Below are 140,145 nucleotides of genomic sequence, written 5' to 3'. Positions count from 1 at the left end.
CGGTATGGCGTGGTAAGCTCAATTTAATATATCCCGTATAGATAGCTGAAAACAAAAACACGACCCCAGTCCAGGGACTTCCTTCTAAGGCTGCTCCAGCACGACCTTCACATACTCCTTCGCTCTCCTCAAAAGGCGGTTACTAATTCTCAATTAGGTATGGAATTCCATTCGGATTCGCCACAGCCATGGGACTGGGATGCGCAGCGCTTACCAGTGATCCCTCCTTCCCTACTTATCCCAATCCATTGTCTGCAGCACAAAATGGAGCTGGTCTCTCAGCTCCCGCGGTTGCGATTGCTCTACTAGGAAAGGGTGGTGCTGGTCTGATGTTGCTATTGCTTTTCATGGCCGTGACCAGCGCTACTAGTGCTGAGCTTATTGCTGTCTCATCACTAATCACATTCGATGTTTACAAGACCTATATCAAACCAACTGCAACGTCTAATCAGCTTGTCAGAATGTCACATTACGGAATCATCATCTACGCGGTCGTGTTGGCGGCTTTCTGCTGTATACTCAACGCTGTGTCTATAAACCTTACTTGGGTTTTGACGGTGCTTGGGACGATTGTCGGTGGTGCGTCAATACCTGTTGGGCTCATTCTTCTATGGGAACCAATGTCCACGGTCGCTGCACTTGTCGCTCCCTGGATTGGAACAGCTTTGGGGCTGGTTGTTTGGTTCGTTGTTACTAAGGCACGAAGCGGCAGTATTAATGTCGAGACAACCGGTGATGTCACCAATGCCGTAGCTGGGAATCTCACGGCTTGTGGCACCGGCGTTGTCATGGCGTTCGTCCTGTCGCTCCTCTTCCCTGGCCAATGGGCAGCTATAGAAGCAGAGCGAGATCCAGAGGCTAAGAAGAGGCTAGACAAGATCATCAACGGTATACGTGCTGATCATTTGGGGCCTCGCGATGGTGTCTTGGAGGAAGCATCCCATGAGGGCACGCCTCGCAGCAAGATAGACAGTGACCGTGTGGTTGATCCGGAGAAAGGTGAAGCCTCTTCATCTTCACCTGTAGAGCCGAAACAACAGCCAGCCTCTGATCCAACCCCTGACACTGCGGTACCGACGGGCAATGCAGTGGTTGACTTTCTTGAGGCGTCGCATACTGCACCAATGGATCGGGAGGAAGCTCGCAAAGCTAATCGCTTGGCATCTGGTTTCAACATTATTTATTGGACTGTTGCTCTAATTTTGGTCCCATTCACACTCTTTGGCACCGAGTGGAGATTCTCACGAGCAGGCTTTACTGGCTGGTGTGTAGTGAGTTTCATGTGGGTGTGGTTTAGTTCTCTGGTTTGCATTATATGGCCGCTATGGGAGAGCAAAGATACAATGTGGAAGGTTCTAAGGGGTCTTATTATGGATGCTACCAGGAGCCGGAACGCAATAGCTGCATGAAGTCGAAAACGGTCGGTAGTCATTTGCTTATTCACAAATCCTAGCTGGTGCTGCGCTCGGGCTGGATGAAATGATTCAGGGTTGGCTTAGACTCTACGATAACCGAAATCCCGAGAGTCCGGCTAGGAAGCATCAAGCACTCATATTTTTGCGCGAGATACCGAATGAGAGAGTTAGCATTAGCAAAGATTAACATCACAACAGTGAAATATGACTTCCTTAAAAAAAATAAAAAAAAATAAATAAAAAAAAATAAAAAAAGGAACTGTAATATAGATTCTGTGGCTGGCTGGTGTCATGACATACTTCATAAAACATGAATCACCAGCACCTGAATGGCTAGATACGCAGCAATTCCAAGCATCCTTACGAGTACATTCCTGGTTTTTTCTGCTCAGAGCATGATCACTCGTAGATCTGATGGTACTGTTTAAGCTTGAAGGATGTTGCATATCGACTGCATTGGACCCATTCAATTTTATCATGACTTAACTGGACAATGTTACAGAAAGCTAACATGCACCACAAAACCCACGATCATTAAAAGTCTTGAAGATCACGAACATGACCATAGCTTTTATTCCACATCGTCGACCGGCCATGCATTACCTCCGTCCACTCTGGAAGGATGATGATGCGTTTTGCATAGTCGAGAAGCTCGTCTGGAACCAGCTCCTCTTGCTTAGCATCAATCATCCTTACGACAAAAGATGCAAAATGTGCGTCAAGAACTGTTGGCCCGACAGCATCACCAAATATCCACAGGCTGCCCTGGGAATTTGCTTTGTATTGTGACAATACCGCTTGAAACAGATCATTGGCTTGCCTCTTGGCCAGTGCAACACTTTCGGGCCTTAGTGCTATACCGAGACCAGACTTGTAGCTGAGCTTGTCTTAGTGAGATGTCTTTGTGAGGACATGATTCCGACTCACAATTCTTTCTTGTACTCCAACGCTCGTCGATATTCATTTGATATATCGGTACGTGCCAAGAGCTCATCCAAGCCTGGATTGGGTACCTCTATAGTGAGCTCCTTTCTAGGCTCTTTGATAGTCAGAGAAGACCCTTCGATATCGTGTATCTTTGATAATAAATCTTGAATAAGCTGCCGGTGGGCTTCAGGCAAAAGTCCCGGGTAGTAATGCTCGACGAAATGGTAGGACATGTCTAAGCTATCGGGCATTGGTGAGGGTAGGACATTGGCGGTCATAGCCGGCACCTGCCCCTTTGGATTGATTTTGAGGTACCATTCTGTCATCTCCTCGTCTTCATGCAGATTCACAAGTCTGTTTTCCACCACTATGCCCCTGCTTGGTTTGTAATAGGTGTTCCCCAGGGCAAGAGTAAACTTGACCATTATTGAGTAAAGAGAGAATGGAAATACGTAAAGCACATAATGCGGATCGTTCTGGGAAGCCATTTTGATCTTCGTGATCTCGATGTTTGACTTCTCTTTTACCTAGGTTCTGCTCGAGAATAATTATCGTTGATGAAGACTAATGGTGCCTAGACGAGGTTACGTGGATGTTTGTGCAACTGCTAACTTCGGACTAGGCTTGTGTCTGTCGCAAACCCAATTAAAATTACCCGTTTGGTGCTACTGCTGCGGGGGGCGGCGCATGGTCGGATATGTCATCACGCTCTTCTCGAGATCTTCCTGTTCAGTCCCTAAGCTGAAGAATCTTTGGATTGAACGGCAAGTTCTTTACGTCTCATTCTTGCCCTTAATTAGAGCTTAAAAGGCGCTGAAACTTGATGGTTTCAAAGAGGAATCGAAGTACCACAGAAGTGATATGAGATATGATGTGCCAGGAACTCACAGTCAGCTTCCCATTTCAAAAGACTTTGAACTCTCTTAGACAGAGAACCAAGGGAGATGTGGAAGTCAAATGGAGTGAAAAATCCAGCGTTTAGATCTCGCACCTGACAATTGTCTACTGGATGGCCTAAGAGCCTGTGATAACCAATGCTGGCGAGCAGATGGTGATTCTCTTTGATTCTATGGCACAGACGGTATGGTAGGCATTTCTCTTGGGTGGCAGCTCGATTGCCTTTTCATCTCAGAACGTTGTAAACAGGCAGCCACTGGGCTCCATTCCGATCGTTTGAAGTTAGAGCTCCCAATTGAAACGAACGGGTATAGAAACTACTAAGAATACATTCGAAGCGTCAAATAGGCCTGACCTGGCACTTGGCAGAGCTAAGTAGAAGTGCGGAGTAATACCAGCTTCCTTGCTGTCGAACCTTCCTGGCAATCAGTAGTAATCAAAGTTAGTAGAAGCACAGCAAATGCTCCGCCTGGTCCACTGATCTCCAGATTATCGGGTGTACCCGAGGTTGAGTACACCCCAGGTTCTCCCAGCCACCTCCAGTCTTGAAGAAAGTCTTCCCCAGATCATACAAACCACCATTCTGTCGATCTCAATACGGGGTCCAATCGTAAAGTCTGTACATGGCACCTGGATACAAGTCAGAGTCATGCCATTCCAGACCCGTCCCCCGCTTCCGCTTGAGTTCGGCCGTGCATTTTAGGAACCGGCCTTCACTCTAAGTGCCGAATATCCGTCCGGCTCGGGGTCGAAAGAGCCCAACGTGCCGCCAGCGGCAGCGTGACATCGGCCAAGAATGGACAGTGTCTTAGCCAGCATGAGAGAATATTTAGAAGCATGTCGGAGCCCGAAGTCTGTGGATAAGGCTTTCACTCGTCTCTTGCGAATAAAATACGGGTGGAGAACGGTTTCCGGTTCATACAATTGTTGAGAAATGCCACTGGCCTTGATCAATTTTGTCCATGACAGCAAAAACCAACAGAGATGGGTAATCGTCACTTGAGCTCTCTAGAGATTATACATAATACAATTTTAGGGATCGCGTCGAGCCGCAGTCTACAATAAACAAAATACATGTTGCTTGTGATTCTTGGAGAGATATCCGAAACTAGGGGTAATAGCCTATGTAGTTTATAGAGTCTCCTGCATATTTGAGAGCTAGTCTTTTGCAGAATCTACGTCCTTGTTTTGTCGCGAACCCGAGGAAATTCGTATCGCAAAGTCTAGTGTGCTAGGATTTGATTGTATGCATGTGTAAGTATGTTGCCGCCGGTTAAGTTGAATTGAAACGGTAATCGGGCAGAATCGGGTCGGTTAACAACCGCCCAGCCAGTAAAATGGTCGATTTCTAGCAGCATTATGCCGCTAAAAGACTTCGTTCAAGGTCAACATAAGCCGCTAAAGTTACAACGGAGATACCTAACGGCAGGGACAAACGAAGGAGCGTGAGCTCTAGGAGACGGCCTTTCTCGGTCCGTTTCGAAACCGTGACGGTGGGGAATATAAGTCAAGGGTAACATCTGAAGGATGGGGCTCGATTGTAAATAAGCCACAGGCGGTCGCCCGCTGCAGATCTCTGAATAAGGGCGAAGCAACGGGAAGAGCCTACCAGAGACGGGCCGTCTACCCAGCAAGAGGCCTCACTAAGTCCCAGCAGAACCCTAACCTTCATTATCGAACTAGCAGTATCACACAGTCGGCACTCCGTTGCAAGCTTCAGCTAGGGTTGTTGCATTTCCCTAAAGCCTCGAGGTGCAGAGCCAACAGAAACGTGTTCCTTCATGAGCCAATGAACGAGACAGCCGCCTTTTCACAGAGATGCGTGAGACAGCTGCAATATGACGCCAAGATGGGGGTCATAGTATCACAACGTAACCTCAACCGGCGGCATTGGGGTGGTACAGCAGGCCCAGTGATTGAGCCGCTGCACGATTGATGAGATTGTGTTCTGAGATCTCTGAACCTCCTCAGGCCAAAGATAAACACGAGCAAGAGCGACAGGGGAGCACGAGGGGCTTTCTGACTTCTTTGGAAATTCTCCTCAGTCTGACGATAGCAGCTTGTCGGCAGACATGTGAGCAGAATACAAAGCATGTGAGCGGGGGATGTCACATTTGGCTGAGATAAGCTGCAGGCAGAAAGACGCAGGTAAGTGGAGGTTTACTCCCACCCGCTTTGATGGAGGAGGATGCTGTACAAGTCCAGGACTTTCTCTCAAGGAACTGCAAAGAGGGACCGGCGAGCGGTATTTCGCGAAAGTATGCGGTGACCACATGCCCTTGCCTGAGAATATTCTGAGCATGTGAAATTCATCGTGAGAGGGGATGATGGATGGCTGCAGCTGCTATATCCCGCAGTAGCACGTTTGAGAACCACAGTGTCTCTCAGGGGTTGTCCCATCAAACTTGACTTGGCGTGTATATGCTGTACCGTACCGCTGTTGGGGCCACTTGACGCCGTAGCCGATAGGAAGGGGAGCACAAGCAAGATCAAGCTCATTGTAACCCGAAGGTGCATTGAAGAGTCGCAAGCGACCTGATTCGTAGCACAGGGTTTGACGAGGCTCTAGTTATGTGCGATCAAACCCAAGGAGCAGGAGCGGGAAGCAAGACGGCGGAAGCGGCGTAATGACCGGTGAAATGGTCGGCGGCACGAAGTGTCGCTGCAGTTGTCTCCCACAGCGCGATAATTCCACGTAACAACGCTTTTGCGTCGCCCCAACACATTACCTGTCGTTGCATTGTACATGTACACCTAGGGCTGTTCCCATAGGTGGATGCAGTCGTATCAAGAGACAACCGGCTCTTCTGTTATCTTATTGAAAGAGGCATATGTAATATCATGACCGTAGTTCAGTAGAGGTGATGCGGTGCTCCATGCCGGATGAGGTTTGGCTGGTGGCCTGTGGAAGGGGTCGCTGGACCCCGCGAAGACCCTTTGGACCCTTTCTTTCTCTGGTTCACCGCTGAGACGAGAAGACAAATGATAGCCGATTGAATTCATGCTCTTCCCTCGCTCAGGAATGGCAGCCACGCGCTGTTGGCGCACGCCAATCAAACTTCAAAGTGCGGGCCGTGTGGACGTACACGGCCAAGACGGCGTTGCTGCGTCTCTAGAGTTCTTCCGGCCGGCTAACAAGGTACTATCCGCATCTCTATCTCTGTGCCCTCAACGAGGAGGGAGGGCGATCTTGTGGAGCCCTGTCGTCATCGGCGTGGCGATCTCCAAGAGCGGACCCTTGGGTGCGCGAACAGGGCGGAAGACCCTTGGCCAAGATGCCAGGGATGGTGCGCCGGGGTGGGCTGCTTGAGCCGCCGGACCCTGCCCAGGCGTGCACTAACATGCACGACACGGCGCGGACCACAGCAGACGGGCCAGTGAGCGGTCGGAAACCCAATGAGTAGGAGGGCTGGCGGCGCATGAGATACGCTCAATGTGCTCAACAAGGGGCGTTTGATATCGGAATTATGGGCCATGACGACAGCCAAGTTGCGCGACGCTGTTTGAGGACGACGACTGCGGTCTCTCAGGCATGCAGAATCCCACTTGAATCCAACCCCAAGGCAATAAGTCAACGCTGAGGGGCATTGAAAAGAGCCATATCCAGCGGGACAGCGCATCCCTAACAGCGGACGCCGCGGGGCAGTGCTATAGCGAGCCAAATTGTCTAACGCACTGTAAGCATGTCGGAAGGGAGCGAGAGGAGAAACCTGGAGTCGTGTATTATCTTGGTTGATGGGAGCATAAAAAAAGAGACGCAGAAAGGCAACCCTGAAGAATGAACGCACATTGCGTTATCTTGCTTGAGATGAAGAGTGTGAGATCATCAAGACGCTATTGTTGAGAGACGTGAGGAGTGCCCCCCCGTCTCTTCTAGGTGAAGTTAGGGAAGGAGGCAACATCACTTTACTGCCTGGATATGCTTGGTGCACGACCCAGACCCAGACGATAGTGCGTTTCACCAACAAGAAGGGGAGGAGCGACCGGTTTACTGTATAATAACGCCTGCACCCTTCATTAACAAACGTCAGTACTCTTTGTACAGTACTGCTGGTCTTTGCACTGTATTACCTAGGTCGTGCCTGCCGTTGAGAGAGTGTGCACCATCTGCACCTAAGAGCTACCTACCTATGTGTAAGGACTCTGGTGCAAGCCCCTTTGACTTCAGGTGTAAGGTAGCGACCCGATCGCTATCATCTCAAAGATTACCACCACAACTCGAGATCTATGAACTGCCGAACAGTGGTAACAACCGCTCCAAGGGAACCTGGTGAAGTGGAATGTTTTTGTTCAGACTGAGCTCGTCCTCGAGAAGAGCGAACAAATTCTGGACCACTAGGATGATGCTGAGCAGCCTGGGCCGGTGTTTTGCAAGTAGGCACATCTCTCCACCAGCCCGGAACTTCTATGCATCAGTGAGATACCGGTACATGGTGGGGTGGTCCCCAAATGCATCCCCTCAACCCCTCAAGCAGCCCCCTAAAAGACCCGACCCTCAATGTCTCTCAGCGATGATCTGGGGTGACTCGTACAGGCGACGTGACAGCCCACACCCGGCAGATTTTGCAGGTGAAGGCAACTTCTGATATCTCACCGCGGGATGAAATCGGCAGGCAATCAATATAAGCACGCAGAGTGCAGGATGCAGGTGATATGCTACCGACGGCGCGCGAGAATGGCATTACAGAGCATCAGGTGTAAGCGAGGCGGTATCAAATTTGACAGAAGGCTCTCGAGGTATGTACAGTACCTGCCTTCCCGAGTAAGCAACCTGGGCCATTTCCAGCGTCCATTGCGCGGGAAGGAGCGAGGGAGGCATAACGTTAGGTATGCCTGGGCTGAGCTGGGCACTGGTGCGAGTGAGTGAGTCAGTAAACTGCAGTAACCGAGCCTGTTACACAGTATGATACAGTGAACGACAATGGACACGGGCGTTCCGTCCCCCCAAGCGGCCTATGACAGCGGCCCAGCAAGAAATTTCGTTCATGCGGCTTGCCACATGTTGCGGATTCCGCACTGTATTTTCGGGGTGGACTCGCCAAGGCACCACACCTACGCTACTGCCTTTTGCAACATGTCTACTAGACGAGTTGAAAGGAAGAATATGGGGCACTACTCTACTGACAAAGGAAGGCACGATAACAACATTACACATTACCAACACCTCAATGTCTCAATGTCCCCCGGGTCCTTCCTGCCGTCCGGCCGCCAAGCCGACGCAAGAAAGTAGGTACCTTCCCAAATGTATTCCTGCGACTTTCATGCATGCACTTGACGTTTCGTTGGGGGAAAGATGGATGCAGCAAAGCGAGAACTGATGTGTGCTCGGAAAATCCTTTCCCATTTGCAATACGCCTGCCTTGGAAATACCTGTATTCTGCTGTATCGCAATGCACACTGCACATTGGCACATTACCGTGCTGCAGTACCTCAGCGTGCCAACTATAGCCCTACAATAGTAGCGGCACGGGAGTACGGAAACACAATCCAGCACACTGATGTCAGTCTCTGGCGACCCTCGCAGCACCAGCGTGCTTGGTGTGGCGTGCTTCCAGCGTGCGGTGGCATGGTGGGGCGCTATATTGCAGCGTGTGTGCGCTACGGCGTAACAACCAGAAACGCCCAATGACTTCACATTAGCAGGCGTCGTGCCTGTCCAGACCTCCCCTCCCATTATTGCGTAGGAGGAGGGGGGCTCCGGGGGGGCACTGCCAGGCGAGTCCGCCCTGTTTCTAGCCAACCACAGGCCGCGCAGGAATCTTGACATCAGCGAAACCGAACGACTATGACGGAAGGCCTCATTGAACGTCGGAGCGACGCCCTAAGCCTGCCCGCCTGTCCCAGCCTACTGCAAGTACTGCACCGTCGCTGCGCTAATTCACTCAAACAGCAGCAGCGATTGGTATCTTTCTGCTGGCTGCCCCAGTTTTCAATACAGCCGGTCCGTTTCACTAGGGAGCCCTTTCGTGTGATGCTTCGGCCAGACGGGGGAACGGGCAAAGTGAGAAGAGAGAGTACTGCCTTATCGCCACTTAACGTTATTGTGCCAACTGCCACCCAAGCAACCCCGCAGGCTGTTAGCGGGGGTACTTTTGTGTTTAGAAGGAAGTTGGAGGCGGAACAAAACGCAGAGATACGTACTACCTATAGGTAGGATGCCCAGATGAGGTTCCCAAGAATCGGCCTCTGGATTGTGATGTAAGCGGTATGCGCAGGTGGTGTTAGGTTATGAGAAAAAGTAGGAAGGTCTATCTGCCCAAAGACTACATCCGCAACTCGAGAAGAGGTAAGGTATTTCTGTACTGTACGAATGCTGTACGGTACCGTCCCCGTTAGTGGACGGTATGAGCCACCCACTGCGCGCAGAAAGAGGGTAACCTAAGAGGGTACGAAGGTACCTACTTAGGTACCTTCCAGGGGATACGCACATACCAGGCTAACCGTAGGAGGACAAGGGTAGAAGGGGGTACATACCTCATCGATTTCCATTTCCAACCCTCGCCGGTTGGTCAACACTGACGCCAGTCCCAGACTACAAACGGCACTACGCTGCAACGACGACTCACGACTCCCCTTCTCTCCCGCGATACATATAAAGACACTTCTTCCCCCATTGCCTTCCGTTCCTGAACTCTCTTGTCAACTTACCCCATATTTCAGTCGAGATCGTCCGCTAGATTGACAGCTTGACTTCACCATCCCACTGTTTTCACCCCACCATCCATCTTTATTACATACATCTTCGAATCATCCAAACAACCACCACCCAACATCATCATCGCCGTTGACGCAAGTTTGGCCATCCCAGCTGCTCGCCCCGAGTCCGCTGTATATCAAACGCTATCCACCGCAAGCCGTTGCTTCTTTCTTCATACTTACACATCCACACTATTCTTCAAAATGGCATCGCAAAACCAGCCCACTAAGAAGGCCGTTCACTTCGGTGCCGGCAACATCGGTAGGTTCCTCGCTCTTCACTAGTTCTTGGCATCGCATGTCTCGAGTGAACAGAGTACTGATCTTTGGTCTCCAGGTCGAGGTTTCGTAGCATGCTTCTTGCATAACAGCGGCTATGAGGTCGTTTTCGCTGATGTCGTCGATGCCGTCGTTGACAAGCTGAACGCTCAGCCCTCATATAAGGTCATTGAGGTCGGCGCTGAAGGTACAACGGAGAACGTCATCACAAACTACCGCGCCATCAACTCCAAGACCCACGAGCTCGATCTGATTGACGAGATCGCAACCGCTGACGTGGTCACCTGCTCCGTCGGCCCCAACATCCTTAAGTTTATCGCCCCAGTCATTGCCAAGGGCATTGACAGGAGATCGAATGATTCCACCCCGCTTGCTGTCATTGCCTGCGAGAACATGATCAACGCCACCGACTCCCTAGCTGAGCACATCAAGTCTCCCAAGAACACCCCGGAGCACCGCATCGAGGATCACCACGAGCGTGCGCGATATGCCAACTCGGCAATCGACAGAATTGTTCCCGCTCAGGACCCCGATGCTGGCCTGGACGTCAAGTTGGAGAAGTTCTACGAGTGGGTTGTCGAGAAGACTCCCTTCGAGGACCACTCCGTCCCGTCCATTGAGGGTATCAACTGGGTTGACAACCTAGAGCCATACATCGAGCGCAAGCTGTACACTGTCAACACTGGCCACGCCACCGCTGCTTACCACGGATACAACCGCAAGAAGCGCACCGTCTACGACGCCCTGCAAGACAAGCAGATTCACGCCGAAGTCCGCAAGGCTCTGATCAACACCTCCAACCTCATCACCGCCAAGCACGGTATTCCGGAGGACCAGCAGGCCGCTTATGTCAAGAAGATCATCATGCGTATCAGCAACCCTCATCTCGAGGATGCTGTTGAGCGTGTTGGCCGCGCCCCTCTCCGAAAGCTCAGCCGCAAGGAGCGGTTCATCGGACCTGCCGCCGAGCTCGCCGAGAAGGACGAGGACTGCAGCGCTCTGCTCGAGGCCGCCGAGATGGCTTTCCGCTTCCAGAACGTCGAGGAGGATGAGGAGAGCAAGGAGCTCGCCAAGATCATGGCTGAGCACGACCCTCACACCGTCGTGACCCAGGTCTGCGGCCTCACCCCTAACGAGAAGCTGTTCCCCAAGGTGGTCCAGATCGTCGAGCGGGTACAACAGGATGCGGAGGAGTAAATGGGTTGTCAAGAATGACATTTCATTCTTCCGCCTTTCCATCCCCCCTTTTTTTTTCTTATCAATGTATGTGATCATGACATGGGTTAGCAAACGGACGCATCATCGTCCTCCGTTGGGATAAACGGCGTTGTTCTGTGGGTTTTATTATCGGCATATCGGTCACCCTGTATTATGGGCTAGGCCGTTGGACGCAGCATTTGCCTCCATTTGTGCGGATACACTTTTTAAGACATTTCTGGATACCATCATCGAGACTCGCACGAGAAACTTGCCAGTCATCGAAATTTGAATACTTTTCATGTATTGTACAGACGCAGCTAGCATAGCGAAAGTGATTCTTGCTGCAAACTGATTGCATTTGATGATGACAAAAGTGAAATGAGGGGAAATAAGTGAACTCAAGTGAGATGATCGTATGTCTTTGGATGTGAGAAGCCCATTTGCAGGATCGTGTCTCGTATCCCGCATTAGTAAATTCACCCTAGTATTTTGGTGGCAGTACCGGGGGTGTGTGGTTAGTGAGTCTGAAGTTATTGGTTTAGCGGGTAAGAGTAGGGTGTTCTGTTAGTGTTCTGTACTTTACACCCCCTACTCACTTGATGCCTGAGGTGAAGCTACATTTTCAGGCCACAAGGCTGAGCTTCGAAGAGACCACATTTGGTGGAACACCTCGAAATTCGAAATAAGGGTACAAACGTACGTGGCGGTAGCTCCCTTGTCAACGACAGCCCACACCGCAACCCGCCATCGCCGCCATCTCACGACCCCTCGAATCGACAGCCCTCGGGTCAATTGCGCTGCGTTTTATTTTAGAAGTGCGTCCGAGCAGCGCGTCCTGTGCAAGAAGTCCTCCCGTCGATGAAGGCCGCCCTTCCCCTGAGTTACAGCACCCCGCGTTGATCTTGGAGCTCCCCCAAGCATTACTACGACAACAACGACACCGCCACAACAGCTTCCCACGGCGGGAAGTAAGATTTGGCACAATGCGGCTGGACGTGAAGGTATGGACACTGTGCACTGGCGCCGTAGGTTGTGCTGGCTGACCAGATTCCTGTTACAGAGGCAACTCTTCGCCAGGAGCGAAAGAGTCAAGGGCATTGATGTGCATCCTCACGAACCCTGGATCTTGACCACCCTGTACTCAGGTACGAATAGCCCGAGCATATCGACCGATGATGTTATTTCTTGGGAGCATATGTCTCTCAGCTTCTAACAGAACATCATTGGAATCGAAGAAGTAGCTGGCATCACGATGCTAATGAATTGCAGGACATGTCTACATATGGTCATACGAGACGCAACGTTAGTCTCCCCGAGCCCAATACAATGATACAGCCTTCCTGGGGGAGGACCGAGAAATTGGAATGAACATCGCCGGCTAACTAGCTTCCAGAGATTGTTAAGACCTTCGAGCTCACCGATGTCCCCGTGCGAGCTGGACGATTCATTGCGAGGAAGAACTGGATAGTCTGTGGCAGCGATGACTTTCAGCTTCGCGTTTACAATTAGTAGGTGATATCGCCCACTTCGCAGTTTGCGCACCACGCTGACAAGGTGTCTCTAGCAACACTTCCGAGCGCATCACCTCTTTCGAAGCCCACCCTGACTACATCCGAGCCATCGTGGTCCATCCTACCCAGCCTTTTGTATTGGTGAGTTGAATGGAATGATTATGACTTGGTTCAAGCTGACATTGAAGTTTAGACTGCCAGTGATGACATGAGTGCGTCCTAAATCACATCAAAGTCCCTTCCGCGACGTAAACTGACCCGACATAATAGCCATCAAGTTATGGGACTGGGAAAAGGGATGGAAGTGTGTTCAAGTATTTGGTCAGTGAATCTTCGATGCAGATGTCCTTTGGGCCTTATTGAAAATTGCTCCCCAAAACTTGTCACATGCTAATATTACGGCTGTTTAGAGGGACACTCCCATTACGTTATGAGTCTGGCCATAAATCCGAAAGATACAAACACATTCGCATCAGCCTGTAGGTTAATTTCAAGCTAACACCGATCTACGAAAGCCCTGGCTAATCTATTTCTAGGCTTGGACAGAACGTGAGTTGCTACTTCAATGGCGTGAGCTGTGACATGCTCTTGCCGCAGTACTTTAGTTGGTCATGTTTGGAATGGTGTTAATAATAGTATATAGGGTCAAGATCTGGAGCCTCGGTAGCTCATCACCAAATCAGACCTTGGAGGCTCACGAGACGAAGGGTGTCAACTACGTCGACTACTATCCCCATTCCGATAAGCCGTATCTCCTAACAACCTCCGACGACGTAAGCATTCCTTTTTCCGTCAACAGCCCTATAATGGATACTAATGCCATCTTGCAGCGGACCGTCAAGGTGTGGGATTACACTACTAAGTCACTCATTGCCACACTTGAGGGGCATACGAACAATGTTTCTTTCGCCTGTTATCATCCCTCACTTCCCGTAATTGTTTCGGGATCGGAAGATGGAACCAGTACGTCTCTTTTGATTCCCCTCTTGGCGGCTACCCCTTAAGTCAGAGCGCTAAAACTGTCTATTACAGTTAGAATATGGCACGCAAACACATATCGTTTCGAACAGAGTCTAAACTACGGTGAGTACCTTCTTGATTTTGAATTGAATGTAACTAATCATATACCAGGTCTCGAGCGAGCATGGGCGGTTAGCTACAATAAGTCAAAGCAGGTTATGAGTTTTGGCTTTGATGAGGGAAGTGTTGTTATCAAGGTTCGTGAGCTCCAACGTCTCTTCACGTTCTGCCATGCTAATTTAACTAGCTCGGACGCGAAGAACCCGCTGTGTCGATCGATGGCTCAGGCAAGCTTATCTGGGCGAGACAAAATGAGGTTGTCTCATCGATCATCAAGGGCGGTAAGACTTGAGCCGCACATCGGTCGTCGTAAGGACTAAACTGACAACATTAGACTCTGCCGTCAAGGACAACGAACCCATCAATCTTCCCACAAAAGATCTCGGTACTTGCGAAGTCTACCCTCAGACTCTTATTCACTCCCCGAATGGACGATTCGTGGCTGTTTGTGGCGATGGCGAGTAAGTTTCCCAGTGACATTCTATATTCTTATAGAGGCTTATCATGGATCAGGTACATCATCTACACAGCACTCGCCTGGCGCAACAAGGCTTTCGGCTCTGCGCTCGACTTTGTATGGGGCTCCAAAGACAACAGCAATGACTTTGCGTAGGTACCAGGCGCAGCTATTGGGCTCAATATTCACTAATGCACGATAGGATTCGCGAGTCAACAACAAGCGTCAAGATCTTCAAGAACTTCGTCGAGAAGACCGGGTCATTAGACTTTGGCTCTGCTGATGGACTGACTGGAGGAGTACTGCTTGGTATCAAGGGGCAAGGCGTAAGAACACCGTAGCTCATTTTGCGTTGGCTAGGACCATACTGATTCTGTCCTAGGGCATCTCTTTCTTCGATTGGCAGACTGGCGGGCTGGTACGCCGGATTGAAGTCGAGCCTCGCCAAGTCTACTGGTCAGATAGCGGGGAGCTCGTTGCCTTGGCGTGTGACGATACCTTCTACGTCCTACGCTTCTCTCGCGACAACTATGTTTCAGCTGTCCAATCCGGTCAGGTTGAGGAAGATGGTGTTGAGGCAGCCTTCGAAGTGATCACCGATATCAGTGAAAGGTAAGTGAACCGCAAAAAGCCTGTATCATTTGAATTAACTAACGTTCCGCAGCGTGAGGACAGGCGAGTGGGTGGGCGACTGCTTCATCTATACGAACGCTACCAATCGCTTGAATTACCTGGTCGGTGATCAGACATACACAGTCGCTCATTTCGATCAGCAAATGTATATCCTCGGATACATCCAGCGCGACAGTCGTATCTACCTTTGCGACAAGGATGTAAACGTCACATCATTTGCCCTTTCCCTGCCAGTGCTCGAGTATCAGACACTCGTTCTCAGAGAGGATATGGAGACGGCCCAGGAACTCCTCCCCTCAATTCCACAAGATCAGCTCAACAAGATTGCCCGTTTTCTCGAGGGGCAAGGTCACAAGGAACTTGCTTTGGAGGTTGCAACGGAGCCTGACCACAAATTCGAGCTCGCCTTATCACTGAATCATCTTGACATTGCTCTCGAGCTAGCTAGAGAGGCCGATGTCGTTGAGAGGTGGAAGACTGTAGGTGATGCAGCCCTAGCTGCTTGGGATGTAGGTCTGGCCACTGAATGCTTCACACATGCGAAGGATCTTGGCTCCCTACTACTGGTCTACTCATCAACTTCCGACCGTGAGGGCTTGGAGAAGCTCGCCGGTCAGGCAGAGGAAGCCGGAGCTCACAACGTTGCTTTCACTTGCAAGTGGCTGCTCGGCGATGTACCGGGTTGTGTTGGCATCCTTACCAAGACTGGCCGCCTGGCTGAGGCCGTTCTCTTCTCACAGACATACAAGCCTAGCCTGACGGCAGATATTGTTACGGAGTGGAAGGACTCGCTCGAGAAGGGCAAGAAGGGCCGCGTAGCCAAGATGATCGGTGTTCCTGGAGCCGAGGGCGACGAGGAGCTGTTCCCTGAATGGGATGAGTGGCTACGGCTGGAAAAGGAGGGCGGCGTAGTTGTCGAAGCGACGAATGGCGAAGCCGAGCCGGATACCAATGGCGGCCTAGAAGAAGGAGGAGAAGTCGAGGAAGAGGAAGTTGAGGACGACGAGTAAAGTGAAATGCCATTGTTGCTGATTGTTCCCGACATGGTCACGGAGCAATCAAAGCGGCTAGGCCACGGTGTTGGGTTCAGTACTCCCACTACTGCCTGCATGTTCGTCAATGGTAGAGTAGGGTAGCTAATAAACGGTTCATGAACACTCTTTTTTGATGTCTTGGATACAAGTGCTACAGTCAATGAGACCTGGAATAGCCAGCCTCAATGGGCGCTTCAAGCCAGACCACAAATATGTTCATTCATTCATACGGCATGGCTCTTCTTGGTTGGGCTTACCCGCATAAGCCTCCCAGGCCCATCAACACCTTGCTGCCTCTTATCCCTGGTATGGTGTGTCTAGACCTGCAAACACACGCCCCAATTCGGCTAAGCACGTCAACCGATGCAGTCGACTACATATAACCCATGCTCGTCATTCGCACACTCTTGCATTCGGTCGCATCAAGAACATGGCACCTGAGAGCGGCCCTCGATCAAAACATTGAAACTCTACACTAGCATGGTAGCAAGGTCAAGCTTCTACAATGGGCCAAACCCGTAGTATTGAAGAACGTCTTCGTGTGCTTGACCCTACGATACAGCAGTTAATGGGCATTGCGGGCACTGCAGGGCTCGCATTGGGCGTATACCGCAAGGACGAACAGCCATATTATGCCAATTTCGGGTTCCGCGATGTCAATCACCAGCTGCCCCCAACCGAACAGACCATATTTCCAATATGCTCTCAAACAAAGATGCTCACAGCCCTGGCCATGGCATTGCTGGTAGATGATCCAGAGATAAAGGTTACATGGGATACGCCAATGAAAGACATACTCCCCGAGCTGGCTATCAAGGATGCTTAAATGAGAAAATGCATGACGGTCATTGATATTCTTGCTCACCGGACGGGAATGTCAATCCCAAATGTTCGGCTTGGGAGTCAGAACAACATGCTAATAGCTCACGAGGATAGCTTGAAGTTCATCAACGACCAAGTTCCAGTTTTCTCATTTCGCGAGCGATGGTATTATAATAACACCGGATATGAGATTACCGGTCTGATACTGGACAAGTTTCGTGGCTCCTGGGCCGGCATTTTTCGAGAACAATTCTTCGGCCCCCTGGACATGCGCCGGACGTTCTGTAAACGACCTCCAGAAGAGACAGAGAATGTTTCAAAGGCGTACAATACACTGGATAACGGCACATCCTGCGAGATATCAACTGTCAAATCCGGAGAAGGCTTATTCGGCGGCTCCAGTGGGAGCATGTTCAGTTGTGTGCAAGACCTCCTCAAGATCTACGCCGAGATCATCAGCAGCATCAGGAATCAGCCCAGTACCAGAACCAAAAGAAAGGACATAATTCCTGCCAAGCAAATCAACCATTTATTCTCCTACAAGCTCGCCATGCGGGATCCATCTGCGGGAAGAACGGCTGCTACGTATACATGCGGCCTTGCGCGTGTCACACTTCCTGGAGCCATGGGTTATATTGGAAACAATCCCAGTCTTTTACCAGATGGCAAATGCCCGTGGTAGGCAGGGGAGTCGCCCTAACAACAGTGCTGTGGCACCAGGGCGCACTTCCGGGAGCCCTGTCGGCAATTGCAATGCTGCCGGATATTGATACGTCGATAGTTGTTCTGAGCAACTCTCTAGCACTCAACGACTGTGCTGATTGGGTGCTCCAACTGCTGATAGAGGAGATTCTTTGTTGTCCAGATCCTAATGACTATATAGCTCATGCGAAAATCTCCGCGTCTCGGACACTTGATTGGTTCCCAGACACAGCTAAGGCTCTAGAGCGCGAAAGGCAGAATGATAAACCCCCTAAGCCCCTGCCAGCTTATGTCGGAATTTACTGGAATGCCCAGCGGTGCTTGAAGATCGTCGTGGCTCTGTGTAATGATAAGCTGTCGTGGGCATTGCAAGGTCTTGAGGCCGAGGAATACGAGCTGGAGCATACGAGGGCGATACCTTCGTTTGGGTTAGAGATCGTAATTACTTGACCGCAAGAGGACGATGGGTCGATCAGCCTCCTATATACTGGAAAATAAGGTTTTACGCTGATACAGAAGGGCACGTTCGATTACTCAACTGGGTACACGAGCCAAATGTGCCCGTCGGAGAAGATTTCTACCGTGACTGAGTCGTTGCGGCCCTACTCTTATGACCTTCTGGAAAGCTAGAAATGGATATTCCGCAGATGGTAGATAGTTTCTACTATGACAAGCTCGCAATGTTGATACAACCACCTCTCGCCCTAACTTAGATATAATTACACGGTAGCTTCGCAAGCACAAATCGAAAAGCATTAATCTGACATTGGGCTGTTTAAACAACCTCATGATCGTTGCGTATCTCTGAAGACGGGGTGAACTTCTTGTTCGCAACTTTATTAACAGAAGCACTGATCCTTCGTAGGTAACCTCGAACGTAGCTCCAACTAAAAAGAAGTTCATTAGAAGTTGTGACCAGAGTAGATATCAGATATGGCCCCCAGGATTTGTTATCTACTTCGAACAGGCCTGCACTAAAAACGCTCTATTCTCGAACACTTGGTAGATATTCTTGAGCCAGAAAAATGCCTTCTGATGGACAATTCTACAAAGTTCAAGAATGCATACCGTTGCGAGGCTTGCTGGTGCGAAAAGCAGGGCTACAGCTCCGATTATTTTTGATTGTGAGGTCTCTTCTTGAGCAATCAAATTCGTTATCTAAGAGCTGTAAGTGAAAGCCGCAAAAGCATGCTCAACATACTTACAAAGTTAATCTGAACTCTATTGCGCTCTTGAAGAGACTTCAACTGCGATCTTCTGCTTCCGGTCCATTGCTTGTAGTACGCGATCTCTTCTATTAGCGTTCTCTTGTCTGTGTTGCTGATATCTGCTGCTATGGTGCTTTTCTCTTGCAATAGCGATACAACAAACTCCCAGATATCAATCTCAAAGTTGACAGTATTATCGATGAACAGCAAATTGTTGTAGCAAAGATGAGCAAAGATGACAGTTCTGAGGTAATCTGATGGCGACCTCACCATTGTTAAGTTGGGGTTAGTCCACGGTGTTGACCTCGTTCGTATTTCCGCGTTCAGAACCAGCTTATTACCCTTTAGACATTTGATGTCTGAGACTCGTCCACACTGTATGATCAGTAGACTCAGAATGCCAAGTGGGTTTCGGAAGGAGGGTTTCGTATCTTAGACGGCCAGGGATCTTAAGACTTGTTGATAAAAAAAGTCCTCTTGGCTATTATCAGATAGCCTTCACCTTCAAGGGGACCATCACCAGGTCACGTGATCAAAGGCACGTCTACTATCACGTGAAGCCCCCCTCAAATCCTTGTAAAATAGGCACACAAAGGAGGAATGCTGGCCTACGAACTCGCAGGCATTGCGCAGCTCCCTCAGCCGTCTCACTGCTCATCGTTGATCTGGACATCTTCGAGTTCAGCTCTAGGCGAAATGTAGTCGATGTTGCTTGTGGCGGTCCAATGCTAGTAATACCTGACATGTTTCAACTTGGTGTTTTGACAGCATTTGTTGTTTTCTGCCGCGCCCAATTGCCGCGTGGGTGCTCACGGGGCCCCGATCCAAGTAAGTGGGTCAATCGGGAATGGGTGGGTCAGTTCCCAACAAGTGCAGGGCCTGGGTCGGCGCTACCTGTAGGTACATCCTACCTGTGGTGAGACTTCAAGATCCAAGGCTGTACCTCGGAGGCTAATGTAGGTGCTTAAGTGCCGGGCTCAGGATATCGTATATCATAGCGAGAGAGCGCGGCTTTGCAAGCTGGAGCGCGCTTATATTCGGCACTGGTAAAACACTTGGTTGCTTGCTACCAACGAATGCTCCTTACCTTCGCGTAAGTCGCCGTGGTTCCATACGCATACCGTCCGTGGGACACTCGCATACCCTCTCGAACAGATATCCGGTCTTGAGCCAGATACGCCGCGCATCATCTTCATCGCATTGTCGCCCCACGCCCCGCATCATCCGGGGACGGTCTGTTAGCCGCCAGTGCGCTTCGGCAAATGGTCTGTCTCAATGTCTGCGCCTACTGAGATGGCTCTGACAGGAGGGGATCCGGCGCCACATACAACCCGCCGGATGCCAACGAGGGTTTCGAATGCGTGCCGCAGGTGCCGACGCAATAAGAGCCGAGTACGTTGGGCTTGGCCGTATGCATCACGAATCGTCACTGACCGGGCTGTACAGTGTGACTCCTTTCGGCCCTGCTCACTGTGTTTACGTGCCGACGCGCCATGTGATCCGGCACCCATTGATGAGTCTCCAGGTAGCAGTACCAATGGCCATGACCATGGAAATGGGAGGAATCCGCGAAAGTCAGTCGCTACAGTTCCCCTGGTGAATGTGTTTGGTAATTGTTTCAATGTTACAGGCGTAGACGAAGTCCATCGAGACGCAGTTACGGCAATGACGACTCGACTTCCACGCTCCCCACGCGACAGCCTCCCGTTCCTTCGAGGCATGCTGCACCAGAGAGAGCAGCGCAGCCATCTACCGGAAGCCGAGCGCCGGGACTTGCTGGTGGCCAGCGTTCATGGATGCCCACAGATTATCATGTAGCGGACTCAGTTATGAGCATTGCGAGAATGGTTAGTACAACTCCCACCATTCCATTGTTCCTCTCGGCCAAAATTACGGGCAGATAAGCCGTCTCGGAAGCCAGAGCATCGATGAACACCAGACTTCAGCAATCCCAGACGGAAGAGGTGAAGCACGAACTGCTCATCGGAGAGCCAGTGACACACGTTTGCCGATATCCACGATCCTGAGTAGCCGGTTTCCAAGCCAGGAGATGATATATTCGCTGTTGGAGGATTACTTTGATTTCGTGCATTGGTTCTCATTGGTGATATACGAACCAAAGTTTCGGCAACAGCTGCGCTCAATTGAGGACGGCTATGCAGATCCTGCAGAGGTGCCGTTTTTGGCATTATTGTCCATGGTTCTGTGCATGGCAGCTTGGTATCGGTCCAAGCGGACCGTGCAAGGCGACAGTGCAGAGTTGAGCCTCTGGAGTGCAGATCTCCTGAAAATCGTCGAGTCACGGCTTGTCCAGTTGATGGACGATCATTCGATTCCAGCCATTCAGACCTGCATCTTGCTAGGCTCTCATTATGTTTACCATGGCCGACCAAACCTGGCATTTGGCCTTCTAGGTGCTACTATCAAGATGGCGCAAGCCATGAGCCTCCATAGAAACTCGGTTCGAGGAAGCTCTGATGATATCGAGGAGCGCAAACGGGTGTGGTGGACAATCTATACCTGGGACAGGTAAAAGCTTGACACCCTCCCAGTCGAACATTCAACTGACCAGTTAGATTCGCATCCATATCCTATGGGCGACCCTTGAGCATAGACGACGCTGATTGCAACATCGCCATGCCTGCTGTATTGCCCGAGTCGCCGTATTTTGTCGAACAACCTGCTCACGGGGAGTCTCTAACCATAGAATACTCGCCCTACCAGACTGAGCTAAGTAAGCTGTATCTCGCCGCATCACCAGTGCTGAAGACCATATTTGGCTCCCTTTCCACGCAGTTCAAGAGACAGCATTTGGACTCGCAGTACGCCTTGTTGGTAAGGGAGGTCACAGAAAGTCTCGTCACTTGGCGCCATCAATTACCCCCCCACTTGATTTTGGACATGAGCACAGACTATAATCCTAAAAACGCGAGACGGGACAGTCGGGCACATACTCTACAGTCCCTCTCATTGCAACTGACCTATGATAACCTACTAATAGTACTGCACCGACCTATTCTAGCCCAGCAAGTCGAGCACCTGTCTGTGAACGCTGTCAACTCTGCCGAGCCAGGAACGTCATCGGGCCAAACGCAGCACTCTACTCTGACCCCGCTCACGGATGAACCATCGGTTCATGGAGGCGATCTGCTTGAAGGAGAAGTAGCTGGAAGCTCGGAATATTGGTCGTGTGCCGCAGTCAGGACCGCTCGTCTGACCGAGTTGCCTCAACTGGCCCAGCTTGCGACAGAGAGTCACCTCGTGGCATTCATGGCCATGAATCTCTTCCATGCAGCGATCGTGCTCATCTCAGTGGCCTTGTCGAATCCACTATCCGATCGAGCCCAGATGATCAAGCGAACAATAACGCGGGTGCTCAGATTACAGGAGCTACTAGGGCAGCAGTCAACGCTATCTAGCCAGTGCAGTACTGTTCTCAAAAACCTCGTCTATCTGCTTCTTCAGCGAGAGGGACAGGCTATGCTTGGCCCAGTCATGTCAATGCCTGCTGGAGTGGTCCCTCCCATGGACAGACGCGTGCTTCATGTCGGTGGAAGATACACTCCGCCTTCCCCTGGAGGCCGCCCTGAACACGTCCGATCAACAGGCCACTAGACTATCGTGGTCGGAACTGAGCCGAACGCAGCGCCTCCACGAGAGTCTCGCATCTGTGCAACGGTGTATGATCCCCTACGTAGAGGCAGGCGTTAATTTGAGTCGGAGTCTTGCTAACCAATCTGATCGCAGTCTTCCCAACACCCCATGGGGAACCGCCTCAATCTGAATGTACTCTGAGTTCGACTCATGAGGTGGACACGCTGGACGGCTCAGAGACACAGCAGCAGCCACCGTGGCAAATGCCGTTTGAGCAGATGCATGGGGACCAAACTTTCCAGGCTGTGGTGCCTCGAGGGTATGCAGAGGAACAAGGGGGAAACAGTCTTTTCTGGCTCTGGGATGCTAACTGGGGTCGCCTCTATTGAAACACTTGATAAATGCGATCCCTTTGTCCGTCTCATAATGTCATATCTTGGCTACATATTCAAAGCAATACCGACCCTGGAAAACGTCGCCTCATTTGCGGTTTTCTAATACGGCTCGTCTATGAGTGGTCCATTGTAGACTACCTAGGTAGCTTTTCGGTTCCGGCGGAACATCTGATGACGCTTTTGCCTCTACACGTAGCTTAGAATGGTTCCACTTACTCTCGGTTCCGACGGCTTCGACCCCAGCCAAGAGACCAAGGCCGGTCATGGGAGCCTTCGAGTTTCAGCATGAGGTAATATGGAAACGTGCGAGGCGGCGAACATAAGACGATTCGGGTCAAAGGTCGCAAAGACTTCCAAGGTTAATCTGCTAGGGCGAGCTGCCAGCTGCCGGCCACCTCGCTGGAGGATCTTGCAGCTGTAAGAGGTGGAGCAGCTGCTTCGGACATTGACTTCACTGGCGGAAGAAACAAAGAGCCTTACCATATGGGGTATAGCGCTCTTTCATCCTGACCTTGGAGGTACCTAGAGGTACCTGACAAGGGGCTTTTATACTCCGATCCGGTAGTTGATTCTTTTCGCGACAATGGCTCGGCTTCACCGGTGATGTCGACCTGAGCCGGGATTGCACATTGAAGCTAAGCTTCTCCACGATGGCCATATGCGAGCACATCGCCGGTAACAACGCATGGAGGGATCATTCCCCACGGGGTTTGACAAGATCAGGGGTATATAAAGACTGCTAGCCCGTCCCTTCCGAGAAGTGATCCCTCAAGCATCTCCACGAAAGGCTTCCCCCTCAAGGCATTCTGATTGTCATCATGGCCACCTCTCTACACATTTCTGCTGCAGACCAAAATGCCGACCTCAGGCAACGCACCAATCTCATTGCCAGCCAACTTGAGGCACAGGATGGTTGGCTGGAGAGGAACCTGAGGCCCAAGAAGATTAGTGCTAGGTACCCTTTCAAGGGATCATTATTGCTTTACGCGACTTGTGGGCTGGGAAGTCTAGGAGATGCTCTGTTCGGGTATAATTCTGGTTAGTTTGAATTGGCTCTGGTCCATACTCCATACTTGTACTGATGCTTGTAGGTATCATGTCCGGCCTACTCGTCAATCCGGTCTTCGTGAAGCGCTTCTTCAGCGACTACGGCGGTGCCGACGGCACCACGGCTGGGATCGATCCCAGCATTACAGGCATATCTGTCGCCTGCCTGCAAGCCTCGGCTGCTGTAGGCGCTCTTCTCGCAGGACGGCTAGGCGATCTGTCAGGTCGAAAGAGATGTGTCCGTCTTGGAGGTTTAATATACTTTCTGAGCGCCTTCATCCAGATCTTTGCTCCTGGGTTCGCCACCTTTATTGTTGGTCGCACCATCCAGGGTTTTGGTGTCGGCATTCTCTCGATGACCGTTCCCATCATTCAAACGGAGATCGCAGCTCCGCATGCTAGAGGTCTGATGGTGGGCATTGAGTATACCTTCCTTATTGCAGGGTATATGTTATCTTGCTGGGTCGACTACGGGTTTTATTTCCTGCTCCCAGACGACATGTCCTGGCAAGGTCCATTTATCATTCAAGTTGGACTTTCGTTCATTTTGATCGCCATGTCTTTCTTCCTCCCCGAAACCCCTCGATGGCTAGCCAAGAATGGCTTCATGCAGGAAAGTCTTCAGACAGTCGCAGATTTGCATGCAAATGGCGACACGGACGCGGAGCACGTCCAGCAGGTGTTTCTACAGATTCAAGAGGCAGTTATTTACGAGATAAAGCTCGGAAAATCGACTTGGACAGTGAGTGTTGCAGTAAACGTGTAGTCTCGGACTCGAGTATTAACAGTGCTTTACTAGGAAATGTTCACGCGATACCGGAAGCGCACTATTGTCGGCATCACTGCTCAGATGTTTGCCCAGCTCAACGGAATCAACATCATATCCTTCTATCTTCCCAGCACCTTAGCATCCGCCGGGTTTGATGATGAAAAGTCGCTCCTTTATACCGCTGCCAACGCAATTCCTTACGTCGCGGCCACTATCGTTACTTGGTATCTAGCCGATCGATGGGGTCGCAGGCCGCTCCTCATTCTCGGAGGTCAGTTACTTGGTTATCTCTCCACGCTCCTCTTCCAATGTACTAATCCCGAGACTACAGGTCTAGCAATGGCCGTCTTACTCAGTATCGTCTGTGTGTTTACCGAAGCCCGTATCCCCATCAATGCCAAAGCCAACGGCCAGTACGCCTTCGTCATGCTTTATAACATCGTCTATGGCTTCACTTGGGGCCCAATGCCATGGCTTCTTCCAGCTGAGATCTTCCCCCTTCGTGGCCGCAGTAAGGGCATGGCCCTCGCCACAACCTCAAATTGGATATTCAATTTTTTGATTGGGATGGTGTCTCCGAAGGCTTTTGCCGGTATTGGTGGATACTTCTATCTGATTATCGCCGGCTTCTGTCTTACCTCGGCCGCGCTAGCGCAGTTCTACTATGTGGAGACGGCGAATCATAATCTGGAAGAGATCGCAGTTGCCTTCGGTGACAAGGCATTCGACGACAACGACAATGAGGTCATGGAGGTTGGCAGAAATGCGGACGGGAAAACGCTCGCCAGTCATGTCTAAGCAGAAGGTAAGCCAAAGTCCGGCTTGAAATTGGTAAAGATGCCGTGAACCGTGACCTTGGTGCAATACGTGCTACAGTGCACTCTGGCCTCACAACGCTGAGTAGAAACAATAGCTATACTCGACATTGAGAAATACAAGCTTCGGAAACTGTCTCTATATAGTATTTAGAAAATGAGAATACTTTATCGACGGTTAAGCGATGCTTAAAACGAGTTTTACTGCGTGAATCTACCTCTGTGCCGTCTCATTGCTTACAATATAGTTGGAGCTCTTGGACTACAAGAGAATTTCCAGTCCACGTATGGGATGTAGGCTACTGAAGCAACTTTCAGTCCTCCCGACTTTGTCAAAAGAAGGCTGTTTTGAGAACTGAAACCTTGGAATATATTTCGAATCTGTCGAGTGTTCTTTCAGGTAGCTATCTCGACACAATGACATGCTGAGATATTTTCAATATGTTCTATAGATCTTGGAAAGCCTTTTCTACCGTAGAACTTGATGGAATCTGATGATTGCTTGTATATATATATCTGTCGACAGTGCGCAGAGATGGGTTGAACTTCGGTAGCTGCCCCTTTTGAGGTGTATCTTTTGATTATTGGCTGGCACCTGATTCAAGAGATTGAGTGATTTAGGGTTAGGGGTTCTTTCATATGTTGATATCTACACAGTGGTCCTCTAGACTGTCTAATTGAAGCCCTCGTCTGGTATTTGTTCATCCATGTACATCTACATTTACACGATGGGAAGTCAAACAAATCCTTCGTGCAACTGCTTTATCTATCATATGGGTACTTTCAACCATGGGACTGAACCTCCGTCCCACCCACCGCAGGGGCACTACTCAAGGAGAAATCGTGTGGTCTTTGTTTCTTTTCTCCTTCTCCATCATTCCTTACAGGAATTGGCAATATTCTTCTCATTGGGCCCGGCGATGAGGATTTTGATGACCTGTCCCTCTTTAACCTTGTTGAAGGCTTTTTCAGCGTCCTTGAACTCAACAATCTCGCTGATCAGCCTTCTAACATCCACCTTCTTACTGGCAACGAGATCAACCGCGATCTTCCAATCACCAGCTCCATACCGGAAGGAACCGTGCGCAGTGACTTCTTTAGCACACAAAGCCATTATGGGAAAATTGACGTCAGCCTTCCCCATACCTCCCTGGAGGTAGGTGCCTCCATTGCGTACAACGTAGACGGAGGCTTGAATGGAGGACTCAACGCCTGATGCTTCGATAACGATATCGGCACCACCAGGAAGGCCGATTAAATCTAGTATATTCTGAGCATTCTCTCTGGCACTGACCCTTTGGGACAGGTATGTATGCGTCGCACAGAAGTCTTTAGCAAATTTCAGCTTAGACTCTACAATATCAACTGATGTGACAATACTGGCACCAAAGGCCTTAGCCACACCGGCACATAGAAGACCAATAGGGCCGGCACCCATGACAACGACTGAGTCGCCGGGCTTGATCCCGACCTGCCTGGCGATATGAACAGCTACAGCGAGGGGCTCGCAGAGCGCGCCTTCTTGGATGGTCATAGTCTCTGGAAGCTTGTAGCAGAAGTCATCAGGGGCTTTCCAAAAGCCAGTGAGAGTGCCATCGTATGGAGGAGTAGCTGGAAAGACCATCTCAGGGCACAAGTTATACTTTCCGCTCATGCATTGAGCGCATCGTCGACAGGGATATCCAGGCTCTAGTGCAACCCGATCACCAACCTTTAGGGACGTCACTGCAGGACCAATCTCAACTATAGTACCAGCAGATTCGTGGCCCAGGACCATAGGGCTCTTGACAACAAAGTCGCCAATAGCACCATGTAACCAGTAATGCACGTCTGACCCACAGATTCCTGTATAATTGATAGCAACGAGGACCTCGTGAGGGTCGGTCAATTTAGGGACTGGCTTCTCTGCGAATATCAAGTCGAGGGGTTTATTGAGGATGAAGGATAGATTCTGCAACTGATGTTAGAGATGCGTCTATTTCACGATGCTTAGAGAGTGTCATATCTTACGCTATCGGTCTTAGGATTGTAGGACATCCTGACTAGATTGTTGGATGTGCGGTGTATCAAAGGAGGACGAAGATCTGATCCAGGGTCTCACAGTGGATCTCGCTTTATGAAAGACTCGAGTTCAAGCTTTCAAGTGGGTACCACAAACAGTAGTGGAAGTAGCTCAATGTAGGCTGTAAAGTGCTCTGATTATACAAGGAAGGATACCGCCGGCAGCCAATGCAGTGTTTGATAGGTAATTAATTGAGAAAATTACGATTGCTCCCGAGCGGGGAGGGAGTAGAAGATCTATCGGAAGTAAAGCTATTTGCTTTTTCTCCTATTCAAGAACGCACCAGAAATGAAATGTGGAATTTTTGTTGAGCATATTACTCCTCAGGTCAAATCACTCCACGCCGGCTGCTAATATCACCTGCTTCCGGCGGCATCATCTGACTAGTGTTCGGGATATTATGTTAGACCTCTATATGTTGAATATGGGGAGTCAGACTGAGCTGGCTATTCCAGGTTCTAGTAGTCCCAAGTTGGTAATGGTTTTGATCTTTTTGACAAAGTACCTAGACTTATGTAGCTCAATTTGTAGAGACTGGGACTAATTAAAAGCACAAATTGTACTACAAACACAGTGTGTCAAGGCGCAGGTACTCCAGCGACAGTGAAATATCTGGAGGTGCGTTCTCTGGAATCCATCATGATCTCTTTCCTGGCTGGGCGATGTACGTGCTTCGCGGTGTTTCTTGAACATGGATTGGCCTAGCCAACAAAAGGATTAGTAGTCGGGCCGTAAAAAAAAACCTCTCATGTGACTAGGTGCTAAGGTGTGGGCTAGAGCCGCCGGAACCGATGCAAGACCGGAACCTGTCTACAGGCACAATCCGATCTTTATACCCCACAAGATCGACGCCACACGGCTTATGATAGTGGATACGCCGTAGTGCTTACAGGAAGGTCTTGTGTGTGATTGGAGTAATCTAGAGCAAGGAGGTGCCAAAGCTCCCTCCCATTAGCAAAGACATACCAAGGAAGGTGAAGACTTACATAATCGTGGTAACCCTTAATAGCGAGACCGAGACCGAAATTGCCGGCCAGGTCCCCGCTCACAGCCGCAAATCCATGCATTATGTCGATTCAAAGGTATTGTCTGCAGTGTAGCCTGGTTTGATATATAGGTAAGCTACATGTTCTACGAAGTGTAAGGATACACAATGCTGGGTAACAACACAAGTTGCCATATCAACCGAATGTGTCTAGCACGCGTGCCCAGCAAGAGCAACGACAAAAATGCCCTGACTCTGCCTTGAAATTATACAGTACAGGTCTGTCGCAAATAGCTCCTGGTGGTTTCTAATCGCTCTTTACCACAACCGACATTTCTGCGATTTGCTGGTCTTGAGCTAACTGACGGAGCACACCGTCTCGTCCCGCTTGCTTTTCCAGCTCAATATGGCCTGCGGAACCGTCGAAACCACTACTATGATCTATGGCATCTAGACATGCATTACTGACTCATCGCCATCTAAAACTACCATCATTTTCATCATAGATATGTCTGACTTTTACTCTGTGGACAGCAACAGCAAGCTGTTGCATGATGCCTACAGTATGTGACAGACTTCTTTATTCTTGCAATAGACGATATACTACGAGGTAGTGTGTTATAAGACTTATTGGGTCTTATGAACTCTGTATAAGCCTATATTCTCTGGTACAATATATCCCGTAGCGACCGCCTCACTGGATATTATTTTGTTGATAAAGATACGTCTTGACTACAAAAAGCTTTATATACAAATGCTCAAGGCATCATCTCATGTGCCATTCTCATTAGTCTCAGCAGTCTCGAATGTTCAATGATGAGGTTATGACATGATAGTGGCGGGCAGCTGCATCTAATTCACGTAACTTAGACTTCAAAATTCAGACATCTCTTCACAACTTGGCGTGCAGAGTGATCATGCAGGTCAATTGTATAATTTACTAGAACATACGAATATACAAAAGACTCGTTAAGACCGTGACACAAACTAAACATATTCACATTGTCTGTTCGTTAAGGTTACGCCGAGGCAGAATGAGATATGAGCCATGGAATCTTAGGCCCATTTATCAAACCACCTGACAGCCTGAAAGAATGCCTCTTCCTTGCCAAATCTTTCCTCCGGGTTTGAGATATTGCCACGAGTGCCAAATCCGTGCCGTGTACCGGAGTAGAGACTAACCTGGAATGGCTTCAAACTCTCACCGAGAAGATTCTCGATCTCGAGTCTCCTCTCTGGTAGCATCAACTGGTCAATCTCTAAAATGACAATATATTAGAGCATGTAACGCCGAGTGAAGGTTAGGGTCCAGAGAAATACTCACCAGCAGCGGCAATGCTGGCAGGGGCGTTCACACCAGAAACCTCATCATCCTCGAGTAAACTAGGATGTGCTGCAAAGACGACATCCGTCCCACGATTCTCGCCCCCGAAGCGGAACGCATAGCGTCCGCCGAAACAGTACCCAGTTACCGCGAGTACCTTGACCCCTAAGTTTTGGCGCATATAGCCAATGGTAGTGGCAACAATTGGGTCAGTCGCATTCGTCGTATGGCGTGCTAGGAACTCGCTCGAGTTGAATGTAATGTCGTGGGGAGCAGGATCCCCTGAGAAGATATCAGGCATAACCGTTAGGTAGCCTGCGCGGGCAAAGCTGTCGGCAAGCCTAGAGGTAGTCGTGTCAGCTTGTTGACAGGATACAGATGGGTGTGCCACTCACAATTTGTTCTCGATCAGAGGAAGTCCGAAGGCGTCGGTTAGGTACAAGACCGCCCTGTAGGTTGTGCGATTCTTCGTGGGGGTCACATACATGGTGACTAGAACCGTCAGTACTGGTTAGATGATGCCGCAGCTAACCTACTCCCATTATGGACCTCTACTTGCCCAACTGGAGTACCTGTATGAGCAATGATGTCTGAATTGCTGACAGCCAGTGCTCCAGGCGCTAGGCAGCTGAGGCTGAGGAGAGCAATAAAATTCAATGGAAAAATCATGGCGATTGCTAGGAGAAATCTTTCAATGAAGATGAAGCCTGGTGCGGGCCGCTGCTCCAACATTTCCATCGCTTTATATGTGTACAATTGTTTGTCTTTGATCTGGAGTAGATCTGATCTTTGACTGTTTTCAACAATTTTGATTGCGCAATCGCAGGCCTTGGCTCATAACAAATGTGATGCACTGCCAAAGGTCTCAATGATAAAGAAAAGAAGAACAAATAAGAGGATATTCCTCTTGGCAAATCTCGGCAGGAACACTTATTCCATTCATGTGCTCTCGGCATTTGATAGCGAACGTATTACCCCAAATTTTAAGAACGATTCTCGGTCTCGCTTTACCATGTTGCACGCCAAGCGCTGATACCACTTGCCAGGCTTATTTTACACCTGGTACATACAACATTAATCTTCTTAGTGGACAATCACAATAATTGAGCTGGGTGGATAGAATACGGGTATAAGTGGTCCATTCTTTTCCTCCATTCTTTGTAGACAAGTCAAAATTCTCTGTATTATTGAAGGAATCGATTTTAAAACTAATCAAGGCAGAATCAGTAATATGCCAGATACTTTACATCTAAATGCCCAAAGCGTAGCTGGCAACTCTCAGCAGTACAGTGACTGGGTATCCTCCTCTTCTAGAATGTTAACGGTGACCTCACTGCTGTCACGTTAAGGTCAGTCTATAGTGTTGATCTGGTTCGTATCGCAACATCTAGAAACGCCTTGTCCCCTTTTTGGCATTTGATTTCTAAGATCTGTCTACACTATGATCAGCAGGCTCAATATACTAAGTAGGTACGACTCTGCTTAGGATAAATTAAGTGAGTGACTTAGCGACCGCCAAGCCCTCTACGCCGGAGAAAGATCAGTATTTGAAAAGTCGCCAGTATTATATGTCGGTATGTTTTCGCTTCAGCTTATTCCCAGGCGATGTTGAGTTCAAGTTATGGATTCTGAGTGTAGAGTGTTTGATAAATTAAGCTGAGAATAGAAACGAGATACAAGGCCAGTGGCTCAGTTAAACACAGAGCCCATAAGCCATGGCGATCGATACACATCTCATCTTTTCACTTAGAGGCTACAATCTGTACAAGTATACTCCAAATACGCGTAAGGTCGAAATTCGTATCTGACACAACCCACGTCAAAATAGCCTCCGCTGCCTCCGTTGTTGCCTGTCAGAATATGATGTCAGCCATTGTAGCATTGTGAGATTTTGTTTCTTAGGTAATTCGGGATTTGGACTTACAGTCCTTCCAAGCTCGATAGAGCAAGTCCTTGCAGACGTCCATTGCTACCCGCTTACCAGTAGTGGCAGGATCCATGCAGTTGGAATCTGTTGTTCTCCAAAATATGGCATAGTTGTAAGTAGTGTACCAATTACCACTTTTGATCCACTTCATATCGTACTTAAACCCCGAAGAAATGCTAAGAACATCTGTGTCCTTCCACAACCTACATGCTTCATCTACATAGAGATTCACAGTGTCTCCGTTGACTGGACCGTGATTCTTCCACTTCTTATTGTCGTAGCAGAAGGTAGGCTTAGTAGGTACGGGTGTCGGTGGCGCAGTAGACTCTGGAGGCACGGAAGTTGGGGTAATGTAGGTTGCGTTGGGAATCGAAACTCCCCATTTAGCGGTACCGCAAACATTTTCCTCTGTTCCGCCGCCAACAATTGTGTTGGGCCAGTCTATCATGCCTGCAAGCTCCTCTGTCAGTTTTGAGCAGCCACAAGCTGAGGAAATACTCACAGCCAAGCTTCGAGTCGGACAAGAAATAGTCGAACATGTCAATGCAGGCGTAGTCACAGCCTTCGTTCGCTGTCTTACTGTTTGGAGACCAGCTGAACGCGAACTTGTAGATGTAATCGTAAGCGTGAGACACCTCTTGCCTCAAACCCCTTGCTGGACCAGTACAAAATGTAGAAGCGATTCTATGTAAATATTAGCACCTGATTTGATGTCAAGTCCTATCCGTAAGTATCCGGCATCTTACTGTTTCCATATATCGATGTTGAAGTTATATCTCTGGTATGTGCGACACTCCAGTGGTTTGGTGACCTGTGTCTTACTAAACTCTGGGAAATCATTTTGCATGATCTTTCTAACATCAAGTTCCCATTGCAGTGGTCGGTATTGTGCTACCATAGCTACCTCCCTTGAGCAAGGGCAACCTTTATACTTCCCCTTTCATAGAGTTTATTAGGTCATTCCATATTAGCTGAAGTGTGCCACTCACCGCTGTACAGATCTGAGTCTTAGTATCACCTTGGCAATCATCACCACCACATCTTGGCTAATACCACTGTTTTAGCTACCATGATCGAGGCGGTCACAGCTTTAGGGGGCCTTACAGATTTTTCTCGTGTCTTTGAGCAAGTGTTCTCTTCATCATTTGCTGTTTGAACTGCTGTTTTGGATGCACTGACTGCATCCGTTGCGAACGCAACGCCTCCTGCTGTCGCCGCTCCCGTTTTGATGATGTTGAATACTACGGGTAGGAATTGAGAGACCGTAAACGCACCGGCCGCTAGAATACCCGCAGCTCTTAAAGCCGTGTACAACTCTGCCATGGTGGCTGGGGTTAAGAGCTGGATAAAACTCACAGTGCCATCCACTACCCAGCCCATAGCCTCAATGATAGAACCCTGCAATTGAGCTTCAAGCAGTTCGATGTCAATTCCCGCTTCAACGTCTTGAGCAGCCTGCTGAAATGCCCTCCAGTCGCACAGCCCGCTCCGCTTTTTCGCAGCACATGCTGGGATAGTATCCGCGATTTTAGTCAGCTTATCCATCAAACCCGGCGCCAGGAAGATATTTAGAGAACCGTCAACTACTGTAGCAGTGACGAGAGGTGGGCCAGTGGTGGTAGCAGAAGGTGCGCCACCGGAGCCTTTGAGAGTAGCGGTGAAGACCTCAGTTAAGTAGCCCGTATTCACTGTTATCTTCGGGGTGCTATATTCGAATGTTAGCTATGTATCTGTGATGGTGGCGAGAACGCACTAGTCCACGGGATTGATTCCAATCTGTCCAGACTCAGTCGGTACCACAGCTCCGATGACGATGTCAGGAGGATTCCCCAGAGTGGAACTGAGCACTGAGGGAGTGACAGCTCTTTTGATGCCTGGCGCAAGTGGCAGCATTGTGGAGGACAACTTCCTAGATCTCGATCCTTGGACGGAAAATGTTGGCAGCGCGGCCGCGTTGGCAGTGTGAGTGACTTTAAGCGTGACAGCTGTAGAGGCCGTAGGATGATGCGTCACAGGAACTCTTGTGGTGGTTTGATCATCTTGAGCTAGATCAATGACAGCTCCTAGTGACACAGTCATAGACGAGAGTAAAAGGTGCAAGATCATAAAACACCGCATATTGTTGAGTGAGTAGTAGCGTATAGAGAAACTTGGGAAAACGCTTGAGACAACGAATGTAACATGTATTATTGTCTTTACTCGGGAGTGACGGTTATTGCGTGGGTTTTAGACGTTTAAATACATTGACCTAGCGATAAACCCGCTATTTTCTTGTGATGCTTTATGCATTCATAGGTGGCGAACAGTCATTGAATGACCATTATTATGATGTTGGTGCGTGTGTTTATCTTAAGATCGAAGCGGCCAACAGCCATCTCGACAATTTTCTTACACATCAGCCAACTTTGGGGCGGTTGGGACGATCAAGCTGATGGATCATCACGACTGAAAATAGATAACGGGCCGTGAGTTGAGTTTTGGCAACCGGCATAGATTCTATCAAATCGAAGGACACGCTACATGCTTTACCACCTGTTGGAGCCAACGGCTCAAGATGCAAGCGCCCGCCAAGGCTGGGGGCCGTGTATGTTAGGGTATTAGACCACATAGATAGTCGAAAGCAACGCTCTGCCTTGTGAGTCCAAAGTGTACCTTTGACTGAAACTCTACACCTCATATTCAATTATTACGATGTAAATTGTACTTTGAAGCTTGAAATTAGAGGACGTGATGATGATTGCCAACCTCTGGCTTTCCATATGCTGTTAGTTCAAATAGGCATGCCGTGAGTGAGGCTGAGGTTGATTGATGTAACGCTTAACCAGGCAGAGTAGATGGTTAGTGGTTCTATATTCACTCATAGATGTGTGAAACCAGATGGCGGCTTCACTTGCCACGGAGTAGGATCTTGTGTTATGCCAGTCTTGCCGAAGAAAATAACCAATACAAGAAAGAGGAGGTTCGTGAAATCTAATTATATTTTATCATTTCGCCAACAAACAAGAGCACTGAGGCGAGCTCCATAGTTGATGAGTATAAAGAAGTGCGAAGGCAAGGTCGAAATATCTTCTTTGGCGGTACCTCACATCACCATTCAAGTCAAACCACCAAGTGCTCTTGATTTCAGCTTAACCGCCATGAACTCACATCTTCCTCTGATAATATTGCTCTTGTCTTTACTCCACGAATCTGTTATTGGAGCTACAATATACTTAGGCCGAGAATGCTCACGTAGGTGTTGTTAGTATTGTAGTATCAAGTTTATGTCAATTAAAATGTCTTTGGCATAGATCCGCAAGTTATTCAAGACGCTATCTCGGCTGTGTGGGATAGAGCATCTCTAGCTGTCGGATACTTGAATAAAGATCCACCCCCAGACACTAGTCTTGACGAAGTGATGGTTTATCTTTTGGGAACCCCCATCCAGGAACCGGCCACAAAAGTACGAGGTGAGACATTAGATGCCATTTCAAGATTTATTGACGATCAAGTTGCTGATACGACGCCCAAGATCGTCTCCAGAAAGTTGCAGCAATGAAACAAACATACCGAGTCAAAGTAGGATGGGATGCAATTATCGAACCGAAACTCGACGACGTCGTAATTCACTGCGATTTCAGCCGTTTCCAAGAGACAGACGATGACCGATACTTATTTGACCCCACGGCCAAGGCCCAGATTCCAAAATCAGGCCTGGTTCTCTCTGATTCTTGTCGGTTGGGAACAGCCGCCCTAGAAGCCAAAGACAAAGACCTGATGGCCACGCGAGCTGTCACGCTTCAGGCTAATCTGAAGGAAGGTGTCGAAGATGAGAACTCAGAGAATCCGGATGATTACGACAGAGGGGACTATCCTGAGGTTATACAGCTCTGCGAGAGCCAAATGGAGTTGGTCAGGAATGATGCAGAAGGCAATGGTCTTCTCACCGAGGACATGATCTGGGAGACCTTCCATAGCAAGGCGAACATAGGCAACCTTAGCCCGCTGTCTGGAGAGGAGAGCGATGGCGACGCCGAAGAGCTTTTGACGGCCATGGATGCTTACGCGACGCTTGAGCATGTTCTTCTCCACGAGGCAAGTGAAAACTACCACCTTGACTCTGTCAGACAAACAAAATATTCCTGTGACTAACAATAGACGTCTTAGTTCACCCATCTGCTGAACAATGGACACACTACTGATGGCAAGGACGGAGACTGTTATGGCTGGGAATTGGCAGGCGAGTGCAAGGACCAGAGTCACGCTGACACATGTGCTTTTCTCGCTCTGGCTATCTTCATTCGCTACAAAACTGGTTATATTCCTCAAGAAGACGGAGGTGTGATGTACATGATGCCAGAATTAGAGGATGCACCGTTACTGGCTGGCGATTTACCATAGATAGGCGCAGTCGATGAACAAAACATAGTCAAGAAGGTGGGCATTTGAACCCTATTCTCCCCGCTGGATAAAAGTAACTGTGTAACTCATCTGTTGGATTAAAGAGAAAGTGACGTCTCTTCGTTTGTTGTTTCCAGCTACAAGCCAGTTGTTGTTGTTGGTACCGTGGTTTCTCTTGCCGTGAACCAACAGGTATCTGAGTTGGGGGCTAGGGCCTGCCAGCGGCCCCCGAAATGTAGTCGCCGGAGGTTGGCTGCATTTCCGTGGGGGCTCGTTTCACCTCAACCAACATGAAGCGGCGAATTGTACGCCGTATAATTCGCCGCTCTCGCCCGGTGCTGCATTCCTCATGATCTGGCCGTCGCTGCGTTGATACTTTGCGTGCCACCTCACAATAGCCATGGCCGTCGTGGCCAAGTCATCGAGCGAATCGTTAGAGCTACTGCCTGCGCTGTCCTTCTTGTCGTTGCCGACTGAGATCCGCCACGCCATATTCAGTTGCATTGTCCCGTCGTCAATGCTGCATATTTCCCGTCCAGGATGCCTTCTCAATGAGAAAGCGGAGGATAAACTTTACAGCGTCGCATGCCGCCACATGACAGACGTTGAATGGATAGCAGCCGCTCTACCGGAACTACATGCTCAGGAGTACTCCTCAATAGGCAGATGGGTCAACTTTCCGAACCATCTTGCCTGTATCATGTCCGGAATAGGCTGTCAACCTCGTGCACACAGTGGATGGCTATCACTGTTGCTGACCTCCCGCTTCATATATCGCGAGTTTCTTCCGATCCTTTACTCGCGCCTCAAGTTTAGCTTCCATGACTGGGCTGTGTTCTCCAGGTTCTTCTCAGTTGTGCCAGCAGATAATCAAGCTCACATTCGCGCCCTGTGTGTTGCATGGGGCTCGGAAGCTCCCTTTAGGGCGAGCCGCACACAGCAAATTACAGATGCAATGTCGGCTGAATGGCGAGGTATCTGGTCAACAATACAAGGATTGCCGGAGCTGCTCTCTGATCTAGATGTGTTTGTTACCGTTCGATACGGGATGGACCGCACGTTCTACAAGGACTTGCCCGATTCGGAAGAAAAAGCTCTCCTGCATGAGCCGTTGAGAAAGATCCAATTAGCACCGAAGGGCCGATTCATAGTCACAGAGATCATCGAGGCTCGACTTTCGACGGAGCAGATTCAATGGACGAAGTTGACACGTCAGGTAGCCCCTGCTTATAGCATCGGCGAGCCTCCCGAGGAGCGGCTCGAGTTCTATTCCAAATTCCCTTTCGAGCTGCGATGGATTTACTCATGGGGCAAAATACCAAGTCGACTCGAGGTAGGTGTTGCGGAAATCTTCGATCCTTCTGGGGTTTGCTAATATTGGCTGTGTAGTGGGAGTCAAGACAGCTGGGACTCTTGGATGATTCTCGGATCCCACCTTGGCATGGAGGATTCAATAAGAGACTTGAGCAGCTTTCCATCAGAAAACATACCCTTCTCGAATGTATGGCATTGGAGTCGCTATTGATACTACAAAGTGGAAGATGTCATTGGGAACCTCGGACGACTCTTCGGCGCGGATTAATTCTCCCCATGCGGCGCGCTCTTGCAGAAAGAGAGAGGCTCGCAGCTGCTCAACCAGAGACCAGCCATTCGTAGAAGCGATAGAAACATTTGCATGTGTCAAAGAATCTGAAACAGGCATCCTCATCGACTGCAGGTTTGATATTGAATGATCTGGCACCCTGCTGAGCCTGAAGGCTTCTGTCATTTTAGGCCAATTCATTCATCGGCGTCGCCGGCTGTCAAGTGCTCTAAAACGACTTCTCAAGACCCATCTTGCGGCTTGCTCCTGGCCTCCCTTCATTAGCGCCTCGAATTAGCGCTGGCTTAGGTGCTGGCAGGATCCTTGGCCTGTGGACTAGGTAACATTCCAGCGGTAGGCTCCCCCGATCCGGGGCAGCTTTAACATGCGCCGAGGTTCGATGATCCAACTTCACATCTGCCTTCTCACTCATAAGCCGTGAAAAAAGCTTCAATCTCCTCTCATAGCACAAGCCATCTCCTCGAGGTATCAGACAGCTATACCGACACTCATTTCTCTCCATTTTAAACAATTCTTGTTTAATTTAAACAACAAAACATACAGGCCGGCGTCACAATGGCAATCCTCGCAGGCATAGCAACAGGCCTAGTGGCTGGCATCCACGTCTACATCACCGTCCTCGAGATGTTCCTCTGGACCACTCCGCGCGGTCGCAAGGCCTTCAAGTTGACGGCTGACTTCGCCGAGAAGACAAAGGTTCTCGCAGCAAACCAAGGTCTCTACAATGGCTTTTTGGCCGCTGGACTCGCCTGGGGACTCCTGCACCCCGTCACCGAAGTGGCGAGCCAGATCCAGCTGTTCTTTGCCGGCTGCGTCCTCGTTGCCGGCTTGTACGGCGCCTCAACAGTCAGCCCGCGGATCCTTTACGTCCAGGCCCTCCCAGCGGCTATTTCTATCGCCCTTGTGCTCCTGGACATCTAAGCTGCAGATGCCTACCTGTCTGTCTGCTGTGGGGGGCGGCTGGTGTTCATTGCATTCAAGCCCCGCAGGAAAAGCGTGCGACTCAGCACTTCACTTGAGATCCTCGGCCCACACTCTGAGGATGAAGCTTCCGGGCATGGATACGATACCTCCATGCAGGCATGCGGCAACATGACACGCTTGGTTTTCCCACGGAGGACAGGGGAATGTGGGCAGTTTGACGTGCTTTCTGGAGTCACTCCAAGGATAAATTTAGATGACTGCTGGAGCTGCCGAGCATAATAACTCTAGACTACACCAAATTCATATCTGACCCAAGACACACTTGCTGTTCGATCGCTAACAAGAGATGCACACAGATTTTCCGCTAATGCCGCGCCTTTCTACATGTCACCCATTCCATTAGTCCCTCTAACCTTCAGTGAACATCAGCCAACACAAGTGCCCTCAATTCCGATACGCCTTCTCGTCCAGGTCAGTGCTTGCGTAGAGCGAATAAATGGACTGCTCTTGTCTCCTAGTCCCACCACTGCTTCGACTTTCGACGGGAGAGACGTCTTGAACACTTGCTGCTTCTGACGACACATCCGTGACAGACGGTATCAGTGTAGGCTTCGATCCATTTTGCAAGTGCCTATAGTAAGCCGCCGCATCGTCTTTACTAACCGTCGGCGCGGGCTGTGCCAACCCGGGCGCTTGACTGTTTACAGGAGGTATGGTAGGAACGGGCGGCACGTCGTCTTCGCCAGGACTCGGCGTCCGGAAAGCATGATCATCACGACTTGCTATGCTCGATGCCATGCTCGTTCTGTTGGACCTTCCACCCAGGGGGTTGAGGCGCAGCGGGTGATGCCGACTCGTTCGCCGCAGCCAGCTGGCAATACTCTTCCGTATTGATGGCTGCTCGACTCGCGAGGGACTGAGGACCGGAAGGGGGTAGGACGGATCGTGCATTTTCTCGTCGAATCCATGCGGTATCCTCGGGCCGAATGGGGTTGCAGGGAGTTCAGCGATGGCCATCTGCTGCCTTGGTTCTACGCCACCGTTGTTATTGGATGAACCGAAAGCGGCTTGCCTGACTTCGTTAAGGATGGACTCGTTGGAACGCTTGACGGTCGGAGCTGCCATCGCTCCCGCGGCAGGCCAACCAGATGCGGCGCCCCGTTCTCCTCGGCTCCCATCTTGAAAGCTGGTCTCGTCCGCTAAGCGTTCGCCCCTGTTGCGCCGCCGCCGTCTCCTCTTGATGAGCCACGCGCACCATAGAATGCCGACAACGAGTGATACGGCAGCTTTGATTGTGTTAGCAAGCGATGCAATTCTGCCGGGGAGATGGCCCGAGAAACTAGATCGAGTGCCGTCATTTACTCACCCACGGTTCCGAAGGCTATGCCAACCTTCATGCTCCCAGGGGGTCCATCGGACTGCTTCTCCTTGTAGACTCTCTGCCCATCAACGGTTGTCTGAGACTCCTTTGGCGCGTTCGCAGTCTCTGAGGCAAGGGATGTGGAGGTGAGTGTGGAAGTGGCATCGTCTTTGGGTGTCTGTGGAAGGATGGTGGTCAATGTAGTTCGGGACTCGCTGCTGAAGACAAGAGGGGGATCTGAAGGGGGGAGGGCAGTGGAGACGATGGTTGTGGTTCGGGCGGGAGGAGTGACTGTCACCACTGGGCGTGATGAACTACTGGACAACACCACAGAAGTCGATGAGGAAGAGGGAGTTGACAACGACGTCGTCGACAATGTTGAAGACGTAGACGTCGTAGTCTCGCTGACTGCCGGTGCCAAGACCGGCGGAGGCTCGGCGGCAGCAACTGTAGTAGTCGCAGGAGGGGGAGGAGAGGATGGTGGAGGAGGAGGGGATATCGATGTGGATGTAGATGTTGATGTGATTGTTGCCAGAACGGAGGTGCTAGACGATAGAACCGCCGGCGGGAATACTGTTGTGGTTGGGGATGGCGAGTCTTCTGCATCAGATTCGGAGGCGGCGATCACCTTTGGCGATGGTATATCATCCTCATCATCCGAATCCCCGTCTTCATCGTCACTTCTGACTTCGAGACGCAGATCATCTTCAATTCCAAGCCGAATGAGTTCACGCCCGCGTCTTCTCGATCTGTCATCGAGTTTAGCCATGATCATAAGATTTTGGATCTTTAATTGGTACTGACCGCAGAGCGCTTCGCGGGAGAGTTGTCATCTCCCTGAAAACTCGAGCGCGTATAAGTGCGGATTGGAGTGATTTGTCCAGTTGGAGTTCAACACATGCGAGACTGCGCCCACTGTACGATCTGTCCAAGAAAACAAAACGATGATGGTAATGATAATACAGCGATAAAAAATAAAATAAAATAAAATAAAAAAATAAAAACGCAGGCCCTGCCCGTAGAAGAAGAGAAGGAACAGAAAGCTGGAGTGCAGCACTAGTGCTAGATGCTCACGAGAATTCAAAGACGAAGAGTAGTAGCTGAGCTGAGCTCCAGAGCCTGCGAAAGGCGAAGGCCTGCATTTCTTTTCACCGGCATTCAACCCCTCTTTAGTCCCCTGAGAGGCTGGGGAGGCCATCACGGTCCGCGGCAGCATATGCTAGACATGGCGGGTACGTCTGGTGTTTCAAGTGTGAAGGCATTCCCGCCAAGTTTCAAAGAACAGCGGGCGCAGAACCCGTTGATCGCATTGCCAAGCCCACCACCAGATGGTGCGACGGCGACCCCCATGTTGACGCAACGTTTCTGGCCCGCAAAACAGCATCTGAAGATGTGTCGCATTGGTGATTGTGTCAACTGAGGTCTAACTGTAACGAGCGCTCTGATATTACAAAGCTTCTCTACTCTTGGCAGCTGAAGTTGAAGCAAAACGTTGGCCAGTGGGATGCGCCGTCTGTACGCTGATGGTAAGGCGGCCCTCGTATGCCCTCACCAACAGGAAATTTAGTTAACTCGAGGTCCACAGACCGTTTGAAATCGCAATCCCCGTGCCGCGAGGTGAATCGATTGGCCGAGCAAATCTACGAGCAACCTTGTCGATGTAAAGTTGTTTCGAGGAGTCCACCAGTAAATTCGTTGCGGATAACACGGCGCGGGACGAAACAGACGGGGGTGCCTGACAGTTCCGCTGTCAGTAGCCCTCCCAGAATCCAAAGGTAACCGGATTCGCCAGTCTCTTATGACAAGTGAGGTTTGAGCATACAACCAATTGGAAGGACCATTGATGGTCTTGGGCAATATTTCGCTCCTGCTTCTCACCCGGACTTATGTCAATCATGTGTCTGCCTCGATCAGGATGTTGCATGCATTCAGGATCTGCGAGATCTTCCCGAAAACCAATGGCCAAATTGAATGGCATAGATATATTGCTACTGACTAAATAATATACAGCATATCGTCGTCGCCCATTTTCCTAGGTCAAGAATGTAGGAGGTAGATCGGGACCTGTAAAGCATGAGTCTCTTGATTCTATGTATCAAGTTGGAGGGCTGGCACTCACCCCAGACATGCAAGTTGTCTGGTGCTGCCTTTGTTTGCTGAGTCGGGTGGGTCATGTCGAGGAGGTCGCCGTCAACGTAATGCTCGAGAATGAAGCCGGAGGGATCAAACCTATCGCATATTAGTCGTGGGCGGCCCTAGAGGAGTATGAAGAGAAATTTGAGCCTTACCAGTAATCGAATATCTGACTGCCCATGATATGCCGTCCGACACCCCAACAGTTCTTATAGCCCTTGTGCCTCAGCCAGTCGTGACCCAAAACCTGAGCATCAAAGTCGTGTGTCTCAAAGGACGAGTGATGAACATGCATCTTTGGGCCTTCGAAGAAAAAGAAGCAGTGGTGGTCGACCTTGATGTCGCCACGGTTCAGTCGGAAGAAGACGGTGACATCCTCGCCGGCATCGTTATGGATGAGCTGCCCCGGGGCATCAGCCAAGCATTCTGGGTACGGGTAATCAGGCCACAAACCTCGCTGGGGTAAAAGTTGAAATACGTCGAATAGAACTCGTAGCACTTTTTGAAGTTGGTCACACACATGCCAAAATGGCCGAGTTTGTGCACCGGTGTTGGTCTCTTCTCGAATCGCTGTGTCTGGTTCACCCCGCGGTTGTGCTTCTCGGGCTAAAAAAGTGCGTGTTAGTCGTCAATGGATCAACAAATCCATTCCTGCCCAAAACTCATCCGGTCCTTCTACGGTCTCAAAGCCACGAATTCTGGACATGGAAAGACTACTTACAAAATTGGGCTTCAATTCGGGAAAACGAGGGTCCAATGGCTCTACTTTGGATTGGCCCCAGACAAGGTGGAAAGGGAAGCCATCAACGGGGTCGTAGAAGGTGACGCATTTCCCGCCTCCCGGTGCCGTCAACTCGTAGACTTCGCTGGGGTTTGTCTCCTTGGGAAGGATCTTGGAGGCGCGTTCCAGCTCTTCTTCGCTCTCGACAGCAAATGCGGTGCCACCAAACTCGGTGGATGAGGCTTCCTCGACGGCAAGGACAAAGGGCTCGTCGCCGTAGCCGCGATAGTATGTACGGGCACCATCACGGGCTGTCTCAAAGAAACCAAAGTCCTTCATAAACTGTCGGGCCTTCTCGGCATTCTGGTGCTTGTAGTAGACGTGTGATATACGCAACAGGTTGATCTTCTCCACGGGGGAAGCCATGCTGGGCACTATGATGTTGAGCCACTGGTAGTGGTCGTCCTATGAAGCAGAGCAAAGGCTGTAATGACTCGACTTGGGAGACGCTTAGGGGCTCAATGAAGGCATCAAGAAGGAAACAACCAGGAGAGTGCCAGTCCGGCGGGAGCTAGACGATGTATATAACCCCAATCCCCCCATCCAGACGGGAGGCTACACTCCATGATGGAGGCACAGTAAAGGCATGGTGCACCGCGGGGTTCACAGTGGGGTAGCTCCTCCTCCGCCTCAGCCATCGTCACTTAGATACAAGTGGGCAGACCTTTACGGGCGGCAGTTCTGGGGGCGTGAGAAGAGGCTGTTACAGCATCATTAGAAATCAGGGGGGCGTGTCGTGTATTACGACAGAGCCAATGGACCGAGCAGGCCGAGGCGGGTGAGAGGAGTAGCTCTTGTCGGCTCACAAAGAACAGCCTATAATAAGATTGTGCAGCCATGATCCAGCATCTGTACATACAAACCATGATAGACACGAGGAGCAGAATTGGAGATTTCGGCAGATTGCTGCAGCAGGTGGGAATCCTATGCAGTAGAGCATGCAGGCTAGGGATAACTGTACGTCCGCTTAGGGAACCGGGGACTGGACACTTACTGGCTTCTCGGAGGCTTCTTCTGTCATCTGCCAAGTTTGAGCTCTTTCTGACTAACGACGAAGCTCCATCCTTTGTTATGCCCCAGTCTCACTGACTTCTTAGTCCAGTACGGACAAGGCGGGGGGATTGGATACCTCAGGTAGGTACAGGAGAGAAGGGGCAGAGTGAATTTCTGGGGCAAGGTAGTAAATGGCAGCCTCCACTAACAGAGCACTCTTCAACGATACCTACATAGATGCAATCTCCAAGCTCCGTGGCCCCATTTACACCTCCGGCAGACAACATCCACCGCGGATCGGCCATTGATCTGACTACCGCTCGCCCTGCGTCACCACATTCGAAGCCAGCCACGCCTCGCCTCGCCCTGCGGATTGCTACCACGAGAGAGACGCCGTACTGCTAGCACAGGAACCCCAAGAGCCAAGCTGCCCGGAAAGCCGGTGTCACACGTGTGCATCTTCGTGCTGTACTGTACCCCTCTGGGTGGTTACCCCTACCCCACCTTGGTCGGCGTCGAGCTTTAGATATTGGGCATCTCGAGCTTCGTACGATGCCCCGGAAGCTCTCCAAGAGCGGGCCGCCGCCGTCAATGGGCAACGCCAACGGCAGCGGCAGCGGCAGCGTGTCGACCATCATCACCACCACAAAGACCGCCTCGGCGTCGACGACCGACTCGCTGCTGCCGCGCATCCTGACCGACGACCAGCCGCTGCCCCGGCTCGTCATCTTCGACCTCGACTACACCCTGTGGCCCTTCTGGGTCGACACCCACGTCACCCCGCCCCTCAAGGCCGTCCCCGGCTCCGCCAACGCCGCCGCCCAGGACCGCACCGGCGAGCACTACGCCTTCTACTCCGACGTCCCCAAGATCCTCTACACCCTGCCCCTCGCCGGCATCCGCCTCGGCGTCGCCAGCCGCACCCACGCCCCCGACCTCGCCCGCGACATGCTCAAGCTGCTCTACGTCCCGCCGCCCTCGCTGCAGTCCTCGGCGTCCCAGCAGCAGGCAGGCGGCGAAGACCTCGTCGAGGCGTCCCCGTCCAAATCCAACAACAGCAGCGGCGGCAAGAAGGAGAAGGCGCGGCGGGCGCTGGACTTCTTCGATGGCGGCCTGGAGATCTATCCCTCCAGCAAGATACGGCACATGGAGGCGCTGGCGAAGCGCACGGGGATTCCCTTCACCGAGATGCTCTTCTTCGACGACGAGGCGCGCAACCGCGACGTCGAGACGCTGGGCGTGACCATGTGGCTGGTGCGGGACGGCGTGTCGTGGAACGAGGTCGAGAATGGCGTCAGGGAGTGGCGGCGGAGGAGAGGATACGGAAGCGGAGGAGGCGGCGACGAGAGGAGGAGGACGGGTGGGCAGGACATGGCGCACAATTTTGCCCAGTCGAGAGGTTGAGGCTCGCGCGTCTTGGTGCGTATCTTGGTGCGCATGCTGCTGGCAAAACTGGCCAGCACTGATTTAAGAGCATCAAGGTGCCTACGTGGACAGATGTTCCACTGTGAAGGATGAGTACGGACACATTATGAACATTGGTTTGGCGTTAAAGAGCCACATAGACTTGGGCACAGGCAGGGATGAGGGCCTTCTAGACCGTAGAGAGATAGACCATGGTGCGAGACCACGCGGTTGCACGGAATAATCACATGTTGTCTATGATCCACCCCCTATTCTGACAGGATCTCCATCGATCCTGTGGTATATGTATAAATAACTATGTTTACATTGCGAGAAACCATGGGCCCAGATATGTCCAACGCAAAAAAGACAAATGATGCACCAGGGCGTCGATAGTCTAAATAAAGTGAAGTTGGCGCCCCCGTCTTCAAAAAACACCACATTGCTCCTCTCTATGCCGCAACAGGCTGCGCTTCTGATGTCTTTCCAGCAATAACCTTCTCCGACACTTCGGCCTCTTTGGGGTCCGCAATCGACAGGTTCTGCACGCCTTGAGTCTCGGTGATGATGGGATCTGTCACGGTGGGCACCGCGGCCTCTTGAACTCCGTCGGTGACAACGGCCGTCTCGCCCGTGGCCGCGGCCTCGGTGGCCGGGATGTCTGCGGTGGCCTCCTCCAGCTTCGTCTCGTCCGCCTTGGAAGCCTCCTCGACGCTAGGCTCAGCAGGCTTGCCATTCGCGCCCTTCGCCTTGTCCTCGGGGAACGCCACGGGGATGGTGCAGATGCGCTCGGAGCGTTGCTTCTGGTCGACGCTGCCGACGGCGATGCACTCCATGCGCGCGCCATCGTCAATGTAGCGCCAGTAGACGGGGCCCTTGGGGAACTCGGTGTAGCCGTTCTCCCAGGTGGCCAGGTCGCGGATGGCCGGGTCGAGGTTGGGCATCTCGCCCCACTTGAAGTCAAGCTCGCCGCCGTAGTGCTTCGGGATGTTCTTGGGGTCGATGAAGGACTCGAGCACGGCTTTCGTCTCGTGGTGGCCGAGGATGAAGATCTTGGACACGGTGATGGGGTCGAACCACCGCTTGATCCAGCCCCAGACGGTGGAGAAGAACATGGGCGCGCCGAGGATCTGACGTGGCAGGACTGTGGTCAGCTTCTGTCAGTCTGGAGAATGGTTTGGTCTACTCACAAATATCCTGTCTAGAGTCTCGGGGTAGTGTGCCGTCGCCAGTTGACTAGCCGCCTGCATATGGCCCTTCAGATTCCAGAATTGGCGAAGACTGACGCCAGACACATCGACAATGTTCGTGCTGAGTGTGATTGGGGTCCGGGCATTATCACGGTCTGTGAGCTCGGTGCACAGGGGCTGGACGAAGCGGGTGAGGTTCTCGTAGAGGGCAAACAGTCGTAGCAGCTTGGGAGGTGTCTGGCCGTCGGTGGTGGCCTTGCTATATGTGTCGTTGGAGGACTTCTCATACTCGTGGATGGTCTTGGAGTCAAGGTGTCGGATCTCGAAAAGATAGACCGGGATGCCGCTGTTTGCGCCGAATTGTCAGCCACTTTGTAAGGTATCACAGCATTGGGTGCAGACACTTACCGCCTGTCCCTCCGACCTGTCCATTGTGGATATAACCTCCGGCTCTGCTCGTAGGACTCGACGTCGATGGTGTCGTACAGCAAGGGCAACTGGTTTGCTATGCGCCAGTCCTCGGTCTCCTTGAACTGCTTGTAGGCGTCTTGTACGATCCACCGGCGGGCTCGGAGAAAGCGCCTGCGGGTTGTACATTGTGTCAGTAACCCTGCTCTTACTTTGTGTAGTGTTTCTTGGGTGTTTTTTGGCCCGGGAATAGCTCAGAGGGAAGTGGAGGCAGGGGAGCGAGCCAAGGGGCAGACGCAGGCGTAGACGTACAGCAGGGTTTGATCGTCGTGCGAGGGCGGGGGGCCGGGTTTGTATGCGCCCTGCTCCTCGAGATAGGCCTTGAAGTTCTTGAAGGCCTCCTCCTCGTCCGGATTCAGATGCCCGAGGTGGCCATGCGGGTAGCCAAACTCGACGCCGGCCGCCGACTGCACCTTTGTGGCGGGGCCGGAAGTCGCGGAGTGGTGGTGATGGTCCTGGTGCGGCGACATGGGCGGCAACACGGTCAACGCAGCGCAACACGCAACTGCAGGTCTGTCGGTGTACTGAAGAGGGCCGAGAAAAGGAAGAAGAAGAGGTTCTCACCGACGGAATGTCAGATAGTGAGAGGTAAGTGCGGTAGGGCAGAGAAAAACCAGAGAGCCGCGCCGCAGTCAGCACTCTCGCGGATTAGTCTGATCTGGTATGGCTAGTGCTGCACCTGCACCTGCACCTGCACCTGCACCTGTAGATTAATTATGAGATGGATTATAGGGGGTCCCAGGATCGGGCCCCCATACATTTCTCGCTAAGCTGACCTCATTGCGGTTCGGTCATGCCTACCAACCCGTCCCGAGCAGCCCTAACAACCTAAATGTCTAGGTACAGTACCTAGGTAGCTGAGAGCGGTTTAGTCTCCGGTGATGCGATGGGTGCTATGGGATACGGATAAGGTAGTAGGTAGGTACAGGAAGAAATGACAGGCGGGAGACGGGAGCCTCTCGATGACGTCTTTTATCCCATGACATGACTTGGTTAGATGGCTTAGATGGCTGGAGGTCAGCATCGTCATTGAGTACATTCACATGTCAATTGCAGTTGGCTGGTACTTCAGATGACGAGGGCCTTTTACTCTGGTATTTCTTTATGTCTGTAGAAGTGATATCGTATCTAAGATCTTGAATCTTGCATTCAATTTGGTTTTCTGTCTGACGAATCCAGATCCCTGGCAATTGGTAAGCGCTATGGATGCGCACTGTTGCGCGTAAACTGACGCTATCCTAGCGGCGATCAGGGTTCTCGCCGCCGGGGAATCTCGTGGCTGGCCTCACTCACTGGCTGCAGTTCAGTCCATTCTCATTAATCCCGGATCATATGCACGTTGAGGATGCAGCTCGAGATACGTGGCCCCTAGCCAGTCATTTAAAATATATCTCTAGTCGGTGTCTGCGCCGCATTCTATGCCTCTCGTGACTCTCGATTGCTTCTACACCCCCTTTCTCTATCCAGGTCATTGCATCAACACAGTTGACGGAGTGCTTTAATTGTTGACATGCTTGACACGAAACGCCAACTTCCTCACCGATCGCATGTTCATGGACATTCTTCAATTTTACATAGCTCATTATCGACAGTGATTCTTCTAAGTTCGCCCCCTATCATGAAAGAGGTCAGCGGCAGATCATGACAAGTTCGGGCAATGCCCTCCAATACCCCGGAAAAGATGTAATTCAACCAAGACAATGTTCTAGAGCAATTTCTTTGTTCATCTTTTCATTTCAGCCTCAAGGCAGCTGTTTAGGGTCAACATTGTTTTCCTTGTCAAGGGTCATTCCCTTTCTTTCACATCACTGAGCTTTTCTCAACAATGCCGCTCTATTGTCCTAATTATCAACAACAGCTATTGTTTCTATCTTCCCTGCCAGATTCAGTTGTATATAAACGCAACACTGTTCCCGCCCGAGATACACATACTTTCTTTCTGGTCACCATCAACTTGCGCCCTGTTAGTGTTCAATTCGATTTCCTATCCAACAGGACTCAGCAACTCTCGATCAAGACAGACCTCACGGAATCACACATCAGAAATCTCACATAACTTAACCAACAATGATGAGCGTCAAAGTATCTGCCATCGCCGCCATGGCTCTTCTCCAATTGGCCCACTCTCACATGGTGATGTCGTCACCTGAACCATTTGGACTCCATGGTGCAGATCCAGATATTCTGCGGAGTTTCCCGATTGGTAACAACGCGAAGGACAACATTGTCATTCCGTTCCCGTGCCAGGGTCTGAAGAAGGCCTCCGGAGTCACTTCGGTCAAGGCCGGCGGCACCACTCGTGTCGACTGGACAGGGTCGGCGGTTCACGGCGGAGGCTCCTGTCAGTTCCTTGTCAACTACGGCGAGACCTACACCTCCGACCCAGCGGACTGGAAAGTTGTCTACACCATCATCGGAGGTTGTCCAGCTTCTGCAGTTGGCAATGTCGAAACACAGGGTGCGGACGCTGAAGGTCGTCCGGACGGTCCTCACTGCGGCAACGACTCTGGCAAGGAGTGCGTCCGGCAGTTCGACATCCCCATTCCCAAGGACATGAAGAACGGAAAGGCGACCTTTGCTTGGACCTGGTTCAACAAGATCGGCAACCGTGAATTCTACATGAATTGTGCTCCCATTGAGATCACCGATGGGAGTGACGGCGACAGCTTCGCAGACTCACTCCCTTCCATGTTCGTCGCCAACCTCCCCGGAATGAACGTCCCTGGAGCAGACTGCACCACAGTCGAGGGTGTCTTCAACATCCCCAACCCTGGTAACTTTGGTAAGGTCCTTGAGCAGCCCGACCCGGCAGCCAGCGGCACTTGCCCTTCCGCTGGTGTCCCCAACTTCTCAGGTGAGTCCGCCGCCTCTGCTGGAAGCGATTCTGCCCCAGCATCCTCTGCAGCGGCCGCCGGCCCGCAATCTTCTGCCCCGGCAAGCCCGGTGTCTGCCTCCGTTGCCTTGTCGTCCATCGCAGTGAAGCCCACCACGTTTGCAACAGCCACCATCGCCACTGCGGCCCAGCCTCCGGCGTCGACTTCAGCCCTCTACGCCCCTGTCTCCGGCTCGGCTGCTTGCACAAACGACGACGGAGTGGTCTGCATAGAGGCGGGCTACTTCGGCATCTGCAACCACGGATCTGCTGTCAAGCAACCCCTTGCGGCGGGCACGAAGTGCGTCGACGGTAAGATCATGCGCCGGAATGCATCCCCTCGTCGGGGTTAAAGACATGACATGGTCATCACCGTATCTTTTCATAGTGTAAGTCTTAATAATGTGGCGCTGGCCGCCTGAATGAATGTACTTCAAACAACCTTTCCGTCATCATTTCGTCTTTTATCGTGAATGTGGACCCTTCTATTACGACTGGAGCGATCCATGTGTAAGTGACTTCAAGCCTAGCTTGCCAAACAAGGTGCCGAAGCGGGGCCGCCTGCATGAGCTACAACTAACACGGCAGCTGGGAAAGCCGTTTGTGATCTGCACGCAACAGTCGCAGGTACGAAAGTAAAATGGACACTAGGGAGTCGCTGCCATCTACCGTGATACCGCAGCACCTACGATGCCCTCACAACGACCCGTCATAGCCATCGCCGGCCTGGCGATAGAGACTTCGGCCTTTTCGCCAGCGCGCACCAGCGCACCGGCTTTCCACCCACAGCGCGGGGACGAGTGCATCGCGAAATATGCTTTCCTGCACAAGGGGACCCCGCTCGGCGCCGCCGCCGACTGGCGCGGGGCACTCATCGGGCATGCTCTGCCGGGCGGGATCGTGAAGCGCGATGCATTTGAGGAGTTGACAGCCGAGATCATCTCGCGGCTGGAAACCATTGTGTCGTCCGCCACTCGTATGGATGGTGCGCAGGGTATCGACGGCCTGTGGTTCGATATTCACGGCGCCATGGTCGTCGAGGGCATGCTGGATGCAGAGGCGGAGCTGCTCCGGCGCGTGCGCCGTGTCATCGGCCAAGACACAATCGTCTCTGCGTCGATGGATCTACACGGCAATGTGAGTCGGGAGCTGGCCCATCAGACAGATCTGATCACATGCTATCGTATGGCGCCGCATGAAGACACCATGGAAACCAAGGAGCGAGCTTGCAGGAATCTCGTTGATGTCCTAACCAACAGGCCGGCCGGGTCGCAGCGGCCCATCAAGGCTTGGGTCCCCATCCCCATCTTGTTGCCAGGCGAGCAGACGAGCACGCGAGACGAGCCAGCCAAGCATATATATGCCGCCGTTCCTGACGTCGAAGAACGTCCCGGGGTTCTCGATGCGGCGATATGGGTTGGCTATGCGTGGGCTGATGAGCCGCGGAATCGAGCAGTGGTAGTCACGACCGGATGGGATGAGGATGCAGTCGCTGCTGGGGCGGAGAAGCTTGCCAGGCTATTCTGGAATGCGCACGCAGATTTCCGCTTCGTTGCACCGACGGGCTCGTATGCCGAGTGTCTCGATACAGCTCTGAGGTCAGACAAAAGAGCCTACTTTATCTCAGATTCGGGCGATAATCCCACCGCTGGAGGTGCTGGTGACGTGACTTGGGGGCTCACACAACTTCTCGCCCGGCCGGAGTTCAAAGACCCCTCCGGGCCCAAGGTCATCTATGCTAGCGTCCCGGGTCCGGAAGCTGTCCACGCAGCAGTTGAAGCCGGAGTCGGAGGTACTGTGACAGTCACAGCAGGAGCAGAAGTTGACAATCTTCATGCCGGACCCATCACACTTACTGGTAGGGTGCACTCCATCAAGCATGGCGACAGACACGCCAGGATCGAGGTGGTGGTCCAAGTTGGCAGCGTCTTCGCCATCCTTACTAAGCTCCGCAAGCCGTACCATCTCGAGCGAGACTTCACAGAACTGAACCTGGAGCCCCGCAAAGCTGATATAGTCATTGTGAAGATAGGCTATTTGGAGCCGCAGCTGTACGATATGGCTTCGGATTGGATGCTTGGCCTTACACCGGGCGGGGTTGACCAGGATCTGAAGAGATTGGGTCATGAGCAGATCAGGCGGCCCATGTGGCCATTTGACACGACATTTGAGTCGGAGCCGGACCTAACAGCAAGAATCATTCCCATGTCACATGAATTACTTACCGGGCCGGATGAGTGAAGAGGGCATGTCACGGAGATCTGCACGTTGCAAGGAGACAAATGTGGTGTTGGGGTATCTTCGATTTTCATTATATGCTGTTGAATGTATGTTTGCAACGTACTGCTCAGGGTAGTCGTTGCGATGGTTGCGCCCATACAAGGACACATGGAATTCATTGTGTACCCGTTTCATGAAATCCAAACTGCAATGTCTGATCCGTTTGCTGTTGCAAGAAAGGCGGAAATAATTTGCCTGTTTGATTGCGTTCAAGATCATTCTAGAGATGCCGTGCCGTGAAAAGACTGTCTCCTACTCTAACAAGTCGTTATGGTGATCAAAGTTCGTATCTGATCAAGCGGTCGACGCGTGCCCCTTTATAGGGCGGCAACCACAAAGCCAGCAAAGGCGGCGGCGGCAGCAATTGGCATGCCAGTCTCCCTCGGCGCAGCGTTGGTGGGCTGGCTGGTCCAAGCAGCAATCTTGGACGAGCAGACGGCCGTGCCGGCCTCGCTCTCGATAGCAGCGAAAGCAGAAGAGATCTCAGGGACGTCACTGCAGGCACCCCACAGGCTGCGGAGATCCTCAAGATGCTCGGAGCTCCAAGACGAAGCGCTGCTGGCGTAGGAGCTATAGACACTGCCAATGGAGCCGGTGATGATGGGGTCGACGCAGGGGTCGGTCTGGGTGATCATGTCCGAGGAGTAGAGGACATAGGACTCAAGATCCGCGGGGATCGTGGGGATGGGCGTCAGCTTGGGGAGGATAGAGCTGGCAACCTTAGTGCACTCGGGTGTGCCACGAGCCTTGATGGCTGCAGCAACATGTGCGGGCTCAGGAGGAGCCTGGAAAGCCGTGGCGACAGTAGCCGCGAGGGCAGAGAGGAACAGAGTGGTGGAGTGCATGTTGATGGACTGGTATTAGGGAGGTACTCGTAGTCTTTCCAAGATGATAGGTCCTTTGAGAGGAGATGGTCTGTAGTTCTGATGTCGTGAAGAAACACACTTCTCGAACATCTCGGACAGGGCCAGCTGCTCCTTAAATAAACTCACGACCCAGCAGATCAGAGTCACTCGGCCAGTGACATATCCCTCTCATCTGAGTCTCTCGGCCCGTCGTCAAGCTAGCATTCAAGGTTAAATTACGCCCGGCGTTGTGGCTGGCATGCCTGGCAGGGCTTGCATTGGCTTGTTGCCGCATTGGTCTGCCCTGCCAAGGGGTTGGTCTTCCTTCGGGGCTTCCCCTGTTCTCCCCAGAATAGAGCTGCCCCAATCAAGAGCCGCCCATTCGCGATTGGCAGTGGATACGCCCACCGTCCAAGACACGCCGGCAAGGGCTGGCACTGCCACCGCGATGGTGCCGTGATGGCTTTTCCCCCACGACTGACAACATCACAGAATTCTTTCGTTGAGCCCTACCGGTACTGTACGCCGATCTAGGCGACCATAAACTTCCCGTACTACTACTAGACTGTGGAGCGGTAGCCAAACTGTGCATCTAGCCATGCGAGCGGATCGAGGCTGAAAGCTCAGCCCGCTGCAAGCGAGACCCAAAAGACGAATCCCCATGAAGAGTCACCGCCACGTTATGTGACATCACATACGAGACCGTGCCTGATCTAAATAACCATAAAATTTAGCGCAATACCTAATACCTCTCGGCGTCGCCAGAGGACACTCTCTACGGCTCAATCGGCTCGACTAGGAAGGTCGTTGTGGACGCTGTATGAGTCGCCAGACAAACCGCTACAAGCCGCCTAATTCATTAGAGAAAAGGAAGTGCGGCTGAGAAAAACAGCATTGAAAGATGACAACCTCTCTCAGATCCTTCGTGAAGCTGATTGCCGAGGGTTGGGACCTAGGCGTGTCTGTGGCCCAGGCATGAACATAGAAAAAAATCAAATGATCTCCCTAACCTGCAGCGCTGCTGCCTTCTAATCCATGCTAGCGAAGGAAGCAATTTTGCCTAGGATCGCCAAACCAGCTCCGCCAAGAGCCCGTGGATTCTAATTTAATTCGTATTAGTCTCTTTGGTGTGCGGCGCAGTGCAAGTGCCCTCGGATTGAGCAGCCGATCCACCCAATCGCATGGGGCATAAAAGTGAAGTGACCTCATTCCCATTCTCGCTCGCTCGCAGTCAAACCGCAGTTTGTCTCTACTTCTCTGTGGTGAAGAGAATCTATTGCACCCGTTGTGATGAGAATCGCATGACTAAAAACATGATGTTCAGCTTCTAGCTAAACTACCACCAACTTCCTTACCCAGATCCAGGTGCATCGCTTGGCTTCCGAGTCCTTGAAGATGACCGGTAGACCAAAGATGACCCACTTTGTGCTGTTATTGGTATAAAGGACTTGCCGACGAGAGAACGACAGTAACTTGACAAACAGCTGGCTGCGGGTAGTGACTAGGGTATAAGCTAACTTGAAGGTTGGAGCCTTACCTATGACACATGTAAAATGCTCCAAGAACTTAGCAAACGCTTGCACCACCAGCTGGTGTCACTCTCGTCGTTACCCCAACTGCTCCTCCACCATGGCAAAACTACGCTATTGTGCCTACCTCTGATTAAATAACTTCGGCATATGTGAGCCTACGTCGAGGAATTCTTCGCATTTGCCCATACATAGCATCACCCCATTCAGGCCGTGTTCGTCATGTTTCCGAGGCCGCTTCCCTCTTCCAGCTAAAATGATCAATTGCCCAATATCTGTACTTCCCGATGCTCAATACGGACAGCCGTCCGACTAATTACATGCACACGACCCTCCACCCGGGTTATGCATCAGTATTGTCAGTCTTAAGGCTTTCATCTATGCCAGTGGAACGCAAAGCCATGCTCCCGGGTTTCTGGCCACCCGTGATGAAATAAATGAGTTTGGGGAGGCAAGGAGAGAACATCTACCCTAGACGAAGATACGATGCTATAAATATACATAACCACTCGGCGAGTGCTAGCAACTTTGTCTAAGCAACTTTCACACTGTGTGTATAAAGTGAAAACTGCTTGACTTAATATATGTCTTCGGATAGATACTGGCCAGTCTACATTATGGGGAAGACACTGTCGACTCAGACTCAGACAAGCTCACCATGACTTAGGTTGAGGCGACTTCACCTCAAGTCCATGGCCTATCATAGAGATGCCCCGATCCACACTCGTTCCACTTAGTTGGCTCATACCTTCGGAAATAGTTGCTTTGATTTCCTAAGCTAATTGAAAGCGTCGGAATTACCTGCCACCCATTACAACTACTTGCCTTATCCAAGGCCGGGCCATGATTACTGAAAAGCAGACTGCATCCGTTCGCATTACATTCATTCCATACCTACAGCCAACAAAAAGTTGAAACTATTCAATGACCTACCGGCGCGATTACTAAAAATGCCTTTTATTAAAATTATCGTTGCTGGCTCCACCGGGTGCCTGGCTGACCATGCGCTTCCCGCAATACTGAACTCGACAGAGCCCAAGTTCGAAGTCACAGTCCTTACCCGTGCAGATAGTGGCAAAATCAAGTCTGTTCAAGGCGCCAGCGTGGTTCCAGTTGACTATGACGACCACCCTACGCTTGTCCGTGCCGTCACGGGTGCCGACGCTATCGTATCTCTCGTCTCAGGCGTATCAAACAAAGTTGTCGACCAGCAGCTGCTTGCTGCCGCTCAAGAGGCAGGCGTTCGGCGTATTTTCCCATCCGAATACACCGTGGACGTCTTGCACCCAGTCGGCGTATCACTCCTTTCCGCCAGCGGCATATGGCCCGATACAATGTCACCAATACCCGTTGCGCGCAAATTCATGGCTCTCGCCAATAAGAACGGTCCGACGAGCTTCACGACAATTATTCCATCTGCGTTTATTGACGGGTGGCTCGAAGGCGGATTTAGCTTATTTGAGCCCAAACGTCACAGGGTGACGTTGATTGATGGTGGTGATCATTACTTCACTGGCTGCTCGTTGCCCTTTCTTGCCGCCTGCATCGTCGCTGTACTCAAAATGGACGAAGAAAGGACCAAGAATAAGCGAATTCATATAAGTGAAGTCCGCACAACAATGAACGAAATCGTCAGCGCTTATGAGGAAGTAACTGGCACTGAGTTTGAGAAAATCTCGCTCAGCGTACAGGCAATGATGGACCAGCGCGATGACATGCTCAAGTCAGGGGATCTGTTTCCTGCTCTTTTTGTTTCCATTCAGATCGCTGCCTTCGGCGGCTGTGGTGCTGGAGATCTTGTCGATGGGTTACATTTTGATGGTGATAGTCACTTGAGTGTGCCGAGGAAAAATATCAAACAAATAACTGCTGAAGCCGCGAAAAAAGTCAGCGCCGCCTAAGCAAGCCAATATCAGCTCGATTTCTGAGATTCGAATATTGTTGGATTGATCATTGGTTCTGATTCCAACACACTAGTCGATCTCGTCCTATGTGATGCTTCGAGATTGTCGAATCGAGACTAACACCTCTTAAGAGTGTATGGAATCATCGGAAACAAATCCATGATACGAGCCTAAGACTGCTTCTCAAAGATTGTGTGGAACTCCTGAATAGAAATTTCAACCAAAGACGAGCCAGCGTTTCCATCAAATGCATTGTTGTCAAGGCTGCCCATTAAGCAAACAATGGCAATGATGGTGCAGTTGAAACTACAGCATGAAGAGTCCTGATGTAACTGACATCACTGTCGATGTTGAGATCATTCTGATTCCACACAGCTTGAACCATATTTCGAACTGAAGAAATGTGATTCGATCTGCTCACTGGATCCTGTTCCATTTTCGAAAATATCTCCAATGCCTGCTGGCGTCGTTCATCGTCATCAGCCTCGCAAGCAATGATGAGTAACGGCCACGCGCTCTCACAGGAATCAAGATGATGCAGGAGGGAGTATGCCTCTCTGACTAATCTTTTGTGTTGAAATGAGGAAGTAGGCACTTCCGCTACTACACGATTATAGTATATTAATGCAGCGCATCGATAGAGATAGGCCAGCATCTCTTGCTTGGTTAATGATGTCTCTGAGCTGTCATGAAAAGACCCAAATTCACCCACAGTCTTTTGGATATATCGTGTAAGCTGCTGCATTTCCTCAGCCTCAATCTTGTTGCGCATTGTGTCTTCGCATATCAGGGGCGGCTTGCATATCCTTCGAATCAAATCGAGAACATCGACAGGACACGTGAGTATATTTGAGATCTGCCTCTCGTTTTAGCTAAGCCTGCAATATGGCTGATGATACTCAGTCGACTCACCACAGAATCTTCAATTACAAATTCATAAGGATACACCGCCCGAGGCTTGGTACAGAAACTGTCCCATGTGCTTGCCGTGGCCCAGTGCCGCAAGCTGAATTCCGATATCACTTCGTGATAATAAACCCAGCTCTTAAGTATCATGCTTTCGTCCTGGCGGAATTCAAAAATCGAAGATGAAGCCTGTACAATTCGTTTTGCGCCGCAGAGATAGAAAGCCCAGCGTTCTCCAGGACTATGCGCCGTCAGAATCTAGGAATACATTAGCAATCAACTTTAGGGACTAGTTGTATTAAAGGTTGGTTAGTGCGATCTACTTCATATTGGTAGAGAAGCATAGTGGCAATCAAGTTTCGTAGCACGCTTTCCCTATCCGTCCTGGGTAAATTTTTGCGTAGCATCGAGACTAGGCGTGACTGATGAATCAGACTTTGAGAATGTTCTTGGAGCTGGAGAGCTGCTAATGCAAACACTCCCTCTAGAATCAAATTCATATGAGAGGATAGATCAGAGAGGGCAACTCTCATAATAACATGAGCTACTGCTGCATCGATGATCGGCGTAAGGATATGCGATTGAGACTTGTTGACTATATCCTGGTTTTAGACTGTGCTACCCCAGTAAGCTCTTGGAAGACTTACAATAGTCAAATAGGATCGCATTATTTCCACTGAGGAGAGAAGGTTGTAGAAATGGTAAATGTTGTACTGTGCGAGTATGCTTATATTGAACTGTGTTGACTTAACGTTAGCCAGGTACGGGGAGTATCATGTACTAGCAGATATATTCACCAGGATCTCCTTTCTTCTGGAGGGCTTCTGACAGAGATATTTCCCAGAAAAAGGTATTTAAAAACCAAATCTGGGTTTTCCGATTCCGTCGGGATGCTACTTCCATTTGTTTTGTATTAGAGTGAATCAAAGCCCGTCGTTTGTCTCCTTGTCGGGGCCAAGATAACTGAATGCCATAGCCTCGACAAATGTGTCGCCCCTTGTTGCAGGCATTGCATACAGGTCGATTCAAATCACATCGCACCTTGCGCGCTATATCGAGAGCAAGCTAATCAGCTTTAAACAGGAATCAAGAGAATATCCACTTACATCTGCACGTCCAACATCCTTTAATCCCCATTGTACATGATCATGTGGGCTATTACCATAGAGCAAGACAAAAAGCCTCCGGAGGTGTGCTGTTCGGTTGCAAATGTAAGGTTAACTCGGGGGTTAGAAGAATACACAGTCGCTGACTAAAAGCTTCATGCTGACAAAGCAGTGCTGTGTAGGCGTGGTGACAAAAGCAATGGCAAGTATTTCCGAAGAGTGGGGCAACCATGTGCCAAATGGTAAGACCTCCAGTCCTTTAGCACACTTCAGGGCGGCTGGAAGGAATCATGAATTCCTGTACTTACCAGCAAAGCGAATGGAGTGATGGGGAGAACTGTATTCGTCACGACACATCTCCAGCCATTACGCCGAAGAGTAAATGTCTACAGACTCATTGCAGTTGTAGGAACTATCGTGGGAAACAATTGCCTCATCAACTGTCTACTAAAAAAGATTGAGATATTGTTGCTTGCGTCTATGACTTCTATACAATGTTTAAGTGTTGGAAAAGTCCACAGCATCCTGAATCACCACCTCAGAAAATTTGATGTAGCCGTGCCCCTTAACAAAGGTGGCATTCCATGGCCCTTGCGTTTTGGTCTCGACCAATCGTAGATAAAATTCAGCATGGGCAGGACCACCGATATTAGAATAAACGGGATCTCCATCCGGTGTACGCTCATCGGCAAAGTAGAACCTGTGTATTGTCATCAGTTGAAGTCCCTTTCAGTGACCAAATTTCATTTCACTAGAGAATCTTACTTGTAGCCCTGGTGTTTATATTCTTCCGCAAGATAGTGGATCAAATGTGCAGCGCCAGCTTTACCAACTCCTTGAGTTAGCAATGGCCGTACAACGATGAAAGGGAGTTTATTTCCGGTGTAAATGAAAGTCTTTGACAATTCTGGAGGTAATAGGGCAAATGACTCTACAGCCAGCCGCGCGGCTACGTATGCAGAGACAAGATTAACATTGTTATCCGATTGAAAAGTAGAAATCTGCTGGCTAATAGTGGTTGACGCCTTTGTACTACCGGCAGAAGCTGTGAAGGTATTTCATTAGTTACTCTCACCACAAGCTGAGAAACTAAAAGTGAAAGGCCCACCGTTGTAGATCACAACACTCGGATGACCAAGCTCCTTGCGGACTCGAGAGAATATCATCTCGACTGAAGACGGGTCAGAGAGATCTGCTTGGATATGGAGATAGTCCTTTGCAGAATTTGCATGAACGGTCGAACGTGATACCACGGCTAGTCTGTAGCTCTGCTCGGAAAATACTTTTGCGGTTTCAATCCCAACATTTGGCCCATAGCCAAAGATGAGGGCAATTTTGTCACCCATATTTTAAGCTTGTTAAGTAGATCGCCGTGATATGATCTGCCAATCCTTTTCATGTCATTCCATAAGATATGTAATTAGAATAGTTGCATCAAGGACACCTGTAGGTTTTGTACTATATGGCTTGTCTTTTTTCTGGAGATGGGCGAGCATGTAAGCTACTTGCACGTGGCTAGAATCCCATTATGTGTTAGTGTCGGAAATACTTGCAGTAACTTGGTAAGCCTGCTATCTACTCAAGTAGGTAATATGAAGAAGACCATCAACATCTATATTGACTGCCTCCGACTTGAGCTCTGCTACCACAGATCTGATTTTACCCCCATTCACGCATACAAAACTCGTATCATCTCAGTGTTGTGAAACATGTAGAAATTCGGGCATTCTGGAATATGTCATAATTTTACCATGACAATGGCTTATAAAACTAAAGCACGCAGCGTAACGATACTCTAATGAAAATTCTCATTCAAGATAGCAGTAAAGCTTTGAAGCCTGTATACATGTGTTCCTGTCAATATTTCAGAGCGCCCTCTTCTTCCACGCTGATATAATTCTGACTCCATTACTAATCCAAGGGCTAATGCCGGATTACTCGTTCATTGCACGACTTCCTGAAAGGTTCTCGGCAGCGCTCTTGCTGCTTGGATTTTCCTTGGAGCCGTAGTGCGCGACATCGCCACCGAGGGCGTCTATAATCTGACGGCTCTCCTCTTTGGACTGCTCGCTTGTGTCTATGCCGGTCAGAGTAATTCAGTATCTGGAAGTGGCAGATATACTTGGGTTTGAAATATTTGCCTTGTGACCTCGAACAGTATTAGAGATGGTCTCCTGGCCTTCTCTAAGCTCCTGCATATCATTGGAGATGACTGATTTTGCGCCTGCCGAGTTCATAGCTGCTAAATATATTTTATAGCTTTTCTGAATATTTCGAGTTTTGAGTTGGATTACTTATTCATTTTGCGAGACGAAGGCAGTTAATGTTTATATACCCATCTGACGCGTCTTGCGATGACATCTTTAGACACGTCAAGCAGGTTTGGCTGAACATAAAACAGATCAATAAGGCGTCGCGCACCCTTGATGTTTATGCGAATTGGCGCCACAGAAGCTGTCAGAAGTGTGGCGGTTACATCATGGCTGTGACGTTGTGTGACGGTGCGCTGGCGATCGGCGATGGATCAACATCACATATGACAGGGTCATCTTACAGGCTGCAGGGCATCCATTTCGGGTAGACCTGCCCTGCCCACTTGCGCCCTCTTAGTGCCTTCAATATCACAGTACCTAGGACTGTTATGTTTGTACGTAAGAACCACCTCGGTCAAAGCGCAGTATTGCATTACAGCCTCGTGAATGCTCCTTGCTTGTTAGCGAAGTTTTATTGAATTATGGCCACCAGGGAGCCCATGTATGTTCAGAGAACTTCTAACACTAATTTTCGCCGCCTTTAATCTCAACGAGGTCTCTTGGCTTTCGATCCCTGATACTCAACATGATATCTAATCCAGAGAATACGGATCCAAAGACACATACGCCTGCAAGCGAAAATCCGATCGTGACTGCAGTCTGTAATGAGATGAGATACGTGAAACACAGAGAAATGGCGCTCAGATCTGCAAAGCCTGTAATAGCAGTAGTAACAGATATGACAAGAAGCACTTGATTGATCATCGTGCGGATAGTACGTAAGTCAGTGATGTTGAATGGCATCGGCATGCTCACACCGTCCTCCGCGGCAAGGACCTTGACGAAGTAGTGCAAGATGATGGCGCCCATGCCAAGGATCGTGGTCAAAAGCCCTAGAATCTTCAAATGTGTCAGATAATAAACTCGAGAGGCAACGGTTGAACTGTAGTCTTACTCCATGTGCCGTACGAAAGTGACCGGCGTTGCCCATGGCTAAGGCACCGAATATCAGAGTAAGAAGTATGGTTGGCGTAACAATATAGAGCCATATTACGGCTGTCCAACGAGGGGCCTTAGGTAGGATATGTGGCATCTTGAACCGGATCAAGATATTCCTAGTACTCTCGAGGCCGATTGCTAGAGGAATTAGATTGAGAAATGTGATGGCTGCCATGAGAACTAGTGAGCGTTAGTGTAGATACGAAGCTGAAGCGTCTTGTACACTCACTATGAATGATCAGGAACACAGCAAAACGCAAGGCCGTGTTCCCATTGATGATCAAACCATCTGCAGCCGCACCAAAGGAGCTGCCCGCACTGGTGATCACCTTCTGGCCGTTCAGCTGAAATGTATTTCCGGCATTTGTAACCCGAATGAGCCCCGGTGGAACCGCCTGCTTCAAGAAAGAGCTTGTACTTGTATCACTTGTTTTGCTCTGAGATATCACCCCACTCTTCATTAAGCCAGTCGCAATAAGCACCAAACCACCAACACCTTCGCAAGTGAGTGCGTCGACGCCGCCTTGTAAAGCCGAGGATATCGTGTTTGCATTGATGATCACGGATAAGTTAAATCCTGAACTGCCATTGAATACAGCAACCTGACGCCGGTCAATTGCGTGAGCTTGGCTTGCCTCTGGAAGGAAGGATCGTTTGACTTGACTCGATGAACCCCCAATTAGCGCACCCAAGTCTAGCTTTGACAGAAGTTTGACTCCTACCAGCGTGCCTTGCCCGCCGAGACCTTGACCAAAACCCGTTGCGGCGCCATCGACGGAGTCATTAAATGTTAGCGTATTGTTGGGCAGCCCATTCAAAGGATCTATTGCAGTTCCATTAATGAGGGCTTGCAATCCGCCCATCGCGTCTATAGCATCCCCAGCGCCTTGTACAAGTCCCATGGCCACCCCTTGGGCGACTTTTCCAACATTGATCGACCCGGTGCCCATAAGGTTAAGGCTGCTGTCATCTGTCGACGAATTGCCTATACTACTTATAAGCTTAGATGCTGATCCGTTTGCTAGTAGACGGCTTGTGAAGCCCTTTGCAAAGTTTTCGGCGACGCCGCCGGCATCGATGCTTCCGTCCGAGACTACCCTCACAGGCGCATCAAAGTCCGGCTGTAGACCTAATCCTATTGATATGCCCTCACCTAATCCTTTACCAAGGCCTGAAGCTGCGTCGGGCAAGTACTTCGACACGAGATCAGACGCGTTTGTTGTGGAGAAGGAACTTGCAGTGGTTAAAGCACTTATGTTGACGTTTTCCACAACTGATTTGGATAGCCCAAAAGCAAAACTACCAACTGCAGATGGAACGTCGTTGCCATTGGTGTCGGGAGTGATATTCCGGGAAGTCAAGTTGAGGCCCATAGCTGTCCCATTGCCCAATCCCTGCCCAAAACTCAGCGCGGCTGCGCCAAGTGATGGGATAATCTTGCTAATATCAAAATTTGACCCAGATGATAGGGACGAGACATCAATATTTCGTGTGATGGAGTTTGTTAGTCCGAAACCAAACGCGCCAAGTGCATCCTCAGCAGTGGAGCCAGTTGGCGGCGACAGCGAATCTTTAGTGAGTTTGAGACCTGTTGATGTACCATTCCCTATTCCCTCCGCTAAAGATAAAGCAATGAGAGACAGCGGTGCGCCGCCTGTCAGGGAGGATATGTTGAGCCCAGAGGATGCTTTTGATAGGTCGAGGTTGGAGACCACCGTTTTTGTAAGGCCAAAACCAAAAGTGCCGACCACATTTGGAATATCTGTGCCTTTCGAAGGCTCGAGTCCTATGGCGGCTTGGCTAAGCTTCAGACCGGACGCTGTTCCGTTGCCAATGCCTTCGGCAAGAGAGAGAGCAAGGTCTTGAAGGTTGATATTGCCACCTCCGAATAAAGACGAGAAGTTCACAGCACCCAACAGCGATGCGGACGCGCCCATTCCAAGGTTCTGAATGACGGGATTGAAGCCTGTTGATTCCATTCCGTTGTCCTGAATCACTTTTGCTGCCACTTGCTTTGATGTGTCTGCAGACGCGAGCTTGAGTCCTTGTGCTGCTCCCTCGCCAACTCCAACCCCGAGAAACATGGCAGGAGCTGTGAGATCGCCCGCAACAGCATTACCAATTCCAGACAGCGCATTGGTCAGTGGTTGTAACAATGAGTCCAAGAACCCTTTGGCAGCACCTTCAGTATTATTTTTCTCGTCCTCGCCTATACCGAAAAGGCGTTTAGACAGTGCGATCCTGCCCCTTTCTTGACCCGCTGTTTCGAAACTCCGGCGATACTCGTGAAGTGATTCGCTAGCTGACTCTATCTCCGGTATTTGAAATCTTTCGGCAACAGTTTTCGAAAAGTCGGCGGTCATGTCGACTAGGGCTAAATAGCTGCGTCGCAGCTGTTGGTCTCGCATCAGCATATCGACTGTACTTTGTTCAATGACATTGCTCAGCGCAGCGTCCATGTACGCCTGGTGTTGGTGTGCGTCCTTGAAATGAATAGTTCCTGTCAACGACATTGTTCCGACCGTCACAATTACGAAAAAGATGATGAGTATGACAGTGATCAGCGCGTGGCGCCAAGTGGATGGCTGGCTTGTGATCGCCATGTTTGCATCCCCAAATCGCACGATTGCGAAGATATCGCAAACCAGATAGAGAAACAACGAAGACCGGCCGCCAGCGACACAGTCAGACGGAAGAAAGCAACCGCATCAAGCGATGATAGTAGAACAGTGAAGGACGAAAAGCTTCCACGACATCTTCACGACAAGAGCGATCACCAGTGTCCATATGGATTGTCGAGATATGGCTGTAGAGTGTTGCGACACGAAACGATAAAGCTAGAAACGGAATGACCATTCGTGTGGACCTTCAATGCCAAGAACCTCAGTGATCCCTGGAACATCATTCATGTCCAATGATGTGGTGCATCAGGACATCCAAGGATGATTGCCGGGGTAGCCTCCATGTTCAGGATGTGCTTCAAGGATCATCTGAAGATGTGCGACCCAATGCCGGTCGGCAAATTAGAGCCTGCTATCACGGAATATTTACCCGACAAGAGCCATCATTCGCATGTTCAGGCGCTGCGTTCTGCAAAATCTTCCAACTAACATTGACATGCCTCGGTTACAGCCTCTCAATTCCATGGTGATGAGCGCTGTGTCAGGATGGCCGCTGCAACGGATGCTATGATGTTTCTTTCGTCGTCTTCTCTGGCGTCAGGGCGCTGGCAATCTAATGGATTGGCCAATCGCGCAATGCAATGCTTAGGGCATTTCAGCGCCTGAAACACCAGTGAAAACGTGCAACTTGAAACGGCCCCACCGCAGCGGTTTCTCTTCTTCAGTCCCAGTGAATCAGTGTCACGAGATAATACGATGCCAGAAAGCCGAGGATCATTTCAAGTGCATTCTGAGGCTGAAGATTGTTGAATTTTCTAGAAGGCATAGAAGCTGCTTCTGGCGTCTTTCCATGTGATGGTACCGAATTCCGCGCAAAACGATTCGACCCCTAGGCCAGTCGCATTCCTTGTTGAGTGTTTATTACCAATTCCACAGCTTAAAGCGTCAGGCCATCTGTCAACTCAATCGTCTATCGCCCACCACGAGATTAAGGGAAAAACCAGGCGCAAGGAAAAGAAAAACTTAGGGGAAGGCGTGATGATAGAAAGAAAACAGAGGTTGGAACGCAAAGGCCCAGGCACTATCTTGTTGTTTTCTTGATACCTTCAAATCTGTTCGGCAATTTGACTATAATAGCATGCTTTACACGCATATGCCTAATAAAGTTGTCCCGCCGTGATATCCCCACTGTAGCGAACTTGCACTTTTCCACAGAGCAGTAGTGCCAACGAAGAGTGTGCTTGCCGATCTCATGCTGGTGCTTTTGAACGCCAAGATGTCTCGTGACATCCTTCAGTGACGAGGCCGCGAAGCCGCACTTTGGATCAGGGCATTTATATGGTCTCTTTTGGTTCTCGATGTGGCGGCTATGATATGGAAGTTGGTAAGCTGGGCGTACCTGAAGTACAAAGTACTGGGCAAAGCTTACTTGTAAGCACCAGCGGTTGAAAATTGGAGCGAACAATGACTGCATCGAAACTGGCTGGAGTTCGCCTCCAATTTGAGTGTTTTTGCAGTCGTGACATTTTGATGAGTACTGCCCGGGGCCGGAGCAGCATCATCATTTAGGAAAGAATCCGGAGAATGGGTTGGTGTAGTTTGAGATTGAGAGAGTTGGTTCGCAGCAGGCTGCTGATTCTTGATTACTGCCGTATCCTCTCTCGCCCGCATCTTTGGCCAATGACATCCGCTGTCCACAGAGTCAGCAGATTCTGGGATTTTGCCCAGCATCGCATACTCAATATCTCCGACGTGTTTTGCATTGTACCCAAAGTTTCGTTGATAAGGGAAACTCGGATCTCGAATCAGATGAAACATCACTTCATCACATGGCTAAGATCAATCAGTTTGTGTATCTGGTGCAGTGAAAAGAATATTTTTTCATAAGCATACATGGCCAGGAACGTCAGGAACGCCATGTAATTTTACTGAGGTGGTTGACTGGTGGGAATCGAAGGTAGTGTCGACTGCAAAACTCGTGTTGTTGAAATCATGCGGATAATAAATCTGATTGTTATCCGTTGATAATCCAATGCCGGGTCCCAGACCAGACATACTCGACAAGGTCTAAGGTTAAAATAATGGTCAGCAGCAGGAGCTACGAGCAAGGAGGAACAATGTTCACCAGTTCTGAAGAGAAGAAATTGGAGTCGTGGATCTTTGACGGGATCTGGTGGTCGCCGATATTCTCCGTAATCGACGTCCAAGTCCATTGTTGTCCGGGCAGTAGCAGTTCGTCGGGCCAAGATGGAACACTTTGCACACAGTCGGACGGCGTATCAAAAAGTATATCCACTCCTAAGGTTGTATTTATCATGTTGAACCCAGAACCGTGGAAGAGACAGCCAGACTGATTCAAGAGGGTGGCCTGAGGTGAAAATGGCGCGATGCTGGCAGAAATTGAGGCTTGTTCATCCCGATCTATTATTGAATCAGATCCAGGATTCATATGCGGATTCATATTCAGCCTTGGAACTGAACAGTCACAACTGTGCTGATGAGGTCTGGGGTCGAAGCGAACAATCCCGAGAAAGAAACAGCTACAATATTCCTAGAAGAAAAATCTATTAAGATAGGCACGGATGTAGAATTTTAACCAAGTGTTGCATGATGTTGCTGCAGACAACATTCTTATTGAACAACATAGTAGGAGTATCTCTACAGTAGAAACTCCTACTTTAGATATCTGTTAAGAGTAGGACTCATGTACAGACATCAAATCCACGGCAAAAGAGTCCTTGAATAGTGGGATCCCGTAAAGGGATACCCAAAAGCTGTCTAGATAGCTTTTTCTTTCTTTTGATTTTCACAGCTCGGCTTGAGCTCTTTGCTCAAGATCAAATATTCCAAGGAGACTGAGTCCTGAAGCGTCCTGGATGCAGTCTTCTCTCGATAATCGAGCTCACAGTCTTGAAGCTATTAGAACAGAAATCTAATTCCACGAGTAACTAGTCCTAAAGGCTCCTAAGGTTGGATTTTCTCAATAGTCAAGCTTCTCAGCTCAAGTCTTCTAAAGACGAACCAAGTGCCACGGATTGGTAGTTATCCAAGCTCCTGGGGCAGATGTCTCTTAAGAGTAGGGCTCTTAAACAGAGCGTCTCAAAGGAGAATCAAATTCCACGGCAAGTAGTCCTGAAGAAGGTTCCGGAGAAGGTGTCCTCTAACACCAGATCGTGTTTGAAGAGTCGGGATTCCAGATGGAGATAATCCTGGGAGGAGGGTCAAAGCCCTTATTAGGTATAGCGGAGGTAGGATCTCGGTGATTCTGTTTACTCACGGTTAATCCAGAATAATTCGAAAGGATCCGAGAAATAAAATTGAGAGAGACGGCGACGGTCTTTATAGCTTTGAGTGCGACAAATCGTGTCGCCATTGTTGAAAGTGAGGCAGACATGCAGCATGAGGCGTCCCAGCCTAGGACAAAATGCCAGAAGCTGGGCCGCGTTCAGTTTGGCCACCAGTGTCGCTGATTGGTGGCCTCCGAACTCTAGGTGGCTGTCGGGCTGATTGAGGCCTTGCATGACGTGGCAGTTACCGTATTCGACCTGGATGGAGCTGTCATTTTTTGAAATGAAATGAGATAGAGAGGAATTCGTGGTTCGGAATCCCAACGCCAGGAGTGCGGGTGACAGGTCTGGTAGCAGTGTGACATTGGGGATCACTCGAGGGAATTGAGGGGCTATCTCCGGGTGTTGCCGGTAATCTTCGAGTAGGCACTCCAGAGCCTTGCAAGATCATCCGTCACCACTGCGGACAGACTACGGCCGCAACACGCATTGCCAGCAAGGATTCCTGGTATGCAGGCTCCTCCCAAAGTGCTTGAGACTCGTCGGACCGCTATGTGATTAACAGTCACGATGCCACGCTTGAGTAGAGGATGTCTGAGATGTCGCCAGAGGCGTGTTAAGGTGAGGGCTGCTACCCTTCGCTTAAGGTGAGCGACCCTACTAATAGTCAGCCACAGTGCGATGAGGGCCGGCCGTCGTGCATACGTTGTATCACGCGCAATGAATTATGCATTGGGTACCGCGACGAGATGGATTTGATTCTCCGCGACGAGACAGCCAGGGTAGTCAGCTCATTGCAGCGCCACACTCCGCCCGATTCGTCTCCCGACACTGCGTCTCCAGCGGCGCGAGGTCATGGACGCAGCAAATCAGTCGATGCGGATGACTACAAGGGTATGTACTGGCACCGCTCTGATACCAAAGGTAACAAAACCCGGGAGCCGCTTGCTCGGTCATCCACAAGGCTCATGGGATCTCGTCCGTGGCTCAAAAACCAGCCAGTTACTGCGACTTCGACCACAGAGCAGATAGCCGTTGAGAGCTTTTTCGACAAATATGTCGTCTATCCATGCAGCCATAACTCCTCTGCTGGATTTTTGGAGCATCTTCCAGTGTCATTCAAGGAGGTGAATGTCGATGGGCGATGTGCTCTGAGGTGGGCAGTCCTTGGCGCCGGCCTCGCTGACACGTCGAGGGATGGTGATCCGGCACTCGCGCAGAAAGCATTTGAGTGTTACGGTCAAGCATTGAAAGCATTAGGCAGGTCTTTGAGTGAGAAGAGCAAGATTCCTGATGACTACGACTTGATGACTGTTGTCGTGCTGGACATATTCGAGGTAATGTCACAGCTACAATTCACACCCGAGGCACGCTGACCGGTCTAGACGCTGTTCATCCCTGAGCAGGTACACCGAAGTTCTCATTCCGAAGGTATGGCACACATTTTGCGGCTGCGCGGAGTCGAGCAGTTTCACGACCCACGGGGTTGGGGCCTCTTCCGGCTTGCTCTGCACCGTCTTCAACAAGAGCAGCTTGCGTTCAAGAAAGACTCTCTTCCAGAGTCTGAACTAATGCTCAACCATCTCAGCGACGATGTTCCATATGTACGACTCGCAAAAGACGCTCAAGAGGTCTCCAAGATCTGCGCACGCGGCCGAGAGCTAACGGGGAGACTTACTGGTGGTAATCTCCAAGCTGAGGAGATAATGGATCTGGTAAGAGAGATGCATAAGCTAGATCAATCTCTTGTCAAATGCCGACAAGGCTCGGAGTGGTCGTTCGATATCCGCAAGACAGCAGATCTCCATGGCGAGGTCCAGGTTCTTTCTACCTTCCCGGAGCACATTGAGCTGCATGCAGATGTTTGGAATGCGTACGAGTGGAACTATCATCGTACCGCGAGAATTCTCATGCATCAGCAGCTCATTGCCTGCTTACACCAAGCCGCTTCGGTAACGATGGATTTCGAGCGATACTCACACGACGCTGCGATAGTTGGCCCACTGGAAGAGGAAAGCACTAGGACTATACGCAACCTTGCGAATAGGGTGTTGTCAACAGTGCCACAGATGTTAGGGGACATCGATCATAGCGGCCGCGTAAGAAGACTAGATACAAGCCCACCGCGTTCTAGGGCAATAGGTGCATACTTCCTCTTGTGGCCTGTCAAAATCATAAAAGGAATTCAGTCCAATTGCTCGCAGGACCAGAAGGTAGCCGCACAGGCGGTATTTGAGCGGATCAGGGAGTATACTGGGATGAAATCACATCTTGGAGATCTTAGTATCGTTTAAACAGACAACCCGCAGCCTTACTGGGATCCCACCTGCTAGTTGCATGGGTTCCCCGTCTCTGCTCCAGTGTCCGTTATCTTGATGCCTCCTATCCCGAGAGTTTAATCATTGAGAATCTACACGTGATAGTTGTCATATTGTGTGTATGTCGATAAGCAAAACAATATTCAACCTGAGGGTTTGTGAGTTTAGTTGAGTTTACGTCATGTGAGAGCCTCTACAAATAAGCACACAGATTGGTACGTTTATGGACTGGCCTAGGGTTATGTGCCAGGCGGGGAGAGGGGAATGAGTGGTGCCCTCGGAGGTAGTCCCGATAGCCAATCCGCTCGCACTGCACTGTCGCCCCTAGGTACGGAGGCCGCCTTGCAAATGAGTTAGCCCAAGCATGAAAGCTCGGCTTGACCAACTTTGCACAACTGTCACGGAAGAGCTGTCCGGAGTCACTGGCATTGCGACCACGCACCTGCAGCCGAGCTGCCGCCTTGTCAGATTCTTGTATGTTTTGGCCGCCAGATGATCTACCTACTGTGCCAAACAACCGTACGATCCTACTAACACTGGCGCAGCATCATCGCATCCGGCACTGAGTCGTCTCAACTAAACACATATATCCTACGAAACTTATAGCGATATGTCGTGGAGTATATAGGTGGTGGCAAGAAGGCGCACCATAGCATAGGCATATTCCTAAACACATTTATGACAGCCTGCGAGGGCCCGGAAGATGCAGCAGCGACCGGGTTCGTATCGGCCGCTGCTGCCGGCCTCAAGTGGAGGAGGTGCCTCCTCCGGTGGTCACGGATCCAACAATCCGGATGACGGGGCCGCCCGGTCCAAACGCGCAAGGCATTATGGCACTAACCGGGTCGCTTGTGATGCTTGTCGAGCTCGGAAGATCGCGGTGAGTGCAGGTGGAGGAAGTCTCGTTTCGTCCCTGTCGTTCATCACTCGCGCTTCAAATGATCTTATCATTCTTACCTCCCTGTGTCGTCATCCTGACCGAGGAGCCCCGCTAGCCTGCACATACCAATATGGTGAAGTCGGATTTGGGGAGAAGCGCCTCAGTTAAGTGCTGAGAGCACGCCCTTACCACCTACCTCTATCAACCAGTCCTGTTCCCACTTTACCTGCCCCAGTATTGGTGGACCATGTATTTGAGCCACATGTTAGGCTTTGTCTCTTTGCATTCCCTGCTTGAGCCAGGTTCAGCTTCTGTCTTTTCTTTTAATTTGCATTCACGATGAACCCTGGCAAGGGGACTCGACGGCCATCGAGCGTCGTGCTCTGTGTTGTGTACTAAATTACTAGATACAGCCAATCATATTCATCAATGACCATATATAAAAAGAGCGGCTGGCTAATGTTTACGTCTTTGTTTGCTCATTCTAGTGCGACGCTCTTCGGCCAATATGCTCAGCCTGCAAAAGTCGCGATTCGGTCTGTGTGTATACACCGCGCTTAACAGCCTCCGAGGAGGAACGACACGCTATGGATACTATGAGACTCGAGATTGACGACCTACGCCAGAGGCTTGAAGACACTGATGAAGTGATGACAATGCTTAGATCAATGTCCGAGCCGCGGTCTATTGAGCTTCTGAAAGGATTGAGATCTGCTCCCGATGTGCCGACTTTCATTGACCAGGTGGGAAGTAGAAGGTCTTCTGGTGTTCAGGGCAGCCAGCTTTCCTCCCCGGGGAAGGGTACAACACCATCCCAGTCCACCTCTCAGCCGCCGTCACAATCTAGTTTGGAGTTTGAGTTGATGATGCGGCATGCAATCGCTTACCCAACCTTGTATCCGGTTGAAGCAACCCGCATACATGTGCAAAAGCTTTCTCCGATCAGACGCTTTATGCAAGACTCAGGCGAAAGACGTGAGTAGCCATCATCTCTCTCCATTCGCATACCCTTGCTGCTCCATGAACTACACACTAAGGCTTTCTTAGGACTACCCCTGATCTTACCTGTCTCGCCCGAGTCGGAAGCCAGTAGTAACACGAGTCACGCTGGCTCCAACTCGGCATTCAAACCTCCAGCTAGAGTCCATGTTCTTTGTGATAATCGCCTTGCTAAACTGCAGGTTAGTAGGTGGACGGATGTTTCTATTAGTGACGGCATTGCCGCTACTGCCATTTCGCTATATCTCGAGACGGATCACCCCGTCCTGGGCCTTTTTGACGCCGATTTATTCTTAGACGACCTCATTGCTAAGCGGTCGGAATTCTGCTCTTCGCTCCTTGTCTGCGCATTATTATGTTGGGCCTGTGTTCGTAAACCCATCTCTTGACCTACATTAGGATCGTGGACCTAGGTGGCCCGTTTGCTGACCAAATAAAAACAGCAAGCCTACGCTCATTTTGAACCAGCGTCAAGAGACCTGAGTCTGACGTTTTGGGACAAAGCTGAGCAGTTATGGACGCAGGAGAAAGACTCACCGCTGCTAACTACCGTCGCAGCGACGCAGCTCATGAGCTTAGCAGGCATCTGTCATGGTAAAGATGCACAGGGATATTTCTACATGAAAAGGGGTGTAGAAATGGGGAAGAGAATGGGTCTCTATGGCGTCTCAGAAAGCGGCTCTGCTAAACAATGGCTGGACGACCATGTCAACTGGAAGAAGGCAGCGTCACAAACCGCCTGGGGTGTGTTCAATTGGGTCACGTATGTCCTGCTAGTATCTCTTAAGCTTGGTTGATCTAGAGCTGATATCTTCAGATTTCGCTGCCTTCATTATAAGACAGGTCAGATTGAGACGCCTCCACACCTTCCTATACCCGGAGATTACCAGAGTGGCCAACAGCCCAACGAACAGGAACACTCTCGGTCATTCCCGCTATACATGGGAAAGACTTTCACCGCAATGTGCCGTTTCTGGCCCATCATTCACGAGGTCATTTGGGCATATTATGACAGCGAAGATTACGTTGCCCCTGCATCCCGAGCTCACTTCAACTTTGCCGAAAGCGCATATCAACGGCTACTTCATTGGGCGGATGAGCTATCGGTAGATCTTGCCAGAGGCAGCGAGAGCAAACACCATGTGGTCATTGCGCAGTGAGCCTCATTTATATACCCCCTACAGCCGCATTCTCCAGTGTGGTCCGGTGTCTTATATTGTAACGTAAACTGACAAGCTTGACGATAGCATATACCTTCACGCCTCTATAACCGATATATTCAGGCCATTTCTTCGAGGCCCCATACGCTTTCAAAACATGACAAGCTTTTCATCTGTGTCGAGTAGTCCCGAGGCCGTATTTCTTGCGTCTGTCAACCAATTGAAGCGCTTGTTCTTGGTCTACAAGGCGAGCTTCGCGTCTGCGAATCATTGCTTTTTGTGGCACACTGCTCTGCTCTACGTTGCTAACGCGATGCTTCGAAATCGAGAGCTAGGAGTGGATCCGGAGTGGGAGACATGGCTTCAAATGTGTCTGTCGGGCTACAAAGATCTTTCTAGGTGCTTCAAGGTGGCGGAGACCATATACCGAAGCTTGCTCTCCATGGCCATGCGGAACGGCGTCATGACCGCTGCTGAGGCTCAGGATGCAATCGAGCAGCTCGGTGTTGCGTTGAACAATCCCAAGATGATTGAAGAGCCAACATCGATGATTGTTGACTTGGACCTTGCTATGACAGATCCACTGGCGGCCCGCGCAGGAACTCTGGCAGAGCAGTTCAAGGATCTTGCGCTGTTTGACGAGTTCACAACCTCCACAACAGTGGCAAATGAGCCAACAAAGATGTGATAGCAACAATGCTGGTAGACTTCCCGAAAACAAATTCATAATTTATTGGCTTTCCATGGATTCTACAGAATGACAGCCAAATAATGTATCAAACTTCTTTGTCGAGTTTGCTCAGTGATTCTTACGGACATGTATCAACAAGCACAATACTCGCCAGACTTGCCGACACTCACACATTAACTAGCTTCTTCGTTCTTTGAAGTAGTATCTCAACTTGTTCTAGAGCCCTAATGCTCTTCGTGGCCATTCTAGAACATCGTCCAAGTCATGCCCTAAAGTCTCGATGATGGGTGTTGCGACTCTTACAGCCCAGCCATCCAGAAACCACCTCCTGGGAGCCTTTCTCATCACAGCGCACCAATAGGTGAATATCACAAGCGCCATTCGCTCCCTTCTTGCAAGAAGTGACATGTAGTCTGATTCCAAGTTGGATGGCCACCAGATAAGATGGATCCAAGATCGTGGATGGCCACATGTCAAGACGAGCCAATCTTGAAGGCTTGAGATTGCAGCATTGTATATTTTCTTGGTAGTTTCATCTGCAGCGTGGCACGCGTTGTGATCGGCCAGTCCTTTGAATGCAAGACTTGTGTCTACATCCAGTGCGAATACAGTACTGCCAAGCTTACCCTGGATTATACTTCGCAGACTACTGGCTTGAAACCAGGGCGTGATATCTGAGACTAGCAGAGATGCATGCCGTAGAAAGAACATGGTCTCCATGATAGATGTCGATGGTTCGCTTTTAGAGATGCCGAAGTGAAATATGCCAACTCCTACGGCAAAGACCAGAGTCGCGAGCCAGTTTCGCTCAGACACATCTGAGATCTCACGTCGGAACAATCTCGACGCTTCTAGATGATGTGCGCATGCGGCAACGTATAGATAGCCACTGCTCGGCGTTGTAGTGAGGTGGCTGTGGAGCGATGCGATGGCGAGGAAGTTGTGCTGAAGGAAAGACTGGTGCTGTACTTGACGGGCAAACTCAGCCTCCCAGATCTGATCTTCAAGGTCAAACAACGAGAAAGTGGTGCCTGGCCGCAGGCCAAGTATGCCGACAGTTGTAGCATGGCGCTCTTGGCTAGCTTGGAGACGAGCGTTGAGGACGAGAGCATTGTTCTGTGGCTGGCTGGTCTGCTGGCTCGTGGTATCGGGAAATAGAATCTGATAGTCACAAGGCTGTCCTCGCCTCTTGCAGTTTCTGCAAATAGGGGGCTGCAAATCGCACTAGACAAGTTTGTCGTAGGTCAGCACACTGTAAGCATTGAGGCGACGAGCCACTGCCCTACCTTTACCCGTCGCTTCTTACATTGTCCACAGCCATTCCTCGATTTGGAATGGAAAGCTCGTGATCCACGCGGCATCTCGGCAACATAGGGGTCGGGATGGGTTGCTGATATAGACAATCGGAGCGAATGTATGCACCACCTAGTGTACCCCAAACACAGTCTTAGCTGTGGCTGTAGGAATTTGGTCGCAGAGCATCGCCCTGTTGTGCTAGCTCAGTCGCTTATAATCAGAAAGGAAATAGACTGCGAGCATTCGCCAAAGAAATGTCTCGAAACATGCTGAAATGGCGGGTTGACTTTGACAGCAATCGTGGTTTGACGAGGATGGACGTACAAGAATGAGATGGACCGGAACATGATTACGGCATGGTTAGCAGCCCAGGCTGCACTAGAGCCGAAGTGGTCTAGTGTACGAGGTCTTGATTCGTAGGCGAATCTCGCAGACCGCTGCCTGGGAGACAATGAGGTACACTTCCATGAGATAAATCACTACGGTGATATAAATCCCGATTCCCGTTGAACTCTTGACAAACCTCTCCATATCGGTACATTGTGGTCGATTTTATGTGGACTTTTTGCCGTTGCAAACCGGCTACTGCTTCACTTGGAATATTGTACGAAACGAGAAGATCAAGTTCCCACCGTCAGTATTCACCACCGCCGGCCCTCGCTCGCACGATGGAGACGGTCATCATCCGCCATCATCCGCCATCATTGTCGAACAACAGTATCGATGATGTTCAGCATGAATAAAAAGGAGAGACACACATTAGTCAACGAATTTAGACCGACTTGATTTCCCAGTTATCGTCAAATCCGCATTCTCTGCGTCATCAACATGAGCTTTCTCGCGGCCCTTGCTGTGTTTGGTATTCTGACAAGGCAGTCTATTGCATGTAGTTGTCATTTAAAGCGAGATGGCCCTGAACACGACGAAATGGGTGCACTCGCCCATTGCGCAGGCAACCGTGCACCTCAGACAAGATTTGCATTCGAAAACGTGCATATCTCCAATGGCTCGACATTGGCTTGCCTCGTAGCCTGTGCATCGAGAATGGATTTATCGCCGAACCATCCTGTTCATTCGAGAAAGCGGAGGTCATTGACGGTGGTGGAAATATCCTGCTCCCCGGCCTAATTGACGTTGACGGCCATGTGCACGTCCCGGACGTCGAGGCTTACAGGCGTTGACGTCCTATGGAGTCACGACCGGGCTTAATATGGGTTGTTCAAACCGCACTGGATGCCTAGCCCTTCGTGAAGCATCGGGTAACGGCCTCGCCTCGATCCTAACAGCTGGTGTTCCCGCCGTAGGTCCGGGTAGCCTGCACTGGGAGCTGGCCTCTCGTCGCGGCCGGCTACACACCGGCGGAGGCCCTGAGAGCAGCAACTATCCTGCCAGCAGAGAAGCACGGCTTGTAGGATGGAGGCGTTATAGAGCCAGGAATGAGGGCGTATCTGGTGTTGTTGGAAGAGGGCGCAAATCCACTGAAGAACAGCACTAACACGCTGAAGATCGCTAGGATTTGGGCTGGCAGAGCTGAGTTCACTGAGATGCCCAAGGCGTAGGAGCTCCCGCCTACGAGAGAGCACGTGCGCAGGATCCTGACTTGTATTCCTAGGACATCGAATTCGTCATGATCAACTAATTACGTGTTCGGTGAGCTGTCTATTTCGGTGGCTGGCTCGAACACCGTTTGGCGATTGGTTTTCTGATCCAGCGACATTGACAAATTAATTTTGAGGTAGACTAACAATTTACGGAGTGGTGATTACGAATTGGACAACTCGCTGAGAAGCGCCACGTGATACCCTGATTTGAGTTGTTTTAGGTATCGCCGACCACCAGAATGCACAGAGATTAGGCGACTGGATCCAGCCGATTCTAGCGCCTTCGCACCATCTTTGGCTACCTTTACTCAACCAACCCCGTCAGTGCTGACACACAAGGCTGTTTTTACATATATATTGCGCCACATCGACGACAACAACAGATTCATCATACATTCAAGCAAGCATCAAGCAAGCATCAACTGAACAAAAGCAACGTCAGCAACAGCGCACCTTTCACAGCCCTTGGAAAAAGACAAGCAAGAATATGGGCGGCGACGACGACAAGGTCCACCACATATCCTCCGCGGCGGAGCTGGAGGCACTGCTCGCCTCCACCACCTACGTCGCCGTCGACTTCTTTGCCGACTGGTGTCCGCCATGCAAGGCTATCACGCCCGTCTTTGCTTCCCTTGCCGCTAAGCACGCTATACCAAACGTCCTGGCCTTTGCCAAGGTCAACGTCGATCACATCCAGGAAGCTGCCGTCAAATACCGCATAACGGCCATGCCCACCTTCCTGTTCTTCAAAGAGGGCAAGCAGGTCGCCGTGAACGGCCAGGCCATCATACAGGGCGCCGATCCTCGCAGCTTGGGTGCCGCTGCCGACAAGTTGGGTGGTCTCGCCAAGAAGAGAGCTGAGGCTGCGGCTTCATCATGAAAGTACTAGGAGCTAGTTCTCTTGATGGCTCCACGGATGGGAGGGAGGGTCACAGAAGGTAGCAGTCATCATAAGCGCTCGAGGGTGCTTATCACTCCGCATGCAGTGATCGAGTAGCGTATAGCGGCAGCAGACAAAATTTAATGAATCTCGAACCCCTCATCTCTTCCACGCTCATGTTAACTCTGTTGAATGAATGCCTCTCATTTTTAAACCAGTAAGAACGGGACGGCATGGCCCGACTCTGGCCGTTCAATGAGCCCGTAATTATGTGTGATCATTATGTCTCTTTCAGGTTTGTTCCGCCAGCTGTGCAACTGCCAAGTCAATATCGGTCAAAGACCATGGTATCCACGATTTGTGCTCGTCGTCAAGTAAGTCATGAGATCGTCTCAATAGATGGACCGCCCACCCATCGAGAAACCACTCACCCTCGTGCAGCTTGAGAAGAACACAAAAGTGTGCAAAGATCGTGACGGCTCCTTGCTCTCGCTTTTTTAATAAATGGATCAATGAATTCGACTCAACCCAGATCCAAATCATGGCGTCCAAGACATCTCTCGGAATATTGGGGTCCTGTGTCGACCGGAAAGATGCATCGAGCTCATGGAGGGCGTGGTCATATATGCTGAGCAAATCTTCATCTTGGACTGATGCGTGTATTCGTGCTTGAAGAGCTAGGAGCCACGGGGTTTTACAACCTTCACAGGCGGCTCGGAATTTCACCCTAGCCATGGCCCATGCCATGAAAGGCCTGAGATGCGGGCCATCCACGTCGACCCCAATCTCATCCACAATGGACTTCGCACCGCTGACTAGGAAAGCCCAGTCTGGATAGTTGTTCTCATCGGCAAAAGGATATCCGTCTGATTTGTGACCACTGGCAAGGGCTGCCAACCGTTAGCAGCACTATCTCGCCAACCCTTCGAAGACTTGCACTTACCAAAATAGACCGTCAATACTGAGAAGAAAAACAGACTTGTGTTGTGCTCCTTATCTATGTTTTCCAACGGTTTCATTGCTGATCGAGACGCGTCTTGAAAAAACATGATCGCATGCGTAGTATAGAAATCTCTATTTTCAGGCCGACTGTGCGCGAGGTGCAGTGCGGAGACAGCGAGAACAGCCCGCATAACGTAATCGTACTTAAGACCAAGCTCAATAAGACTCGTACGAAAGAGCTCTTGCATGCCCTGGTCAATAGAAAGAGTGTGTCGCGTACACTCGGTAAAGTTGTGGAAGAGTTCCAACTCAAGCAGAGGAAGCTTCTCAGGCTTCGGTTCGGGTAGACGTGCACTTTGAGGACTAGCCCGTCTCTCTATACTGGCTGAATCTGCAGAGACGTCGGAATACGGGCATGCAACACCACGAGCAATGCAATTGAGACATGCTGGGCGTCTTTCGTCACACTGAAGTCCACGTTAGTCAATCGTGCATATCTAAATACAATCATTCGTCTTTGTGAAGTCATTGTTAACTAAAGAAGAGTGCTTACCTTGATTTTGCGGTCTTTGCAACTTTTGCACCCAGTCCTGCTCCTCCTAGGCTTCCGCTTTACAACGTCCCAACGGTGGGTAGAAGAGCTTGCAAGCAGGGCAGTTGTTCTGGTTTGAAAATTGGTTAGGGGCGATGGTGTAGCAGTCTCAGGAGATATCTCCGGACTCGATTCATCTTTGCTCTCCATAACGACAAAGGAGGTAGCTAGGCTTCTAGTAGTGGCTTTGGGTTGGTTGACATATGCCTCCACTCACTGGGCACTATCCAATTGGGTGTTGCTGAACAGATTGCAGGAAAAATGTACAGAATAGCCTTGCTCATTATCAACGCTGCGAGGCGGTCTGGTCCGGAGTGAGCAAATCGGCGTTCCTTAATGTTGTCTCTTGTGATGGAGAGGGGAGAAGTGTCTTACCCCTGCCATTGGACCTGACTCGTCAAATTCGCTATCCGCATGGGCCCACTCTAGGGTGTCTCTAATCGGCAAGCGAGTAGTCAGCCAATCAAAGGCGAATATGGGTTTTGAGCTACACACTCGGGTGTGCTTCCAGTCGGTTATGAGATCTCCTTCGTCCGCCTCAGTCAAAAGTGCTGCGCCTCCGTGTTGATGCTCGGGTCTGGGTAATTTTTTTCTAATTTAGAGACAGATACCTCTACTTATTCCTAATAACCTTTTATTTCTCTACTTTCATTCACATCGACCAAAGTTTTTTATTCTCTCTACTTTGTTTAGTTCCGTATTTTGATTATTGATCTAAGTGAAAGCCATTGAAATGGTTTCAACCAGTGTCATATCCATCCGCGGAACAGCCGATTTGTGCGATGTCAACACTACGATTCTTGGCTATCGTCCAATCGAAGGCGTGAATCTCTTCCTTGCCATAGCATTTGGACTTTGCGCCATTTTGACCATTGTCATTGGCACATGGAAGCGCACGTGGAGTTTCTCCCTTGCTGTAGGGATTGGTTGTGCTCTTGAGTGTGTAGGTAAGCAACAGATCAATATTGGAGAAAGCCAACGTCAATGTGTACTGATAGTGACGCAAGGTTATGTCGCTCGAGTCCCTTTGCATTCCAATCCCTGCAATACAAGTGCTTTCCAGACTCAGCTGGTCGCTATTATCCTCGGACCTACTATCATTTGTGTCGGACTATACTTGACCCTTAAGCATATCGCTCTCGCTGTCAACCCAATGCTATCACGAATCTCTCCGAGGCTCCTGCCGTTCATCTTCGTCCCGGCCGACGTTTCCTGCCTGGTCGTACAGGCAGTTGGAGGTATACTTGCGGTTAAAGCTGGTGGCGATACCGGTGTGAAGGACCCTAAGCTGTTGGATATTGGTGACAAGATAATCATTGCCGGCATCTGTCTACAGGCTACGGTGCTTGGAGGTTTCGGTTTTGCCGCTGGTGACTATCTTCTGAGAAGCAAGCGGTGGATAAAACAGGGAGAGCCAGGAGAAGAGATTACCGCTCTTTGGAACAACAAGAGATTCAAAATGTTTCTTTTTGCGCTTATAGGAGCCTACGTCTTCATCATGATTCGGTGTATTTACAGGTGAGTCAATCCTATATGAGTCCGTAAACACACTTTAGCTAAACAATTAGGATTGCGGAGATGGCAGAAGGATGGGGGTAAGTCAATCCACAAAGCCTTCGAAACAATCGTTGACGTTTCAAGGAATGATATCATGCAAGACGAACCATCTTTCATTGCTCTTGAGTCTTTGTAAGTCTACCTGCGCAATGATGACTATTTTCATTACTTCTAAGAATTACGTTTTCTAAATATTTGTAGTATGGTGCTTGTGGCTTCCGTTTTATTATCCGCATTTCCACCCGGGTTCTTTTTCCCTAGCATGTCTACTCCCATTCAGTCGAACCGGTTTAGACTCTCATCCTCCCGAAAGCCACAGTCGGAGAACGAATCCGGAAATCAAACCACTGAAGATGACTTCTTGTCCCGAACAGAGGAACAATATACCCTACACGAATACGGGCATAAAAGGGCGATGAGGCGACAAGACTCGGAGCCAATGGCAAATTGGGAATGAAACTCTTTTCATATGGTTGTCGACCATAGATATCACTACATAAGCCCAATCTTCAATCAATACCCCAGATTGCTTATAGAGTTGCACATCCGGCTACGGCTTCTCTATGATATCTAACGACTAAATCTCCCAAAAATCACAGTCAATTTCTACTCCTTCCATCTTTCTTTGTTTTGTACTCAATCGTACCCATCTAAATAAAATACTTCATAGATAGCATAAGCCGATACGCGAGGCTTGTAAAGGAGAAGCCCAGCTTTGCCTTCGAAAGATATCCAAATATCAGACATTAATAAACAAATTGTAACAGAAAACACTCGATTAGGCTAGATTTCTTCATGAGTTACATCAGAAAGGTCTGCGGAGTCTGAACGCAAGAATTGGGGGGATCTGGACGTAATTCGAGCGCGCTTCTACACGGTTTTCAATCATGTCAACCTCGGTAAATGCAGGCTCTTCCATTGCATCCATGACTAAGCCGGCTCGGAAAAAGGTTGAGAAGAGCTCATGTAGCGGTCGATGGAAATATAGCTTGAGTAAGCACCATAGTTAGAGTTTCCTAGTCCAATGGCAAGCACTTCAAAGGCAGAGTCTGACCTGAAATTTCGGTTGGCCGTACCCAGCAACACCTTTCCACGCCGGGACATGGAGATAGTTTCGAATGTTGATAGAGCGAATGACTGGAGGTTTATTTGTAGTCTCACCCGACTCCTCGATCTCCACATGCCGTGTTGCCCCCGAAGTGAAAAATACCGGATGCAGCATTGTAGCAACGAAACTGCGGCTATTAACATTGGACACGCGTATGGTTGACACTTTTCAGTAAGATACGAGAAATCACATACACGCCGTCATGCTTCAAAAGAGATGGCAGCGCTTTAGCTAGAGGCTCCAACGTTGGAATGTCCATGATAGCCATGTTAATGATCACGATATCGAAGCCATCGCCCTTAATACGTGAGTGGTGATGGAAAAAAGGCTTTCCACAAGCTACTCACCGTTAAGTAGGAATTTGCGAGTCCCTCGAGGTCAGTTGATTGTGTCACATCAAGACGTTTGAAAGTTACTCGAGCTTTCTGTTCATCAGGGCAGCGGCGAATAGCATGTGTGAGCATATTACCACTCCCATCTGTTGCTACAACTGATGAGCACCTTTCCGCAAGCCATCGAGTTACAAGGCCATTTCCGCAGGCGAGATCCAATGCCTTGCAGCCAGGCTTGAAGCTGATCAACTGCTCCAGACAAGGGCGTTGCAGAACTTTCCAATACTTGTTACCTTCGGGGCCTATATTCTCGTCCCAAAAGGCTGCATTTGAGCCCCAAGACTCGAGGGCATCAATCTGCTGGGTTGCCATGTCTCCAAGCTGCCAATGCGTTGTTCGATTTCTAGTCAGCCAATGTTCACTCGAAAGCGAATATGTTTTACCGACTCTTCTAAGTGAAATTGGCAATCATGGTGTAGATTTTGCGGCCATAGACTTGGAGAGCCAGAAAATAGCATATATATTTAAAATTAGCCAATAGTAATTCGAGGCACTGATATTCTTTCAGGGGTACGCCGGTGACTCATTGCCGGTTCTTGGGCCCGACGCCACTGAATTCAACTACCTAATTTCGGATGCCTTAAGTCAAGCATGGTGACATAGCGCAACTGCGTAGCTACCATTTTGACCCTAGGTCTATTCTACTCAGCCGAACCGCCCTTAAGTAGTTCGTCGCTCACGTTCTCTGTTATGATGCACCCATAATTACTCCTTCTCCAATACATCTAAGCTCTTTGTGTATCCTATTCTGATCCGCCATCTAGATTTATCCAACATCGATTTCGTAGCGACCTCATTTCAATCATATTTAAGTCTAAAAGGGCTGATGCTTGCACCCGCTCTGTAGTTTCCGTAACAAAAAGTCCAGTATGTTCTTGATGGCGTTGTTCTTTCTCTTGATGACCTATTTCCGAACTGGCGGGGCATAGTTGAACGACTGCGAACTATCATATCCACTTTGAATGATCGTTGTCCCGCGAGGCACTCCATAGGAACGAAAGTGCCTGTAGTCTAGAATCAATATACCGGCCATCTGAAGGCGAGAAGTCTGTATCAAAATATTGCAATCAGTTTGTTGCTCAATGCAGAGAACTTCACGATAGAACTTACGTGAGAATTATCGCCAGTAAGCCTATGATCCAAGTGAGTGTACAACTCGTACCAATGCAAATCCGTGCGACAATCTTGAACATCAAGACCATTACAGCAAACCAAAGTAGAATTTCGAGGCAGTTCAGTATCGCATTTACCTTCAAACTCGCCCACTTTCGAAACCCGTAGGTGTGTTCTGTTAGGAGCTAGTAGCTAATGACGACAACTGATTTGACTCCGTGTGGCCTCGGATTAGCAAAATGTTGGAGATTGTACAACTATTCAACATACCATCATCAAACCCATCATACTGGCCCTGGTAACTGGTACATCCTCGATGTTCATACGTGCACCAGTGAGTGCAATAACAATTATGATCAAGATGACCTGTACAGCATGAACAGGAGTTTTCAACCGCTTGTCAAAGAGGGCAGCGAAATTGGTCTCAAATCCGTAATGGTGAGGAACGATTGTTTGATGATTAGGATTGAAACCGACACTATGTTGATAGATTCGAGCCATTTGAAGGATCAGGATGGGTTTATCCCCTGAAATACTCCAGTGGTGTTGCGGATGTACTTTAAGATCAGATTCATAGCATTGCGCGGAAAGCATGGAACAATCTGACTCGCGGGTAGAGAACCCATGGAAAAAGCCGAGTTCTATGCGGGTACGAATACGCGTGTAGAGTTCACAGCACTAAGGAAGTCAACATATAATCTTCACATCGCGTCTCGTGACTTGATTAGATACAGCCCGCTTGAAGACTTGGCATATTCTGTTTATGGTCTGTCTTTGTACTAGTGTGTGGAATGTGTAACTCGCCAGCTCAGGTTTATCGACTTGACATTGATAAGATAATCAGAATTGCAGGGCAATCACACGCAATGGAGAGCACACTGGTTGGTTTTCGAGTTCTGCATGCCTTTAAGACACCTTTCCAGTCTGCGGCGGCTGGGTCCATCGCATCTCTTGTTTTAGAAAACCTTTGATGGCAGTTTTCATCTGGCTCACCTTCCAGTTCCAATTATCTCTGCTCTCTGTCCCATCTTTGTTTTTCGGGGCATCGACTATCTCTCTGGGAATACCATCCAGGGTGAGATAATGCCCCAGGTGAAGGACTCTTCCCATGCCCTTCGGCGCTGCTTCTTTACCGTCTCTGGCAGTGAGTGCTTTGCGCAGCTTCACCATGTTGTCATGCTCGCGTGACGTGAAGACGATGATGTAATCGTAAGTTTTGAACACATCTTTCGACAACCCTCTAGATCTGCGGGCAGATATCTCCTCCTGTATAGCCTTTTTGTAGGGGTAATCATATAGCTTGTTGTCGAACACTGCCGCCGAAGCTACTGCCTTGGGCTTTGCGTTGCCTTCGGAGAGCCCCATCTTGTATGACGGGTAAGTATACTTCAGGCCGTCGATAATGTCTGTGACCTCACTTCTGCTCTTTACAAAGAACCCAGCCGAGTGGATGAGCTTGATTCGCCAATCGCCGCCTGTTCTCACGGTCCATTCTCGAAGCAGTTTCGTCAAAGCCTCACATGCGACACTGCGTGCAACGTTATGTGGATCAATAAAGATGATCTTATAATCTGTTCGCAGAGGCGTAGCCGGGGATGGAGAAGGTCTCGCTCCGGCCTTAGGAGCCGAGTTAGCAGGGCCCGCAACGAGTAGCTCATTGATACCGACACATCCCATCAGTTGGAGATAGTCGCGTAGGTCTTGACGGTGCAGCTCGATGTCATCAGCGATCGAGGAGAGTTTCTCTGAGCTGCTTCCAAGAGCAAAGTAGGCCTGTGCTATGGTTTTGAAACGGAACTGGAAGCCAAATGGCCCGATATCATTGTCCCATTTGTGGAAGAGGGCGTCGACCTTGGCGGAATCATCACGTATGTCCTCCATGATGGCTAAGAGGTCTTCCGTCTGCGCGGGACGGAGGCGTGCTAGAGCACGCTTCTCCTCACGGCGAAGCAGCTGTTCTAGGTGGCCTAGAAGCGACCGTAGTCGCTCCATCCGCTTGCCAATGCGCCGCATTTGCTCCGGCGCATCTTGAATCCGCTGGTACACCTCTACGGCCTTATTTACAATCTCAATCACCTGAAGAACAGTATCTAGAGATAGCGACATGGTGGCAAGGCGGGTCCGACTGAAGCCGGCTCCGACACGGGCGACAGGTACGGCACGAAACGGCCACTCCGGGATGACGAAGGGCGGACTTGTCGAGGATCGGCAATGAATGAGAAAGCGGTGTCTGTGGCGAAAGGTGGGGAAGAATTGCGCCCTATTCTCTGCTGTAGGGCGGCGCGCGACATTGACCCCGTCCTAATGGCCTTACTACGTATGCGGCTTGACTTGGTTTGCCTGGGCGCCTCTGGAAGGATTCGTCGCCTGTTCTACAGGCACAGACTGCTGACATGACGTGCTGCAGGCGGTCACATTATCTTGACCGGGTTCTAGGAAGCGAAGGATAGCTTAGGTGACTGGGACTAAGGCGAGGATGTCTGCACCGAGTAGCCTACAACATGGCGTTCTGATTGCCGGCTTCGAGAGAGTGACCCACGAACAGCGACGCGCCAAGCGACATTTAGCGACAGCCACGCCTTTCGAGTCAGTTTGACATGTAGGCAGGCGGCTCTGTAATTAATTCATCGGGTTTCTTCGTCCTCAACGACAGAATTTAATTCGATATAATAAGGCCACCATCCTTGGATGAATGTGTCGATGTCCCATGCACAGCAACTATCAAACTATCAAAGACACTGAGGAAACGATCCGACTCTCCGACAAAATTACTTCTATAACCGTCATCGAATGCTGCTTACTAGTAAACCTCGCATCGTTTGGTCAAGATACGTCACTAGAATTGAACCCCCACCCCTACGATACCGCTTAAAGCACCCCCGGTCCGGCGCAGCGCAGTCAGCTGTACGACAAACACGGTGAAGGCCGAAAATCCATATCAATAGAAAGAAAACGCAATGGCACCAGTCAGACCTTTCAAAATCACAATTCCTGACTCGGAAATTGAGAAGCTGAGGAAGAAGCTGTCGTTGGCAACCTTCCCCGAAGAAGTCGAGTTCAGTGATGACTGGCACTATGGAGCCCCGCTGAAGGATATCAGGCGGTTGGCCCAGTACTGGCAAGATGGCTTCGATTGGCGCTCGGCCGAGGCCAAGCTCAATGAACTGCCCCAATTCAGTACAGCCATTTCTGTTGACGGTCATGGCGACATTGATGTCCATTTCGTGCATCAGAAGAGCACGCGTGCGGATAGCATACCGCTTTTATTCTGCCATGGCTGGCCTGGCAGCTTTCTCGAGGTGATCAAGCTGCTACCGCTGCTGACGAGCGGCGATGACGCTTCGAAACCATCTTTCCATGTTGTCGCGCCATCGCTACCCAACTTCGGCTTCTCTGGCCGCGCACCTCGACGAGGGTTTGCAATTCCTCAATACGCCGAGGTGTGCCACAAATTGATGAAGGCACTTGGATATGAGCATTATGTCACGCAAGGCGGAGACTGGGGCTACATCATCACACGGATGATGACCGTGTTGTATCCAGAGCATGTCTTAGCCGCTCATGTGAATTATGTGCGCAAAACGGAGCCGCCAACGTTCACCGAGACGCCCGCAACCTACCTAAAGCATGCAGTGCTGCCATACAGCGCCGAAGAGAAGGCTGGTCTTGAACGCACGAGTTGGTTCCACAATCAGGGATTTGGCTACAATCTGGAGCAGTCAACACGGCCAAACACCATCGGTTTCGCGCTTGCGGATAGTCCCGTTGCTCTGTTAGCCTGGATATATGAGAAACTTCATGACTGGACAGATAGCTATGCGTGGACAGACGACGAGGTCCTCACATGGATTGGCATCTACGCCTTTAGCACCGCTGGTCCGGAAGCAAGCGTCAGAATCTACTATGAGAGCACGCACAGTCAGCTCGAACTACATTCAAAGGCAAGAGCCTATGTCCCTGGTGTGCCTTTGGGTCTGAGCTATTTCCCACGCGATCTGGTTGTGCCCCCGAGCACCTGGGGTCGCTCATTAGGACCGGTTGTGTTTGAGAGACGTCATCAGGATGGTGGCCATTTTGCCGCTTATGAGCGACCCGAGAAACTTGCTGGGGACTTGATGGACATGTTTGGAAAGGGTGGTGGTGCCGAAAAGGTTGCAAAGAGAATTACGGCTGCCTAGATGACAGGCCAACTTGGAACTTTGTGGGATGGAGTTTAGCGTTACGGAAGGAATGATGTTTGAGCCAAGAAAAGCCGATAGCGTTAAATAAGCACGATCTTGTGTTATCACATCGCGGATTGACCAATAGTAAGCTCGTTTTAGAGTTCTGTTAAATTGATAATCATGTTCTATATTTAATTGACTTTTTACACCCGTAATATCTGGGCAACAAACTTAAGTCCATGGATTCGCCTGGGGCCTTTGGCAGTACAAACAAGATTTGTTAACATGTACTCTCTCTACTATTCCTGAAATTGTGTCTATGTTGTTCTTTGCAATTATTTCACTTTGAAGTTGGCATATAGGAGCAAGTTGATGCTTTCCGTTTCTGGTCAACAAAGTCTTATAATTTAACTCGACTCTACCTTCGCTGCAAAACTCCAATCACCGATAATCGACTTGAATTCCAAGTGCTTATCGTCTCCTCGATATATGTGTAGAGATAACTGGCTGCCAGCAACCATACGTGTGAGATTAAGACCTGTAGAATGAGTGATTCCCCGCCTAAGCGCCCCGAATATTAGGCTGGTTCTCAAAATGAAAGGTATCTAGGAAACAAATGCAACAATCTCAAGTAGATGCAAGCGACTTGAACGCAGTCTCCTCCAAAACCGTCCCATCTGCCAAAGTAACCTTTTCGCTAGCAACCAAGACAAACAAAATCCTGCAAAAATGCTCCGTCCGATTCACCCACTTGTGGTTTACACCACCCTGTACGAGGAATTCGCCTGCCCGGATCGTCTTGGCTTCCCCACCATCCAGCTCCAGCACAATCTCCCCAGAAATAACAACAGCGTAATCGAGACTCAATGTGCGGTGCATTGGCACGGTATAGTTTGGCGGAATGTCTGACAGGGAAAAGAGAACACCCTGCGGCGGACAACGTGGCAGCGTGTTCGCCCATCTCGGCACAGGCTCCGTGTTATTGACGGGGACTACTTGCCTTGTGTCGAAGAGGGTGAAGGCGCTGGCGCCTGGCCCGAAGGGGAGGAATGGCTGGACGAGCTCGTCGGATTCGAAGACCGAGACTCCGTCTTCCCTGTGGGTTGTTCGTAAAAGACGGGGTTGAGGCAGATTTTGAGCCATACCAAAAACGTTAAAGACAATGTCTGGCTTTAGAATGCCAAGAGGAGATGCGTGTTTAAGATAGGGGTCCCAATTAGTCTTGTCTTGGGGATTCTTGCTACCTTCGCCTGGAGAAGACATGGCAGATGGAGGACGGGAATAAGCAGAACTTATATATGCGTGGTCAAGCGGGTGTTTCAGATTGATCTGATTGATCTGTATGCAGAAGCTATGCAGTGTGATCCAACAACATCCTGCCGTTCGCGACTCGGCCTTTTGCTTCAACTTATACGTTTTTCGCGAGGCCGAAGCCAGATCGTGATGCGGCGACAGGGATTCTCGCGCGCCTTTCCTGATTGGATCAACAAGACGAGTCTTGGCGGAATTCGGTTTGCAAATGGGGCAAATGCGAACAGCCCCTGATTGGCTGCCACACGCCCAGGAGCTGGGTTGCCCATGTTCGCGGCTCCTGCGGCTGCCCACAGTGTCGGTGCGCGCCTGAGAGACCGAGCAGGGCTGAGCCCGGTGCGATCCCCAGTGTTGCCAGTCTCGCAAGTATCACGACATAAACGCGGAATAGGGCTGCCTGCATGCAGCTTTGAATCCTTCGGGGGTGACATAATTTCAAGGTCGTCCCGCCGTCTGCCCAACGACATGTTGTGGTCTACACCCGAACGTGGTCCGCAGAGTCCGAGTCTGACGTCTAGTTCACGTGGATCCGCTTCGGACGCCGAACAAATCCTCCACCCAGGTCGTCATTGTCGACCTCCTCGAATCTAAGTGATTGTTTCATGTTCGCATATCTCGCATATCTCCTTAGTCTGCCCATTCGAGATGGCCATTGAAATCCATCAAGGCCTGCCAGAATCCTTCGTCTAGTTCTCCGGGCTGGAGGAGCGAAGCTTGTTGATCCAACTCCATGGCTTGGCCCCCGCCTGCGGCACCTATCGAGGCAGCAGCATCTTTCAATCCATCACGTCGGAGGGGGTCAGGCATTTTGCTGGCGAACCAATGACGGATCCACCTGAGCTTATCGCGATACAGGGTTAGAAGTGACCTGTCCTCCAAGATGCGCCTCTTGCGTGCTAGTGTCTGTGATATGTTTTCAGCTTCTTCATATCTGTCCGCTAAATGCTCGCATAGAAGACCGAAGTCAAAACTTCTTCTTGCGACGTCAAGATCCCAGTCTGAGTCATCCAATAACAGCAGCCTACTCGCAGTCACGATCATGAATGACAGCCCTACTGTGGGACCGAATGCAAGGGAGCCAAGGCTGTCCGTGGGAATCGCGGCGAAAGTTTTGAAGAAATCCTTCGCAGCCTGTAGACAGTTCCACAAAGCCTCGGTGCGATATGCTGTGGCAGTTGGATCATTGGAGTTAAGAGACGGGCGCATGAAAATGGCGGGCTCATACAGCCGCGTGACAGAGCTATAATATTGTACCCAAAGGAGCACTGCGCACTATTAGCATCACCAGGCAACGAAATTCCTTCCTAGGCAAACCACATTGCAAAGAACAATGCGATATCAAGCCACGGGAGTCCGAAGACAAATCAAGTATCTCACCATTACACTCCACGTCAGGAGGTTGGTTCTCAACCAGCGCATCGAGCTCCTTCTTGATTGTAGCAATAGCCATGTATATCGAGCCATAGAATGCATGTGGCAACTGCGCATCAAGTTGCGGTGTTGGGGTCACTTCATGTACACGAAGGACCAGGCGTTGCATCCGAATCAATGCGATTAGAAACCTGTCAGAATCATACTCCTGGGAACGTTCTAGGATATCGCAACATTTTGCAACATATGGTGTGTAAGGTAGACCATAGATTCGACGGAACAATGTGGAGATCCTGTATGAAGTGTATGGGTTGGTGCATTACTCTCTAGCAGAATGGACGCTTGCACTTACACAGATGATTGGTAGAAACATCCAAGCATAGCTCGCATGTCATCTAGAGTGTGCTCTGCCTTTGTTGCAGCGGTATATTTCATCATTTGCTTTGCTTCCTGGACCAGCGGGTGAGGACCCATGGCAAAATCTTGTGGGTGTCTTGTCAACCCTAGATCAATAACAATACCCAGGGCAAGTTGAAGAAGGCTTGTAACTTTTGACTCCAGGTAGTAATGGGTGTCGCCCCTTGTCTTGTTAGCCAGCTGTTCAAGTCAATGATTCGAAGCGGCCTCACCAGGCTAAGAAAAGTAAGATTGCCTGCAGTAGCTCCATGCTTTTTTGTACTCGGACGACGACATGCTCAGCTATGTGCTCGCGAAACCACCGTTTGAAGTCTCGTTGTATAGAAGCTGGTTGTGGAGCAGAAACAGAGATGATTGTCCGAAAGAGAAGCGGCTTCTGCGCGTAAAGATCATATGCTGTCATCATTGCCGGGACTGGGACAAAGGGGAAAGAAGGAAAGTACACTGATCGATACAGATTCAGGGCTCGATCGGCTTCATCCAACGTCATGCGGAAACCAGGAATGATATCAACATACTCCGTCGAGGGAGTGGTCTGGTAATGTGGTGTTGCAGCTTCCGTGCTTAGAGAAGGCGGTGGTAGAATCCTAGGCAAGACCTGGAGCTCAGTGTCTGCATGAACAGGTTCCACAAGAGGATTGAGTAAACTCTGTATCCCGTTTCCCCTTTCAGAACCTGGAGGAGTCTGGCTATTTTGCTGGATCTGCTGGCTGGCATTGAGAAGTGACATGATGCCATCGATCTTCTCCTCCAGCTGCCCTACCCGGCTAAGATAGATACCGGTTAGCGGCTCCGACAAGAATAAACGGCAGCGAACCGGGAAAGCGGCTTACGTTGACGGACCCCGTCTTCTCCGGGGGTTCAATTCCGGCAGTGTACACGGTGCCTTGATTTTGGCGCATCTATCTCGTGGTTATGGTCAGTGGAGCCGTGGACTACGAATAAGCCGATTATCAAGATCGGTACCTGCCCCGGAGCGAACTAGGTGCTCGGGTGGTCCGATGCCGGATGGCCGGCATGGCTCCTTCGGAGGGCGGGGCTTCCCGAGGCCGAAACAGGGGAGCAAGACTGAACACACCTTTGACATGGACTGGCACCGGGTTCTGAGGTCCAGACACAGCGCATTTTAGAGCGGGCACAGCTTTGGCAGGCGCGTGGCCTGTACTTCTGCACCTCCGGGGTGGCGTGCGAACCATCACCTGAGAGTGGTGGAGAGGACATTGTGAATGAGCAGAAGAGGCAGACAGCTGGGTGGTTGCGGAGATGATTTGACGGTTTGCCGGAATTACCGCTCGATCCCCAGCCAAAGGCGTCTGGCGGGCGCGGAAGTTCCCTACCGTGCGCAGGGCGTAGCGGCTTCTGCAGCAGGATGCAGGAACATAAACAGCTAAGGCCAAGTGGCGTTGATTGCAGCAGATCTGGTGAGACGTCTCCCTCGAGTTGATCGTGCTGGGGAGAGTGTGAGAATGGCGCTGGTTGTTCGCTCGATCGAGCTCGGCCCGGTCGGGTAGGGAGAACTAATTACACCAAAGAAGAAAGAAGGAATGCTCGCGACAAGGGGGCTGTGCAGCTTGTCCGGGCCCAAGCGGTGAAGCCGAGAAGCTGATGCTGGATGATGTCTGTGCCGGGTACCTCGTACCTAACAGTTCTCAGTTAGTTGTCGGCGAAAATCCCTCTTAATAAGCAGGTACGTGCTAGGGTAAAAGTCCATGAACTCTAGGCCGAGAAGGTCGGCCGCCGGCGAGTATTTTGCTGCCCGTGCCGGTTGTCGCTCTCACTATGCCCGGCCAACCAATCGCAGCATCACAAGCCTCTTTCGAGTATCCTTCTTCTGAGACGCCTCAAGCGGAAGCTCTACCAGCAGCAGGCGACTGGAGGTAGCCTTAGCTTGTCCTATTTCGTTGATCGCTTTTCGGAGCTCTCAGAATGCCGAAATTGTGCGACAATTTTCTCCTTGTCGTCCACACATTAATATATCTATTTAATAGTCTCAGTCCTACCACAACTTTTTATTGCCAAGCCCGACAAAGTTATAATGGCTATGGCTACCGAGACGGTTCCTTCAGAGCCAAGACGCTCTATACAGTAAGCTTTCCATGCCGTCCTAATACTTGTAGCTAACGACCACATCTCCGAAGGCCACTTGCGCCTGAAAACATAAGCGCAGGGACAATCGAGATGCCTGACCTGGAGACGCTTGAAACCAACCGAGAAAAGACAAAGGATCAGGATAGTCTTTCTGACTATCCTACGGGCTGGACGCTGTTATCCGTATTCACGGGTTTGTTCTTGTCAGTGCTGTGCACTGGTCTTGTAAGTATTCTCTGTCTTCCTTTCTGGCTCATTGTCTTGTAACTTGCTTGACCAACAATTTATTGTATCAGGACCGATCAATCATCGCCACTGCGATCCCAAAAATCACAAGCGACTTCAACTCGTTATCTGATGTTGGCTGGTATGGCTCGTCATACTTGCTGACTGGCTGTGCTTTCCAGCTCATGATTGGAAAGCTATATGCCGAATTCAGTGTCAAGTGGATGTTCATAATCATGTTAGTCATTTTCGAAATAGGATCAATCTTGTGTGCCGCTGCCCCCAACTCCCCGGTTCTCATCGTTGGGCGAGCCATTGCCGGCCTAGGAGCCTCAGGAATATCTACCGGAGCATTGATTGTGGGTCAACGAAGCACCATCTACGTGCGAAGCCAGAACACCGCTGATAAATGTAGATTATTGCTACAGTGTTACCACTTCACAAGCGGCCAAAGTATACAGGAGCCATAGGAGCTGCTATGGGTATCGCTCAGGTTGTAGCTCCCACACTGGGTGGGGTTTTCACAGACAAAGCAACTTGGCGTGAGTAACAAGTGACACTCGAAACCCCCACGACTAATTTCTAGCAGGATGGTGCTTTTGGATCAACTTGCCTCTCGGCGGCATTACTCTCGTCACCGTTTTGCTACAGCTTAGACTTCCGAGCCGACAGGCTGGTCCTCAGAAGACCTGGCGTCAGATCTTGGAGAAGTTCGACTTTCTTGGCACTTCAGTCATTGTTCCGTGCATCGTATCTCTCCTTTTAGCACTGGAGTGGGGTGGCAGCCAATACCCTTGGAGCAATTGGCGATGCATTCTTCTTCTCTGCGTATTCGGTATCCTCATCGTGGTATGGGTCTTCATCCAAATTAAGCAAGGTGATAGGGCTACACTACCCTTGCGGATAATATCTAACCGCTCTATGATATGTGCTATGTGGTTCATGTTTACTATGTTCGGGGTTCTATACGTCATCATCTACTATGTGTCTATCTGGTTCCAGGCCGTCAAAAATGTATCGGCTTACCACGCTGGTATCAACTATCTAACGACTACGGTTTCTATGTCCATAATGGCCATTGGCTCAGGATTCTTGGTTAGTTGGAGAGCTCAACTCAAGCTGTGAAATATTGCTAACAGTCACGTAGACAAGTCGAATAGGCTACTACGTACCCCAACTGATTGCAAGCTCCATCCTCGTCTCAGTTGCTGCCGGATTGCTCACTCGTTTTGATTTACACACCAGCACAGGATACTGGATTGGCACACTTATACTCTTCGGAATAGGTGTCGGTACAGGAGGCCAACAATCCATCATGGTGCCCCAAACTGTATTTACTGGGCCTGACATCTCTCTTGGTACATCAGCGATGATGTTCACACAGACGCTGACAGGCAGTGTCTTTCTCTCGGTTGCTCAAAACATATGGCAAAGCAGCCTCCTGGAGAACCTTGAAAAGCATGTGCCAGAGGCAAATCCTGAGCTTGTCATTGCAAATGGTGCATCTGGTCTTATTGATGCAATGAGTAAAATCTACTCCCAGAAAACTGTTGCCAACATACTGGCGGCATACTCAAAAGCTCTTCAGAATGTCTGGATCATTGCAGTAGTCTTGGCATGTCTGAGTATATTTGGTACGATCTTTATAGAATGGAAGAGTGTGAAGGGCCAGAAGAAAAAGGCAACAGAGACCTTGGAGAATGATAGCCATCGTGCAGCGGCTGCAGAGAACGTATGATTGATGATCTTGGTTGATTGTCTATGGAGGTTACCATAACGAGCGTGGCAATTGGGCCACATAACAGTGTACAAAAGATGACCACCACACTCTCATTGAGTCAACATACTCATCGTCATGACTCGGCGACACCCTGCTAGTACGGTACTACGCAAGGCTCCGCGTAATATTTGCTCAGGTACTCAAGTCATTCATGGGTTCGTGATGAGGGCGTTGATTGACTTGAACAAGCGCGAAATCTAATAATACTCTGCTTCATGTTTGCTTGCTCCGTTATCATCCTGTGGAGGACCTATTTCTGTATGCCGAAGTAAGCTCTAGGATTGCTCCACTATATCGCAGGAGTGGTCTTGAAAAAGAAGCTACACGATCCATCTCCAAAATCTTAGCCGTCGCGAGTGCTAGGCTTACGCAAGCCCTGCACGGAATATCCCGGTTGACATTTACGGGCAGTCAAAACGTCCCCCACATTCCTGTGACAGCGCCGTCAGCATTTCAAAACGCTCGATTTTGATTCGTCTAACACTGAAACAACGATGTTGTTGATTCTGATGCTAGCTTCACTTCTAAGGCCTTAAAGCCTTGTAGCAGCTAGCCCTTGCTTGTATTAACCTAAAGCAGCTCAGCCGCCGCGCAAGCTACGATATCATGGCGATGCCACGCAAGCAACTGAGCATGTATTGCCAGGATTTGAGGCGAAGCCTGGCTGATATGTCTCAAGGCGTGTCAAGGAAGTGTATAATAGTCACCTCTCTTGACGCGGGATTTTCTCTGTAAGAGAGAATTGCATGTCAATGTCAGAAGCCTTACCTTCCCGTTGACCATCTGCATGACCTATCGGCAATCTAACCTACAATGCGGATCTCGTCTCTTCTTGTCTTAGCCGCATCCCTTCTGGCGATTGCTCACCCTGGCGAGCATCATGAAGAAGAAGACATAAAGCTTTTAGTAGCACGCCGTGAACATCAAGCCCGTGCTCGGCGTGGCCTTGACGCTTGCCAGAGCAAAAGGCACTACAAGGAGCTGCAAGATCGAGCTATCAAGCGTCGTGCCGCCGCCGTTAACATCCAACGCAAGGCTAAGCGTACCGATGCATCGGGGACTGGTCACAATCTCACAGACTCACGTACTGATGTTGATGCCGATTCCGATCCATCTACCGTTTTCGGTTCAACCCATACATGTCTTCTTAACCCTGAAGGAGAGACTGGTCCATACTATGTGAAAGGGGAGTTGATCCGCCAAGATCTGAGGGAAGACCAGCCTGGTATTCCTATCATCATAGACGGTCAATTTATCGATGTGGAGACTTGCGAGCCAATACAAGGATTGTACTGGGATCTCTGGAATTGTAATTCAACCGGTGTCTATTCAGGCCTGGTTGCAACTGGCAACGGCAACACCGACGACACCTCCAACTTGGACGCGACTTTCCTGCGAGGTATCCAGGAAACTGACACCGATGGCGTTATCCAATTTCTATCAGTATTCCCAGGCCACTACAGTGGGCGCACAACGCACCATCATATGGCAAGTTTAGCTACAATGAACATATCGCAATGTAACACTAATAACAACCCCAGGTCGCTTGGGCTAATGCTACCCTTTTGCCGAACAACACGTTGACTTCAGGCTATGCTGCACATATCGGCCAGTTATTCTGGGACCAGGATCTGATCAATGCTGTCGAATCAACCTATCCATACAATACAAACACAATTGATATTACCGAGAACGCCGACGACAGAGTTGTTGGAGATGAAGTCGCGGATACCGAGTCCGATCCATTCTTCAACTACGTTTACCTTGGGAATAGCCTCGAAGATGGGTTATTCGGTTGGGTAACTATAGGTGTCAACCTATCGGCGACATACTCACCGAACTATAGCTTCGAGTACACTGATGATGGTGGCGTGGCGCTTGGAGAGACTGTCGGCTCTGATAATGTCAATGGTGATGGCGGATCAATGGGCGGAGGTGCTGCTGGGGGACCTAATGGCACTGCCGGATTTCCCAATGGAACCAGTCTTCCCAGCGGCGTCCTCTCCGCATCAGCCTCGACCACTGGCTCGATTTCTAGCACGGAAACAACTTCCTCAATCTCTGCCACAGCATCTACATCTGCAGGAGATGGACTTGGCTCGTAAGTTGATACAATTTTCTGGAGTTTAGTATTCTTGCGTGCTTGTTCGAGTGTATCATTTAAGAGTACACCAGCAAAGTCTCGACAAGGCACGAGCTTAGTTATGTGAAGTCACATAACTTACTTTCGCAATCAAATGCTCTTGGTGTCGAGCTAACACAACGAATGCATAGAACAAGGGTATTGGGCCACGAGATCATCACATGTCTTGTCTGTGCCGCTGCCACACTAGCAGGTCTTCATTTCGGTCGAGCATGGCTGAATGAGTAATGCACGTCGAGAATTGGACAGCATCTCCCCGACCAAGTGCATCATAAGTCCTAGCTGTTATGGACATGGTGATAAAACATACTTAATCAGTTGTAAATACAAGCTACTGGTTCTGATTTACATCCTTCCCCCCTCCATATAAACTACAGTGGTGAAGATGTCCCTCAAGTCCCACCGTGTGCTGCCAGTTGATGGTACATCATCATATGAATAGGAATTGTGATATGAATCATTCGCGTATCAAGACTCCCTAACGTTACGCATCTCCAGGTACCTTTTGAAGCCAGAGCATCAGAGGGTTGTTATACAGCGGCTCTTCTAATACTATGACGTGATTTGATTCGACGATGACGGGCCTAGATCCAAGGAGATTGCTTCGTGTGAATGTGACCCGACTAGCAAATGGCCAAGATAGCCAAGCTTCGAGGACCAGGGGTCTTGCATCATGTCTCCAATTTCCCCTCTCGGTCTCCAATCTTGATTGCTCCGTCAAAGATCCCCCGATCCACCACAACAAATTTATTCTCCACGAGAAATCGTTCCTGAAATTCCCCCGCATTGGTGCAAGAATTGCGTTGTTTTGCGTGTTGATTTGCGGGGCTAATCTTGGGTAGTATTGCAGTTTCCTCGCCGAGGATCTCGTCTGCTAGGGATCAGCAGCAACGTTGAGATAGTCACGGACCAGAGCAGTCGTTCGTTAATCGCAATGGCTACCATGCCTCCCACTTGCAAAGTCTCGGCGCGGGGTATTTATTATTTAACTCGGCCTCGTCTTTATCCGAAAACCTTCCTGAATGCTTGGCAATTTCAATGACTTATTATAACCAAGTTTCGATATAATAGACCGACTTGCTGTCTCTATCATGCGCATTAACATCCTTTCACCGAGTTATAGAGACTAGATCGCGGTCTTGGCTTGGTTAAGCATCTTATTCTAGGGCCTATCGGATTCAATTCAATGGCAAGATTATGTCTCTATCTCTTCGCCCTGGCCGGCTTTGTCGGTTCAGGATCCATGGCTCGTTGTAGCAACTCTACCTCCGACAGCGTTAACGTACGATGGATTGGCGACACGCCGGCTTATCAATCGGGGACTACATTCGGTGTTGCGTGGCCACGAGGCAAGTATCAACCCGGGAAGACCGAATTTTCCCTTTCTGGCTCTGGTGACGCACAACTTCAACTTCAATCTTGGGTCACGGCATATTGGCCAGATGGGTCTATCAAATGGAGCGGTCATGCAATCCCTGAATCTGGGTCAATCTCCGACGAGTACATCGTTAAAGCCTCAAAAATTACTGGTTTTGTTTCCAACACAACACAAACCACCGGTATCACTGTGTCTGATTCCTCTGAGTCGATTCAAATCGACACGGGAAAGCTTACAGTGGTTTTCGCTAAAAGCGGGAATACTATTATATCCTCAATCAAAAGCCTGAGCGGAAAGACGATCGGCCAAAACGGCAAATTACTGCTGCACACTCAGTCTGCTATCGAAGATGATATTGGAAGCAAGTCTACAACTCCTATCGAGTATTTCGATTTTCAGAGCAGGATTGAAGAGGTTACGGTAAGTGAAGAGACCTCAGTCCGCGCTTTGGTTACCGTAAAGGGGAAACACGAAGTCGCGAGTGCCAATCATGTTTCTTGGCTTCCTTTCGTCCTACGGTTTTATCTTTACGCAAACTCGGATGCCATTAGGCTCGTACATACACTTGTATACGATGCCGAGTCTTCCGAGAATTTCATTACAGGTGTAGGCATTACATTTGAAGTTCCTCTAGCCGGCGAGGAGTTGTATAATCGCCACGTTAGACTAGCTGGTGTTGATGGTGGTCTTCTCAGTGAAGCAGTACAAGGAATAACAGGATTACGAAGAGACCCTGGTGCTTCTGTGAGAACAGCCCAGTTCGAAGGCGAGGAGACTCCGGATGTAGGGACGTGGGACACCAGAGTATCGACAAGGCTCAAATGGATTCCTGCATGGAACGATTACACGCTGACGCAACTATCACCAGATGGTTTTACTATGAAGAAAAGGACCAAAGCAGGCCAAAGTTGGCTCAATATACCGGGAGGATCTCGCTCTGGGGGCCTTGCCTATCTTGGTGGTGCTACACAAGGCGGGCTGGCCATAGGCCTTCGCGACTTTTGGAAACGATACCCCACTAGTCTTGATATCAGAAACGCCGGTACCGATACAGGAGAGATTACTTTGTGGCTTTATAGTCCATCGGCAGCGCCCTTGGATTTACGTCCTTATCACGATGGCCTAGGAGAAAAGGACTATGCCGATGAGCTGGACGCACTGGAAATAACATATGAGGATTATCAAGAGGGATTCAACACTCCATATGGAGTTGCTAGATCTAGTGAGATCTTTCTCTTCGGGTTTGATCAAACTCCTTCAAGAGACACTCTTTCAGCCTTGACTGAACACATCAACAAACCACCAGCACTTCTTGCTGATCCTGAAAAAATCCTAAAATCGAAAGCCTTTGGCTCATACTGGGGACTCCCAGATAATTCCAGCGAGTCCGCTGTAATTATCGAAGCTCATCTGGATTTTCTTACAAGGTTCTATCAAGGCCAAGTTTCCGAGCGGAGGTGGTATGGTTTCTGGGACTATGGAGATATCATGCATACATACGACACAGATAGGCATACGTGGCGCTATGACATAGGTGGATACGCGTGGGACAACTCTGAGCTATCTCCTGACCTCTTCTTCTGGGTGTATTTTCTTAGGACTGGCCGAGAGGATGTTTATCGGTTCGCAGAAGCCCTGACTCGCCACACCGGTGAAGTCGACATGTATCATATCGGGCCCTGGTAAGCAACTTTTAGTGATTACATTCCCAGTCTGGTCAACTTTCCAGATATCAGTGGCAAGGCCACATTATAATTTGGGCTAACCTTGTCCTATACTTCTACTGTCTACATACGTTGATAACTGACTCCAAATGCTGCAGGAAAGGTATTGGGACGCGCCATGGAGTGCAGCACTGGGGAGATAGCGCTAAACAAGCTCGCATTGCACAGCCACAGTACCGCAAGGTCTTCTACTACATCTCTGGAGGAGACGAAAGAGTTGGGGAAATACTTGAAGAGACCCTCGACGCAGACCAGACATACATTATCCTCGATCCTCAGCGAAAAGTCCGCACCGATGGTTATCTTCCAAGTCCAACAGCAGTCAGCATCGAGCTAGGTGTGGATTGGTCTGGACTAGCAGCTTCATGGCTCATAGAATGGGAGCGTCGGGGACCGAGGTGGGAAGAATCCAGATCTAAGCTTACCAATACTTTGACTGGAATTGCCAAGTTGAAGAATGGATTTGTTACGGGAGATGCTATGTACGACCCCCAGAATGGTACTCTTTCACCGCCATACGGCGATCCTCAGAACAATGGCGTCGTGTCTGTCTCTCACTTGTCGGCAGTCTTTGGCCAGAATGAGGTTATCGCGGAGATTGTCGAACATTATGGAGATGATCTACCCGAAGGATTTGAAGAGGCGTGGCTAGACTACTGCTATTACTATGGGGCCACTGCTGCCGAGCAGACTGCAAGATATGGAGAAAGCTTCGGTAACCTGAGCCTCAAACAAGGGCATTCCCGTCTCACTGCCTTCGCGGCGGAGAAGCTGGGTAACTCGACACTGTCACAACGTGCCTGGACAGAATTTTTCACCGGTGATGGCTTGAAGCCATCTGCGGCTTGGTCTACTGAGAATATTAACGGCAGTCAAGTCCTACAATCTGTTGATGAAGCAGCCTGGCTAAGCACTAACGATGCTGCTCTATATGGGTTGGCTGCTATCGAGGACCTGGCTATGGCAAGGCGGGCTCTCAATTGAGCACTGCTGCCATTGGGTTTCGAGAAACGAAGCTAAACGTGTCGGCGTCACAAATTACGCTTGGTATCAATGCCTTTGATAAACTTTTAATAGACAAATACTTCAATCTCACATCAACCCAAAGAACTTCAGTGTCGCGTCTCCTTGAAAAGGAGGTATGTGCCCCCCCTGCTGCACTTCATAGCCGACAAGCTGGGTGCCATCTCCATAAACAATCTTCTTCCAATTCTTGATAGGATCATCTGTGACATTCTTTGAAAACGTCGGCCCCAAGACGTTACTCCACTGATCCAACTGCGCTTTGAGTAGGGAAATGACGACAGCCGTATCTGCTGTTCCGTGGACTATCATCATCCTTGGTCGCGTGCCATTATAACCAGCATAACAAGCCCTCGCCAAGTCACCCCACTTTTCTCCAGTATATCGAGACGCCTTCTGTCCTAGAGGGCAACTCAAGTCAGAAGACATAGGCGTCGACATAGGTGAGCCAGCCCAACAAGCTGCGGGCACGCCGGAATATGAAGCAGCAGCGTTGAAGACTTCGGGATAGGTGGCTGCCAGAACATTCGACTCCATTGCACCGGACGACCCGCCGACAACAAAAACCTTTGACGGATCCCCGCTAAATGTTTTCAGAGCCCAGTTGACCAAGCCTACAAGGCCTTGAGAGTCACCACCGCCATTGTGTGTAAGCGACTTGGTGGAGTGAGCGTCCCAACAATTCATCCCACTCTGAGACTTCGATGTTGGAAAGAGGACAATGAAGCCAAGGCGGTCGGCATATTGGTACAAGGGTGTCATCTGCATGTACATTTGACCCGTTCCACCACAGGGATGAAGCTAGTATCGTTTACATTAGTCTCAAAAACAAGCACGTATTTTAGAGCCGAAGGACATACACCAAGAATAATTGCGGGCTTCGTGGAAATCTTGTCAGGTGTGTAAACCAGTGCAGCAGGCAACCCTGATGGATTATCATCCCAGCTTGACACTTCCTGAGTCTTGCCAGCATAAGCTAGAGTGAACAAGGCAGTTGCTCCAATGATAGCGCGTATAACATTAGTAAGAGGGGACATTCTGATTGACTCAATCTGTAAGGGCAGATGAGTTCAGCGGATGAATTTACTTATGAAAGACTGTACAACATGTGTCTTTATATATCTGTCCAATTCACTGCAGCGGGTTGTTAGCTTGACGTCGCAAGGTCAGTATCAACATTGCCATGACCAGATTCGAAGCGGAGAGACCGGCACATGAGTCGGGATTTGCAAGATCAGGCCGGGAGTGAAACTCGGCATCAGTTTCGGGATAACGATATGACTTCCGGACAAATTTTGACTTCTTTACAGTTGGAGAGACTGGATAAATACATTTCAACCTTAGGGCTAGCTAGAGGTAATTAGTACACCAGGTAAGCGAAATGCTTAATCAGGCTAGGCTTCAATGCGAGTTCTTACAAGTTGAAACAGGTCTCGAAATAAGGGCATGTGTTTAGGCAAATTTGAGCCCGACATGGACAACGGCGCTTCGGATCCGCGCAAGCTCTCAATCCCCATCCTAGATCTATTTATCCTGGTTACAAGGAACGAATACTATAGAAGGCGGTGTTATGGTTGGATATCGAGAAAGGAGAAGTGTTTAAGGATAGAACACTATGGATTGGGTTCGGTTTGCCCATGAGCGACAAAGGAAGAGCATTATCAGTCAACAAGCGGTGGTCACGGAAAATATTCAACATTTAGTATAAGATAGGAACACTGAAAATAATTCGGAATAGTCGAGCCATGTGTTGGGGGAAACGGTTAACTAGATACTCATGGATTGGGCGATCTCTCTGGATAGTCTTTCCACAATCGTTTGGAGCATAGCACAGACATCGTGCCAAAGCGTTCTGCACCTCAAATTGCAAACTCAATAATCTGCCTCTCTATGATATCCATGCAGTCCATGCCTTCATTCTCTGCCTTCAACTCTATCGCTCTGTCTTTGAATCTCTTGTCAGCCAGCACAGCCTCAACACCGGTCTTTACTTGCTCGGCACTTGGCGTTGCCGATTCTAGATCCCATGCGTATCCAGCATAGACCGCCCTCAGTGTTACCTCCTTCTTGTCCAACACTTCCCCTGCCAATACCGCTGGTACCCCATTTGTCACTGCATGGCTCGTCGACCCATATCCTGCATTGCACACAAACACGTCGGCATAAGGCAAGATCCGATCATAAGCCAGAAAGTCTGTCCACCGCGCATTCTTGGGTACATCAACGTCGTCTCTTAGTGTGGCGCCCCTTATTCCGAGAGTTGCCACAACAAGGATGTCATCCCTGCCCCGAAAAGCCTCCACAGCCGGTACTATCAGCTGACTGTAGTCCACTTCTGCCGTGCCCTGTGATACGAACACAACTTTCACATCTTTTGTTGCTGCACTCGTCAAGACATCGTCCCACCAGCTTGGGGTGTCAAAGTCGCTCCCTGACACCTTGGGCGGCAAACATCCTGCAAATCGCAGCTTCGGCGGCATGTCAGAGAGCGGATATTCCATGCTCGCGCTGCACATCTGGAAGCATACATCTGGTGCAGCATACCACGATTCGAATGGATGACCCTCTGGGATTATGGTGCATCCTGAATCACGCATTGCGCGCTGAGCGGCTTCAAAGAGAGGAAGCCAAGGGCCTCGGTCAGCGAGTTTGTGCAGCTCTTTATTACGCAGGCGACAGGCGCGTGATGTGTCATAGGGTAGGCCCATGGAGAAGGGGGCAGTATCAGAACTTGGAGCGGAGATGTTCACGGCCCCGATACCAATTGTCTTTGGAAAGGAGGTGAAGCCTTGTGGTACAGGGCGGCCATAAGCAAATGGGGTGACGTTCATGCTACATAGCTCGTGGATGATGATGATTTGATGTTTTGGGTTTTGTTCTTTAAGCTGTATGATGGTGTCTTCGAGAAGCTGGGTTCGGACAGACATAGTGTTATAACAAAAGTTGACTAGACCGTGTACAAAGAGTGGGACCCCCCAGTCTGTGATAGCTTTTCCTGCTGCCATGACGGCCTCCGGGTTTGGGACAGGATCGAGCATGGATGGGATAAGACTAAATTCGGCACCCATGGCTCGGACGTCAGCTTCAAATTGAGCGCCGCCGTGGAAGAAGACTGGGTATCCTCGCTGAATCATTGAGGCAGCGATTGTAATGAGCGGGTACGTGTGTCCCTCACCAGGCAAGGCTGTGAAGAAAAGAATAGGCTTTGAATCGCCAGAGGAACCGCCTTTCTCCGGAACCGACGCTGCCATGTTCGACTTGGGCTAAGATCAATGTGGTTTAGTTTAATTGAGATTATGCTTCATTGGAGAGCGAATATACACAAGGCTGAAATATATTTTGTCCTGGAGTAAGGATTGATCCAATTTGGTGACACCAATAGGATCTCTCGTAGATCTTTTACTCGTATGGTTTTCACTTACTAAAGTGCTTCTGCCTCTGAATTTATTAGCATGGAAATGATGTAACGTTACCACTGAATCAATTATCGATACTCGCTCGAAATCAATCGCGAATGATTGCAGATAATCTAGGAGCTGAAGCTGAAACGTTCTCGACTATTTGATACATTCTTAAATGGAGACTAACTGTAAAAGAATTGATAATATGTGTATATCTCAATCGGTACGGGCATTGTTGAAGTCACGGCGGGAACTTCTTATTGTGCTTACAAAATACCGCAAATCGCTCACGTTTCCAACATATTGGCAGAAATACATTCTTCCTGGGTCTTACTATATGCCTCAAAGAAATGGCTGGCATCACTCGCCCGTCTCATTTCCCCGTTTCAATACACGGCTATACCGTTATAAGGGGGCTCATGGAAGGGCAGTGTTCCGTCAAAATATGTAGACAAGAGAAGTTTATGCATCTAGAAAGGGGAAAGATAAACAAGTAAATACATGCATTCATGGCGCCTTACTAAACACCCCTTCTTTTCATCGCGCCTTTGAAAATCCTTGCGAAGTCCGCCATGTGTTGGGTATTTAGCATCTTCGCATGAATCCCTGGACAGTCCCAGAAGATGGTCTCTGTGCGACTAAAATCGGTCCACTTGCCTAGCTTATTGTCTCGCCAATCCTTACGCCCATCCGCTGCGTATGTAGGCGGATCTGCCACAAAAACATCCAAGTTCTCGACTTGACCCACGGGCTCATATGTCTCCACATTCACCCTGAAATTTTCAGCAATATCGCTGATGAGTTCTAGCTTGGGGGAGTCAATTGCCAACGCTGTGGCGCGCTCTTTGTCACTAATCTCCAGAATGTAGGCCAGTGCGTCGGCCCTGGTAGCCATGCCATGGAGTTTGGGAGTGATGTCTACCATAGTTACCTCATCAATCAGCTCGAGAAAGAATGCAATGTGCAGAAGGACATCGATCCAGTTCAGCCCTTTGATGTAGTGCCTGATATGTGGCGGGTAATCAATACTAGCAAGGAACTTGACCTCTTGTCCCTGCGCCTCGAGCACCTTGCCGACTTCGTACGCAAGGGTTGAGCCTAATGAATAGCCAGCAATAGCGTAGGGCCCCTCAGGCTGTGTCTTACGAATGTGCGCCGCGTAGGTGTCGGCCGTTTCCCGTATGGAGGTGAACAGGCGCTCATTGGGGTTATAACCACGTGTACGAATGGCGTAGACGGGCCGCGTGGAGAAGTGAGCGGCCAATGCAATGAAAACAAGGATGTCGCCTGACCCAGGATGAATACAGAAGAGAGGTGTCTTGGTACCGTGGAGTTGTAAGGGAACGATGGGGTCATACACGACAGGTTTGGAAAGCAGCGAGTCAATGGCGGTGGATATAGAAGCAATAGTTGGCCTAAGCGAGGTCAGTAATGTCATTCACACATTAAGGATTGCGCAGGTATTTACTCTGTAAGAAGAACCGATATGGGAATATCGATGTCGATATCAATAGCTTTCTGAAGCATGGCTTTCAAGGTGATCAGGTTGAATGAATCCACTCCCAGCTCGAAGATGGAAGCCTTCATACTGATATCTGCAGAGGATATCTCGAGTAATCTGGCTAGAGTATCCTGTAGCACCTTCTCAGTCTTCGTCTCAGCATCTTGCCATATGCTCGCTCGATGGCGTGCAAGCGCTTCTGCGTCATGTAATTGGAACGAGGCATAATCTCCCTTCTCAAAGGCAGCACGGACTTTGGCGCGGGAAATTTTGCCGAGAGATGACTTCTCTAGTAGTTGCACGGGCAATGGGATAAGATGATCTGGCCTTTTTCCACATATGAGGGAGACCGTCTTGGAAATAGCAGTCGACGTCTCAAAGTGCAGAGCGTCGTCATCGGCGGGGTAGTTAGGCGAGTAGACAACACAGATGTCTTCTGTCGCGGAGTGAGGTGCCCTGTGAGGAAACGCCACCGTATAAGAAGGGACAAGCCCAATGATCCCTTCCTCCTCAATTGCCGTCTCAATCTCAGTTGAGCTCCACTTGACACCATTCACGATGATTGTGTCTTTGGTTCGACCCGTTAGGTTGAGATTTCCCTTCTCATCAATATATGCCAAGTCCCCTGTCTCAAACCATCCGTCTGGACTAAACGAGGCCTTCGTAGCTTCGGGGTTGTTAAAGTAGTGATCAAAGAGAACAGGACCAAAGACTTGTAGATGCCCAGCCTCACTTGTATGTGCAAGGCCCGTCCCATCAAGCTTCATGACTCGCATCTCGAGGCCTGGAATGCAGGTGCCTAGGTTGGCGAATTCGAGGCTCCGCACAAGGTCATACGATGGACATGCTTTGGAGTAAATAGATCCTGCGCATGTCTCGGTCATGCCAAATCCTGGACGGATGACTTCCCCTTGAAGCCCGAATTGGGCGAGTTCTTGGGTTAAAGCATCGCAAGTAGCCACGACGTTAGACTCCCCACCAGAGATAAATGCTCTGAGGTGGGAGAGATCAGCTTTGAAAGAAGAACCTGCGGAGATGAGGCTATCGCGGACCTTCGTGAGGAAGAAATTGGGTGCGAAGGTGTAGACGACCTTATGTGCGTCTAATAATTGTACAAATTTTAGGGGATCCTGGAGCATTTCTGACGCAGGAACATGAATCTGATCACTGCTCAAGCTCATTGCATGTAGGTGAACCTCGGTCAAGCTAGCGACGTGATCCAATCCAATCCAGTTAAGGAAGACATCTCCTTGATTGGTACCATGATGCTCACTCTTGCCCTTTACCGCGGCAAGAATTTGACCATGACGAAGCGGTACGGCTTTGGCATTACCCGTTGATCCAGATGTAAGCATGAGCACAGCGATTTCGTCTCTGCTGTTGACAGGAACCAGGATCCCCTCAGCCTCCTGGTGATCAGAGGGTATAAGAGACTCCACAGCATGTATTGAGAGTTCTTCAACGCCTAAAAATTCCGGGACAAGTTTTGTTGTTGTGAGAACAACAGGTTGATTCAATAGGCTCTGAAGATGAACAAGGTGTTTTTTCCGTTGGACGGCGTCTGCAACAAAAGGAGTGGAGATAGCGGGAAGAAATCCCCCCAGTATGCATGCCCAAAACCACAGAATATTCTCGTGTTGGCTGTCAAAGTGCAGTAGAATAATAGTGTTGCGAGAAATTCCGTTGATGCTGTACAATAGCCGTGACTTCTCTTTTGCTTCTTTTAGCAGATAGGCGTACGAAAGCCGAAGTGGTGCTTGGGGCACCATCCCGGGTGCATAGTAGATAAGACCTGCATCACTGGCTGCGGCCCGGGCCAAAAGCTGGGAGAGGTCTTGAACGAGGCCAACAGGCGAGTCATCGATGGAGATTTTGCTGGATTTGAACGACACCTGCTCAGGTTGTGGCTCTGGCTCAGCTGAGTCCTCCAACTTGTGAGGCGCCATGATGGTGCTGGATCGTATCAAGTATTATTTTAATGGAATGCTACTGACTTGGCTAAGAACAACAGTATGTCACAGTCATAAGCGGTTAAATTTATTCACAACAAATCATCAATAGAAAGACAATGTGCTATGAAGATTTATTGGAGAATTCTCACATGCATCTAAGCTTATCGAGAGTCTAGCTTTCCGTGTTCCTTCGCACTCAACGCACTTCGCGCGCAGCATTGTAACAACCTGCTACCTAATATCAAGACGAATAATTGGGCAGGTTCATATCACGACATTAGGTACACATCGGCATTGGCAAAGATATTTAGGTCTATTAGGTGGACTGTAGCAGTATTGCCAATCCAAGGCCATGTCACTAATACTTTGCTATGCAGAAACGTTGCAATGTGGAGACGGGATATTTGTGGACCTGGGTGTCGGGATAGGGAGTGAGACTTGCTTGGCCTCCTTGTGGAAGGAACCGAACTGTAAGCGCTTATCAGTCAAAGGTAATTTTCTCGTCTAAAATGGGACGCCATTTTCTAAATGAAATGTGAATAGAGCGTGTAATGTTGATGTTGGGCGCTGCGCTTCTATACCTGAGCGCAAGCGACGAAAGGGATATGATTCCCACCATTCAAATTGATATAAATAAACGCCCATCTTGGGGAAAGCTGCACTTCCACCCTCTGGCACCTCCTTCAGGGGGTGGACGAGAAAAAGTAAATCGCCTACCCCGCCAATACATTGATTGATAGGCGAAGTTTGCGCGCAGGATATTTGATTTCCCAGGAGCCTCCAAACCATCAAATAGGCGTCCAACTGCTAACAGAAGCTACCGCAACACTATGAGGTGAGCGTAAGGTGAGACGCATATACACGTTAGTGATTAAGTATATAGGAATGTTTGGCGCTAACGCACCACCGTGTTTGACTAGGCAAAACCTAGGTTTACGCAGCATATTGTATTCCTGCTCCACAAAAGGATCGTACACCATGCTCGTGTTGGACAAGACATAAGGGAGGGGCAGCCTCGAGGCAGCGTAACCATAGCTTATTGTTGCAGTAAATAACAGCACTAGCGAAGTATGTTACCACTTATCAGTGACAAGACCATTCTATACTAGTTTAGTAGGATCTCTATCCAAGATAGATGTCATCCTCGTCTTATTTGTCCAATTGGATTGAATTGAGATCTTTCCACTGATGCGATCCGAAAATGATCCTGCCAGTTCACGCATAGGCACAAACATATTTAGCAAGGTGTCTTCTAATAGCGGCTGTTCTAGCTGGCGCAATTTAATGCAATGCGGTCGACATCTAGATGTGTTTTTGATGGGATTCTCTCATTGTAACCTTAATATCAATTATAAGATGTGGAGTAATTACTGTTGACAGGTTTTCCAAAACTCAAAACTTCTGCATGAATATAGACATGTTACCTTCCTAATATAGATATTACTCTCTAAGCTACTCGTATAGCTCTTATGTCATCGACATTGTTCGTACGAAGGATGAAGGAATACCGGGCGCATCCATTAGGGCACCGCGCTCTCCCGTCACGGCACCTCGTTGTGACACCAATCACTCAGCGATATAATCAAGATCTGCTAGCGAGAGTGCATGATGTTTGAAGCTCACCTTATCTATCCCCATCGTCCGTCACTATGGTAACTACATACTCGCCCCCCGATGGCCTCACGGTCAACCCCAACCCGGACCCACGCTCCGACACCGATATTGTCTCGGCCTTGACCTCATACCGGCCCGTAACAGCTGACAAGAACGTCTGGGCCTTCTGGCACTCAGGCTGGGAGAGTCTGCGGCCCTGGTGCCAAAGAAATGTTATTGCGTGGGCACGCCGACTCGGCCCGGAGTGGACGGTTCGGGTGCTAGACGATGTCCCCGGATCTGAAAATCACCTTTTAAAATTCGTTCCGGCGTCCTACTTCCCCGACGCATTCAATAACAAGACATTGGTCGCACCACCTCAGCACGTTTCGGACTTGCTTAGACTGCCACTGCTGTACATTCACGGCGGAGTTTGGATGGATGTGGGGATGCTTCTGCTCCGCCATTTGGATGACATCTGTTGGCGGGCGATTGAGGATCCATCAAGTCCATATGAAATGGCAGGGATCCTGATGCCCTTGCGGGCGGAGGCGGGCACTATGTTGAACGGATTTATCGCTACGAAGAGGGAGAACGGGATGGTCAAGCGGTGGCATGATGTTTACTGCAAGTTATGGGAGGGGAAGACGTCTGCAGATGGGTTTCACAAAGATCCCCTTTTGGCACATCTACCTCCACTTCAAGTCCAGATCGAGAAACTAGGCTGCCCCCCTTTACTCATCCCAACTGAGGCACTGGGAGACTACCTAGCACATTTCGTGGCATTTGAGCGCCTGCATCACCTCAAAGACCCAAATGACGGATTCGATGGCGCTGACTACTTCGCCAACAAGATTTTTCTCCTGAAGGCCGAAGACCATTTATACTACGCACAGCGAATCACAGGCTGGGACGGGCGCAAGCAGTATGACATGCTGGCTACCAAAGTCTCCTCTAGCCCGACTCCTGCGAAGGGCTATGCCGAAGCCAAGGACTTTGTAGACAAGGTATTGCAGAATAGTGTCATGATGAAACTCAGTCACGGCCCGCCCTGTGGATTAGAGAATTTGGCAAGTATATGGGACGAGGAGCAGCATAAGGATGACGACGTTGCAGAGGGTACTTTTGCTGAATATCTACGCTATGGCAGCGTATATTGGCAGCAGGCGGCGGTTGTCGATCCGATTCGTCTTCCTAGACCTACACAAGTCTATAATGCTGGTGTGTTGGAGCCCATATCTCCTGAAAGTCAAATTAGTTAGTAGCATTGTCAATTAACGGACTTTGATTGGCGAGATCGGAGAGTTTCGATCCAATTTTGTAAACTGGTGCGAACCAAAAAGATTTAGAGATATAGCTTGCATAGTGCTGTATGCAACTTCATCCTTCCGTTAGGCTAGACAACTACCGGTAGGTAAGCCCTAAGCACTAAGTTATCGCGGAGCTTTAATTTGTGCTATCGCGCGTTCCGTATACTATACAATGTAACGTATCTCCGCATTGCCAGTGTTATTGGAGCTCTTTATTAGCTTACCACCGCCGTTGACTTACATAGTAAGCTCCTTCCAATGCCGATCCCACAGATACGAAGAGAGTGTCAGCATGCAGATGCAATCGAGTCTTTGTCTTGCTTTCCGCATCCTTCGTCTTTTCGATTACTCTTCATATTCTGACGTAAAGCACCTGTGTTTAACGCATATGGTCATTATTCATACAAACTGCAGGGGAAACTAAACATCTATCTGAGAAGAGGAAGTCAACTAGAAACGACGGGTAGTTAGGTTTTGTTTGTTAAGATATCGGCCGCGAATACAATGGCCCCGCTCGACCTCCCCCACCCCTATCTTGTGTTCCCACTAGTCATCATGTCGCTCGGCTTCATAGCTTACACCAAGCTCTTCTCCCGACCAGCTCTACACCCTAGAGCACCTCCCCTGACCGACGGCGTCTATCCTGTCCTGGGCGCCCTTAAATTCTTTACTCGTCGCTGGGAATTCTTTCGCGATGCTGCACGTGCCTCCCCGACCGGCAACTTTAGCTTTTTCGTCGGCCGCAAGCCCGTGGTCGGCCTGACCTCAGAGTCCTCCAGGCAAGTCTTCTTCGACAATCGCCATTTTGGTTTCGCGGAAGGCTATGGGGGTCTCGCCGAGGGATTTTCGGTGCTGTTTGGACCCTCGGCGGGCGCGAGTAAGGCCGCCAAGAAACTGGAGCAGCAGATCGCAGCGGCTGGAGGCGATGAGAAGACGAAAGAGAAGATGAGGCAGGAGGCCGCAGAGAAAATGGACTTTTCAAAGTTCTTCAACAGCCGCATGGTCCGTGTGCTAAGAACTGACGCGATGCAGCGCAACCTGCCCAAGTTGATTGGCGATGTGCGGGCTCGGCTTCAAGACTTAGCAGCTGCCATTCCTAACAAAGGGTTCAAGGACGAGGCAGTGGTTGATCCATTTGATAATATTTTCAAGATTGCCTTTCAGCTCACGATCCGATCAGTGGGATGCGGGGACATTGCAGATGATCTAGAGCTCATGGGAAAGATGATGCACTGGTATCACTTGGTAGATAGCTTGACATCGCCTACGGCGGTAATGTACCCGTGGATTCCAACTTGGGGTATGTTCAAGCGTACGGTGGCTGGGATGCGACTATTTGAGATTGTCAAGAAAATTGGCGACGAGAGATTAAGGACGGGGAAGCGAGGAGAGGACGCCATGCAGATTATGATGGATCAAGGGGACGATATGGGCCATATTGTTGGGGTGAGTCGTTGCCTGACCTTCATTATCATTATTTCATGAGTAGCAAAGTGTGCTGACGTTGATATCCTATGTCTAGTTCGTTGTATCAGGTCTCCTGGCTGGCACAATCAATTCGGGGGTTAACGCATCATGGATTCTTGTTTTCCTTTCTCTGAACCCGCAATGGATGACCAAAGTCCGTACCGAAGTCCAGGCCGCCATTGAGAAGAGTGCCACCAATAGCGATCCTAATGCTACCATGGTTGAGAAGTTAGCATCTGTGCCCCTTGAAGCCTGGGAGTCCGAGTTTCCCACAATCGAGGTATGTCTCAGGGAATGCATCCGGCTCACAGCGACTGGAGCGACATTCCGACGCAATATAAGCGGCCATGATATCCAAGTCGGCGACGAGGTTGTTCCCAAGGACGCTTATGTAGCATATCCTTTCAACGATACTCACCAGGACCCTAACATATATCCTAACCCAACCAAATGGGACCCTGGCCGATACTCTGAGGACAGGGCCGAGGACAAGAAAAAGCAGTATGCATACCTCGGCTGGGGAGTTGGACGGCATCCATGTTGTGAGTTGGTGTTCTATCCTAACCGCCGCGTTTGACTTTGTGATCACGGAATACGACTTCAGATGCAGGTTTGTACTAACTGAGCGAATAGTGGGCATGCGTTTTGCCAAGCTAGAACAGTACCTCATTGTCGCGTTCTTCACCACCGTTTTTGATTACGTCGCTTGCGATGCTAAGGGTAACCCTATCACTACCCCCACGCCAATTGACTTGAACGCCTTCTCTGCTCGCCGTCCCGAGCCGAGGGTATACTTGAGATACAAGTTGAAGGAGAAGATTTGATGCGATAGACTGCTCCAATATAAAGATCACCAAGATACCTCGTCTCGAAACTAGCAAGACAGTCGGAAGTGATACACTAAGTCTTTTAGCATGTACGATTAGGCAGCAAAGGAAAAAGGGGGAGAAAGACCTGCCTACTACCCTAGACACTTTTGGAATAAGCGGCCCGGCACTCAGATTGTCGCCGCGCGGTCGTGAGATCAAATCTCAGCGGTATGACATTACGGCCTGGCACTGCGGCTTTGCTACTCTACAAGGTATGCTGTAATATGGCTTTCAAAAGCTTCCAAACGTTCAAAAAGTCGACCTCACCTCTAGTATTTTCTGGACGACAATGCTCTAAGATTAGGGGGGGGAAATGGCGGTCTTCGCGACGAACATATGACATAGATAAATTGTATACCCTAAACATGGCCAGATTGATAGCGCAATAAACTGCATCATGCAGACTCCTGTCACTGGAGAGACAACATATGTTGAGGGTTATTGCATGATACAGGTGATATTGGATTCTCATGGCTGGGTTCACATTAAATATATCTTTTTTCACGCAATAAGATCTGTAGATATAAAATATTACCATGGCTTTTGAGCCGTAGCTGTTTTTTCGGGAGAAGCCTGCGTTGTAGCTGTATATTGATAAATTACCGCTTCTAACTTGTTATCAGCGGCATGCCTTAATGACAAAAATTGCGATCGGAAGAGACGCTCCGAGTGTTGAAAAGGTTCAGAGCAAAAATTGTGTTTGTAAATAGTAGTGAATGTGATATACGTTCTGAGTCCTGAAACTACTGAAAAGTAAAAGAATGATTTGACGAAGTCCATGACAGAACAATAAGAGGCTAAACTGAGCATGCTTTCACTCATATATCGAAAGTGACATGAATTTGATATTCGAGAATGATAAGAATTCAATCTTTGCCGCCGGTGTCGAGTTTCTGGTCGTTAGGAATTAGTATTAATTATGTCCATGAAAGGGAATAGACAAATCACCTTCTCACGCAGCATACTTTGCTTCAGATTCGCAATTGCATCTTCAAACCTCCGTTATGAGTCCACCCCAGCTGACGCCTTTCTTGATCTCCATCACAAAATGACTCGGCATCTTAAAGTGGCGCTAGAACGCCTCCCATAGTGATTGGAGATGGCAGGTGGCGCGGGCGTGAAGTTCTCTAAATCAGGCATGTCGTTAATGAGACGTTTACAATGGCCATTTGCCCCTGCTCATCAATCCGACCTTGGCCTGTTCCCAGACTTCTTGTCAAACTTATAAGAGAAGTCTTCGCCTTCTCGACCTTCGGCTCTTCGTACTTCGACATGGGCAAGGCCGAGATGGTTCATGAATGCTCTCCACCCTTCATTCTGGATGCTGGTGTCCATTGACATATGTCCGCAGCCGAGTTTGTCAAATCCATATTCTACCGTCCCACAGAAAGCCTCGGTAGCATAACCTTTACGCCAAAAAGGGTGGTCTATAACAAGCCCTGTATCACCTTCCAGCTCAAGCCTATCAGAACCGGCTAGAGCAGGGGCTTTTGGAAGTGAATTGAACCCTCCAAAGCCGATAATCTTATTGGTTTCTCGCAGGATAACAATCATGAAAGCACTGTCGCCTTTCGCGGTTGCTGTTTCCCATTTTGCAATCCGCCTTTCGAAGACTTCCGGCGTGAGGTCTGGATCGACAGGGTTATGAGGGAAGTTTAGGGGGTTTCCGAGCACATGGCAAATGCCTGCAGCATCGGAATGCTTAGCGCTGCGGATAATGAGACGCGGCGTTGTGATTTCGTGGCTTGATTGATGGGCTGAAGAAGCCATTTTTTAATCTGAATGATGATACCTTGAATGATTTTTACTAACTGCTACCGATATGGATGATGTTGTTGATTTATACGACATGTTATGACACAAATCCTGTAATTAATTGTACTGACCTTGACTGGCTAGCCTATACTGGAAAGTGCCAAGCGGTGACTCACAGCTGCATTGCTGATGAGTCCTCTGATGCTCCATCATTGGTTTCAAAGCCCACAACGAGATTAGAATTATTGCCCATTCAATGCAGACCTCGAATACATGCTTCTTCTTCCTAGATAAAACAGCACCTGTCGTGGTTTGCGCAGCTGCTAGTAGCTGGCTTAGGGCCTCATGATTCAGCAGTTTACCTGGACTAGTCTAGATCAGATCTCAATGTACCTAGGTAGGGGACCCTTATCTAGGTACCACCAGTCAGGTACAGTACAATGGACTTTAAGCGGGGCAGGTGTGCCCCTCCCTTACTGTACATGGAGGTAGCTGTGTATGGAGATCCCCCACCAAAGGGAGTGCTCACCGCCCCTTTCTGCCGGCAGAAACTGTTTGTCAGGGAGGGCACGCTAAAAAGATAGGCGGTTACACCTCGTACTTTTTTTCCTGAGGTGATCAACAACTTTGTCGATACTGCTCTCGATACGCCGCCGATATCGCGATCACAATGGCTCCCAACGTCGAGGGCGAAGCGCCTCACAACAACTTCGATGTACGTATCATGATTACACTGCAGAAGGCCGGCACGGCGAGCCTCAAGACTCACATGCCTTCGCTCACCCCGACTTGCGATCGATCACCCCAGAAAGGGCGTGGGGACGTGATCGGTTCGGCAAACGCGATAAGAATGGGTTGGCTGACGCTTGGCTGTTCAGACTATACTTGTCCTTGACTTTGGATCCCAAACCAGCCATCTTATTCTGCGTCGGCTCCGAGCTTTGGGCGTCTTCGCTGAGCTGCTCCCGTGCACCACCAAGGTCAATGATCTGACATGGAAGCCTAAAGGAATTGTGTTCTCTGGAGGTATGGCGCCTCTCAATGCATGCTTTGTGACAATGCTTAACTCATTTACTAGGCCCTTCTTCTGTCTACGATGACGGCGCGCCCCGTTAGATTCCCTTCTGCCGAACGTGCTTTTCTCTTTACTCATATTTGTAGATGTTGACCCCGCTGTATTTGAGCTTGATGTACCCATTCTGTGAATGCTCCCTACCAGTACCTCAAATTTCTAATCCATGACTAACCTGAAGTTATAGGGGTATCTGGTATGACTATGCTTTGATATCGTTACATAATAGCACACTAATATGAGTTGCCTAGCTACGGGTGCCAGGAGATCGCATGGCGGATTGATTCAAAGAATGTTGCCCGTGGAGAAGCACGAGGTTTGTAACCTTTGTAATACCATCCAAAGTTCTTCCTAATCATTTTCTCGCAGAGTATGGCCATGCCGATGTCAATATCGCCAAGGTGAATAGTCATGTCGACCGCCTCTTCGCTGGTTTGGGAGATGAAATGCCTGCGTTCATGTCCCACTTCGACAAGCTAGTTAGCCTGCCTACCGTGAGTAAATATCATTTGGACTTTTGGATGATTTGCTGACCTGAGCAGGGCTTTGTGGTCATTGCCGCCACCAAGAACTCGGAGTACGCCGGCATCGCCCATGAGGAAAAGCCTATCTTTGGTTTGTTGTCCTTAGACTACCTTTATCGCTCAGTTAGGGGAGATGCTAACGCAGGTGACCAGGCGTTCAGTTTCATCCTGAGCTTGAACATGTTTGTCACCTTAAGACGTTACATTTGAGAATTCTCTCTAACCTTCCGATCTAGACCCCCCGTGGAACCGAGCTCCTCCGCAACTTCGCAGTTGATATCTGCGGGGCTCAACCGAACTGGAAAATGGGCGATTTCGTGCAGCTTGAGATCGCTCGTATCCGGGAGCTTGTTGGCGATCGAGCACTTGTGCTTGGCGCGTGTAGCGGTGGTGTGGATAGCACTGTAGGAGCGTCCATAATGCGTGCAGCCATCGGTGACCGCTTCAAGGCTATCCTCATCGATAATGGATGTATGCGTCTCAACGAGTGCGAGGAGGTCAAGCAGACGCTCGGAGAACACCTTGGCATCAACCTCACAGTTGTCGACGCCGGCGAGCTGTTCTTGAGTCGTCTTGCCGGTGTTTCTGATCCCGAAAAGAAACGAAAGATCATTGGGTCAACTTGTATGTAGACTCATATATCTTGGATGGACTGAGATAATGATACTAACTTCATCATAGTCATCGATCTGTTCGAGAAAGAAGCTATCAGGGTACGCTCACAACCTTTTCTGGCAGTTGAGATGGTTTGCTGACGCAACTCGCCAGATCGAGAAAGAAGCAGAGAACACACCCAACACCGGGAAGGTGGAATGGTTTTTGCAGGGCACACTGTACCCTGACGTGTAAGTCATTTTTAAGCCGGTTGATGCGGCCAAGCTAACAGTGTTTCAGTATCGAAAGTTTAAGCTTCCGAGGCCCATCGGCCACTATTAAGAGTAAGAGACACAACTAGATTTTGGAGCAGTAGACTGCCAACGAGGTCGATCAAATTAGAGAGGAGAATAGTGCTGATATCAGAAACAGCTCACCACAACGTAGGCGGTCTACCTGAGGTAAGCATGATAAAGATCTACAAACTGAATTATCTCCACTGACCGGCATATAGCGGATGATGAACGGCGTAAGTCAAAATACCTTGGCAGGGTTTCATTAACAGTAACTGATATAGTTCATTTAGCAAGGTTTACGTGTAAGTTCACTCTCCTTCCTCCATCACGTAGAGATTGTTGACATGATTTGTGATGCAGCTGATAGAGCCATTGAGGCTGTTATTCAAAGATGAAGTTAGGGTAAGCAAGGTTCAAGGGCGTGAATTTAAATCACTCATGCTAAGTACCGTAGGCAATCGGCCGACAGCTTGGCATCCACGAGTCGCTAGTAAATCGCCATCCCTTCCCAGGCCCTGGCATTGCTATTCGCATCCTCGGCGACGTTACTAAGGAGCGAGTGGAGATCGCACGCAAGGCCGACCACATTTTCATCAGCAAGATCAGGGAGGCTGGCCTTTACGACCAGGTGAGCCAAATCACATATGCGAAGATAGGTGTGAGCTAACTCTTTCTCTCCAGATATCTCAAGCCTATGCTGGTCTCGATACCAATCGTAGTGTTGGTGTTTTTGGCGACCAGCGAGTTTGGGGTTACATCATAATTCTCCGTGCTGTCCGTACCAAAGACTTCATGAGCGCGGAGGTGTTCAACTTTGATAATTCCTTCCTCGCTGTAAGTCATGCCTCGTTTACACTTTGGGCTCTCCACGAACGTGGACAATACACCCTGCCACTCTATTACGACCGAACCCTATTACCAATCTCTATTATACTAATCTGTCTACCCCAGGATGTCTCCCGCACTATTTGCAACCAGGTAGATGGTGTATCCCGCGTGGTCTATGATCTGTAAGTTGAAATCTTAACCTGCATTTATCCCGAGCCTCCAGCTGACATCTTCTAGAACCTCAAAGCCTCCCGGTACTATTGAGCTGGAATAGGTGGAATTATAGTGGTAGGCGGTTAGAACATATATCGATCACCGGCGTGAGCTGGTAGCCGGAATAGAAATTGGAATTTTATAGCGTTTGGAGGGTCTTCTGGAAGGCAAATAGAGCAAGAAGGGCTAGGGAGGTAGAATCAATTGCATCATTATGCTAACGGACATCAGACGGGAGGCGCAGAGTTTGAATCACCACTTCTGATAGAGTGAAACTGTTGTGTATTGTTCATCTAAGATCGGCTAGTGCCTGTATGTGGTGATCTCGGTAGTGGTGACTGGCCATGGTGGTGATGGTAATTGAAAGAGTGTAGGTCAACTAGCTATTCCCATGACTCAATCGCAATCTTTAGTCATGAGTCGCATTATCAATTGAAACACTTTGCAGTACCATGATATGAGCTTGGGACTGTCTATGCCAACCTCGGTATGTAAGCAGCCAACACGCCTCCACCACTTTGCCAGCCTCCCGAGTTATCCATGTCATCAGCAATGACTTGGTAGTTGCCATTGTTGCCAGATAACAGCAAAGTCCGCACGTTGTGCGTACTAATTCCGTAACTGTAAAGATTTCGGTTGTCTTCGTAGAGCACTGCATTCTGCTGGCATTCACTCGAGCAGTAGTCCCGATTGATTCCATTGAAAAATGTCCAGTAACCCCCACCGTACAAGTTGATATCAGCTGAGTGCGCGACTCTTTGGTATAACGCCATACGACACTATGGGCCCCATGTTAGTAATCAAACCTTCTCCAGATGGGTACTACGGCTTACCTGGGCATCTCCAGCCTCGCACCAGCTAAAGTCGGGGTCACTAGGGAGGAGAGCATTTCCCCAAGGCTGTGGACTGAGAACATCTGAGCCAATCCCTTGCCAATAAGGCGTCTCGCTTTGCTGGAATCCCAAGTAAACGTTCTTCGCCTTGTAGATATTCACCTGGTAAAGATCGTTATGCTCTACAATCGCATTAGTGAGACTTGCCATTGTCAAATTTGATGCGGTGAAAAAAGAAAAATGTGCTGGAAAACTTCACTAAGGCAGCATACCAGATCCAATTCCCACCAACCATGTGCCTTTCGTTGCTTCCACAAGAAAGCCACCGGCTGTAGAAGGGTTGGCGCTATATCGATCATCGTCCAGGTCATGATCCGCCGACCAGCCTAAGAACGTGCGTGGGTCAGCTTGCTTAACCTTTTTATTGATTTGAGTAACTCACACCACGAGTTCTCCCAGTACGAAGAAGATGACTCGGTCAGATGTGCGCACAGACGTGCTGCTTTGCAAGTTGCCGGATCATCACACTCTGTGTGAACTTTAGAACCTCGAGCTCCACCAACTTCGACGTTTGTTAGCGCATTGGTTTAGGAACTACAAGGAGCTAGACTATACGCACTTCGAAATACTGTATTGAAGAAGCCGACATCTCCAGGGGTTCTCCCAGCCATGTTTACCTCGACAAGTTTGCAGCCTTGTGTGAGTCAGTTAAACCAATCACAACCATGGAAACATATGCTGTCTTGTATCATACCAGGAAGGATGTCGGCTACTGTGAACAGTATGTCGACGAATTGTGCGACTCCAGTCTGACCAGGTTTCCCCACCTGAACCATGGGAACTAATTTTGCCTGGTCTTTGAATCTGTCCCCAATGGCACTAATCTCTGACCATACCTCACCATGAATCCTAGACAAGCGCGTGAGCCAATTGATATGTAGCAAACACAAAGTGGGCTTACCGTGTGCCTGGAGGAATTACCAGAGTGTCACTGACGAGGTACGTTCCATGTGGAAAGAAAAGGACCTTCTTTCCGGCTGCAGTGTTGATAATGTGTTGCAGGTTCACAGTGCTATTGTCGTATTAGTAGTGATGACCTGAGGTGTGAGCTAAGAACGGATTTACTCATCGGTGATTCCGTCTCCAGCTACCGGCCATCCACACACGTCTTTCACATTCAAAACATTTACGACATCCCATTCTTGGAATGTTGGAGGCTTCACAGCATAGTAGCTCCCAGAGCGGTCAATGAGTGGTTGTGGGCGGGAGGCTGGATACAGCTTCCCTTCCGCACGCTCATGACCCTTTGGAGAGTACACGTTGCCCCAGATCCACGAGCTGCCACGCGCCACGGAGCCAGTTAGCACATTTGTGCCATCAGCACTGACAGTCTATATCAAACACAAACGTGTCAGTAGTTGTTTAAATCGAAGGTTTGGCGTTCAGAAACACGTACCGAGCCAACAGAGTTGTCCACCTTCACATTTTCTAAGACTATTGACCCCTGAGCAGTTGGCGAGGCTGCAATATTGAACACGACGTCCACATCTTTAGCACTGGAATCAATAAGGGCAAAGAATCCAGTATTATTGTTGCTTGTGTCAACACCGATTCTGCATGATTCAAAATGCAGGCCTTGTCCAGTGCCTTCGAATAGTTTATCAATCTTCAAGCCGATATCCATGTCTAAATGCAAAGTCAGTTTGGTTGGCCGACTACTAATCCACGAGTAGACTGACTTTTGAATGTGATGCCTTTGAAATGGAACTGCTGTTCATTCATAACAATTCCTACCGAGCCTCCCTGAAAAGTCAAGTCGTTCATTATTAATGGAGAACCGCCTTCGGGTGTTGCTAGTCCTTTGTGCCCGGTTGCACCGATAGGCATGTTGAAAACTACATTTGTAAGTTGTACAGCTTGACTGACACTCCAGTCCAAAAGAGTGATATCCTGCTCTGGGGGTACCAATGTCGAGTCCAGGACAAGGTTCTTCATTGCGATATAAAAGTTGATGGTCGCATCGAAGTTTGGATCTTTGGCGTACCAGAGGAATGGGATTGAAAAGTTCTCAGTGGCGCGAAGAACAGGAGGGTCAATCGGGTCGCCCATTATCACCGTGTCGACGAATGACTGAATGGGAAAGCTGAGCATGTAAGTTCCACTAGGAATATATAATACTGCGGGCTGTCCTGTTGTGCCAAAGGAATGAGATCTTCGGTCAGCTGTCTCATTACCATACTGGACCGCCGCCTGGAAGGCCAAGTAGTCGTCTGTTACGCCGTCGCCTTTCGCGCCAAAGTCTTTGACGTTGCGGAATACAGTCCAATTGTGGCCGTTGGGGATGAACGGACTGATGCCATTGTGCTTGATATTCTCATACCAATACGTCTTTGGCGCGGGTCGTTGTGCCTGGTCGAATGACTGACAAGATGCCGCCGCTACGACAGCAGCGACAAAAACCAATGGCGAAAAGCAATGCATGACCAGAAACCATTAAGCAGCTCTCCCTAGATCGCCCTCCAGGACTTGCTACCATCCAGCGATGAAGCATGTTATTAAGTCCCATCATTGTGGTTCACGAGATCTCCAATGCTTATGCTAATTTTAACAACGCGGCCGCCATCTACATGCTCCTCGTCATCGGATGCGGGTAGCGAAATGAGACTAACGGAGCAAGTGAGAGCTAGCAGGGGCAATTGGTGGTGGATCACCGCCGTGGACCGCTAGAATTCGCTGAAGAGTCCGACGCCGAGAGGTCAGCGAATTGGTGTGCGGTAGCCCTGAAGACAATGCTGGAATCATCGTGTGGTATCGCATCAAACAACGTTAGAGTTGGCCCCCAAGTACTTTTAGATCAGGACTTGAGACCACCTAGACCCTTCACTAGTTGGCGATAGTTTAAAAGCATGCGCACAAGGCATTAGTAACAGTACATTTCCACGAATAATTGAAGCAGTGTCGCCAGAGAGTCTTGGTGTCCTCCGGGCCTCTCCTGCCGAACATGGTATGCGAAGGCTCGATAAGCTTAAGTGACTAATGCTAGTGCATATTGTACAGTACAGTCCTGCCCTCTAACATTGAAATCCGCTGAGGCAATCAAGTTCTCTAGCCAGTACTAGGGGAATTCCAACCGATGTGTGTTCAGGAACGAGCGGAGTCAAGAAACGCCAGTTTCACCTCAAATATCCTTTTCCTTAGCAAATGCTTGATTCATTACAGTGTTGTCACGCTCCCAAAGAAGGAAGGCGGCAGGAGCAGCTAGGCCACCAGCCAGTCCCAAAATAAAGACCTTGGGCAGTATAGGAAGCACGGGTCTCCCACTTCCTGTCCCGTATAAATACAGAGCCCACACAAGGATGGCAGCGCTTGTAGGGTAGATATCCCACTGCAGGAATAGCCGAGCAAGCTGCGCGAGTTCACCAGTAGAAACAGGTACAACAGGGTTTTCCACGGTCGGCGAATTCCACGGCAAGTAAGGCACAAATGCCGAGACGACATCGACTTCAGCAAACACAGGGGCCCAAGCTGCTGGGACAACGGTCTTGGGTATCAAAGCTACGCTAAGAAGCGTGACTTGCGATAGGACAGCGAGCCCGAGGATATATAGATACGTATGCTTGGCAGCCTCGAGATGTGCTCTGACTGATTTGGCTGTGCCGCGTGATCGAAGTGGTTGTTTCAATAGCCACTGCCAAATGCTTTGCCACATAGGGAAGACCTGCCAGAATGCGATCCATCCATAGTGTGCCGTAGGAGGAAGAACTGAAGGTGACGGCAAACTCATGAGTAGAGCCGGCACCCAAAAGAAGAAAACGCTGGTAAATGGCAGAAGAGCAAGATCGGCGGTGCTGACTGTCAAGCGGTTCTCGAAGCTCGGGCTTGGGTAGATGACAGGAGACGAAAACAGGTGGAAGAGAAGGTATAGTGGAATGCACAGAGCGTACGATGCTCTTTGAAGAGCACAACCAACTGTTCCGGTCCTATTGCACAATTAGAACAGCACCCGTGTCTCAAACAACAAGAACACGAAAGGTTACTAACCAACTGACGAGCTTGCCCTGGTTGCCTTGACGCAGACCCTCTAGCACCAGCAAGCTAAACCCCGCGCAGAATTGTCCAAGCAAATACCACTGGGAGAGTGTGACATCCCAGCTGCGCGGGCCATCGACCGCGATTGTAAAGAATGCAACTAGAATGGATAGTTGCCTGTCTATAGCATCAATGCCCGTAAACGCAGTGCGCAATGGCGCCGGCCCTCCAAGAGAAAACGGCTCCCGCGCGGTCGGACCGAGTGAGTGCGAGATGGCATTGAATAACCCGTTTTGGGACCCAGTAACGAGTGTCCCGTAAACCCCGAGAGAGCCGCAGGCGGAGATAATCACAACAGTTAGCGCCTTCGGTATGACGGAATGAGATGCGGATGCCGTTGTAGATGATGCCATGTCTTCGGAAGTTAGTCACACAGAGAGCCTAAATTTCGCTAGCAACGTAAAAAGGTTTGGAATTGAGATTTCGGTTCCTTCTCTCAAACCTCGCTTTTTAAGCTGATCCAGAGAATCCTTCGCGGAAGGCGGAAGAACTGATGACCTCTCACAGTGAGAATTTAGAGCCCAGTCAATCGGTTCCAGTTTGCTCACCCACCCAACCTTCATCAAGAGCCGCGATGGTGGCCACATTCGGTCATCAAAGTTCATTAGAAGAATATGGCAGAATGACGTGCGCACTTGCGGTTGCTTTAAATCTTTGCTTTATTGCTGAGGGAAGCTCACTTTTCTATAATCTAGCTCGCAAACCCCCGAAGACAGTCCCAGATGAGTCTAGCCTGTGCTGTGCCAGACTGTAATGTTATTGAAACCACAGATGGATCACTTAGATTCTTACGATTGTCATTTTTTCTCCACTTAATGAATGCTACATCAACTACATAAAATGCTTAATGGCCTCTCTTAAACTCCTCCATTTTCTTCAACCACGACTGAGCTGTTGGTGAGTGCGCGTATCACGATGCCGAGAACAATTCCCCTCGCCCGCTACCTGTTCACCCGACTAGCGCAACAGAACGTCCATGCCATTCATGGTGTTCCCGGGGACTTCGGTCTCAAGGCGCTGGATCAGATCCGCCCAAGCGGCCTGAAATGGGTCGGCAATTGCAACGAACTCAATGCCGGCTATGCCGCCGACGGATATGCCCGCGTTCGCGGACTCGGTGCCCTGCTTACGACCTACGGTGTTGGTGAATTGTCGGCGATCAATGCCGTAGCTGGGAGCTATGCTGAGCACGTGCCCGTCGTACACATTGTCACTACACCGTCTACGAAGATGCTACAAGAGTCGACGAGGCGAGGAAATGTGCACATCCATCATAGCTTCGGAGCTTCAAGTCACAACGTCTTCAGCGAGATGGCGAAGAGCGTGACAGTAGCTCAGACACGCCTAGACAATGTTGACACAGCGGCGGAATCAGTCGATAAGATTATTCAGGAGTGCATGCATCGGAGTCTCCCCGTGTACATTGACATTCCCAGCGATATGGTCAACATAGATGTTGATGCAGTAAGATTGGGGGACAGATTGCGCGGGCATGACGGCAGTGACAATAGCGAAGCAGTTGGGCCTGTGGTTCAGTCTCTTTTGAAAAGGATATACGCTGCGAAACAGCCGTTACTATTGGTAGATCGTGGCCTCGGTCTACAGAACATGAGAGATGAGGTGAATTCGTTCGTAGAGGCGTCCGGCATTCCTACGCTAACAATGCCATCCGGGGCTGGTATGGTCAACACCTCCCTACCAAACTACTATGGTGTACACTCGGGGCCTGTGGGTCAAATCGACACTTTTCCTTACCTAGAGTCATCGGATCTCGTTCTCGCACTAGGACCTATGTTTTCAGATACGCAAACATTGGGATGGACCGGGGTTCCAGATACAAATCAAATCATCACGATCGGGAACACATCCGTCGATCGAACATTGGTTGACACTCGACAGGTAATACAAGAGCTTTCCAAGCTATTGGATTCGACAGAGATCTCACAACGGAACACCAACATGCTTGGGAATTTCCGAGAAGTAGTGGCACATCCCACCACAGCATCAGACCCTATCGACCAGACAAACTTGTACTTGAAATTGAACGACTCAGGTTATCTCCAACCTGACGACGTGGTTATACTAGCAAATGCAACTACAGTGATAGGCGGGCGAGACTTGGTACTACCTCCCAGAGTGAAGCTTCTTGCATCTGGCATTTGGTTCTCTATCGGACATATGCTTCCAGCAGCACAAGGTGCCGCTCTCGCGCAGACCACGGGACGCACAATCCTTTTTGAAGGAGACGGCAGCTTCCAGGTAACTGCGCAAGAGCTAAGCACGATCATTCGCGAACGACTGGACATGACAATTTTCATCATCAACAATGGCGGGTATGCCTACGAAAGACAGATTCACGGCATGAATGAGGTCTACAACGACATCGCACCTTGGAATTACTTGGCTGCGCCGCATTTTTTTGGCCAACCTAGTGATTATCCAGTACAAACACATCGAATTGAGACATGGGGTGATCTTGACACATTGTTAGAAGATCAAACATTTCGCAGCGGGAAAGGTCTAAAACTGGTTGACGTTATTCTTGGTAAATATGATGTTCCTGACAAATTTAAGCAAGTGTTCAGGCGAGCAGGCCAATTACTATAGAACATTCAAACTTAAGTTTCTCCAAAGGTCAATAGTCGTACAATCAGGGGTGTTGTTGCGTATTAATTTCCATATCGCCTTAAATCGCAAAGCGCAGCGACTTCATCAATCTATTATTTCCCTCCTCTTCCTATATCTTATCCCGCATTCTAGCACTGCGTAAGAAACCGTAAAAAAAGGCCATTAGCACGGTAGAGGCAACACCCCAAGTCATGAAGAACTTGTCTTTGCGGTTTAGAGCGGCCCAGCTGTCGAAGTTTTGGTATATTTCATATGCGCGGTAAGTGCTGACGATTTGGCAAGCCAAACAGTACGCAAACAGAAGACGCACATTGCTCAGATTATCTACTACTAGTCAGTCCGCAAGTATGATCAAAGAAGGGCGGCAGAACAGACTAACGCCCGCATGCTTCTTGATGATAGGCAAGGCAACAATCCTCGCCAGATGCTGTTCTGTTGAATGTTAGTGTGCACAACTAGTATCATGTATACTGAACAAGGATCTCACCCTGAGAGGTACGCGCGTTAGCTATAGAAGGGGGGGTCATTGTTAGGTTTGCACTCCTAGACAGCCTTAAGTAAGGCGCCTATTGGAGAAGTAGAAGGCCGAAACTGCCTGAAGCTGATCCTAATAGCAAACTCAAAGCCGACAGGAGCTATCAGGCGCCGATATCAAGAAGATGGCGGTAAAACCCTGTTCTACATAGCTAATGCACACCGCACCGGGCAAGTAGCGAGAGAGAAATCCAGGTCTTGATCGTGGGGCGATGAAGTTGATGAAGGCTTGTGCGTGGCGCAGCAGCAACCTGGTGAATAAGAGTAAATTACTACAGCTGTCTCATTGGAAACACTTATCCCCTGCTCGGTACGCTTACCTAAGCCTTTTAGAGGCTCACATTGGAGGTCACATATGTGGCCTCGCTTACCATAATCATACATACAAATTCAATTGCCAAGCTCCCGGGAGCTTCATTTTATTACATTTTTCTCTCCTCTTTTCGTCATTGTAATATTACCTCCATATGAGCAGGAGGCCTAGGGATAAGACGAGAGCCAGAGGTGCGTTCATCTCCATCTTGCCCACAATATTGCCATCATTGGAGGATATCGATGTCGATGGCGTGGCTTCCGCAACATTGCTCAAATCAGCCTGCGCTTGAGCTGCGCTTACACTAGACGCAAAGGCACCTGTGATGACGCTCGAGCAGTCAACTAAATTTGATACGTCGTTTCCCAAAAGGCTCATCTTCTCCATTCTAACACGCGTGTCAGTGGCGAGGTATTGGCGTAATAGATACGAACAAAAAATGTATATGCTTACGCTGGCACGAAGGCATCTTGCCAGGAGCTTGAGCTCTCGGCAAAGCTACTCCATACAGAGCTCGTCTCACTTGAGTTACTAAGAAACTTATCACTGTCCAGTGTTGTCGGCGCAGTTCCATCAGCGGTTTCCGTATAAAACTCAGTATCCCAGTCTCCGGGAGTCGAGTCAAGCCCGGTACCAGCAAGATTCTTAGCAGCGGAGTGAGCACCAACAAGTGCGACAAGTTCGGTTGCTGTGAATCCTTTGGCTTCGAAAGCAGCAATCAACACAGTGGCATTGTCGGAAGGACCCGGCATTTGTCCTGTGGGGTTTGCGGTCGTGGAATCGGTGCGACCGGCCTTGAACGATATTGTGGGCCCTCCAGGGCACGAAGCTATGGCGATTGCTGATTGATAACGCTTGTTAGCATGTGCCGTTAATCGTTTCATATATGAGGTGGACTTGCCGGTCGCGAACTGGATCATGTCAGCCGTGCTGACGTTGTACTGCGAGGCTTTGCTTCCAATTATGCTGCATATGTCTACCAGCTGCGAATTTTCCCCTCTATCGGTGCATTCATTTGCGAGTATTATGGAACCATCACATGCTTCGGGGAAGCAGTCGTGAAAGGAGAGCCGTATGGCAGCACGGGCATCATCGGTACACGTTCCATTCGTCTCTGTAAACGATGATTTGAGATCAACAGCAGCATCAGACCATACGGAGGGACAAGAAGCTTGCCGCCTCATAGGTGGAGCAGAATCGTCGTTAATAGCAGTAGTTAAACCACAGAGTCCAGCTACAGCTGCTATCAATATGGTGGAAGTTTGGAATCCCATGGTGATCGCCTTGAGTCTCAACATATACAAGGTCCGGCGGATAAGCTTGAGATCTCCGAATCCGATTCAACGAGAGACAAATTGAACAGAGTGGTTTATAGATAGGATTGGGGGGTGCTTGAGATAAGACAAAAGGATTCAAGGCGTATGAGAAGATAGAAAGCTAGAAGACTCTACCTTGAATGACTTTGGCGATAGTCCCGGCACTCTTATACTTCCGTGCCAAAGAGCTTTTTTGTGTTGCTAATGACTACTTTCTATTGGGCAACTCCTATGCTATTGCTAAAATGGTACGTTTCTAAAGTGGATTAACAACATTGTCAAACGCGTGATAAGTCCACCTCAGTCAAGGAACTTCCAGTAGTTGCGCCGCCGATCATGTTTGTGAGAAGAGCAATACACGACACCACCGTAGATGTTGCCCTGGTCTGATCACTGGCCATTTTTATCAGTCTACGACGAGAGGTTACATGCGCTCAGATCACTGCCAGCCTCCTTCGCGCAAGTTGACGAATCAAATATCTTGAGAATGGATAGAAACCTAGGCGGCTGCCATGCAGCCGCTCCAACTCGAATGGAGACTTTTGATGGGGTTTCACTGCAACCGTGCGACGGGTGCGGAATCCCTTTTTCATACAAAACAGCCGTGTCATCTTTTTCTCATTAAACGAACACTTCGTTTTCAGATCCTAGTGCGTTTCTCGGTGCAACCTGCCGTGAAACAACTACGCACAAACCAGGATTAGAATGTTTGGTCCAGCCGCCTAGACTATTCACGTGTCTTGTTGAGAGCGTGTGAGAGTCAAACGTTGATTCAATAGATGAGGGTCAAATGCTCCTAGCTATGAACGAATCATTTGAGTAACAAATTAGCCACATTGGATCCAGTTCGAGATTTGAATACGAGAACGCTGGCTATTGAATCTGCAGTTTCTAGCGCAAGGAACAATTTGTACTCCATGATGTTTGTTTCACAGGGCAGTAGAGCGTCTGCGGCTCCGGTCCCCATAGTCCACAGTGGATCCCGGCGCTATGGGACGACAGGGGTTAACAAGTGCCGATAATTACTCAATTAGGTATCTGGACTACGCGTCCAGCTGGGAGTCTACAAGGGACTGCGACAGTCAACAATTGCTCAAGCGACGCTCGATCCCTCAGGATCTGCAGTGCAGATAAAATTTCCGTCTTGATTCCCGCTATGGTCATATCTAATATGCTCAAACTCTCGTCTGTGTGGCAAGCCTTATTACGAAGCCCGACAGTACTTGTCGTATGAGGAAATCATTGTGGCGACCACCCTCTCTATGCTTGAGACTCTTCTGAGGATGCATATTCAAAGAGAGTATGTGTCTTCGAATTTTGATCTCCATGAGTTTACAGACGATGGTGTTCTCATCAAAGTTAATATACCGAGAAGAGAACTCTTCAAGACAGTACTCGAGGACCCCTATTTGAGGACTTTGCTTTGTCAATCGACAACGGTGACTAACAATACAGTTAAAAAAGAGAAAATGAGTGCAACGGCATCTCGAGGAACAACATTACTGCGAGATGGCCTGCTTTGTATGACACTAAAGTTGAGATAACCTTCACCACTGAAGCCCTCGAGTGACCATTTGGAAGATTGGGGTACCGGGATCGAGGCCAGAAGACGCCCAAGCCTCGAAGTGTGCTGTAACATCTACTGTGCCCGTAGTACGCTGGACCCGCCGAACAGGCCAATATTGATGAAAGGAGGTGACACCGTATATCTCAGGCACGTCTGTGTAGTATAAGTCGTAGACATCGTAAACGTCATCGTTGCTGGTGATAGTGCCAATAATGATTCCATTGCCAGGCGTGCCAATGCCGTGGTCTTCGACAATATACCACTCGGTGACGGGGTCTAGGGTCCACCCGTAAATAGCAAGGGTATAATCACCAGAAGCAGTGAAGTACCCATCCCATGATAGGGCGCTTTGCAGTAAGGAAATAGTTAGATGTGTGGTATGACATGCCTAGGCCGTGTGGGCGTAAGGGAGAAAAGTTACAAAGACCGTGCTGTGAAACGTACAGAGTAACCGTGGACTTGTTCCCCTTGCCACCAAGGAACTCAGTAGCAGTCGGCAAGTCCCAACCAATTTCAAAGTCTCCACTGGTAGGGTATTCGGTGTATCCGACTTAAGTCTGGTTCGGATCATATAGCGAATAATAGAAGCCTGCCTCGTCAACGCCATCTTGACTGGTGCTGAAAATGGTGTACCTTTGGCTAATGCTCAAGCCAACGGTACTGTCTGAGACAGTCTGGGATCCCACAAGATGCATCAAGGAGAAAAGGAGGCAAGAAACAGATGTCATGATAATGACTAGGTAAGTACATGAATTTAGAGATATCAAGCATGTAATGTTGTGCTGGAGGAGCTGGAATTTATATAGGCTCTTCCTCCACATTCCGGTGGAGAAGAGACGCCCCCTCAAGCATGGGAACAGCTTCCGCTGAATCCTTAATGCTCTCCACTTCACCCCCCCAAACCATGACTATCGCCCAACAGTGTAAGTATCCCTAGCGGTCAATTACCGCACTTGATAGGACCGTATTTTTCTTTTCAGCACCAAATATATTAACTTGAAACTGTCATCGGAGGGGTGTAGCCGTTCCCAACACAAGAATGAGCTGGGCTGCTAATGACCACCCAATATAGAAGGCTCAAGAGTTATTATATCTCATCATGCTTCTGGATATTGTCAGTATTGCCAGCGGTGATAATCCGATTATCCAGACCGAATATACCGCAGACCAGCACCGCTAGTGTACAGTAGCCGCGTTTATCTCTTCACTGGTCACGATGAAGATAATTCTACTACCTACACAATGAAGAATTGGCTTCTATTTTCATCGGAAGACATGGCTAATTGGAAGCACCATGGTTCGCCAATGGACCTCAACACTTTCAGCTGGGCTGATGCGAATGCGTGGGCAGGACAGGTCATCGCTCGAAACGGGAATTTTTACTCCTACGCGCCAGTTCGCAATGGCACTACCAATGGAATGGCCATTGGTGTAGGTGTGAGTGACAGTATTGTCGCCCATACGTGGACGCTATAGGAGGACCACTGCTTGAGAATGATCGGATGGACCCGACCGTTTTCTTCGACGACGATGGCCAGGCCTACATATATTGGGGGAACCCAGACCTCTGGTATGTCAAGTTGAATGAGGATATGATCTCATACGGCGGAGACATTACCTAAGTCCCGCTCACGGCCGAAGGCTTCGGGATACGCCTCGATAACTCGGATCGCAACACCACGTTTGAGGAGAGACCTTGGATATATAAGGATAACGGCCTCTACTACCTGATTTATGCCGCGGTTTGTTGTCCTGAGGACATACGCTACTCAACCGCCCCAACTGCCACTGGCCCTTGGACGTATGGCGGTATTATCATGCCAGCCGAGGGGGCTAGCTTTACGAACCACCCAGCAATCATCAACTTTCGCAATTCTACGTACTTCTTCTATCACAACGGCGCCCTCCCTGGTGGTAGCGGCTTCACCCGGTCCGTAGCCGTGGAGGGCTTTGTCTACAACAGTAATGGGTCTATCCCCGAAATCACGATGACTGCGGACGGGCCAGCACAGATACAACCCCTCAACCCGTATGTTCGCCAGGAGGCCGAAACGATAGCCTGGACTGAAGGTGTGGAGACGGTGGTGTGCAGCGAGGGTGGCATCAATATCGGCTTCATTAACGATGGCGACTACATCAAGGTCAAGGGTGTTGCCTTTGGCGATGGTGCAACCTCGTTTCATGCCCGTGTCGCCTCTGCGACCAACGGTGGCGCCATTGAGCTCCGTTTGGATGCTGGAGACGGCACAGTAATTGGCACTTACATTGTTCCGAGCACTGGCGGCTGGCAGACCTGGATAACAGTTGATTGCCCTGTTACTGGGGCAATTGATACTCACAATCTTTTCTTTCGCTTCGTAGGAAATGGCACGAACTACCTCTTCAACTTCGATTGGTGGGAGTTTGACAATAGCAGCGAAAAGTAGTTTCTCATTCCAGCTATGAGGTGTTGGTTCAATCTTGACGTTCAGGATCACGCAGAGGCATGCAATAAAACAACGGAAAGGTCAAAAGCGTCTTTACCTTCATCGAAAATTCCTTTCCAAGATTCCCCTGCGTAGAGGTCAGTTGATTAATCCATTAATGTGTGCAATTGAGGTCTTTATGATGTCAATATCTGTGAAGATTATGCCTTCATTCATTCTTTTGTGGTTTGCATCAGCATCAGTTTGGCGGGGTGAGGCGGCCTGACCCCTCCAGCTCGCACTGTAAACCTCTCATGAAAACCTAGCCACAGTACTGTGCTGAACAACACCGTGCAACACGCAAACAAGGCAGCTGCCTACCAGTGCCTACGCCTCAACCCAAAGCGAGGCCGCTACAATATTCGTACTTGCCTAAACTTACATCGCCGCCTTCTTCCCTGCGACATCAGCTTCCTTCCTTGGCAAGACAGAGGTGTTTATAGATCATCTCCTTGCATCATCTAGGGTAAACCATCAACGACGTCAAAGCGCACAGGATCGGACATAAAAGAAAGTAGTCGTCGCTCCCTTTATAGTGAGCAAGAACGGCATCCCCATCCTCGCCGCAATGCCTACCGAAGGCGTCTACGTCAATCCCTCCGGGAAGAAGACCTTCATCCCGTTGGAAAATAATCCCGAGGTCTTCACCTCACTCATCCACGACCTCGGCGTGTCTTCAGAGCTCGAGTTCTCCGACGTTTACAGCCTCGACGATCCGGACCTGCTCGCCTTCGTCCCCCGTCCTGCTCTGGCACTCATCTTCATCACCCCAGCACCTCCTTACTATGCCGTCCGTGGCGCGGATGGCACATCTCTGGCCAAGGATGGAATCAGCTACGACAAGTCCGGAGACGAGGAGTCAGTAACGTGGTTCAGACAGACGATCGGCCACGCCTGTGGGCTCATAGCCTTGCTTCACGCAGTCGCCAATGGCGAAGCGAAACAGTTTATCCAAGCAGGCTCGACACTCGACGGACTTTTCCAGAAGGCCAGGGCCCTGAAGCCTTTGCCTAGAGCAGACTTGCTGTATAACAGCGAGGAGTTGGAGAAGTCTCATATGCGCGCTGCTAGGATGGGTGACAGCTCGGCGCCGAGAGCAGATGAGGCTTGTGGGTACCATTTTTTGACATTCGTGAAGGGAGGCGATGGGCATTTGTGGGAGTTGGAAGGAAGCACAGACGGTCCGATTGATCGCGGCGAACTTGGCGAGGGAGACGATATGCTCAGCGAGGCAGCTTTGGAGAAAGGCGTCAGAAAATTTCTTAATGCAGCAGATGGGAACACCGAGTTCAGCATCATTGCATTGGCGAAGCGCTCGTGAGCTGGGTCAGCTCCACGCATTTACGAAGAAGGCAAGCTTCATTGAAAGGGAACTCATCATAGCTAGGGAAAAGCACGGCGGGACGGACAAAAGTTAAAGCAAAAACAAAAATAAAGTCTATTGCAGTAATCAAACAAAGTCAAAGCAAACCACAATACTTCGAGCGCCCAGTTCAAGCCCCTTGCCCATATTCCAAAACGTTTCCTTCATGCAATACATATGAAACCTACAGTAAAAACAAGACTTTTCTCTTCCACAGGCAGAAGTTAGCCATGTACATGCGACCGAGAGGTCCCCTTTTACAATGCCCAGATGCTCTAGTCCCAGTTCCTCGCAAACCCAATGAATGTCTCTACCCTGTACATACTCCCACACAATAGCACAATATTAGTCATCTGAAGGCTGAGATTGACTTCTCGCCGGCCGCAGGTCACATTTTCGCATGACTTGTCTAAAAAAGGGTTAGCCGTTGGCTCCTAAGATTGACGTCGGGGTGGATGGTCACTTACATACTACCACGATCTTGTGGATTTCGCACAACTACCAGCTCCTCCTTGCTGTTCCTGGCACTGCTCTTCTTCTTACTGCTGGTGGTGCTTCTGGACTCTGACTGGGCTCTCTTTGGCGTTGCCAGCCGATTGACAAAGGACTGCAAGTCAGCCATCTCTGCTGTTGACTTCTGCTGGGCTGCACCAAGCTCCTCAACCTGTTGATGAGCTGCGCTCAGTTGGCTGACCAGGTTGGCATTTTCCGTCCTTAGAAGGGGCACCTGGCTAGCATGTTGTTCCAGCTCCGCCTTGGCCGACTCAAGTTCCGATGCTTTGGCTTCTAGCTCAGCTTTCTGAGACTCAAGCTCTGCTTTCTCGGTAGCAAGAGCTGTAACCTTCGCTGCCTCTTCCTCGAGCTTCTTCTTCTGCTCTTCAAGGCCGCTGATTTGTTGCTGAAGTTCCTCGGTTGCTGTCGTGTCTTGCTGAGGCTCAGGAGCTTTTGTCTTGAGCTCATCATTTTCGGCTTGTAGAGCCTTTTGGTTATCTGCCAGCTTCGTAACTTCATCCTGGGCATTCTTGAGCTCGTCGCGCATCTTGACCATTTCGGCCTCTTGATCAGAATTCTGGGCCTTCAGGAGAGCGGTAGCTGCAAGTAGGCCATCTCGCTCCGCGATAGGACTTTCTTGCCGAAGACGATCAAGCTCATCGTTGAGAGGAGCCATTTCGTCTCGAAGTTTAGTGATGTCCGCGTCCTGAGTAGAGGTCTGTTCCTTGAGCGCGCCGTTCTCCGCCTTGAGCTCATCGCGCTCCGTGGTGAGAGTGGTGATTTGAGTGTTCTGCTCCACTTTCTCTCCCTCCAAGCCCTCAATCTGTGTTTTAAGGTTCTGCACATCAGTCTCAAGGTCCCGGACTTGCGCCTTAAGGGTTTCGTTTTCGCCCTCGAGCTCCTCGACTCGAGCTTGAATTTTTTGTTTCTCCTCCTCGACGGCAACCTTCTCTTCGGCTAGCGTTTTCAAGGAGGCTTGTTGCTGTTCTGATTCTTCACGAAGACGGTCGCGCTCCTTGAGTAGATTGCCGATCTCTGTCTGTTGAGCGACGTGCTCACTGTCGAGGGCACCGACGCGGCCCTCTAGAGACTCCTTGATAATCTGCAGTGACGCAACCTGTTCGACCAGGAAGGTCTGCTTGGCATCCCTGTGGTCTTGAATCTCCTGGAGGCTTTTCTCAAGCTCGGCGCACTTTTCCTCCAAAGCAGCCTTGAGTTCGACCCATGTGGTCTTCTCCTTCTCGTAGGCTTCGATATCCCATGTCTGTTTGTCAAACTCGAGACGCAGATCACCAAGCATCTTGCCTTGCTCGATGAACTCCTGCTCGAGGTCATCCAGATGCTGTCGATCCTCGCCTCGTTGCTTTCGTTCGTCGTCAAGCTGCTTTTCAACTTCCTCTTTCCCAATGCCAAGAGAAGATGACCTCTCCATGGCATCTTCCAGTTCCTTCAATGCGCTGCTCTCCTTCTCATGCCAGCTCCTCTTCTCGAGCTCCAGCTGCTCAATCTTTTCCATGAGCACATGCTCGATCTGCTTCTGATGGCGGGTATCCTGTTGGTTCTCTTTTGCCGCAAGGACTTCAATGTGGACAGTCCGCTTTGGTGTCTCGACAGTGACGCCTGATCCGCTACGCGAGGAAGAGGCTTCTGTGCCAGTGCGAGACGTCGTTTGCCGCAGGCCGCCTCGACGCACTGGAGCGGTTGGGGTGGGAGCCCGCATGACCTTGCCTGCACTAGATCCCTTGCCGACAGTAACGTCCGAGTCATATACTGTGGTGGCCTGAGTACTAGTCGAGAGGCACGACGAGCTATACTCGGAGTCATCAGAGTCGGCTGTGAAGTCCTGGCTATCGGTGCCATGATGGGTTCCAGCCCAGACGCCCTTAGATCTCGGACGGAAGAAGACCTTGTGAGACTGTCGAGGGCTATGAGCCGTGGCTGCAGTATTAACAGTCGGTCGTCTTGGCGTCTTCACTACTCTGGCCGCTCTCAGGGACACAGCAGGTGATGCACCGACGTTAGGTTGCATTGATGAAGTTGAAATGTCTGATCCATTCGAGAAGCTGGTTCGTGGCTGCCGAGCAGCTACGGTTCTACGGCGCTCAGGGTTCATTCGTTCAGATGTGAAGTTACTCATGTTGGAGTGTTGAGGGCGCATGCCCGGGAGGACGGGGTCCCCGGCGAATCGCGTGGTCATGATGATCGGTGTCGTTTGTGTTGATAGCTGTAGTATTGGATTTCGTTTTTAAAAACGTGTATGTTGATTTATCGATTGATGTGGTGCTTTCGCCTGAGTGCTCTCAGTCGTCTTAGTTGTTGTAGAGGAGTTGTGGTGTTGGGCATTTTCTTTTTGACAAAAGTGCCTTGGTGTTATTGAATGTTGTTGGTCCGGGGTTAGGTTGGAACGGCGACGCCAACGGCAATGCAAAGACTGAGGAGGTAGGCACAAGAGTCGCTTTCAGGAAGTGAAAAGAAAATGACTGCTCTGTTTGTTGCTGCATCTGCAGTAATGAGACATGTGCATATGAGCCTCATATGAGGGCTGAGCGGGAGCGGCAGGGAGTGCAATCCCGGCATGTCAGCGTCTAATGGTTGGGCAGCAAGTGGCTGGGTCTGGTCTGGTTAGACTGCGCGCGCAGAAAACAGGGCAAACTATCCGGTTTGGCGTTCCAAGATCTGCAGACTGCCACGTGTGTGTCAAATGAGAGTTATTGATAGGAACTTGCTGTCCAAACAGATCTATGGCCCGAAGTCCGGGTGTGATGAGCCACGCCCCGCGGTGATAGTCGCCGAAGCAGAACCTCTCACAAGAGTTCGCTTGTCACCGCCCCATTGCATTCTAATTGTCCATGCCACTTGACATTCCATCTCTAAAGTTTCGAGAGTGTGTAGCCCATGAAGGTACGTGATTACGCTCGAATATCCCAATAAAACTCGAGCACACGTAGGTCGCATAGCCCTAGAGCTTTGGCATTGGCTCGGTCCAGCCCGGGACCCATGGAGTGAGTCAACATGTGGGTGGAAGCCGCCAATGAGGGATTACATTGGACTGTCAATGCTATTTTTGTGCTAGTATCGTTGTTGTGCAACCTACCAGGTCGGGTTGTCGTGTTTGCGTCGCATCCAGTCAGTTGTAGGATGACGTCCTGAATTGTGCCCAGTCAATAAGGGTTTCCTCACAACTCAGACATATCGAGTGAGCTGACCGGCAGGCCCAGTCGCTGTCCACTTTTAATTCTTCCAATTCGTTCGGAATCGTTAGGTTCTCACATTCTGGCTCAGATGCCGGGCTTAGAATGCCCAATCAGTAATTGTTAAGGCATCCACTCAAGCGGTTGGGCATCATCGGGTTCGGTTGCCACCTTGGGCTGGAGCAGTGCTCCAAAAGAATGTTCTAGTCAACGCGTTCTAGGCATAGCCTTGACTCCACAACGTACCTGGTACTTTCGCCAACAATTCGACCAACTTGAACGAGTGTTTGTTGACAAGATATCGCTACGCTTTCCTAGTGCATGGCTCTAACGATATCCGTTGCCGGCATGCATCTGCAACCAACGTCTCCGGGGGCCCCAGGCTTCCTGCTCTGGTATCTTTTCTTTATTCCGGTGACATTATAGGGAACTAATAGCTTCTTGGATCCGGGTGGAAATGCAAGGTAAGATGGGACTGCATGGAAAAGCTGCATGTCTACGTCAAGGAGCATTCCCTGGATAGGCAGAAAGCAATTGTTGATTGACGAATTGACCAGTAGCTAATCTCTTCATGAATCCATTGATATCTCTCCGAAGTCATGACAATACCGAGTCTGATTTCTTTCCCTGTCCCTAGTCGTTTTTGAGGATGAGAGCCTCACTAAACTTCCTGATTCGGCCATCTTCATCTAGTTCACCAAACACGTATGCATCGGCCCGTGATCTGCTACCATCTTTCATGACGGCTTGGGTAAGGTGTCGTTCTGCGTATTTGTTCCCGTCTCGAAATAGAGATAGAACCTTCACCTCCGCCGATGCGACCATGGATCGAAGGCCTGTCAAACTTTTATAGACCTCGTCATAGCCAGAGCTTTTCCCGTCTACAGTCGCTTCGATGTCTCGTGCCCACATGGACTTAAATATGACGTCAAATTGAGCGTCATCGGCACTGAACGAATCGTTTAGGATCTTTTCGTACGTCTCGAGGCTGGCGAGAACCGAATTTGACATTGTGTCAACTGTTATCGTGGAATGAGAAGTGTTTGGTATGAGGTCCACCTCATGAAACCGTTCTTTTAGGTTGTTCTCTCTTTCCGAGGTTACCAGTCCGAGCTAACTAGACTCGGTGCGCAGATCTTTGTCCGTTCATTACTGCCCTAAGGTCTGAGGACACGCTTACGGTACTGGCCATACTACCCAAAAGAAGTCACCACAGGTATCAATCCAAATACTTGACCTGGAAAGAGCCTCGTTACTTTGATTATCATAGAGCAGTGGTTGCTTAGGGCTAGCTCGATAATGGACAGGTAGTTGAATATATAATAACTTAGTCCAAGATCACTAGCCAATAAAATTGCAAAAGCATTTTGTACTGTAATTCTCAACACTGAGGTCACGACATCTGGTTCTCCTCGGAAACAATTAAACCGATTTTGCACTGACATAATCTAGCTTTGGTGGTCATATAATCATGTGTCGCGCAAACTTATCTCTCGGAATTATTCATATCGGCACTGTGCTGTCGATCCCGACTTGGCGAAGACTTCCCCGCACATCCCTTCATAGTTATCGGCAAAGGGTTCAGAAATGCTAACCAAAGATTGCGCCGTGCTTATCTGGATTTCACATCCCGATCTTTGAGCCCCGAATCATCGGGGTCTGGTAGTTGTCCTTCCTGAATGGGTAGTTTCCGGGGCCCCTACCGGTGAGCGTGTCCAGATAGGTACAATACGTACCATGTCGGGGCGCGCCGATCGAACGAAATCAATCATCGTCGGCCAAGCTATCTGCTTCGTATCACTTGGCAGAGAGGGGACAAAAGATAGCATTCTGCTACTACACGCCCTTTGTCCTCTCGCTTGTGGTCATTTGTTGTATATAGGCCAAGATCACCAAAGGCGTTTTCGTCAACTTGTTCCGCCCTGAAAATTATAGAGAAATGCTAGTATTTCATTCCTGAATACATCGATGATTTGAAGAGATATTAAACTTCCCCCGAACAATCAAGATGTCAGAGAAGCACGGTGCTGATGTTGTCAGCGATGGCGATGCCGCCTTGCAGTACCTCAACAATGCAGATGTCATAGCAATGAGCCCCGAAGATGAAAAGAAGCTACTACGAAAGATCGATTGGCGAATTGTCCCTCTGATGTGTATGTTATCAAGTTCAACATGAAGGAACTCTCTGGTTTTGTGATAGCTAATGAGATCAGTTGCCTGTTACTTTTTGCAGTATCTCGATAAAACTCTAAGTATGTTCACATGGTGATTGCCGTATCCAATTTATTCTAAATTCTTGCTTAGTAAATTACGCCAACGTAATGGGGCTACAAGAAGATACCGGTATCAATGGTGATCAGTACTCAGAGCTTGCTACTGTCTTCTACGTTACATACTTAGCATTTGAGTTCCCTACCGGATACCTTATGCAGCGTCTGCCCACAGCGAAATACCTTGGCGGGAATGTGATACTATGGGGCTTAATGGTCGCTTGTAACTCTGCAGCTCATAACTGGGGTGGTCTTGTGTCTCTTCGAGTTCTACTAGGCTGTTTCGAATCGGCGGTGGCCCCTGCGCTCATACTCTTGACGACAATGTGGTATAAGAGATCAGAACAGCCTGCAAGAGTCGGTTTTTGGTATGTCGGTACTGGCGTCGGCAAAATGGTCGGCGCTATTACATCTTTCGGGTTTCAGCATTATACCGGCAACGACTTCAAATCCTGGCAAATTATGTTTCTCGTCTTTGGTGTTATCACGATCTTTGTCGGAATTCTTGTTATTATTTTCGTCCCAGATAATCCGATGACCGCGAAGGGCTTCACGCAAGAGGAGAAGGTCTGGGCTATCGAGCGCCTCCGAAGCAACCTAACCGGAGTTGAGAATAAGCACATCAAACGGCACCAAATCTTCGAGTGCTTCAAGGATCCACAAACTTGGATACTAACACTCATAGTCCTTACGTCGAACATTCCCAATGGATTTATCAGTAGTTATCAGGCGACTGTTATCAAGAGCTTTGGTTGGACGTCCAAGGAAACAGCACTCTTGTCCATTCCGTCGGGCGCTATTGCGTGTATATGCACGCTTAGTGCGAGTTGGTTCGCAGGACGTTTTAACCTAAGAGGTCCGATGATCATTTTGCTGCTCTCTTTCGGCTTTCTTGGCAGTTGCCTCATGGCCTTTCTACCAGAGGATGGCAGCGTCGCAGG

General features: G+C 49.7%; 23 protein-coding genes across 23 annotated transcripts; 14 read left to right on the top strand and 9 right to left on the bottom strand.

Moving 5' to 3' along the window:
* Positions 1-10,139: 10,139 nt before the first annotated feature.
* Positions 10,140-11,411, top strand: UCRPA7_5643 (putative mannitol-1-phosphate 5-dehydrogenase protein; the record flags this gene model as incomplete). Its single annotated transcript, XM_007918188.1, has 2 exons — positions 10,140-10,197; positions 10,273-11,411. 2 exons carry the CDS (start codon positions 10,140-10,142, stop codon positions 11,409-11,411), a joined length of 1,197 nt encoding a protein of 398 aa, XP_007916379.1.
* Positions 11,412-12,417: 1,006 nt separating this feature from the next.
* On the top strand, positions 12,418-16,105 carry UCRPA7_5642 (putative coatomer beta subunit protein; the record flags this gene model as incomplete). Its single annotated transcript, XM_007918187.1, has 16 exons — positions 12,418-12,559; positions 12,684-12,716; positions 12,808-12,922; positions 12,979-13,066; positions 13,119-13,137; positions 13,196-13,246; positions 13,462-13,474; positions 13,569-13,888; positions 13,958-14,008; positions 14,057-14,142; positions 14,193-14,286; positions 14,340-14,466; positions 14,519-14,614; positions 14,665-14,788; positions 14,845-15,074; positions 15,127-16,105. 16 exons carry the CDS (start codon positions 12,418-12,420, stop codon positions 16,103-16,105), a joined length of 2,568 nt encoding a protein of 855 aa, XP_007916378.1.
* A 7,563-nt stretch (positions 16,106-23,668) lies between these two features.
* On the top strand, positions 23,669-25,464 carry UCRPA7_5641 (putative mfs sugar transporter protein; the record flags this gene model as incomplete). The annotated part of the gene is made up of 4 exons (XM_007918186.1): positions 23,669-23,843; positions 23,942-24,639; positions 24,697-24,937; positions 24,998-25,464. 4 exons carry the CDS (start codon positions 23,669-23,671, stop codon positions 25,462-25,464), a joined length of 1,581 nt encoding a protein of 526 aa, XP_007916377.1.
* Positions 25,465-26,355: 891 nt separating this feature from the next.
* On the bottom strand, positions 26,356-27,518 carry UCRPA7_5640 (putative xylitol dehydrogenase protein; the record flags this gene model as incomplete). Its single annotated transcript, XM_007918185.1, has 3 exons — positions 26,356-26,576; positions 26,628-27,438; positions 27,492-27,518. The coding sequence occupies 3 exons, from the start codon at positions 27,516-27,518 to the stop codon at positions 26,356-26,358; spliced, it is 1,059 nt and encodes a 352-aa protein (XP_007916376.1).
* A 2,066-nt stretch (positions 27,519-29,584) lies between these two features.
* Positions 29,585-30,339, bottom strand: UCRPA7_5639 (putative dienelactone hydrolase protein; the record flags this gene model as incomplete). Its single annotated transcript, XM_007918184.1, has 3 exons — positions 29,585-29,787; positions 29,853-30,193; positions 30,248-30,339. 3 exons carry the CDS (start codon positions 30,337-30,339, stop codon positions 29,585-29,587), a joined length of 636 nt encoding a protein of 211 aa, XP_007916375.1.
* Positions 30,340-35,176: 4,837 nt separating this feature from the next.
* Positions 35,177-35,910, top strand: UCRPA7_5638 (hypothetical protein; the record flags this gene model as incomplete). The annotated part of the gene is made up of 2 exons (XM_007918183.1): positions 35,177-35,228; positions 35,291-35,910. The coding sequence occupies 2 exons, from the start codon at positions 35,177-35,179 to the stop codon at positions 35,908-35,910; spliced, it is 672 nt and encodes a 223-aa protein (XP_007916374.1).
* Positions 35,911-38,317: 2,407 nt separating this feature from the next.
* UCRPA7_5637 (putative integral membrane protein) lies at positions 38,318-38,683 on the top strand (the record flags this gene model as incomplete). Its single annotated transcript, XM_007918182.1, has 1 exon — positions 38,318-38,683. The coding sequence occupies one exon, from the start codon at positions 38,318-38,320 to the stop codon at positions 38,681-38,683; it is 366 nt and encodes a 121-aa protein (XP_007916373.1).
* A 3,395-nt stretch (positions 38,684-42,078) lies between these two features.
* Positions 42,079-43,326, bottom strand: UCRPA7_5636 (putative glyoxalase family protein; the record flags this gene model as incomplete). Its single annotated transcript, XM_007918181.1, has 5 exons — positions 42,079-42,110; positions 42,166-42,275; positions 42,335-42,579; positions 42,633-42,785; positions 42,901-43,326. The coding sequence occupies 5 exons, from the start codon at positions 43,324-43,326 to the stop codon at positions 42,079-42,081; spliced, it is 966 nt and encodes a 321-aa protein (XP_007916372.1).
* Positions 43,327-44,544: 1,218 nt separating this feature from the next.
* Positions 44,545-45,357, top strand: UCRPA7_5635 (putative magnesium-dependent phosphatase 1 protein; the record flags this gene model as incomplete). Its single annotated transcript, XM_007918180.1, has 1 exon — positions 44,545-45,357. One exon carries the CDS (start codon positions 44,545-44,547, stop codon positions 45,355-45,357), a length of 813 nt encoding a protein of 270 aa, XP_007916371.1.
* Positions 45,358-45,809: 452 nt separating this feature from the next.
* Positions 45,810-47,485, bottom strand: UCRPA7_5634 (putative sec14 cytosolic factor protein; the record flags this gene model as incomplete). The annotated part of the gene is made up of 4 exons (XM_007918179.1): positions 45,810-46,487; positions 46,548-46,893; positions 46,956-47,129; positions 47,268-47,485. 4 exons carry the CDS (start codon positions 47,483-47,485, stop codon positions 45,810-45,812), a joined length of 1,416 nt encoding a protein of 471 aa, XP_007916370.1.
* A 1,660-nt stretch (positions 47,486-49,145) lies between these two features.
* UCRPA7_5633 (hypothetical protein) lies at positions 49,146-52,128 on the top strand (the record flags this gene model as incomplete). The annotated part of the gene is made up of 2 exons (XM_007918178.1): positions 49,146-50,199; positions 50,603-52,128. 2 exons carry the CDS (start codon positions 49,146-49,148, stop codon positions 52,126-52,128), a joined length of 2,580 nt encoding a protein of 859 aa, XP_007916369.1.
* Positions 52,129-52,484: 356 nt separating this feature from the next.
* On the bottom strand, positions 52,485-53,012 carry UCRPA7_5632 (hypothetical protein; the record flags this gene model as incomplete). The annotated part of the gene is made up of 1 exon (XM_007918177.1): positions 52,485-53,012. The coding sequence occupies one exon, from the start codon at positions 53,010-53,012 to the stop codon at positions 52,485-52,487; it is 528 nt and encodes a 175-aa protein (XP_007916368.1).
* Positions 53,013-73,415: 20,403 nt separating this feature from the next.
* Positions 73,416-73,661, top strand: UCRPA7_5631 (hypothetical protein; the record flags this gene model as incomplete). Its single annotated transcript, XM_007918176.1, has 1 exon — positions 73,416-73,661. One exon carries the CDS (start codon positions 73,416-73,418, stop codon positions 73,659-73,661), a length of 246 nt encoding a protein of 81 aa, XP_007916367.1.
* Positions 73,662-77,048: 3,387 nt separating this feature from the next.
* On the top strand, positions 77,049-77,441 carry UCRPA7_5630 (putative thioredoxin-like protein; the record flags this gene model as incomplete). Its single annotated transcript, XM_007918175.1, has 1 exon — positions 77,049-77,441. The coding sequence occupies one exon, from the start codon at positions 77,049-77,051 to the stop codon at positions 77,439-77,441; it is 393 nt and encodes a 130-aa protein (XP_007916366.1).
* Positions 77,442-84,051: 6,610 nt separating this feature from the next.
* Positions 84,052-85,251, bottom strand: UCRPA7_5629 (hypothetical protein; the record flags this gene model as incomplete). Its single annotated transcript, XM_007918174.1, has 1 exon — positions 84,052-85,251. One exon carries the CDS (start codon positions 85,249-85,251, stop codon positions 84,052-84,054), a length of 1,200 nt encoding a protein of 399 aa, XP_007916365.1.
* Positions 85,252-86,102: 851 nt separating this feature from the next.
* Positions 86,103-87,323, top strand: UCRPA7_5628 (putative epoxide hydrolase protein; the record flags this gene model as incomplete). Its single annotated transcript, XM_007918173.1, has 1 exon — positions 86,103-87,323. The coding sequence occupies one exon, from the start codon at positions 86,103-86,105 to the stop codon at positions 87,321-87,323; it is 1,221 nt and encodes a 406-aa protein (XP_007916364.1).
* A 17,366-nt stretch (positions 87,324-104,689) lies between these two features.
* Positions 104,690-106,437, bottom strand: UCRPA7_5627 (putative nonribosomal peptide synthetase protein; the record flags this gene model as incomplete). The annotated part of the gene is made up of 2 exons (XM_007918172.1): positions 104,690-105,584; positions 105,638-106,437. The coding sequence occupies 2 exons, from the start codon at positions 106,435-106,437 to the stop codon at positions 104,690-104,692; spliced, it is 1,695 nt and encodes a 564-aa protein (XP_007916363.1).
* A 4,592-nt stretch (positions 106,438-111,029) lies between these two features.
* On the top strand, positions 111,030-112,816 carry UCRPA7_5626 (putative cytochrome p450 6a1 protein; the record flags this gene model as incomplete). Its single annotated transcript, XM_007918171.1, has 3 exons — positions 111,030-111,971; positions 112,048-112,534; positions 112,626-112,816. 3 exons carry the CDS (start codon positions 111,030-111,032, stop codon positions 112,814-112,816), a joined length of 1,620 nt encoding a protein of 539 aa, XP_007916362.1.
* A 2,470-nt stretch (positions 112,817-115,286) lies between these two features.
* UCRPA7_5625 (putative gmp synthase protein) lies at positions 115,287-118,204 on the top strand (the record flags this gene model as incomplete). The annotated part of the gene is made up of 21 exons (XM_007918170.1): positions 115,287-115,331; positions 115,495-115,642; positions 115,695-115,727; positions 115,778-115,817; positions 115,876-115,884; positions 115,940-116,004; positions 116,058-116,182; positions 116,231-116,303; positions 116,366-116,394; positions 116,449-116,836; positions 116,894-116,925; positions 116,981-117,057; positions 117,107-117,150; positions 117,239-117,267; positions 117,321-117,335; positions 117,393-117,404; positions 117,463-117,504; positions 117,557-117,730; positions 117,784-117,936; positions 118,054-118,112; positions 118,168-118,204. The coding sequence occupies 21 exons, from the start codon at positions 115,287-115,289 to the stop codon at positions 118,202-118,204; spliced, it is 1,629 nt and encodes a 542-aa protein (XP_007916361.1).
* Positions 118,205-120,097: 1,893 nt separating this feature from the next.
* On the bottom strand, positions 120,098-121,127 carry UCRPA7_5624 (putative exo-beta- - protein; the record flags this gene model as incomplete). The annotated part of the gene is made up of 4 exons (XM_007918169.1): positions 120,098-120,367; positions 120,433-120,662; positions 120,716-120,779; positions 120,903-121,127. The coding sequence occupies 4 exons, from the start codon at positions 121,125-121,127 to the stop codon at positions 120,098-120,100; spliced, it is 789 nt and encodes a 262-aa protein (XP_007916360.1).
* Positions 121,128-131,411: 10,284 nt separating this feature from the next.
* On the top strand, positions 131,412-131,849 carry UCRPA7_5623 (putative xylosidase arabinosidase protein; the record flags this gene model as incomplete). The annotated part of the gene is made up of 1 exon (XM_007918168.1): positions 131,412-131,849. The coding sequence occupies one exon, from the start codon at positions 131,412-131,414 to the stop codon at positions 131,847-131,849; it is 438 nt and encodes a 145-aa protein (XP_007916359.1).
* Positions 131,850-132,456: 607 nt separating this feature from the next.
* On the top strand, positions 132,457-133,209 carry UCRPA7_5622 (putative ubiquitin c-terminal hydrolase l3 protein; the record flags this gene model as incomplete). The annotated part of the gene is made up of 1 exon (XM_007918167.1): positions 132,457-133,209. One exon carries the CDS (start codon positions 132,457-132,459, stop codon positions 133,207-133,209), a length of 753 nt encoding a protein of 250 aa, XP_007916358.1.
* A 505-nt stretch (positions 133,210-133,714) lies between these two features.
* UCRPA7_5621 (putative rna polymerase rpb1 c-terminal repeat domain-containing protein) lies at positions 133,715-135,772 on the bottom strand (the record flags this gene model as incomplete). The annotated part of the gene is made up of 1 exon (XM_007918166.1): positions 133,715-135,772. One exon carries the CDS (start codon positions 135,770-135,772, stop codon positions 133,715-133,717), a length of 2,058 nt encoding a protein of 685 aa, XP_007916357.1.
* Between the last annotated feature and the right edge of the window lie 4,373 nt (positions 135,773-140,145).

This window comes from Phaeoacremonium minimum (assembly GCF_000392275.1).
Source record: "Phaeoacremonium minimum UCRPA7 unplaced genomic scaffold PA7_03_scaffold_420, whole genome shotgun sequence".
Classification (NCBI taxonomy): Eukaryota; Fungi; Ascomycota; class Sordariomycetes; order Togniniales; family Togniniaceae; genus Phaeoacremonium; species Phaeoacremonium minimum.
This window is presented reverse-complemented; position numbering and strand designations above follow the sequence as displayed.